The 127,015-nt window shown below is 41.1% G+C and overlaps 1 protein-coding gene and 1 long non-coding RNA gene across 2 annotated transcripts; both read left to right on the plus strand.

The window, feature by feature from the left end:
* The first annotated feature begins 21,670 nt into the window (after positions 1-21,670).
* LOC6574181 (hemicentin-1) lies at positions 21,671-86,162 on the plus strand. The gene is made up of 16 exons (XM_002000203.4): positions 21,671-22,120; positions 45,059-45,182; positions 45,246-45,369; positions 45,461-45,545; positions 46,559-46,669; positions 53,405-53,605; positions 59,166-59,317; positions 59,384-59,528; positions 63,195-63,325; positions 69,241-69,400; positions 72,668-72,876; positions 77,366-77,528; positions 81,612-81,833; positions 83,220-83,519; positions 84,271-84,434; positions 84,583-86,162. Exons 1-16 carry the CDS (start codon positions 22,012-22,014, stop codon positions 85,432-85,434), a joined length of 3,252 nt encoding a protein of 1,083 aa, XP_002000239.2. The 5' UTR covers positions 21,671-22,011; the 3' UTR covers positions 85,435-86,162.
* LOC122757045 lies at positions 78,170-79,160 on the plus strand. Its single transcript, XR_006356942.1, has 2 exons — positions 78,170-78,268; positions 78,594-79,160. It is a non-coding gene; the product is annotated as an uncharacterized LOC122757045 (long non-coding RNA).
* Positions 86,163-127,015: the final 40,853 nt, after the last annotated feature.

Below are 127,015 nucleotides of genomic sequence, written 5' to 3' on the forward strand. Positions count from 1 at the left end.
TCAGTAGCATTAATTAGTTATTCATTATTGTTTATGTGTGTCTTGCCCGAGGTTAAATAAATATTTTTGTAAGGGGTTGATTAGGTTTTTATATATTTGTTATTTATTTAATATTTTCTCTACAATGTATTACAATACGTACATATGTATATCCTTTTCATAAATCATATATCTCTGATGTCATATCATTGTTGTAGAACAGTCTAATAATTATTTACAAAAATAATTATATGGAGGACTGCATGTTTATTTACCCATATTAATCAACAACTATATAGACGACTGCATGTACAGTTGTTTATATTAGCTTGGATAACTCTATTTCTAACGCACACTAGTTACACCCTCCTTTAGGCATCGCGTGTGCACAGGGTATTAAAAAAACAAACAAAAAAAGCAACGCAATGTCGGGAAATACAACAAAAGCAAAAAAGAAAAAACGGCAACAGAAATCAAAGTGGTAGATATAAGTAAATAATCCATCAAGTGGCATTAGCTTGAAACAATAAATTTCACACAGTTGCCGAGCGCTCCGCTTGCACGTGGGCGCTATACAAAATGTGGGCGTGGCGATTGGCTTACTCAATCGGTATGAGCCCGGGCTGCTGTTCAACCTCAACCAGGACAGCACTTGAAGTGCTTGCCAATTCAGGTTTCAAATGCCTAAGCACACACACACACACACGCGCAAGTATTACGACTCTTGACTTGTGATTGCGCTTGTACAGTTAAGTAGCAGGTGCGGCGAGCAGGTGCTTCTGCTAGTGTTGTCGCAGGATTGGTAATCAAAGCTGCTTGGGGCTTAAAATCTGCACTTTGATTGTAGTTTCGCTTATAATGCGAGCAACTCATTGTTATTGGCTTCCCCGGCGACATTTTTCACTGCTGCGTTCGCTTCTTTCTTTGTCTAGACATTGAGCGTGTTCTTTATGTTCAACTAAAAAAAGGAATATATATATATACATTTATTTTCTTCTTTTGTAGTCAACTCAAGTTTCCGTTTAATACAAGTATTCATTTATTCATCTGCTTTGCGAAAGTTCCCGAAGAGCAAAGAAAAAAGTTCTGATTGCTTTCAATGCAGTTGAGACTGTATAGAAATACTAAATTCTTTACTTTAAGATGCCTTTATTCAGCTACATATTTTTTATATATTTTTGAAACAACAAATATGAGTAATGTACAAATAATCTTTAAGCTGTTATATTCTTGGGAATTTAATAAATAAATATAAATATCAATATATTTTTATTTTTTTCTGCCAAAAAATATACGGAATTTTTAGGCATAGCTATGTGAGCTAACCTCAATTATTTGATCCGAATATTACAGAAATCGTGATGCTAAAAAAGTTTGCCAGCTAAAAATCAACAGAAAAAACTTGAAGAAAAGTTAAAATTTTAATTTCACAATATTTTTTTTAGCTTAATACAATCTAATTTTTAATTATTATAAATAACTTACTTGACAATTCAAATTGGAGTATTTAGTAGAATATGGAATAGATATATCCCAGACAGCTTCCACAAATTGTTTAAATGATTTTATTTGCATCAAGAGCTTTTTAAATAGTAAATAAATAAATAGTTTCCATATCCTCATTGTCGCGCAGAGAACTAAATAAAACTAATTTAATAAAAAAAAATTAGTTTAAATTTATTAAAACCCTTTTTACATAGTCATTTGGTAATAAATTGTTTCTCTTACTTTTCAACAAAAAAAAAAAAAAAAAAAAAATAGGCATTTGCCAATTTCTCTTTATTGGCCTTTAAACCTATCAGGTCGGGCAGCACTCGGTCAGAGTTACTGGTGTTGTTGTCATTTTCGGAATTGTTGTGCTCATTTCACACACACATACACACTCAGTTGGGTTGCTCGAACTGTTGTGATTGGATTTCACATGGATTAGGAGGAAAAGCTTGTCATTGCCTTAAATTGGGAATGCGAGAAACAAGCGTGGCTCGTGGCTGCTCGATGGCCGTTCGCATTATTCCTCCACTCGCCAATCAAGAATCAACAGCATTGCGAAGCCTTGGAAATTAACCCGGCTCGCCGTTAGCCCGCAAAAAGTCGGTGATATTCTTAATGTTGACCCAGGCGCAGCGAAAGAGAAAAGGAAGAACAACAGGAGCAACAGGAAAGAGAAAATAAGTACAAAAATAATACGAATGAGAAAGCGCAAAACACCGACGGCACCAGTTAACAACAGTCAGCGGTGGGAGTGCAGATGGCAGCTGCAAGTCTAAACTGTGAACTCATTCAGATACTCGACCCAAATCAGCGCCAACAAACAACAGCAGCCGCAGCAGCAAAATTCCAAGAAATGCAATAGCAGAAAAACAGCAGCTCAACCAGCAGCTCTCTCTCTCCCTCTCTCTCTCTTTCACTCTTTTTCTCTCTCGCCCACACTCTTAACCAACTTTCAGTCCAAGTTTGCTAACCAACTTTGCTGGTCAGCCGCATATATATATATTCGTACCTGATATAATGGGTATATATGTTGAATTTGTTAGTAAAAGGCCTGTAGAAGAATTATACAAAATATATAAAAATAAAAGTACAAAAAGTCTAAGGGAAAGCAAGAAAACTGAAGACATTTAGTTTGAGAACTTTTTAATGCCACGAAACAGTGAAAGCATTGCAATAGGATTTAAGCATTAGGAAGCAGGCAAAATGAAATTGCTGCAGCACTTGCTGAATGCTTTCCAATGTATTTATTTTATATATTTTTTAATTTGCATAAATAATTAAATGCTTAAGGTTATTACAATAAGCTGTGACATTTCCATGTTTATTTTTTTAGTATCTGTAGATTAGATATATAAAAGATATACATTTAACACATTCATGGCACTGTCAGCTGCATATACAGTTGCAATGCAGGGTATTCGCTAAGTTAGCACTTTTTTAAGCTGCAAAATCTGCGGCACGTTTTTGTGACTTTTCCTTTTTGCGGTCTGTTTCCCTGTTCGCTTTCAGCGTGCTTCTTCTTCGGCTGCTGCTGGCCGCTGCTTTCTGCATTTACCGCTGGCATTGTGGGCGCATAATAGCCTGAAATTAAATCAGCTAGCGCGTGGCCAACTTAAAATAATAGCCATTGCTTATATTTAAGTAGGAAAAACCAAGTGAAATATGTACATTACTCGTATAAACGAAACAGCTGCTCCTGCTGCTCCTGCTGCTGCTGATACTGTGAGTCTTGCTGCTGCTGCTGCTGCTGCAGTGGCAACTGCAACTCCACTTCTTTATAATTCTTATTTTGTTCTTTTGTTTGCTGTTTTTATTCACGTCGGCTGCTTTCGTATTTCCGTTTCCGACCTGCTGCATTTTTTATGAGCATGATACTGGCTTATTCCCAGTTGGCCCTTCCCTCCTGGTCTGCATTTCTATCAGCCCGAGATCTTGGCTTGAGCTGGCCATCATTTGCGTTCGTCCTCTCTCTTCTCCATGTAATTTGATGTGTGCTCGCATGTAAACGATATTCTTTTCAACTGGCTGCCAGTGGTCTGACACCTGCTGTCATACACTAATAATAACAATTAACAAATCGAACTGCTATGCGCGCACGCGTGTTTGTGTGTGTGTGTGTGTAACATTCTGTGAGTCCAACAATCTGAGCCCGTGTTGTTATTGATTAATGACTTTGGCTGTTCCTGGAATCGCTACTTAATCTAATTGTTTGTATGCCTTTACAGTTGACATGGCCTGTGTTTGATTATCTTGCAATGAAACACACACACACACACAAACAAGCACCAAGTGATGTATGTGGGATTAGCATGCATGAAAAATTGGTTGACTACAGCCTTGGCTGACTTATTAATTTGGTAATGAATCGTACTATTGTGCTATGTCGACGCATTGGCAGTTATTCTGGAGAAATATGTGAAATGCCTACTTGCCTAATTTGGGATATTTGGGATTAGGTAAACCATACTTAATTTATAGATTACTTAGCTCCCCACTGCATTAATATCTGAGTACATATACTGTGCTAGTCAAAAGTTGTTGGTCTTCTGTAAATTAAATAATATTCTTTATAATTTAAGCAAAGCCCACAGAGTTTGTTTTGACTTAGCTGTGCCTTTTAGCAAATATTATTATTCGAATTATAAATTCTAGAACATCCTTATCTCCATATTTAAACACAACAGGCATGACCGACGGTAAACAAATTAAATCAATTGAATTCACAAACAAAATCGTTTCCTTAAATTGTTATTACATTAAACGTTCGCAGCTAATTTGATATGGATCGATAAGAAGAAGATATAAATAAGATAATTATACGGCTTCGATGCGAAGCATATTATTAGTAAAAACTTCAAGCGCAAGTGTGTCAACTGGCTCCTGCCTATTTCATTTCATATTCACATAAATTTATGCTCTACAAACCGTTTGAAATATTGATTGATTTTGTGAAAATGCAATTGAGTGCCGCGAGGATAGCTCATATGTTGAGCGAACAAATAATAACAAATGCGAGTCAATTATCTAAAGAGCAAAGCCAAAATGCCATGAAAATTAATTTGACATCTTTGACATTTTGGCCAAACACAAATATCAAAATCAGTGGCACAAACAACAACAACAACAGCAACAACTACAACAATAACCAACAGGACATAGATAGTATGATGAGTTGATAAAGTAACAGTGTTTGCTCAAATATATATATACTTGCATGTCTGTGTGTGTGTGTGTGTGTGGCATGTGAAGCAAACCAAGCAAACATTTGGCTGCTGAGTAAATATTATATGTGTATACACTACAATATGCAGAGGAACATGTTTCGGGAAGTGGCGTGACAGTCGCTTAACTCTTTAATCAGCATTGCTTTATATACTTGCGCCGACTTCGTCTTTCAGTTACTCACTTTCAAGGCGAACTCTCATATTTTTCTCTCTTTTTTTTTCGTTTGTGATTATTTTTTGGTTTTTGTTCTTGTTTTTTTGGCATAATTTGCGCAACAGTCACGCAAAGTTGTGCGTCTTAAGTGTGTTTGGCTATATGTTAGCTGATGTGTGTGTGTGTATGTGTGTGTGTGTGTGTGAGTGTTGCTGTGTGTTTGTTTGTCACGCATAAAACGCTGACAGCAAGGCAAACAGATGGCTATTAAAAGCAAACACACGTAAAAAACTAAAACCGTCGAGTCGAGCCTAAAAGTATGCAGCAGCAAAGTCGTGCAAGGACGCAGGACACACACACTCACACACATACACGGGCCAGCAGTCGGGCATGTGTGCGGAAAATAAAAAGAAAAGGATTTACGCAAGGCAAACAGCAGAAGCCACAAATGATAATCAGCATTGCATAAGGTTCATCGTGACGACGATAATGATGATGATGATGGTGATGACGTGTACAAAGCGAGTAAGGAAAGGAGAACGCATAGTGGTTTGCGGTTGCCGAACAGTAAATGCTCTTCAAGTCAAAGCACGAGAGGCTTACGATCAGCTTAATCTGTGTTGGTTTTTGTCCATCTGCATAAATGAGCATCCTTTCGATAATTTATCGATATCTATCGGGAATTTTGGTCTATTTCATAATTATTTTTGCTCGACTTTTAATCTATGTCTTGTCGTGACTCATGAGGCATCAATAGTACCCGCTGTTAGAGTATATTCCTGATAGTAACAGATATTTCCTGTCTGCGCTTTAAGGTTTCCTAGACACACACGCATTCGCACACGCACACAAGCACGCCCACACATATACACACACATACACACGCATGCTGAAATTGAAATCGCGCGTTGCATGTCAGCGACCCTGTGCCACGCCTCCAGCTTGGGCTATGCTTATGTGACGAGCATACAAAAAGTTTGCGCCTCATATGAAAATGATGCCAGCACACGCGGCATAGGTGTGTGTGTGTGTGTGTGTAAGTGTGCGTGTGTGTGTGAGCCACCATTTTGGCCTGCTGCTGCCTTCTGATATTCCCTTTTAGATTTTTTTGCGCAATTTAGCGCGCCATCAAATTGAAATAGAATTTGACTGTGGCTCGCTTGCCTATGGCTAAAGTTATATATACTTATATGTGTGTGTGTATGTGTGTGTGTTTATGTGCAAACTAAATTATTTGCCCAGCCATTTGGCTGCCTTGCCTCTCAGACAGTAGCTTAACTATTTTACAAAAAATAATTTCCAACTTTTTTTTTTGCAACATTTTTGAGTTTTTTAGTTCATTTTTAGTTTTTGTGGCTGGCTTTCATTCAAGCCATAATTAACAGCTAAAATATTGTCTAGACAGGCAAAAATTTGCAGCTTGTAATTTATGACACAAGCACTTAAAATTTCAAAGCGTACTTTGCATAAAAACGAAGTGTTGAACCCTTTTTTTTTGGATGATGAGTGGATGCCTAGCTAAAGGCAGATTAGGCACATAAATTAGGTCTGGGCTTAATATATGGATATACATATCTATATAATATATATATTGAGGTAAATAATAGTTCGGTTGCTCGGGCAACTTTTGATATGGCACATAAATAAAGTAATTTGCGCTGTAATACCAATAAATAGCATACCGAAATATACATATACATATTATATTATATGTATATAGATAGGTGTGCATAAAGCCAAACTCAAGAAACGAAAAAGTTGGCCAAAACTTTTCTTAGTACTGGCGAAAAATCGAAGCGTAATCAAAGCGCTCAAATGCAAACAAATGCCTAACTAAATAAGTGCGTGGGCCTGTGTGCTATATAGTTTCCACTGTGCGTGTGTGCGTGTTTATGTGTGTGTGTGTAGAGGGCGCGTGTGCGGCGTAACCGGAAACGACAACCAGTTACGTGACTTTTATATTTTGAACGCATTTTTGCTAAGTCTTTGATAGGATTTGCATGAAGTGCGATGGCAATGGAGAAAGGTCAGAGTGTGAGCGAGAGGGAAAATAGGTGGAAGGAGAAGGAGAGCGAAAGAGAGAGAGCGAGAGAGAGAGAGAGAGAGAGCTGGAAAGGTGCGGTTTGGCTCATGCTGTGCTGCAGCCGAAGGTCAAGATTACGTCGTCTGCAACGCATGCAGAGACACGGCCGTTGTCGTTAGGGTAACCAATTATTCGACTAATTAAAAAAATGGCTGTGCACAGCAACTCAATTAGGCCAAATTGGCGTGTCATTAATGTCAATTGGCAGCGGTGTGTGGTGGGAGTGTGAGTGGGTGGAGGGAGCTCAGTGCGCACAGTGTGGCAAATGACAATGAATAGGCGAATTGCAAATAGCAAACAAGAAAATTAGCGCATGACTTTCACGCGTAAAATTGAAAATCATTGCAGCAACACCTGCCACTTCAAGCAAGTGGCTCTAGCACACACACACGCACACAGGCACACACAGACTCTTGCATACATACACTCACACAAAGGCATTACGTGATTTTCGTTTATGATTTCTGCTTACAGCTTAAGCACTTCCGTTTCCGCCACAATGAACGCAGCAAGCTGCCGCCATTTTGACTGCATAGCGCACACGCACACACACACAGACAGAGTTACACACACACACACACACACAGAGAGACGTATACACTTACACAGTGAGCTTGGCCCTTGTCTTTGCCATAAAAATGAATATTTATGCTTCACATTTAGGCGACATAAACATGCTGATATATAAGTATTATATATGCATGGCCATGATCTGTAGATGTGTATGTGTGTGAGTGTGTGTATGTATTATACAGTTGGCTTGCATCAAATCGCATCGATTATTGTATACGTGGCATGCGAAGCCAAATACTATAGTATGCAGCATCTCAGGGGCCTCAGCACGTGGCGCTGCGTCATTTGTCATGGCCAACAGCAGCTGCCTGTGGAGGGTGGGTTGATTTATCATATTTACTCTAGATATATTCAGCAATGGAGTATAGCGAAATGGAGAGAGGTAGACACAGCGACAGAGTGAGAGAGAGAGAGAGAGAGGTTGCAGCCCAGGTGCACGAGCTCAGCTTCGTAACGCAATTTGTTGCTTAGCTGTCGAGCAGCGTTTCATGACAGCACTAGCAATAAGGACAATGCAGCCAGCTGGACAGTCGAGAGCGAGTGCAAGCACTCGAGAGTGCACGTGTATGTGTGAGCGCTTGGGTTACAGCTGACTGAGTGCACTCGTGTGTGCGTGGCTCGTCTGTGTGAGTGCTAACTCTCATTTAAGTGAAAAGTAGTAAAAACATACGTAAAGTAAAGCTCAGGCTTATGCAGCTCATCATTTCATTTTATCTTCGAAGTGAAAGACAACATGAAAGTACGTCAATGCTCATGACAGACTTTAAGTTATTCAATCTATAATAAATACTATGAAACTGAGTAGATGAAGCAAACCCCTCATATTTATAATATTATTCCATATAGAATTTCGTGAATTTGTCCAATTCAAACTTTCATTGCTGCCATAATTAAACAATGCTCTCTTTAAGCCGATTGAAAAGTGAAATCTCACAATTTACTTTATAATATACAAAAGCTGGCATTAAATCCGTATTAATTATAGCGTTCATTTGCAGCTGGGGAGCTTTTCCCAGTAAAGCCACACATTTAATTGAAAATCCTTTTTGATTTCGGACCGCTTCTCATCTCTCGTGTTTAGCTCAAAAGCTTTTAACACGGACTTGCACAAATAATCGGCACTAATCACTACACTAACATTCACATTCACACTCACACTCACATTCTCGCGTTGGCCAAACAGAGTGAGCTGATTTCATATGCCACATTATAATGTGGCTGACATTGTAGAATTTAGAATCTAGATTTGTTAATGGAATGCGATTTTAAATTGATTTAAAATCTCAGCTGAAACTATAAATTAAATCAACTCACACAGTCACACACACACACATGCACATAGCCGAAGAGGCGCACACATTGATTGATGCATTAACATTAATAAAAATCAGCAAACAAAACGCATAAATTATTTATGAAAGATATTAGGTTGCTTCGGGGCTGTCGCTGCTCCTGCTCCTGCTGCTGCTGCTGCTGCTCCTCCTGCCGTCGCCGGCTAATTTTCAAACGAAAAGCGCACATCAAACGCTTAATTGCGCACACAAAATGGCGTCGAGCACACGGAACCTTTTCCTGCAATGCCAATGCCCACAGCTATTTAAACGAGCTGCAAAGCCAAGAAAGAAATTCCACATTGAAATACACCGAAGCGTGCTAAGCCCTTTAAAATTGGCTGCATATTTGTAAGGATTGTAAATGTATTCAAAGTGATTTCAAAAAGTATACTAAATTATGTTGATAATAATATATATTTTATGAACCAAACTGTTTCAATTAAATAACAATAATACAAAAAAAAAAAAATTTCTTTTAATTATGACTAAGTTTACTAAATTGTTTATTTGTTATTATTTACTTATATATTAATTTATATCAATATTTAAATAATTTTTACTTACACATAAGTCTACAATAAATTATATTTGGACAGTGGACAGCTACGCAAACACATCGCATAAGCTACAGAGTATATTAAAATCAGTTATGGAATAAATAAAAAAAAAAAAAAAAAAAAAAAAAAAAACATGTATATATATATATATTTATGACTTTGGAAAAAAGAAAACATACACATATATAAGTGAGTGTAATCAATGGATGGAATGGAGAATAAGCTTCAATGCTGCGCTACAGTTGATTGCTTTATGTGTGTGCGTATGAAATAATATAGACGATTAAGCGCTACGCGAGGCACATATGACACACGCACACCCCACACCCACGCCCACGCCCACACATACTCATACTCACCCACTCACGCACACTGATGGAATTGGCAGTGAATGGCAATGTGTTTGCATATTGAGTGCTTGAGACGATTTGTGGCCTTTAATGTGCCAGCGTGGCGCTACATAAGTAAACGGTAAATGTAACTGTAATGCCGATGTATAAGTACGTTTTGCGTGTGTCAAACTGAGAGTGTGTGCGCGGGTGTATGTGTGTAATTTGATCGTCAGGCACGCTAATATGGCAAGAGCTATGCGAATCTCTCATACTGAGCCAGGCGTCCTCTACTCGCCGCTGCTTACTTATTTATTTGCTGCTAAGAGTTGCCTATGTGTGTGTGCTGAGTGTGGGTGTGTTGAGGTGCGCTTTAATCGAATCAATAATTCAATTTGCGGCATAATTTTCGACGCTGATTTTGATTGATTTACATTCATTGCACGCCGGGCGCGGCGCAGGCGGCACAGGCGGCGTATGCGCAATGCGCCAAAACGGCATCCACGGCATCCAAAGTATCGTGTGACACTTTATGTTGTCGACTTGAATCGTTTTCTAAAGCGGCCCTCAACAAAAAAGCAAATTTGTTTGCCTAATGTGATCGATGTCTTTGTGGTTGTTGTCGCACAGCAGCACAAAAAAAAAAAAAAAAAAAAAAAAATCAGAATACGGAATACAGAAGAAATTGGAGGCAATGCTTTTTGTACGTACGATTCGGGCGCTTGTTAGTCTGAGTCGCAGGCAGCACCTACATCAAAGCACATTAGTTTGTATGGGCGCACAAATTGGTTAGGCAGGCACTTTACACACCAACAACTCACACACACACACACACACACACACCTGCATGCATATCAGCATCTAAATCTGCCGTGTGCTCCATTTTTCGTTTGGCAAAAACAAAAGCTGACGAATATAACAGCGCTAAAGTGGGCTAACGTTGAGTGCAAAAGCCCCTCCCCTCGCCCCTTTTGACAGCACCACCGCCTGTCGCCGCTAGCCATTGGCGGAGTGTGGGGTGTGGCAGCATGGACTGCCACCAGATAGCGCCTGATATGTTACGCTGGTTTTGATGGCGGCACTTTTTGCCTATGCCCAATCAAGGCTGAAGTCCATGTCACTCCGGGCCAGGCAGCCTTTGCTGGTGCTCCGCGTGTCGCGACTCCTATCATGTGCCGCATTCAACCGGCGGCCATCTTGTTAGCTTTGACATATGACAAAAGCAACAATTTGCACCGTTTCGCCTCGCTGTCGCCTCGCTGTCGGCGTCCCTGGGAGTGGGCCGAGTGCTAAGCTCGTTTGGCTTAGGCAGCACTTGCTTAATTACAAATACCGGGAATATCTAAGACCGTTGGCTCAAAGTTGCCAACGCAACGAGACGATGTGCCACGTTGCTGCCACGTTCCCAATCTCACGCAAAATTATTGAAATTTTATGGTTAAAAGTTTGGAGCTACGCCTCTCATAATTGCAAAATCAATGAAATAAAATTCGAAACAGATTTGCTATGCACTAATTACAGAAAGTTATCTGAACAGCTGCTAATTATTACCCAGCTCTAAATATAGATTATACTGTAATCGAGTCTGATGGCAGCTACACGAAATTTGTAGTTCAATGGAACATCGAACTGAAGAGCCTTTCAATCAGTCAAGAGTCTATGCTGCTAAACCAAACGATTTAATATCTCTGACAACAAAAGCGACAAACAAACTGAGAGCTTGCTGCTGCTTGACAAATAAAAATCGATTTTGTTTTGTCGCTGGCAGCAAAGAGAGAGAGGGAGAGAGAGAGAAAGAGAGAGAGTGAGAGGCGGGCACAAATAAAATAAAGGACACGTAACATAGAGTGAGACAGATTGAAAGACAAAGCTAATAAAAAAAGGCAGCGATAGCACAAGATGCCAGCAACAGCAGAGGCAGACAGCCAGTTCCCACTCCTGCTGCTCCTGCTACTCCTGCTGCTCCTGCTGCCCCTGCTGCTGCTTCGGGATGTTGTAGTGGAGACAACATTCAATGTTTCCATGCTATTTGATGTTGTGTTAAAGCTTTGCCATGCTCCCATTTGCCAGACAGCAAATACATACACAAATAGACACAGTCCCAGCCCCAGCCCCAGCCACAGCCACAGCCGCAGCCGCAACCACAACTAGAGCCAGATCCATTTGAGCTGTTGCAAAGTGGCAAAGGTCATGGAATTTATTTATTAGTGATTACAGATAAAACTGCGCACAAAAATATTAGCTAATTGACACTGACCGTTGACTGCTGCACTGTGGGGCAAAATATGGATAAACATAATTCAGATTTCTATTTGGACGAAAGGCAACGAAATACATTACGGGAATTAATCAAAGCAATTTGTTTTCTTATAAATCGTGTTATATTTGCAATATATTTTAATTTGAACAATAAGAAATATATAAATATTTAAATTTGTATATATGTAAATGGAAGCCTGAAGCGAAATTCTAGAAATATTTTATACTGAAATGTATCAGAATTGATATTAGTTTGCTTTAATTTATGGTAATAAAATTCTAAATTAATAAATTAATATTTAAATGTAATTATTTATAAAATATATAATTTATTTAGTTTCATTTTTTTCGTATAGAAATTCTACAAATCCGAATCAAATGCAGCTTTCAATAAAAAATCTCGGCAATTGCTTTAGGATGAATTTTTCCGTTTAAGGCACTGTGCATATCGCTTTGATTCTCGGTCCGTGTCACGCAATTTAGTCCACTTAGCCGATCAACAAATGTCAAAGGTTTGTCAGTCTGTCAATTTGGACAGTTCATTGTCCGCTTTCGATCAAGTTGGGTCAAGTCTATTGATCCACTGCATCGAGATAAATGAACAATTTGTGAAAGTCGCATGAGCTCCTGAGTCTAGCTGGCATTTACATATCGATTATGTTTGCATGCAGACAGCGCTGTAGTCATTACAGCGAGCGCCATGCCTCGGTGACACCTCACTTACTAAACGTTATTAATGACAAAGTCAATTTTGTGTTCGATTTGCCGCTCGCCATTGCAAAAGCATATCCATTATCTGCACACATAGCATATGGATAGCCCAAAGCTTGGGGCTATTCTAAAGTCGACCTCATTGGAAATTGCATAGCTATATATGAGTGTGAATTTCGCATAACCTCTGACAGCTGGGAGTGAGGTGGATAGCTCTGCCTCGACTGCAGTTCAGGTCAATGCGTGTTCGCCTCAGTGCATGCAAGCCTTGAGGACAATCATCAAAGGGTAGCGCCATATTGAAACTTGACAAACAGTGTGCAGATGGGCAGCATAAAGGGTTCGGGGGTGATGGGGGTGGATGCTGCAGAATGTGAGCCTAAAAGCGCGTGCCTAGTTTCAAAGGCTTTGAGAATGCGCCATGGCTACTGAGGCTGCCTGTCAACGCCCATCAGCAAGGCTGGCAGGATGCCGTGTGTGCATGGGCGTGGCCAGGGCTGAGACAGCCTCTGTGGCTATTATAAATCAAAGCCAAGCACGGGCGTTTGCAGCTATTTTGACTATGCGAAATTAGTTGCGTAAATCCCAACACGAGAACGCACTTGACTCAACCGACTAAACGTGCAGCAGCCGCAGCGACAAATTAGCCAAAAACCAGAAGCTGAAAGTAAAAAGTTGTATCTAACCAAGAGAAAGAGATAGAATGAGAGCGAGGGAGAGAGAGCGCCGTGAGAAATGAAAATGAAAGCAGCTTAAACGACAGGCGGCTGCTCAACTATGCGCTTAACACGAGGCGTATGTGTAATAAAGCAGCACTAACACATGCTCCACCTCTACTGCGCACACACACACACATACACACATATACTCGGGCACACGTAGACATATGTGTCGGCTTGCCTTTTGGGAAATTAAAGCGTGTGGGGTAAAAAGTGCCAGGCTTCATGTTAATTTTCATTAAAATTATATTAACTTGTAACGTGGCTGCTTCTGCTGCCTTAGCACATTGCACACAGGACGCAGGACGCAGGACATGGGGCCAAAGCACACAGCACACAGGACGCAGCGTGGCTCAGGCTGGCGACAAATTTTTTAGTGTCCTTGCAAGTTTCTCATGTGTGTGTGTTTGTGTGTGTGTGTGTGTGCAAATCCTGCGGGACACTTAAAATATTTAAATGCGCAAAATAATAAATTAGCAATTTTCCAAACTAAACGACAAACACAAAAAGTTCGCCATTGCCCCAAATGCTTGGAGTAAGCCATATCACATGTCCTTTGCGGTCCTGGATTGTGGCCTGCTTGCCCCATGCTCGCTCCGGTCATGTCCTTGCCCAAAGCTGTCTGACACATTACATGACAGCCCTGGATCTAGGTCATCTGCACAATTATTCCCCAGGTAATTAGTAAATAATAAAGTCATTAGTTTAATAATGAAACTGAGCTCGCTTGACTTATTTATATTTAAATAAGATTACAGAAACAGCAGCGAGTGAGTTCAGGCGTACCTCGGCTCATTGGGAATTGATAAAAGTATTTGAAGTAGTTCGGAAAAAACAACAATTTATGAGTATAAACAGATTTTGAAAATAGCTCGACTTGTATTTCTCAATCGCAGCAGATCCTGTCTAGCTCATTCATTTTGCCATATTAAGTGCTATATATATTATAAATTAATGGCTTTAGAATGGTGGCTGTCTTGTAGATAAACTTGGATATTTTTGTAGTGAACGCTTTGCTCACATTTCGGCCAAATATTGTCAGCCATAAATGTAGACAACTGTTGGGGACTCGGCGCATCTGTCATGATTGTTACGGTCTAGGGCACAGAAGGAAAACTCTATGGGCGGGCAGAACGGAGCAGGAGCTGGCCGGCATGGCTTTAATAATGTCCTAGGTGTTTGTTTGATGGCAATGCCTAACGTGCGCTTTATGAGTCCTTCGCTGGCAATGGCCATTTATTATGTTGGCATATAAACAATATTTTATTTAACATCATTGTCAGCCTGGCGTTGCATGTGGCTCTGAGTGTGTTTGTAAGCATTGTAGAAGACTATAAAAATTGTCAGCTTCGCTGCTCTGGGCCACTGTGCGGACCCGGAGACTCTCTGTGCTGTGAATTATTTCACGCTTTGCTTTATTATAAAACACTTTTATGTTTATGTCTTCATATAACCCAAGCATTTTGAGTGTCGTTGCACACACTCCCTCTCTCACACACACACACGTACAGCTGCCTTACACACACTGATGCGCACCGCAGCTTCCGTTTCCGTTGCGACATGCGGCATTGTTTCTGGTTTGCGCCTTGACTTTGCTTTTGCTCTCTCTCGTGCTCATGCTCCTGCTCTTTGGCTGGCTTTTCGTGGCGGCTGCTACTTGCGCTGTAAACATAAATTTGATGCGGCCAGCACATGAAGCATTTTGTGGCAGCCACTGCGTGACAATAAAGCGCATCATAATAATAACCGGTACACACAAACCTATCAAAATCAATGGGCGCGTCGGTCTGGCTAGAAGAGCAAAACGCTTAAGCGAACAGAAACCCACACGTTCGGCTAGTCTGCTCAGATATATAGTGGAAGCCTAGAGGAAGAGCGCAGCTGGAGTGTGCGAAAGTGTACGAAGTGGGTATTAACTGACTAAAGGGCAGATGGCAGCACATAAAAACACGCGTCAGTTAATTAAAACAAAACATTTTCAATTATAAGCGGGTGGGTGCATAGCTAGCGGGCAGTAACTGCAGCTGCTGCAACACACAGACACTCACCCCCCCCCCCCCCCACACACACACGCACACGCACACATACAGAGATTTTAACAAAACAAGCGGCGTTCACGTTTCAGTGCGCAAGTTTTGCTTGTTATTGAAAAATGAAAAAAGTGTAGCATACTTATGTGGGCCCCGACAACGACGAGAGCAACAGCTGCTGTTTGCATAGGTATGCGAATGGCTGTGTGTGTGTGTGTGTGTGTGCGTGCATGCAATGGCAAGAGTTATTGTCATTGCAGCTGTTGCTCCTGCTGATGTTATTGTTTTTATTGCAATTGTTTTCACAGCACGATGTCAACAGGCAACAGACAACAGCCCCATGAATATATTTAAATAAAACTTAATGCGTTCGCTAACAAACTTAAAGCGCTCTTAAGGCCACAAAGCTAAATTACGTAAATTGAATGGCAGTAATCGAAAACAAAACAAACAAATAGAATGAATATCTTCATTTGTAAGACATTTTTTAGGTCATTTTAAGGATAGTATTTCGAAAATATTTCAATAACAAAATACATCAAGCAATTACATTTCCACAAATACTTCCCTTAATTGCTTCAGTTTTGAAATAAGTCAATTAATGTGAATTTCGCTCGCTCTGTGAACAAAGACTTATAATTGCTTGACCCATTTAGCTTGCAGCACATATTTTCAATTTATATTCTGAGCTTATAATCGATTTACAAATGAAGTTAGCCTGGCCTGGCGTTTGCCATTCACTCAAAACAATACGGAACGCAGTACCGTAGCTGTTGCTGTAGCTGTAACAATCAATCAATCAGTGAAAACAATCACCATGATTAGCTCGTGCTCATTTTAATTAGTTACACACACACACACACACACTCGCACGATGGCATGTGTGAAAAAGTTGTTAGCACGTTGTCCGCATGCCGCATACAATTGTTTTCTTTTTGGTCATGTGTGCTGCTTAGATTAATGGCTCTAGTCAGCCACAATGCTAAACCGTTTCCCTGTGCCTGACGCTTATCGACCAGACGCGTCGGCTGCATGCATATACATGTATGTATATTAATATGTGTGTGTGTATTCTAGTTCAGCTTTGTCATAGACTCATAATTTTCAACGTACGCTCTCGGCTTAATCACAGAAAAGCCATCGAATACTCGTAGTCCCCAAAGAGCCCACAAGTTGCGCTCAGTTGCATATTACAAAAATAAAAAGACATAAATAGCGTCTAAGTGCGCCTTAGATAAACTCTGAGACACAGACAGTCCCTTATACAAACAACTACTCCCCCTGTGTCTCTTGCTCTCTCTGTCTCACCCACTCGCTGGTTGTCTGCGCTGCCTGTCTGAGTGGTGTGTGTGTGTGTGTGTGTGTGTGTGTGTGTGTGGAAGACGCAGACAAATTATGGACAAATTACGTCGACCTGGAAATGAGCAACGGCCATGTCGCGACCGTGGAGCGCCTGCTTCATTATATGCGCCGCAATAGATGCGCCCTTATTGTCGCACACCTTCCGCCCCTAGCGCCGCCCGCCCCCTGCAGCAAACAACCCACGCGGCGCTTCCCTTAGCCACGCTTTGTTGGTGTGCGTTCGTCGACTGTTTGGCTTTGGCTTCGGCTTTGGCCTGGCTATATTTAAACCCTAGGATATCAGCGCCAGGACTTTGCTTAGTCGGCTGGTTAGCTCTGCGTTTTTTTCCCAGCTCATATATGCATTGTGTGTTGCTGTGTGTGTGTGCGTGTGTGTTTGCGGTCGCCTTTTTTGCCGCAGCCATTTCCGTTCGTTTGTCGCCATTTTTATTAAACGAGTCTTTGCTGCTGTCAAGTTGTTGATTTCATTGCGTTTTCGTATTTCTTTTTTCCGCTGCTCAATAGCCGCGCCCCCGCCCACGCCCACGCTCATGCCACCCCATTCACTGTTACCATTTTAATTTAACAACATGACAAATATTTAGGTCGCTGCCACGCCACGCCCTCCGGCACTGCGCTTAATATTAAAAATGCAATTTAACATACATTTCTTCAGTGCAGGCAGTACACTGGAAAAAAAAAAGAAGAAAGTTTTTGTAAAATTTCGAACGCGACGATTTTTCGGTATTTTCGCGAATATTCAGAACTTTTTTTTTTTTGTGCTGCGTCCGGGCACATTTTATATTATTTAGTGAAGTTCACTTGAGCGTACAGCCAAAATGGGCAGGGGGCGTGGCCGGAGCAAGCCGACCAGCTCGCGGCAACGGATAAGCCTTGTCGGCCTTTTGCCGGAAATTGAGGCAGCAGCAGCGGGAGAGCCGAGAAAAGCGAGAAAAGCGAGAGGAGGGAAATTGTTTCAGCTGCAGCAGCTGCAGGTGCAACATTTGCAGCTGAGTTTTCTGATTTTTTTCTTCATCATCATTTTCGTTGGCTCCATTTCGGACAAAATGCTTAAGTTGAGGCCGTGGCACGAGGGCGTTGTAAATATAAAACATGAAATATTCACGAGACAGGCTTTTAAAATATTGCTTAAAATTGTATGCTGCCGGCCATGAACAGACCGGAGCAGGGCAGAGAAGAAGAAGAAGAAGAAGGAGAAGGCACTGAATGCTGAGAATAAGGCCATACGGGCTGAATTTAATTGAAGTGGCCCGTCCGCTGGGCAAACACACACACACACACGCTCACATAGACTTACGCATAGTCCTTGAACAGGCCTAACGAAGAAATTATTGGCCAGTCCATCAATCTTCATTAAGCCTTGCCTATAGTTTTACGTTTTTACATTTTAAGTTTATCAAATTAAATGCACACCCTTTATAAATTGTTTTAGTTCACTTTCATATATCTCAGCATAATTTAAATATATGTACGTACTTCAATGAAAACTACAACAGAAGACGTTGCATCAGTGCGAATGCTCCGAGCGAGCTGCCAAAAAATGCAAATATTGCATGCGAATGTGGAGAAAAGTAGCAAAGTGAAATGCGAAAAGGAAAACCTCAACAAGTCAACGTCACGAGCACGAAAAACCAATGACAAATCGCAGTATTTGTCAGTTTGAAAAGCATGTCAAGCGACTAAATTACCGTTGTATTCCCGTTGCTCTATCTCACTTGCACACACACACATGCTCTCTCTCTCTCCATCTCTCTCTTTCTCTCTGTCTGGCTCCTGCGTATTGATTTCGTTATTTTTCAAAAAAGTTTCCTTGGTGGCTTTTTGCATTGCCATGTTGCCAACTTTGCTTTGCTATAAAACTCAACCGCAATTCATTTGAATTCAATCGTAACAACAAAGTGTACGTGTGTGCGTGTGTGTGTGTGTGTATTGCACTTCCGGCACTGCTGCTGGCACACACAAAAAGCCATAGCAGCTGTGTCAACTGTCGGCGCTCCAGCTAAAGGTCTTGCATTATGCATTTTGCTAGCAAAATTTAATGTGATTTAAGCATTCTGAATGCCAGGACAGAGGCGCACATCGAGGGGCATAGCACGAGATGCCCGCATATCAGAGCCAAAATGCTCGAGGGGTCATGAGCTAAGTTTATTGTGCACATTTAAATGAAATTGCTGCGCTCAATTTATGCGCTAAGCGCCACAAGGCATTCACACAGCCACACACACACACACCTACAGCGATTCACAGAGACACAGGCAAAAAAACGTTGCACACACATACAGCAACAGCAACAGCAACAGTAACAAAAACAGAAGCAGAAGCAGATAACACATACCAATGCATCGCTGCTCATTCATTTCAATTCGTCGTTTATTCTATTTTTTGTTTATTTTATTTATTTATTTATTTTTTTTTTGCTCTGCTTTTTGTTAGGCGCAATAGTTTTATGAATATCGTTTTGCCTCTTTAGTTGTTATTATCTGTGGTGTTGTTTTTGCTGTTGCTGCCTTTGCCAGTCAGTTTGGCTTCAATGTGTGCATATTGTTGGCATAATTGAACGCTTTTTGCCACAGCCAACTTAGCCACGTTTTTCGCTGTTTGCGTCCGCATGGGAAAAAGTCTAATGTGATTTTTGTTGACTCTTTAACAGGCGAGGGGCTCAGTGGGCAAACGAGTTGCTTTCAGCTTATATGAATAAATGACAATGAGCCAATATTTGATGTTAAATTAGATTTAATATTATAATAAATAAACAAATAATTCTGGGAAAAATACAATCAGCTCTGATTCATATAATACATGAAATAAATAAATAAAAATAAAATTGAATTGCTATATAATACATGAAATAAATAAATAAAAATAAAATTGAAATTACTTTATTCATCTTCATATAATACATGAAATAAATAAATAAAATTTAAAATAAAATTATCTTATTATAAATTTATTTATTTTTATAATTTTTAAATTTATTACAATATTATTATTATTATGATTTATTAACAAAATTTTTTTTTCTGATTTCATTTGTGAAATAAATATGATAGTAATTTATACTAATATTTATTACAAAAGTTTGAAAAACACTCGTCCCCTTATTTTTTCTTTTATAAACCCAATGCTGCTTTAAGAGTGAAAATAAACGGTACTTAATTAGCTCCTGGCTGAGAATTGAAAAGCAGCTGCTGAGCGCGCCAGTGCTGGAGCTTATCTTTTTAATCATTATATTTTGTGGCTTTGGCTGAACTTTTGCCCTCGAGGCTCTTACTAGTTGCAAATAAGTAGCGCCAGTTTGACACTAGTTAGCAACTAGCAACTACTTAGCCGCAAGTTCGCAGCTCCTCGCAATCTCTCTCAATAAACACTTGCACAGCTCTTAATAACCCAATGCAAACTTAGTCAAGGAAGTCCAACTTGGGTAATGGGAGAAATAGGTGTCTCTCTGTGTGTGTGTGTGTGTGTGCATGTGATGTTTGATGCCAGCTGAATGTTGGGGATGTGAACTTGGGGCTGCGACGTGGCAGTCACCGGAATGTCATGCAAGTTTATCAGCTTGTTCGAGCTGCGTGTTAAACAAAAAACGTGGCGAAACTTTCAAGTCAAAGTTTTCATGACTCCTTTGTCAATTACCTGTAGTTGGCAAGTCGAGCCTGTCAGCCGGCAAGCAGAGAGCAAAAGAGAGAGAGAGAGAGAGAGAGATACACACTTGTATATGGGCAAGCGAGCGTGGCAGAGAGCGGGGGTACGCACTACACATGAGCATGTGCCTGAGTACCTGAGCACAATTTGAACCTATTGACATTTCGATTGCGTATAACTGGGATAACTTCATCTGGCATGTTTACATGGCACGTGCGACCACACAGCCACACAGCCAGCCAACCAGCCGGGCCCACGCGTCCTTCCCAATTAATGCGCTGTGCGAAAAGTTTCCTTTCCAGTTTTCTTCTTCTTTTTTTTTTTTTTTTTTTTTTTTTTTTACCTATTCATTTGTTTTGGGCTAGACCAGGCCGGCATATAATTTACGAGCCTTATGTGTGATGGCCGGACGGGGCTAATCTATCATTATTGATTGGCATCCAGTGCTCCCGCTCGACGTTTCCTGGCGTTGCATAATAGCTGGCAAATGTTTGTGCATTTATTAATAGCGGAATTCCCGAATGAATTTTTCTGACATTTCTATGCTAACCACATGAAACAATTTTATTCTAATTGCAGTTGCGGATTGTTGTACAATACTTGCGGGCACTGTGGCGCATATAATACGCATGCCGGCATATTATACGTACGGACTTCAAATATAAATTCAAGCTTCAAAGATCGACGCACAGATACGGAGAGACAGAGACGGACCGAGGCGAGAGTGCGAGAGAGAGAGAGCGCAAAATGTGCAACACGTGCGCGTTTTAATTTTAAATATTTATAAACGCACACACACATACACACCCGGCCTGACTCTGCGAGTGTGTATGTGGGTGGATGTAGGCGTGGCAGGAGGCGTGCCACTAAAGTTGCTTCGTCGCCTCGTCAAATTCTATTAAAAATTCATCTTAACGGTTATGTGTTTTGACAAAAACACAGCAGAAGTAGCAACAGCAACAGCAACAACAACAACAACAATCAAATTAACAACAACAACAAAAGGCAAACACAGTATAAAGAACAAACAACAACATCAGCTGGAAAAGGACGACTGTTTGTAAATATTTAAATGAATTTATGTGCAGCGCAAAAGTTTTTAATTAAGTGAAAAAATTAAAGCAGCAATAAAAAGGATTGAAGCACAAGAAAAAAAAAAAAATATACCTAAAAATACATACCCACATATATATATATATATATATATATATATATATGTATATGTATGAATAAAAATATCACACAGCCAACAATAACAACGAGCTCGGAAAGTGTCACAAACACACACACGCGTAAAGCCAGCAAATCATTTGGCCTGCTCATCTGCGAGCGTGTGTGTGTGCTCTTGTGTATATGTGAGCGTGCGTGTGTGTGTGCATATTTGAAATTATGTTTGCATAAAGCGAAGCAAATTTATTTGCATTTTTTATGCCCATGTAGCCGCTCTCCACCTGTACAGCACCACATACCACACACACACACATAGAGAATTTACGTGTTACATTTACATCTGCCACTTGGCACAGTGACTGAAGAACAAAAGCGGAGGAGCAACCAAAACAAAATGGAGTCCAACCAAATGAAATGCACACCGCTCATCTTGTGCCTCATCATTGGCATCCTGCATCTCGGGGGAATCGAGGCGCACGAGCACAGCGACGGCTATAGACCAGGTGAGCATACGACGTTAGCTATGATACCTTAAATATAATAGTTAAGATTTCAAGGTAAATGAAAATATTAACTGAATCTACATATCATATATCTATGTATCTATGGACCTATATATCTGTATATGTGTATATCTATATATCTATATATCTATATATCTATATATCTATATATCTATATATCTATATATCTATATATCTATATATCTATATATCTATATATCTATATATCTATATATCTATATATCTATATATCTATATATCTATATATCTATATATCTATATTTCTATATATCTATATATCTATATATCTGTATATCTATATATGTATTATGTATACCAGCATACGTTGCAGGGTATCTGTAGCTCAGCTATGCCCCATTCATTTCAGGCAGACCACATTTTAATTAAAATTATTTATTCAAACTGTTCTACTTTCGATTGTTTTTAAATATTTGTGTACACTAGGTGTGAGCACAATAATTTATTGATTTTTGCAATAATAATGTATGTTTAGTTCTTGGGAGTCTGCTGCTGGAGTCTAAATCCAGTTCGGAATTGATGTGCGACTATGTTAGCCGACATTTTCGGCTGACAGTAAAAGCTGTAAGCATTTAGCATATTAAGCTTAAGCATCGTGCAGCAAGATAAAATTTTAATTGCTCGTTTCAAACTTTGTTTGAGGCTTTATTGCTGGCTGATGGCGCAGGAGCTTGCCAAGCTGTTAAAGCAGCAGAATTCGGAATTGCATAAGTGGGCGTCATGCGTTTAAAAGACCATAAAAAGTAAACTTTTTAAATTATCACGAAATAAAACACAAATCTGACATCGGAACTTTGAATTTTTTGAAAGGCTTACGAGAGTTAAGGGTTTCTATGGAACTACAGCTGGAGTGGGTAACAGAAATTACCGATTTGAGACTGTGTTAGTAATAGAATTATGTTAAAGATTACAAATATTTATTTTCTAATTGGTCTTAATATGATTGTTTGATAATATACAGATATGTGCACACACATCTCATTCATTCTCTTTATAATTATTTTCGTTGCAATTATTTGAATATCTCTTATTCATTTAAATTTCATGAGCCATTCCCTCAGCAAAAAAAAAAAATAATAAAGAAAATCTCTTTGAAAAAATGCATATTATTTATATATGAAAAAAATTCGAAAGTATTTAAATATATTCGCTTATATGTATATGCATATATTTATAATTAAAATGCGCGAAATTATTGTTGGCTTTTGTTAAACGCCGCATTTAACTGCGTTTTGCAGCGTAGTGAAACAGAACGCAGTTTTTATGGCCAGTGTTTGAAAAGCGGGTCATAATTTTTCCTCTTAAAATTTCTCTCCATATATGCGTGTGTGTGTGATTAAATTAATATATATATATACATATATATATATATAAAATTATTCAATTTATATAGCTTCATTATTAACTTTTTCAGTATCCAAGCGGCGGCATGTGCGGCCGGCTTGTTTATGGCTCTTGTTGTTATTGTTTAATTTAATTTAATTTGTTATTTTTATTTATAAAGGTAAGGTTATGGCTGTTGTTTCATAGTCGCAAATGCAAACCGTCACCTGCGTCACCTGGCTCATTGAGCGCCCACTGAGACTGGGGCCCCACGCCCCACGCCCCACGTCTGGCTCCATCCCTGCGGTGGCTACTTTGCCAGCGTTGCATAAATTCACATTTTTATGTGTCTGCTGTTGGACTTTACATTAGCTTCTGCTATGGCCCGTTGTTGTTGTTGTAGTTGTTGTTGCTGCTGATTATCCCCAGAGTGCTATATAAAAATTTGTGCGCTCGCATTTTGTTGTTGATCTCTTATTTTCGTTGCATGTATAAATTTATTGCGCTGCTCACATTGTCGAGCGCCCGGGGAGTTTATAAAATGAAATGAAGTAAAGTAAAATTGAGTTAAGCAAATAATTTTATAGAGACCGCATGCATAAATAAACCGTATTCGGAACAGGGCTTAAAGCCTTCACAGAGCGTTCGCCGGCTCTGCTTTAAGCAGCTGTGCATTTGACAGTTTTTCGAAGGGAAACACTTTAATTTCATTACACAATGCCCGTCGCTCGAGCGCTTACATAATAATTAGTAAAATAAATTTCACCTAAACACACAGAAGCAAAGCGAGGCGAAGCGCAGCCTCCAGCAGGAGGGGGAAACAGAGAGCTTAGGGGGCACAATGGCAAAGAGTAAACACAAGCAATGCTGTAACCAGGTAACCAACGTCGAGGGCTGCGCTGGGCAAAAAAGGTGCAGCGAATGGCCTCGTCAAACGCACGTTCGGGCTTCAGTTGGACTTTGGTGAAAGTCCTCAGCGCTTGCAAATTATTTTCCATCATTTTTCACGCAAAAAGCGCACAAATTTTTACGTTTGGCGATACCGGAACCCTCACTGCGGGGACGCTGCGAGAGCAAGACGTAAATGTCGACAGAGACAGAGACAGAGACAGAGAGACAGAGCGCTCTCTTGTCAACAGGCCACGTTCGTGCTCGTTTCCTTGTCGGTGTCGGTATCAGTGTTCACATTGCTGACATGGCAGGGGGCAGATAAATGGTGGCAGGGGGCAGACGGCAGACGGCAAGCAGCAGCCAGCTGGCCAGGACAGCAGCTGCTTCGCAGGACTGCCAGCGCCAAGGAGACACGCTCTAAATGAAATCTAATTAAAGCACTAAACGTGCAGCCGACAATGCAGTTGAAATTGCAATATTTTACAAATGCAAAGCGTTTGCCCAGGAACTAAAGGCAGTTCAAGCATATTTCTCTTAAAGGCTTAAAGACTGAACAATCGATATTACTATCGATTGTTGTTAACGGCACCAGAACAAGGCATCCTACTAACATAAGCTATTTTAGAAACTTCTTTGAGAGCAGCCACAGAAAGTTTGAAAATAGATGTGGCACAATGTGGTTATTGCGACAGGGATATAAATAACATCGTCCAATGTTTGCAGAACAATCAGAAATAAAACGATTTCAAGTTGTTTCCCTCATTTACAGACAGTCATGAGATGTAGAACGCTGAGTGTGTGGCTACATGCAGTGACCACATCAATAGCAAATGCTTCAGAGCTTAATAAAACAAATCCAAACACACAAAAGAGAGTTGAGCAGATATCTGCAGCTGGGAATAGAGATAGCTAGAAAAGAGAGAGAGAGAGAGAGAGAGAGAGAGAGAGAGAGAGAGAGAGAGGAGAGAGAGAGAGAGAGAGAGAGAGAGAGAGGGAATGAGAGAGCTATGGATAAATAGAGACTACCTGGGGCAGCTGGCATAACATGCAATTTCTAATTCAATTTCGGTGACAGCACATAAATAAAAGAAACATTTGGAGTTGAAGCGGCAGCAGCAGCGGCAGCAGCAGCAGCAGCAGCAGCAGCAGCAGCCAAAAGCAGAGCAAACGAACCAAAAACTGTAAAAGCAATTCCTTGACAAAATAAAAGGCGCACAAATGTCACATTTCCCAGGCCAAATAGAACCACAACTGTGGAGCTGAGTTCTGTACAACGAAGGGGGGGCAGGCGGTGGAACAGGCTGAGAATTGCGACGAATCGTTTACCAATTTTCTGACTGCTGCAAATCAAACAAAAAACCAGAAACGAATTGAAAATACAAGAAAGCAAGAAACAGAATCAGCAGCAGCAGAAGCAGCCAAAAAACTTTTTAAATTAACTAAAAACACACACACAGACATATAAAAAGTGAGCGAGAGAGAGAGAGAGGGATAGTCAGAGAAAGATATATATATATATATATATATATATATATATATACAGAAAGAGAGCGCGACACGTTGTCGCTGGTGTTGGCATTTGGTTTGAGTATTTTAGAGGAAAGTGGAAAACTTTTAGTGGCATGTTTACAAAATAAACTTCAACTTGCAGAACGACCAACACAAAACGAAAGAGAACAGACAGAAAACTTAAATAAAAAAGGAAAAGAACAAGAAGAGAAAGAAGAAGAAGATGATGATTATGTTTGGGCCCGTTTTCCATATAGTCGAGTCAGTTCCCATTATTCTTGTATATGACATAACGACTATGACGGCCATCAGCTGACACATATTTCCATTGCAAGGTAAGACACACACACAAACACACGCACAACGACTAGCTTACCACGACGTTTCCAAAAAAAAAAGAAGAAAAAAAAAGAAAGTTTTTTGGCAACTTTACGTTTTGTTTGTTGTCATTGTGGGCCAAAAAGCAATTTTTTGTTTTGTTGCGCTGTCGCTGCTGCTTTTTGTGCTGACAGTTGGCAAACAAAGCATAATTTTTAATCTGAATCTGGCCACGCAAACATTGTTACATATGCCATACACGCACACACACAGAGAGAGAGAGAGAGAGAGAGAGAGAGAGAGAGAGAGAGACACCACATGCACCCACACATAAATAAGCACACAGTGGCTGGCACACCTGCGCCTAGCTTTTAGCCTGATTGTTGATAACCAGCAACAGGGAAAAAAATTATGTTCGCATGGCATTGGACTCGATGCGCCAAAACATTTTTGCAACTCTCTGCAAATTGCGCATACGCAGCGTGTGGCACCTGCACGCGTCGCGCCATTCATCCGCCTGAGCTAGGCACTTTTCCATTGGTTTTTTTTTTTTTTCGTTTTTCCGTTTTTCCTGTTTTGGCCAACTGAAACGTGACAATATCATCAAGTGTGCGGCTTTTCTACTTGTTTGTTGATTTTGCATTTCGTAGTTTCCGCGGGACCCGCACGTACTTCAACAGCCTGATACTTGCCACACATCATCAGACATGGACCATAAATCCAGCTGAGCCCAACGATTGCCATTACTTTCCCGGGCGTGACTATTTATGGCGTTTAGTGTTGGTAAAGAAAATCAAAATAAATCTTGTATGATTTAACAGAGGCTAAATAAGTGTTTAAATACAGAGTGCAATTTTAATGTGACTAGGAATATAGAGTGAGGGAAGTGAGGGTAATGAGGGAGAGTTGAGTCAAGAGTAGAAATTAGACCAGTGATGCTATCTTTTAGCTTTGTAAAATACATGTGATATATCATATTATATCAGTAAACAACAGCAATTTGCATTTAATATATGAATATGAATCTCAAGTTTTAATGTTATATAACTTTTTTACATGATGATCTTAGAACTAGCTGAAATGTGTTTACAGATTAATTAAACACTGATGAGCACTGCATAGATTGTTGAAAAAGAAAAAAATAATAACTTTCATATACATAAGAAAGTTAGAAGTTGACACTTTCAATAGATATGTTTCCATTGTAGAACTCCTCATATATACAGGGCTGTCCATATTCGATAGACCCGTCTGGCAACCCTATACCTTTTGACTGAGACTGGCACAATACGCAGTACAGGCTCAAGTCGGCCCTTTGAGAGATATCATGTTCAAAAAGTAATGTCCACAAATATACTTAACTCAAAGAAAATTATTATTATCGTCTATTATTATCGTAATATGAATCCGTTGAATATGGGCAACCTTGTAGGGTTGCCAGTTGGGTTCGTCTCGTATGGACAGCCCATACATATGTACATACGTAGTTTTCTTACAATCCATTCTTTCATTAAAAAATTCAGTTAATAATTCAGCGAGTTCAATGCTCTGCACTCCAAGCGAAAAACTTTGACTGAAGAATATTCAGACAGCAAGCTATAAGTATAGGAAAAAAATGATAATATTGGGGATTTCAATTGAAATGAGCTTTCAAATTCGCTGCTCAACTCTGACAGTTAAGGGCCGTGGGGCAGTCGTCAAACTGACATTTATGGGGTGCCGCTCGCTCGCACCGAGGCGGCCCGTGGGTATATTAATATGTAGTTTGTGTGCTCGGGGCGAGCGGGAATTGTTTTTGTTTAACTGACATTTAATGACCACATACATCATGCTATTTGCGGTGCGGCTGCATTTAAAATTCAAGTTCATCGTGTGAGGGTTGCATATTTAAATTGACAACAGCTGCTGCTGACAGCACAGCCAGCCAGCCAGACAGACACACAGGGGCCCAAAGCCCACAAAGCAGAGCAGAGGACAGCAGCAACCCAAAACGAACCCGGGCTAGACATTAGAAAGCATTCAGGCGCATATCCGATATATATATCCGGCTGTGTGGCATTAATCAGACAACAACGTGCTGGATAGACGCTGTCAAAGCTTTTGGTATTTGCAAATTTCTTAACACGAAATTAGTCGCAATAAACAAGGCTAACAAACAAGCTCTGTGTGGCAGGTGGCAGGTGGCAGGTGGCAGCTAGCAGCTAGCAGGAGGTAGCTGCCAGCTGGCAAGGGCTGGCGTCTAATCGAAAGCAAATAAAATGCATTGCATACCTGCATGCCATAAACTGTCACTTGCATTGTGTGGCAGACCCAGAGCCGGTAGACGGTATGCGGCATGCAATCCAGACGACACGCCCCCAGACCTACGCCCAATCAACCAATGTCTACCCGTCCGTCTGTCTGTCTGCATGTCTGCTTGTCTGTCTGCCTTAACCTGACAAGCTATAGCTCAGTGTGTTTGACTATCTGTATCTGTGTATGTAAGTCTGTGTGTGTGTGTGTGTGTGTGTGTGTGTGGCATGCCAAGCCCTCGTTTGGTATGCACCGTCGCCTACCAATGCCAGCAGCAGCCGGGCGAGGTCTCGGGGCACGGCTATTAGCCAGCGTCGCTGTATGTTTTACCATAATTTGCCAGCCGTTGCAGTTGCAGTCGCTGTTGGAGGCAACTGACACTGGCATGCGCCATCGTTTGTCGTCTCTTATCGAACGGCAGATAGCTGAGTGTGGTTTGCATGTCACACTCGACTGCAGCCCCCACTGGCACCCCCCACCCCCTCTGTCTGTGGCAATTATAAATGCAGAACTCGGTGTCCCCGAGCTGCATATAGAAATTAAAATTGTTTACCCAAGACATTAATGTGCCACCTATTTACACGTACATATTGTTAAATGCTAAATGCGCCTTCAAATAGTTACAGCGAATTGCTTTTAGGCGACAACAGCCGCTTTTTTCATGTAATTGTCAGCGAGCAGACAGCAAATTGTATGAATTGCAAAATACGACTGGGAATAAGGGCAACAGAAATAAATTGCTTTTACTTTCATTTCTTTCCATTTTTACGGCCAAACAACTCATGGAGTGTGATTGCAATCAGCTTTTAAGTGAAAGCTGCTTTGACATGGATTTCAAATATTTTGAAAAATAAAATGGGAGGTTTATACACTGCAAGCCGCGACTTGAAATTGTTTTTGCTGAGAGAAGAGTTGGGGAAAATGGTATACATAAATATCTATATATACTATATGTCGATATAATACATTTTTTATCAGATTATTTATTTATTTTTTTTATCTTCTATATCTCCGAATCAGCCAAGTTGTCTATAATATTTAGGGAGAAACGAACTAAGTGTGAATTGTCTCCAGACAGATTGTAATATACATTAGAAATGACTAAGCAACATCAAATCAGATCATGAAATAATAGCCATTGTATCAACTATATCAAAATAATTCCCAAGTTATATAGCTCGATTTACAGTCGATGTATATTTATAGTTGTATTTTATAATATATTAAAGGCATGAAAATTTATATTATTATATGTTAAATTGATGATATACTAAAAAATATATTTTTATTATTTTATTTATTTATTTAAAACAGAAAAAGAAGTTAGTTTCAAGGGATTTTCGCAAGTATTTCAAGAATTATGATTGCCTGTGTTGAAATTTTCGCGTTTACTGCCAACTTTTGTTGCACACAGCTCGACTGAGTGGATTGCCCTCGAGTTGCCATGTGCACACATGGTGCTTTATAAAGAGGAAACGAACACAATGGAAGTTGGGTGCAAAAAAAGCGCACAAAAGCGAAAATCTAAGGAACGCCAACAAAAATAATTGAAAAGGTTTCATTGTGCGCACATTTCCACGTGTGCTGCTGTTTGGCTAGGGTCGGGCTCTGCAGCAGTTTCATTTACTATATGTGTACACCTACACCTACACACACACACACACACACGCATGCACAGCCATAACACATAAATAACAAGGATCAAGCGCTAATCCAATGCCAGCGCCAAAGAGCACTGCCAAAGGGGTACGCGTTGTCATAGCCAGCTTTCAATGTCAGTGGCGAATGTGGTGCTTTAAATGCTTTGATTTCATTTTTCATTTCAGCTATCGCACACTCACACACACCCGTATATACACCTATATATTTGTGTGTATGTCAAAAGAATTGTCAGTTGTGTATGCCAGCTAAATGAGATGTTGCCAGCTGGATTGGCTGCTGGCTCTTTGCTCAATTCAATCACGAGCTACTTACAGACAAAACCGTTACTCGACTTTGCTTGGGTAATGAATCTGAGTATGTGTGTGTGTGTGTGTGTGACATTGCATACCTTTTTTTTGGGTTCGAGCGACAGCTTAGCAATGCGTGCACACTTCAACTCACCTCTGGACCCTTTCACCCTCGCGCATTTGGTGTTGCGGTAGAAATAAGCAGGATTAAGTGAGCTTAAGACCAACTCTATGAGATTTTCATACGCAAAGAGATATGAGCGCCTTGCAGAGAGGAGCAGAGCTCAGAGACAAAGTCAAAATGGGGAATCAGGGCCACATGTCATTGTCCTAGCTGAGGCATGTTACATCTTGAATAACGCATACGCCATGTGGCATATAACAACTCGAAATTAAAGCCAAGCAAACGAATACAACTCTTTTATTTATATATTATTTACAACTTGAAGGGGTTCTCTTGAAGGTGCCAAGAAATAAAGTCGAAATTGGCTAACAAAGAGTTCACATGCAGCGCCAGGTTGGGCACTGCTTGGTTCATAGGGTGTTTGAGCACTTAATCAAAATAAATTATTGCTAAGAAAGTGTTTGTCTCCAAATATAATTGACATTTGCAAGAAATTGTAATTTCTATACGAAAATAAAACATTCCAAAGAATTATGGAAGAGCAACAACATACACATATACACATACTTATATTTATTTATATACATCGTTATATATTAATAGATTTTTCATTGATCTTGAGAAAAATATGAACAACGTTAGGCTCAGCTTGCTTTTTTTGCTTTGCCAGACAGCGCATCTAGTTGCTCCATAAATAGGTATTTAGCTATTCAGTCGTGCTGCCCGGGCTGCTCCGGCACGCTTGGCTCCCACAATGGATTCTCAGATTTGGCGCTGGCTGCTTAGCGGCGCTAATGCGTGCGGTGGTCGTGCAGCGCTGGCAAACAGCGGGCACAAATTGCCGTTACGCGCTTCAGTTGAGCAGCTTAAAGCTTAAGTCAACATAACCAGGATGGGCCGAGCACAAATTCCTTGAAGCCTTTGTGCAAAGCCCAAACGCACAGCAATACGAAAAAAATACGAAAAAAGGAGAAGAAAATAAACGAAAAAGTTGTGTACATTTTTTTCGTACTTGGACTTGTCGGCATCTTAAGTATTTTCAGCTGCCTCTTAAAGGTGCTTTTTAGGTGTGCGTTTATGCCTGTGTATGTGTGTGTGTGTGTGCATGCCTACGAAAATTGCTTTCTGCCGCAATTGCTGCTGCTTTATTTATTTATTTACTTTCCACACATACACACCTACACACACACACACACACACCTACACACACACCCACACAGATACTTAGGCACTGCGAAGCTCTAAGTGTGGGCGCAAGGTGAGCTTTGCTTTTGTTGTGGTGGGCTGCCCGTTTGCTGATTGAATTTTCCAAGCGAATAATTTTTAAATTGTGCCTTGGTCAAAAGATAATTCAATTTTAGTTTACAATTTCTATTACCCAGTAGCAGCTGAGCCGCCGCCACAGGTAACAATATTTTATATATACATATATATTTTGGCGGTGGCTGACTGACTGAAGAGTCTATTTATGCGCATATTTATACCGCAGGCTGCTCAATTATCAGTCTGATTTATGAGCTCAAAATGAATGCCAATTGTTGCGCCGAAAGTTGGCCAACTGCCTGCGTGGCCTTGGGCAGCAGCATATTGAAGTGCTGCAAAGACTTTAAAATATACGGCTTAAGCTTCTTAAATATACCTGCTGTATATACTTGAACATTATCCTTTCCATACCTGACTCTGGCTAGCTGGAATCCCAGCTGACTCAGCTTGCAGCATTTGCAGTTACATAGTCTGGCACTGCAGCAACATGCCCTTATCAATGACAATCGTTAAATGTCATGTTCAATGCTTAAAAGCGGACCCAGAGACACAAAATACCACAATTTGTATGCATTATGCTTGCCGGAAGATAGAGCCCGAGGCTATAGCAGCAGTAGCAGGAGTAGCAGCAACAGCAGGAGAAGCAGCAGCAGGACAGATACTCTGGCAGTTGCGAGCGCCAGTCAAGAGCTGCAAACTAAGCCAAAAATGCCACAAAACATTTACCATATATCATGCATTTTTACGTACACTTTTAGCCACTTTCGGAGCGTGTATCTGGGTGTGGATCTGTTTCTGCTGGGGCAACTGCTTGACTGCCAGCTCTGAGCGCTGTCCTTGTTCAATGCTTCTGTTGTTGCAACTTTTATGCGAAACTCGTAATTTACACATGTACTTGGCGCCACGGCAGCAGCAGCAGTAGCAGCAGCAGTACCAGCAGCATCCAGAGCTGAGCAGCAACAATAGCCGGCTTATCTCGCAAAAGCTGTGTGAGCTGGGCTTGGCCCTGAACTCGGTCTGCCTGCTTGGCCACGCGGCGTATGCGTAATATGCACCTCAGCTTTATGCTTCAGTCCTCCATTTGTCGTTGTCTGCTTTCGTGAGGCACTGTCCCAACTCTGGCACTGTCTCTGGCTCGAATATCATTCATGTGTTTACCTATTGTCGGCTGCTTTAACAACAGATTTAAGCATAATCGATTTCTTCGACAGCCTCAACAGCAAATTCCACTCCCAGACGCTTTTATTCGCTATGCCAAACAACTTTCCGTTTTAATATGTCTGTGTGTTTGTATATAAATATATATATGTGTGTGTGTGTGGGTGTGTTAAGTTGTATGCTTGTATTAGTTAAGCTGTTTATAGTCTTGCGATTGCTGTTGCTTGTTGTTGCTGTCGCTGTTGCTCTTCCTGCTGTTGTGCTGTATTCTCCAAACAATTTACTTCTAAATTGATGAAATACATTTTCCAACACACTTATTTCTGTGTACTACATTTTTGTTTGTTGTTTGTGTGTGTGTGTGTGTGTGTGTGTGTGTGTGTGTGTGTGTGTGCATGTGTGTATCTGTGTTTTCGTGGAAAAATTCTCATTCTCTCTGCTCTGCCTCAATTTAATTTTTTTAAGGTTCCTCCTCAGCTGGGCTTTTTTGCTTGAGGACTATTATTATTATTATTATTATTATTATTTTTTGTTGAGGCACTTATCCCAGTCGAAGCATTGAGCAGCTTTTTTCAAGTCTCAATTGTATTTCCAGCTAAGTGACAGCTTTAATTGATGGTCAAGCGAAAATTCGGAACTGTTTGAATTTACAGTTAGTGCATAGAATTGTCTGCCTATAGATATTTTTAGGTTTTTTTTGCTTTGATGTATTATGTATTATAACATGTCCTTCAAGTCTTTAAACTGAACAGCAAAAACAAAATTATTTATATATTTGATTAAGTATATTTATAAATTATTTATCGTTCTACTATATTGTATATAAATCTAATTCTATGGAAGTAGTTTCTGATTTTTTTTTTTTTTTTTATTTTTTTTTTTTATTGCATTTTGAATATATAATTTGCTTTAAGCACCTTAAACTTTACTTTAGCTCAGCTGTTGTACACTTTACACCAGGCAGGTGCCAGTTTATTTATACGAGTTTTGTTCTTTAAAACATAAAAATAAAATCACTTATGCTGTGACATTACCCACTGCAGCTGTTGCATCACGATGCACTACTCAGCTTGCAACAAATGGCACTTGAGCATTTTGAATGGCTGTCAGTGTATGTGTATATATTCAGTGCACTGCCATATTATATAGATATAAATTGGCCTTGGTACACTTCATTAGCATGATGGCAACAGTTTCGAGCGCTTCAGCCACTTCAGCTTTGCCTGGGCAGCTGTTCATTGCCATTGCAGCTACATCCTTGGCTGCTTGCAGTTTTTGTAGTGCTTGTAAATTACACTCGAGTGGCATAAGTCGTCATCATCATCATCATCATCATCATCAGCATCGTCATCATCATCATCAGGTAACGGCAAGTGCCTTACCTCTGCAAATTGTTGGTTAGGAATATAAGGTCGCCTTATACTCTCGCATTTCCGTCGCATCTTCAGTTTATGGCACGATATTTTTTTGCAGCTTCCTTGCTCCTGATGACTCGCGGCATTCATCTTGGCCAGATGCTGGCTGTCTGCTCTGGCTCCGTCCGACTCTCAGACAGTGCATCTGCAGACATGTGCATTTGACCTGTACTAAATACCTCGACATGTGCATAGTCTGGCATTCAGCTAGCCTTTTATGTATGTACGTATGTACACATGTATGTGTGTACGTCCACTCCGACATTATCTGTAGAATTTTTAATGATTTCTCTCGCAGTTGGCCTGGTCGTCTTTTGTTGTCAGCTTCTTCTTTGTTGGCAAACATTTTTCTTGTCCTACACTTTAAGCTGGCCATTATTAAAATACGAGCTGATAACAATTTGGCCGCAAGCTGAAAGTCAAACACAGGACAGCACACACACAACAGACACACACACACACCCAAGTATACACCCGCACATACCGATTTACTTATATGCTGGCATTTGCTTAGCTTTTGCTTGTCTGGTCGTGTCCTTTTGGTGCGTTGAACTTGTCTTCTTTCCATGCACAAGTTTTCGGGTCTACATTTGCCGCGTTGGCAAATTTCAACTGCCTTTGGATATCTGTCTGAGTGCCTTTTGCAAGGTCAGCAAGAAAAGCCCTCGCCTTCTACTCAGACGAACGCTTCCGTTCCCCGTTCCCCTTTCCCTTTTGCCCCTTCCTTTTCCTCCTTGAATTCGTGCTCTTTTGGTAAGCATTTAAATTGGTTTTTGGACAGCCGCAGAACGTGATTAAATCAATAACTAAACCAATTCGGGCAATTTCTTATATAAAAATATTTATGCATGTACATATAAAAACGAATTCCTTATTGGCCGTATAACAGCCATAATCAAAACGCAAAATTGTCAATTAAAATTCTAGGCTGACAGAAAGTCACGAGCTGCCAATGCCGCACTGCGTATGCGAAATCGCAGTCTGTTTTTTTTTTTCTGTTCTGTATTTTTAATTTTTAATCAACTTGCGGCACGGCACAAAGTTTTATGCGTGGCACGACCACAACAAAGTGTTAGACAGGTTAATTGATACGTACTCACCGCGAACGAACCTCTAACCGCGCGAACAACCCCCGGCTGACCCCTCATGCATATGCATGCATGTATGTGCCGGGCGAACCTTTTGAAATATTAATGAAATCAATTTTGGGGCTAGAGCTAGAAGCTGCCACAGATTGCCGGAGGGCATTGCCACCGAATGTGTGAGAATATGCGTGAGTGGGTGAGTGTGGGGGTGAGTGTGGGAGTGTGTGAGTGTTTCGGGTATGCGTGCGATTACATCAAAATACGATATGGCCATAGCAACGGCAGTCTCTATGGCTTAACTTGGGCAGCGGTCATACGCGGATCAATGATTATGGCAGACCCAAAGGATATGCAGCACTTGAACTCCATATGCTATTGAGTTTCATATTTGAGCCAAACACGCAACTCAAGTGATGTTGCACAAGTTGCTTATAGTATTACAGCAGCTTCTGTTTTTAAATATTATTTTAGACCCAAAAAGTTACTTAAATTGAGCCAAGCATGCAAAAAAATAAATATATGAACTAGGCTGCATAACAAAGTGTTTTTAGCTGAAGAGCTTTAAAATAAAGCACAACAGTTCAACAGAATGATATCTTTTCGATTCACTTTTGCTAACACTAAACTAAAAGAAGATTATTTGCTTTCCATAAGAAAGATATTAAAGAAAGTCGATGTGCTCCACAGCTGCAGAGCATGAAATTCAAATTGAAAAGAACATTTTAGCTTCACATATACATATACAAACACATATAAGTAAGCATATATATATGGTAAGCTGCTTTAGTTGCGAGCGTATAATAAACTATATGCTTTAAGTATGGCCTGGTCCATTGTTAACCTTGGCTCCGGCTCCTCCTCAGTCTGTGTGCGCAGCCAGGGCACAGCTGTTGGCTGTCAGATTTGTGCTACTTTTGTGTGCTGTCACCTGACTGTTGCAGGCTGCCTTATGTGCAGCTAAGAGGCTATTGGGGCTGTCTGCGTGAATGGGTGTGACATAGATTCGCAGAGGCTGACCGAGGTTCAAGCACCTTAAATAGGTGCGATTTATTACGAAAGGTTACACAGATGTTTGCCCCGAAAATTTCATTTAAAAATAGTCATCAGCTGTTCCCAAAGTAGCCATAGTAGAGTTGAGTGGTGAGAGGAGGAGAAGGAGAGGGAGAGGGAGTTGAGCAAGAGAATGTGCGGCTGGCGAGGACCTTGATGAAAGCCTTTCACATTGAAATTGAAAAGGGGCTGCCAGTTGTGGCAAAGTGGCCACCAACACAGCTGCTGCCACCGCAAGCCCTGCCTCCGTTTCCTTCCTTGCCTCTGCCTCCTCCTCTGGCCCTGCCTGAGCTGCTGTTACTGTTGCTGCTGCTGTGGCTAAGCGCAAAATTAAGCAAATTAAAAGCCGCACACAGAGCGCCAGCTGTATAAATCATGTGTGTGTGTGTGCTCTATCTGACCTACGCATGTGCAAGTGTTAGTAAGCCCCTTAAAAATATATGAGCAAAGTCTGTCTGTGTGTGAGTTTATGTGTGTGTGTGTGTGTGTGTGCGTGCAAGAACCACAGCCCAGGGTCACCTATGGCTCACATAACGGAGCGCACACAAAAAAATGCCATTGAAAAATGTTCGCTTTGTTGGCCATTTTCAGATTTTTATCAAGCCTCTCAACTCGTGTTCGTCCCCGTCCACGAAATTCCGCTCAAAATCAGCGCTTAAAAGCCGTTGACGTGCAACGTTTTGCTTCTTTTTTTTTTTTTTTTTTTTTTTGGATGTGCGGTTTTATTTTTGTTTTGAAAGCAGCCAGAAGGCTGCCAAAAACATTTAAATTAAAATTCAGCGCAACATAAAATCGTGCACAAGAACAACAACAAAAGGGAAAAGCATCGATGATAGCTAAACGAAGCTTAAATGCTCTTAAGGATGAGATGAATAACTAAAATTGATTACATAATGAGAGGCGAGAGGGAAGAGAGAGAGAGAGCCAGAGAGTGAAAGAGAGAAGGTGGAGAGACTGACAGCAGCGTAGCTCGTAAATACTAATATTCTTTTTTATACCCGATTATTGAAAAAAAAAAAATAATAATAATAATAATTAGGTATTAATTATGAATTGTTGAACTGAAAACATTTTCAATGGAAACTCTTTCAATCAGTCAAACAAGACAAGCCGCATTGATTTATGGCCAGCGTTACAGGCAGCTTAAAGTCAGAGACTTGACCCTCTGCCCGAATAGGGCATATTAAAATGTTTCACAAAGTGAGTAGAGAATTTCGACTGGCCTCGGATGTGGCAGCAGGAGCAGCGGCAGCAGCATTAACTGTTATTGTCGCACGTGGGTGTACCGGGCGGGGGGTGGACTGAAGCAGTGGGGCATTTGGGCATTGGCTGTGGGTTTTAGGCCCAAAATATGCGCAAAGTGTAAGCCGTTTAGCGCTCTTTGATGGCCTGCCAGCTGCAGTTGAAAATTTATAGCACGCTTTTAGGCTGGATGTTTAGCGGGCGCTGGCAATAGCCAACAATTGGGCAATTTCAAAAGGCAGCCGCCTTACAAATGACAGTTTAAAGTGCGTGACACAAACAAACGAACACACACACACACACACACACACCACACGCACACGCACTAGTCTCCTGTTGATAGTCACGCTGGCTGCAGGCAAAGCACTTTGGGTGCATGTTTAATGGCATTTGTTGCTAATCAATGAATAATTTATGGGCCAAGGCTTTGCTGCCTGCTGGCAGTAAGCCAACAACATTAGCAACAACAACATTAGCAACAGCAACAACAATCGATACGCACACCAGTGCAACCCTGGCTTGCTCTGGGTGCGTGCTGTGCGCTGTGTAAAATCATGTTTTAAACTATTTGCCAGGAGCTTTGAATGTTTGTTGTTGTTGTTGCTGTTGTTGTTGCTGCTGTTGTGGTTTACTAGTGTTGCATTGCCCAATGCTGTTCGTGTTAGTGCTTGGCGCCAGCTAACACATTCCCATCGCTTGTTTCCGCTAATGCCTCCAGGCTATTGTTTCTGTTGTTGCTGTTGCGTTTCTTGTGTCGCATTTAATATGCAATTTTTAATAGCGCAATTATAATTTGCATGTTGTAATAGTTTTTTTTTTCCATTTTTTTTGTTCATAGCATAGCATAGCACTTTAAAACATTTATATACATACTTCAGAGTGGGGTGCAAGCGCCAGGGCATTTGCAGTGCACCAGATTTTGAATGGGAGAGGTCGATGTGCATTGGCATGCATGGCTGGCAGAGCAGTTGGGTTGATGTTGATATTACTTAATATGCATTAGCAATATTAACATTTATTACATTGCTATTGAGGTAGAATAGAGTAAATAAATCAAATATTTTTTAATAATAATGGGACACACAAAAATGTATTTTATAATTTAATATGAAAACAAAAAATATGGTTTTGCCATTAAATGTTAATATACACAATAAAAAAATGTAATTCCAATAAAAAGAATTTTTTTTTTTTTTTTTTTGTTAATTTTGTTTCTGATTTACCTATTTAAATTCAAAATTTTACACATATTACACAAATTTAATATATGGCCAATATTTAATTACAAGTTTAGCTTTTCGATATTTGCTTACTGTCTATCTAGTTGTATTTTCCTGCCTATTGAAAAGCTATGGATTTTTTAATTTCTCTCATTTCGTTTAATATTTGATGAGCTGTGAAACGAGCAGATGAAAAATGCAAATGGCTTTCCGCTTTGTGTGACATTTGGCTAACGGCACTCGATTTCGATTTGAATAATGTAAACGGATTCGATCGATTCCCAAGTATGCCGAGTGCCACAAATTTCGAGGGCTCGGCCACAAATCGTATTTGGCTATAAGCGATGACACTGCCAATTGGCAATTGGCATGGCCCGAAAAGTGTCACTTGTGGTGCGCATAAAAATTTTCCGCCAATTAATCGTGATAAGGGCTTTTCAGCCATCGCAATAAACACGGCAATAATCATAACTAACACAAAAGACAACAACTGCCTGGCAAACTACAAAGCGCAAATAATTCGGCCAAGTCGAAAAAAAAAAAAAAAAAAACAAAGTTTTACTGGCATTTTCGTGGAGGAGATGGGATGGGAGGGGAGCGCAGTAGAGAACATATTCACACACATATAGGGCATTTAACCGTTAGATAAATGTTGACGAGGTCAATGGGCGTAAAGCGGAAGTTATGGTCGGGAATCAGTCGGAGCCCAGCGACACGTACAAATAAAGTAGAAGCCAGAGGCAAGTTTTGGGCCATTAGCTGAACTCAAAGGGGAGCCTGAGGGATAAGAGATATAGAAAGACAAAGCGAGCAAGAGAGCGAAAGAGAGAGAGAGCGACACAAAAACAGACAGAGAGAGAGAGAGAGAGCTTGGTACACGGACATTACGTGCCCAGCCAATAATCTCTGTCAACATCAATTTGGTTGGGCCTGAGCAACTGAAACTAATTAAATGGTGTCCCATAAATTGCACATTAAACCAAATTTATTGCATGCCCGAAATCGAAATTATTGCCAAAGTCGCGAGACGTTTAATAAACTTGCCCAACAATTTGGCCCGCAAGTTGGCAAACGTGTCGCGATCGTCGCATACTTTACAGCGCAACCAAATTGTGATTTATACGCTGGCTTATCAGACTTGAGTCGGAGTCGGAGTCGGAGTTGGCGCTGCCAGCCTTAAAGTCAGCATATTGCCAAATGAAAAAAAAAAAAAAAAAAAAAAGCAAAAAGTAAAAGCTAACGAAAAAGAAAACCAAATGCGGGCTAGTTAGCAAGCTTTTCAGTTTGCTTGCTTTCGTCTTGTTTCACCTTTTTGCTTTGATTTGTTGAAGTTTTCTTTTCGTCATTTGGCATTAGCACAGCTCTTGTTAACTCAACAACAATTTGTGCTAACGATGTCCGTAAGCTATGAAAAAAATGCCACGGAACATGGCACGTGGCCGCAGTGATCCGTAACTGTGTGTGGTCGGTCGATAGTGGCTAAGCCCTTGGATTGGCCACGTGTCATGCCTGCGCGATTGATTTTTGCTTCAGCTCGGCTTATTTTCCCTTTGTGTTTTATTGTTGGTATTAGTTTAATGATTTGAGTTGTTCCCTTACTCTTCTTTTTTTCTTCTTGCAATCATAACTTGTTTGTTGTGCTGCATTCAAGTTGACTTCTAGCTAGCTGCAAAGTTAGAGACACTTTGCTTAGCTCCTAATGCGAAGCGCTTGACGTTATCATTGCAGTGCAGACCTTCGTTGCTGCTGCTGCGGCTGCTGCTGCTGCTGTCTCTGCAACTGTCAATTGCTGGAAGCTGACAGACTGCCCTGACTGCCGGCATTTGCGACAGTCCGATAGTGTAGCTGCAAAAGTTGGACTGCCACAGCAGCAACAATCGGAGCAGAATAAAACAATAGCTGCTTTATCTTAAAGCACAATACGCAATTGCATTCCTGCCTTGAAGTGTCTCTTCCTTTTTATCAATAATGCTTCTCTATGGTGAGCAACAGAAATTACTTGCAGCCATTTAAAGTGAGAGAAATGGAGCAATGATAAAACATTTTATTTTATTGCATCTTAAACTTTAATTTCTTTTAAGCAATTGCTTGGCTCTAAATCTAGCTTTTATTATCTATTTATTATTTTGTCTTTGCTTTAACGATTGAGCTGCAGACGTGCGCCTGGCTGTTCCCTCTGGCGACCTTAAAGCATTTCGACTTTGGGCAAAGCCAACTTATCACGCATTCGTCCAGTTATCCAATGTCTGCTGCTCGTTTGGCCTGCATTTATTTCTCTCTTTTTTTTCTCCGTGCTCCGGGTAGCGCTTGCTCAGCAGCTGAGCACAACTTGATGCAGGCCAATGCGGTTTTCATGCTGCCATGTGGCAAATGCGACACAAACTGGGTGCAAGCTGCTCGTTGCTTGCGTGCGACACCCGATAGACCAGAGACATGGCAGCCGTGCTCGTTTAGCTCGTTTTTCTCCTTTTTTGCCTGGCTGAGCACCGGCAGAGTCCTGCTCTCGTTGCTGCTGCTCTAAAAACATTGTCACGTGGTTTTTGTATTTAGTTGCATCGCCCATTCAGCGGGGACCCCGGGCTGTGTGTGCGAGCGTGTGTGTGTGTGTGTGGGTGAGAGGCTGCCATGGCCAGATTGCTTACCTGGCTGCCAGTCGCTGCTGTCGCCGTGCGCGGGCGACGGTTTCGCCTTCACCTTGCCTGGGCTGCAGCATTGCAGAGTGGGCGGAGGGTCTTGCCTCTTGCAGCGCCCTTCACCGAGCCAATGCAATAAATTCAACTCTACGTTTCGTGTTTCGCATTGTCAGGCGGAGCCATTGTGCTACAACTTTATTTTGCTTGTATTTGTATGCGTGCTGGCAATCGTTGCTCCTGCTCTTACAATTCTTGTTGCTGCTGCTGTTGTTGTTGTTGTTGATGTCCCTGATATCCCTGCTGCTGCTGCTGCTGCTGCTGCTGCTGCCTTTGTTGTTAGGGAAATTGAAATAAATGTGTGTGTAAATGCGTCAAAATGAAGTTCTGAAAATGTTCTTGCCAGTGACAAGTGTCAATTAGAAAATGTTCAATTACATTAAAGCAGACAACAACTGCCACAACAACAATAACAACAGTGCCCAGCTATAATAACAAACTACAACGGCAGCAGCTCCAACAATAGGCAGATCAAGTGGTTCTTTGGAGCAGGCAGCCACTACTTGAAGCCATTGTCATTGGAATTTTCATTGTTGTTTCACGCTCAGCATGAAGATAAAGCACAGCAAACGGAGACAGAGACAGAGACAGAGAGAAAGAGGGAGGACGACTGATGGAGATTCAGATACAAAGCACAACATGACCAAGTTGCCAGATAAATGTAATTAGTCGCACTTAGAGTTGGCTGGAGCACAGCTGGGGCCTGGGGAATATCGGAGACTTGGCATGAAGTACTCTGACGTGTAATTTGCGTGGCATAAACTGGACAATTAACTAACAAAATTAAAAAAGACCTTACTAACTTACAGTTAAGAAAGCAAAACGGACGATTGTCGAAAATACTGAAATGAAATGAAAAAAGAAAACCTCTTGTGGAAGAATGCCCTGATTACAAAAACTAAGTTAAGTAAATTTTAAACTTTGTTAATTGACCTGCAGAGATTTATATGTGGGAAGAGAGAACAATTATTCATATGTCTTTCTTTCTATTCTCTCAGCATTCATTCGTTTTCACGAAGCGTCGGCTTGAGCTTCAAAGGCCGACGATTGTTAAAAGAAACTTAGCATCGTTGATTAGAGCAGGTGCTCAGACGTTGAGAGCTCTGCAGATCCTCTTAATTGAATATACAAATATGTATATGAGAGCGGATAGCGCGAGTATAAATGTTCCCTTGCAACTATTCAGGCTTATAGTAGAAACTTATTTGAAGTGAGCTGTAAAATATTATAAATGAAATTTTGAGAGCGATATTTGGAGAGTCCATTTGGAGCAGCGGCAATGGGAATTTGAATTTGAAACGTTGATGTGCACTTATTGCCTAGCTGTTAGCTCTCTCTCTCACACACACACAATATTTAGATTTGGAACAGTGACAGTGGGAAATAGAATTTGAAACGTTGTGCTCCATACTCTGTGCTCTGTCTATCTCTCTCTCTCTCTCTCTCTCATTCTACGCTCACTGCAGCAGATCAGAAAGCCTGTGAAAAAGAAACTGACAGCAAGCAGTTGTGAGACAACTCAAGTTGAGCTCTTTGGACACATATATAATACATTAATTATATAGAATTCAATTTTAATTTATTTTTAGCAACAATATGTCTCACTTTGTCGTTCCATACGAAATGGAATCAATTCTGTAAGCCGTACAAGCAGCGCACTTGATGAAATACATTTGTTTTATGCAGCGGCTAACATGGCGCATGCTGAATATGTCGTCGCTCAATAAGCCGCTTGCTTAATAAACGTTCGGCTAATTAATTAAGTTAAATATTAATTAATAAATTTTGGTGTCTGCTTGCCGAGGTGGAACCAACAACAGCAACAACAACAACAACAACAACAGCAGCAACAGCAACAACAGCCTTAAAGCTGACACAGTCCGCTCACCGTTGCAAGTCATGCAATTAAGCAAATGATAAATCTATCATTATGTAGGCAATATGTGTGCTTGTGTGTGTGTGTGTGTCTGTGTGTAAGGGGTCGAGTGAATGGGCAAATGTAATTGTTGCGTGTGGTCAGTGGGCCACAAGTTGTTTGCCGTTGTCGTTCGCAGCGCGCTCGTCTGGCCGTGTCAAGTGTGCGTCCAGCTCCGTTCAACATGACGAATGCGCGATAATTCCATTTGCGCTCCCCGCGCTCTATTGTGCTGTTGTGTTGGCGACGGGGCTGCAGCATATTTGCTGGTATTTATAATCTGCTCATTATTTGTATTTAAATAGGCACCCATCCTCCCGGCGTGACGCTCCCCGAATACCACAACAATTCCATCTAATGCACATCTGTTATGTGTTTGGCCGTCGTAGCTGTTGTTGCCCTTGTTGTTGTTGCCCAGCTGCCCGGCTGCCTGGCTGCCTGGCTGCTTGGCCGGCTAACAACAAATTGAAGGGAAATGATTCCATTTCATGCTAGATTAAACATGTGTCCACATAATTTATCGATTATTTATCATGTGGTCGCCCGTTTGTTTGTCGACAAACTGACGCACCGCCTGCCGGGCCCGGCCGAAAGTACTATAAGTGTGTGTTTATCTGAGTGTGTGCGAGTGTGAGTGCGAGTGCTAGGGCTTGTGTCTCGGTGTGGCGGGTGGCCAGGCGTGGGCGTGGGCGTGGACGTAGGCCTTTGCCATGATGTTGCGCACACAAGTGCAAAATTAGAAACAAAAGCTCAGCCCAAGGCGTTCTCCGGCTATTCGCTCCATGCGATTCCCAGCGCAGTTGCCTCGCACTCGCAGCAAACATTTCACAGTTCGCAGTTCGCAGTTGGCAGTTCGCTGTGGCTTTTTTTTACGCTATACGCATTGCATTTTTAACGTGCACACACACAGGCACACGCACTGCAAAAAAATACACAGAAAATGGCAGCCATTTTGTAATCCGCATGCGGCTGGCTGGGTAATCACCTCATCCAGCTTCCCTCACGTGCGGTGGCTCTTGGCCGGGTTTTTGCGGCACATTGGCGCATTATGTGGCCGGCTCTATGGATGTTGTGATTTTGTTGCTGTTGTGATTTCGTTTCATTTTTTCCGTTTTTCCTATTTTGCTTCTTTATTATTTTGCGCTGGTCAGTCGATCGATATTTTAAAGCTTAGCCAAATGGTGTGGCTGTGCTAAGCGCCTGAAACTATTCCAGCGAGAGCACCACAAATGCCAGCTTTGGCTGCTTCAAACGCATTATGGCACAGCCAGAGCCGCAGCAGTCATGGTTTTATCTAATTTGCCAGAAATGGTTGCGCATTGACGGAGCTGTGGCTACCAATTGATTGTTTCATCTATGGCTTTGTAGATATAGGTATTGAAATATTGCTAAGAATATAGAAATATTTATAAAATTGATATCTACTCTAACTGTGCATCATTGCTCTTTGCACAGATGGCGACATTCTGCGCGTTCTGGTCAACAACTCGGCACAAATCAAATGCGATGTCAGCTCCAACTTGCCGGACGACAAAGTGCTGCTCGTCGTTTGGTATAAGAACAATTTGCCCATCTACAGGTAGGTTCACCTAAGCACCGTCTTGCTGTTGAGCTGCCCTTGTACAACTATTGCACTCCACAGCTATGACACCCGGGGCGCCCATGCGGGCACGCCCTCGCATTGGAGAGATGAGGAGGTACTCGAGGATCGCGCCGTCTTTCGCACGCACAAGGAGCCCGCCGAACTGATTATAAGTCCGGTCAAGGTAAGCATTAACCCAAAAGTGACAAAACCCGAAGGGTCAGCAATACGGCATTCCCTAATTGAATTCCCCATTGTGCCGCGCCACTCGACAGGAAAAGGATGCGGGTAACTTTCGCTGCCGCGTGGACTTTAAGCTGTCGCAAACCAGGAACAGCAATGTCAACTTGGAAGTCGTGGGTGCGTATACAATGAATTGATTGGGATTAAGAAAAGAATATACAATTTAAATATATATTAAATGTATAAGTAAATATCTGTATATAATTTTTCGTTTGCCTCAAGTTGGTTATTGCATTATTGCATTTTTAATTAATAAAATTTGAACAACTTACAAATTTAATTCAATTCCATATGGATAGGTAAAATAAATTAATATTTAGACACAAGTCAGAGTAAAATGAATTAATTATTTGACTTGTGTAATGATGAATTTATTTCGATTATATGTTTGTTCGCTAAATTCTTAAAATCAATACAGTTTATATTTTCAATAATTCACATTGATTTCAATGAATATATATTTTATTATAAATAAATATTGAATTTATTTTGAATAATTTTAATAAAATCACTGCAAAATTAATTATTTCTTTGGCAAAGAGAAAATTTTGTTTTTATTTTAAATTTAAATTATCCATGAATCTAATGAGAAAATAAAAATATATTTTATATTACTTTGTAAAGTAAATAGTTTTCCATTGACGCGTGAAAACGTGCAAAAAAATGCACGCAAAAAAAGGAAAGTTTAAATTCTGACAATTTAGTGATGCAACCATTTGGTTTATCATATTTAATTTATGTAAATTATTTGCCTGTTGCCACGTCAAGATGCACATAAAAAAGTGTAATTAACAATTATTAGCCTTTTCTTTTTTATTGCTGCGAGCTGCACACATAAATTAGCTGAAATGATTTTTCGGTTAGCCGCAAAGCAAACAATTTAATATGCAAATCTACATGCGTGTGTAAACATGGCATATTCAGTGCGTATGCGCATGTATGTATGTAAATATGTAAATATTTGCTGCAGGAGAATTCCCTTTGATGTTGCGCCATGCACAAATTGTATGTGATTTGTGGCTGGCGAATGTTTTCAAAATGTCAATTTGGGTCTTTGGCTTAGTCGGAATTGATTGGGCAAATGGATGCGCCGCACAACTAATTGGCCGACTCTCATTCCCTATTTATAGTGCCCCCGCATCAGCCGAATATTTACAATGAGCGTCGCATGCGCATCGATTCCCGAGCAGGACCCTACGAAGAGGGCGGCAGCCTGGAGGTAACCTGCGTTGTCTATGGCGGTAAGTAACTGAGTTTTTTGCCCTTCAGATCTACATAGAACTTGGCCCGGGGCAGATTCTATGAATGGCAATAAGCAATTAAAGTTTACAAGCATCGTTAAAACATAAATTTTCGTGCACCAAACTTATCAGAAATTAAAATCGCGCTTAAGAAATGAAAAACAATTCGCAGAAGGTGGGGCGGCCAGACAATGGGCCGTCGCATAAACAACAAATAATAAAGAAGGTAAACAGCATTGTAATTGTTGAGAGAGAACGCCACAAAAGTCAACGAACATAAAAACTCAATTGAAAGCAAACGGCGAATGGAAATGAAGAAGGGAACCGCCACAGTCAATTTCTCAAATATATATATACAACGAGCACAAAAGGATTAAAAATTATCGACTAGGCACACAGCTAGAGAGAGAGAGAAGGAGAGAGATAGGGAGAGAGAGAGAGGGAGAGTGGGAGCTACAAAGGAAAGGCAAACAAAGTCAAAAGAAAGAAAAAGCTGTTTTTCAGCACAGCCAAACAATTGTTAAGTACACAAGAAAAAGCAGGAGTAGGAGAAGCAGGAGGAGCAGGAGCAAGAGGAGCAGGAGGAGGCGGCAGTCAACTGGCATTTTCTCGCATTGAAAGCATAAGCGACAGGCTGACAACTGCTACTACAAACAACCACAGGCACACAGGCACACACACACATACACATTCATACATATGTGCCATACAACACTTAACGAAAACCAACGAAAAAAGAAAAGAAAGCGAAAATGCCAATAGGGAAAAAGAAAACTCAACGCTGGGCATTGTGGGCCTTGTGTTTCAAGCCGGGGCCAAATAACAATGGGTTACACTCGCAATAAGTATGTCACACTCAACACTAACAACAGCAACAGCAGCAACAACAACAACAACAACAACAACAATGACGAGAGGAAGAACAAGAGCAATCGCGTGCTTTATCGCTGCGGACTGCGAACCACGAACTGGCGAAACTCTCTGGGCTAAACGGAAGCGAAACCACTTTGAATGGTTTGACATGTCAACGTTGACATAAAATAAATCACTAGCAAGAAAACTGCACTCCAGACTACCAACTGCCAACTTCCAGCTGGCAACTGGCAACCGGGCTTAGCCGAACGGGTTGGCCCAGAACCCTATTCTAGCCCCACTACAACCACAAAAAATTGGGCACTCTAACTGCTCTGTGTGCGTGTGTGTGTGTGAGTGTGTGTGGCAATTAAGCGAAGCCAAGAAATTGTTACTAAACGCACCACCATATAAAAGTTCAAATGTGAATATATATCTATATATATGTGTGTATGTACATGCACTAGCCCAGCCAGAGCTTAAAGTGGGCGGTTGGTTGGTGGGAGGGGTAGCCTGATTAAAAGTTCTTTGAAACTTGGCAGGAGCAGCACTTGGTCAAGCCTCTTGACAGCCGAGCGAAAGCAATTTTGAAAGTGAATAACAAATGAACGGCAAATGGAACATTGTAAATATTAATGAATAGATTTTTTATCTTTTTTTTTTTTATGGAATATGAGAAATAATTAGTTGTGTTTAATAAAACATAAGGCAGCTAATTTATAATAGAGCTCAGTGTGAGCGTGACAGGAAGACAAATAAATGCCACTGTACTCAAATTAAATGATTGCAATCATTAGAAATTATATGCAAGCTTAAAGAATATTTAATACATAAATTAAAGGCTTTGCTCTTGACGAGTTTAGTGTAGTACTCTCTGTATATTAATCCGACTGTATGACACGCTCTTAATGAAAGTAATTGCAGAGCATAAGTCAATGCTATATAAGCGCATCTTGACTCCACCCATTGCTAATAGTCCGATCAGATTCACATTAGACCAATATTTCCAACAAACTGCCGTGAATTCAAGCTGTGTGTCAATTTGAAAATCTGTGCAATTAAACGCTGAACAGAAGCCGGAAAGAAATTACTGGCAATGTGCTCAGCTGGCAATCAGGAAGGACAGCACAGAGAGAACAAATTCCAAGTCGACGCTCGACATGCAAAGTCCATTACAAAAATTGCAATTGTGTAGAGTAAAAAACGAAAAAGAAATAATAATAATAATAAAAAGGGGAAGCCTCGAAAAGAGCGAGAGAGAGAGAGAGAGAGAGGTATAGAGAGAGAGAATGAGCAGTTGCCACTTAAAGAAGTGCAATCAGCAGAAGTAAGTCAAAGCGAAGCAGTCGCTCGATGGGGCTGGCAATGGGCGCGCGCCTATGCCAAGTAATTTGGACTCTTCGGGTGGCTTGAGGGTGTGCGAATCGAGTAAGTGGCACTAAATTTTATTGCACTTAGTGCTGGGGGTGGGGCCATCGAATAGACCGCTGGAGTAGACCCGGCGCTGCCAACAGTTGCAAATGAGCGCGACACGCCAACGGGCTGCAAGTGCTGGAGCAGAAATAAAGTTATAAAGCCGCACAGTCTGTGGGGGCTGTAAAAATTGCGCTCCTTAAACGCCCCTCCCCCTTTCCCACTGCACAACAGGCATTAGGGATCATAGAGCATACATCCGCGGCTACGATGGGGCCCAGCTGCTAATGCATAATATTTCGCGTTGCCTACTTTTTGGCACGTCATGAATTTAACACACGGTGCCGTTTGCCGTTGCCACACACACAGTGCCAGAGTGTGTGTATATGTCTGTGTGTGTGTGTGTGGCAAACGGAAGTGCAGGCGTTTTCCGCTTTTGCCAAAGTGCGCCGCTGACATAGTAAAAATATTCTTTTCTTCTTTGTTGTTATGTTGCCCACACTCCTCCTCCTCCTCCTCCTGCTGCTGCTGCTGCAGCTGCTGCTGGCACTATTTGCAGGTGTTGTTACTGTGGCCAGGTTGTTGGCTACAAAATTGTGTGCATTTCTATTAAATTTTTCTTCTATTTCTCCATATTTTGTGCACGGAAATGTAACAATACGGCGAAACCTGGCAAGAAATTGTTTGCCACAGAGCGAGGGGAACTGTAAAAAAGAGAGTGAACGCAAGAGAGAGAGAGAGAGAGAGGGAGAGAGAGAGAGGCTACAAGAGTTCGATGTGAAATGCATGCCACAAAATTTTGCAACTGTTTTGCATAATATTTTATACATTTTGCACTTATTGCGCCGGACTTTATTTTGTGGCTCTAACCGCACGTCAGTTGCATTGCTTAATGTGGGCGTGGCACTGTTTTAGAGGCAGTCGCAAGAGCTCAAATTTATATACCTCTCAGATGGAACTCTATAAATTGACTGTAGCACTGGATCATCTGAATTCATATTTAGTACTTCGAAGTGAAAATGAATAAAGAGAAATTATGCAAATACCCAAAAATTCTGTATATAAGCTTCTGTTGGCACTATTAGCATGGCTTACTCCAGCAGCCTTTCAACGTTGCACTTTAAAGAGATCAGCTCTTCTTTCAGCACTTCTGATAGTTCGCCAGTCTTGGCTAGCGGGAAATTCGCATTTAAGTTCAGGAGCGCACAGCCAGCAAAGTTTTCGACCCCATGCAGATGTCTGTTATTGTTCCAACTAAATGCGGTAACACTCACTGAACAACACTGAACAACGGGAGTGAAACTAGCCACAGCCACGCCTTTTTCTTTTTTTGCGACCAACTCTGTTGAACAAATGACAACTTAGCAATTCAAGAAGAGATTGAGTGCGAGTTGCTTCCTGTTTTTGTTTGCTGTTCGGCTGGCAGCTCTTAAAGCGAGAGCAGGAGTCTTTAAATTTATTTTACAGCTTCCTCAATGGCCGTTGGCTGGGCGCAAAAAGCCAAATGCCAAACACCAGACACACAAAAACACAAATACAAACACACCCACACACACGCGCACACGCGTACACCCACACACAGACAGACAGACAGACTGAAAGAACTGAAAGTGGAGAAAAGACAACAGCATAAAAAATATTTATGTGGCAGTGCACTTTTGTTACTATCAGCAGCAGCAGCAGGAGCAGCAGGAGAAGCAGAAGCAGCAACAACAGCAGCAGCAGCAGCAGCAGCAGCAGCAGCAATTGTTTCTGTTGTAGTTCCACTCGCCTTTCTATCTGGCAGACATTCACACACTACTGTTCCGTGCCTTCTGCTCTCGTGCCTTCTGCTGCTTGTATCACCCGCACAGCAGATGCAAAAGATGCAAAGATATGCAAAGCTAAACAAGCAAATATTTCAGAATTGCATAACTAACACAAGTCCACACATGCACACAGCAGAACTCTGCATGACTCTCTCTTTTTTCCCCCCCTTTCCCGCCCACCCATTCTTATGACCCCCACACCAACAAATAACACAATGAGCAGACGGGTACATTAGCGTCTGTGCCTTGCGCACAAGAGTATGCAACGACTTTAAGTTCGCATGAGCAAATAAAAAATAAAAAATATATATAAAACGCGAAAAAAAAGTGGCGCTCATTAGGGCCGTAAGGTGGGGGCGGCTAAGCAACGGAGTTTGCACTGGGCGTGACAAAGCAATGTTAAAATGTCGCTGCTGGCACAAAAACCCGCTTTAGCTTGCTCTAAAAATACCGCTGCACTCGCATGACAAAAAAAAAAAAAAAAATGAAACAGAAATTAAGGCAAGCAAAATGAAAGTACACGACTACAAGATACTCTGTAAAGTTTAATAACAAAGAGTAATAGCGAATTAGTGAATGCTCCTTGGATAACAAACATCAGAGAATCTCTCCAAGGAATCCCACATAAAATCCTAGTGTAGTTGAGCATGCTCGCAATGGAAATTGGTCTACTTATAGGGTATGTGTGCAAGAAACGTAAAACTGCAAACATTCCACACATATATATATATGTGCATGTGTGTGTGTGTTTTCATTGCAATGCAAGTCAGCTTCTCTGCCAGCCAGAAAAGGCACATATAGAGCACATATTTGCAGAACCACACATACATACATGTGCATGCTTGTGTGTGTGTGTGTGCTGGCACCTTGTGTTGATGCTAGACAAGCTGAAAACAGCTGGCACGACTTTAAAATGAAAGCGCAAGTTGAGCCAAGCGATAAACACGACAAATGCTGCCCATAAAAGACAATGGCCAAGGGGTTTGCCTGTGGGCGGGGCAAAACAAACGTCTGGACGCTAATTAAATTTGTCCTCCTCGCCGAGCGTGGAGCAGGGGTGCGGGCGGCTCTCAAGTAAAAGCGAATGCCAGGCAAATTAGTTGAATTTATGTGCGAGCTGCACGCACATTGCCCCGGTCAGTCGAGCCGCACGTGGCCGGCCTGCAGCACTCACTACAATTGCTTCGAGCTAGCAAAAAAAAAAAAAAAAAAGGAGAGAGAGAGAGAAAAAAAACTGCATTGCTAAATCAAATTTAGTCGTATGCCATTTTTGTTTGTTTTATTTCTTTCTCTCTATACTATCTCCCTCGCCATCTCACTCCCTCTCTCTCTCTCTCTCTTTCTCTCTCTCTCTCTCTCTTTCTACTACCCTCGTTCAGTTTCCCTTTTTCTATGTATCGACTGCTCGCTTTCTTTGTTGCTGTTGCTGGGAGGCTAATAAATCACAGGCGACCATTAAGCCGCATACTACATATGCGCTAATCTACTAACACACACACACACACACACATGCACAGACAAATGCTGCGACCTCAAAACATACAACATACACACACACACCAGCATGCCTGTGTGTGCATTGAGCGCTATTTGTTTGAGTGTGTGAATTATTTTCATAAACAACATAAAACTCGACCAAATGGCAGTTATTAATCAAAGTAATGTGCGTTTATTTGTATGTATGTGTGTGTGTGTGGGAGTGTCTGTGCGTGTGTGTGGTATTTTTCATAGGTATCAAGTGCAGCTAGTTTTGCTCAATTTGCAGGTGGATTTAATGGCACTTGGCTACATAGGACAACAACAGAACACTCTGCTCGTAATATTTGTGTACATTAAATAAATATACCCGAATCATATATAAAATATAATGATAGTCCCCACAGCCTAGTCTAATATATGATCTGCACACTGCAAAATAATGCCAAGAAAGGAGAAAATAATAATATCTTATAATAAAGAACTTCATCTAAAGTGTAGGGAATCCCCTCTAGCCTAAACAAATTCATCAAAATTGTGGCTTAGCTAATTATGGATTTATTACCACACACAACAAGTGCGCAGTGGGGCGCTTTGGTGGTTTCACTAACAAATTCCTGACTCGACTACCTTTTGTTTATTACAGTGTAGAGTTCCTTTGTAGATCTGCCTTGACCGTTGCTATTAAATTAATGTGCGCTCATATACGCACACAAAAGCTAATTTCAGTGCTTGATTAAGTTGAAGTCGTTAAGAGCGCCCAAGTGCCACACGCTGCGTATGAGTAATGTGAGTTGATTCAAGTGCCGCGACAGCGACAACGTTGATGGCGTCTAGCCAGCTAGCTGGCTAGCGAAACACTCTACTAAATCAGAGACACAAATCAATGAGTAATTACTGCAAAATCTGTAACACAAATTCCCAAGATTTTTTTTTGAAATCAATGCATATACTTAAATTTTACAGTTCAGATTGCAAATAAAAAAAAAAAAAATAAATAAAAAAATAAATAGATAAAAAAGTTATAGTTCAAGCTAAAGTGCTTTAGCCCTGAATTAATCATATTTGTCACGCCTCAAAACCACTTTAAGTGTTGCGTAGCCCACATCATAATGCGGCACATCAACCCGAAGCTACGACCATTTGGAACTTTTCTCATTCGCATTCTCTTCGGCTATCCCCACAGGCTCGCCGCCGCCGACTGTCACCTGGCTGATGAATGGACAGCTGCAGAACAGCGTCGTCGATTACACATACGACGGCACCATCAACAGCAAATTGGTGGTGCGGAACTTGTCGCGCATCCACCAGCATGCGGTCTACACGTGCCAGGCGAGCAATTTTCACAAGAAACATGTGGCCACCAATATAACGATTGAGCTCTATTGTAAGTACTATCCAGCTATCTACAATATATGATAGATATATAATACATTTTAGTTATATTATATATTATATATATTATATGTAACTGTACAAATTTGGCCTGGTTTGTGTTGTTGACTTCGTGTGGGGTCACTTAAATTGAAAAATTTTAAATTGAGTTTCAAGTGTTTGCAGGCGTCAGCAACAACAACAACAACAACAACAGCAACGCGAGTAAATATACAAAATATGGTGCTAAAAACGGTTGGCAAAACAGTTTATTTATTTATTTTTATTTTTATTTTTTTGGGCCAACCTGCAGCACGGTTTTAAGCGTTGCGATAAAACTTTTAACAAATAGCTGTGCAGATAAAACCCATTCATGGCCAACGAAAAAAAAAAAAAATGATAGGAGTAGTCAAATGGCACAAAAAAATATAATAGATAATAAAATGGCTTATGTAAATATTACAAATAAAAACCAACAACAACAGCAACAACAGATTCTATTTTGAACGTCTGTTCGATTGTCCTGAGCTGTGAACCCACATAGCTGCAGCTGTTTTTAGGTTGGACATATTTGGTTTGCCCATAACATTTGTAGCATTTAACACACAGGAAGAGACGGAGCGAGAGAGAGCGAAAGAGAGGAAAAGAGAGATGGACACACAGAGGCATGCATAAATTTGTTTTATCCAAATGCATTTCCAAACGGATTTATTATTTTGTGAGCTTTTTTTTTTTTTTTAATTCGCGCGGCACTGAATCGCATAGTAAATTTTAAAATTGTTTTAAATTGCAGCCAATTGGTGTCTATCTGTGTGCGTATGTGCGTGTGTGTGTGTGTGTGTGTGTGAAAGGGAAAAGTTCTGCGCTTGATCCTGTAAGCCTTATTAGTATTTACTCTCTTCGATGCAATCAGAGCCGTGTAAAATGCTGATGTGAAATTTGCTTTTATGCAATTTGCAAATGCGATTTCCCATTTTCTTACAACTGAACTTTATGTGTGTGTTTGCATTTTCCAACAGGATTAAGTTTTACACCAGACAGCAACTCAATTTTGGGTTTTTTTTTTTCAGTCTACATATTTCAATAATATTTATTTTTAATTAAACTAATGGAAACTAAAAGCGAGAATTTTTGCAAATGCTAATTGGTTGTATATGTTGCTTAAGTACTTCAAGAAGTCTTCTCAATACATCACTCAAATCGATTTTTTAATGAAATTGTGTCTAAAATTAAAGCCAATCTTGTTTTTAGCTAAATTTAGGTTAAATATATTAATTTATAAATAATATAAAGTTGGAGTCTCTTCGAAATTCGTGTTTTTCCCCTCTCAGCTTTATTGCACTTCTGCAACTTTCAGTGCTTAGCATTATTTAGTCATTAACGTGGCTAACAGCCAACAAATGGCGTTTCTATATTTTTGAATAGCTCGCTATTAATAATACTTTCATGTAAAGTGCCAAATAAATAATGAAACTTTTACCAAACAATACCCAAAGCTCGGGCAGAGCTCCTGTTGCATTGCGCCAGCTCCAACTCCGGCTATTACCATTGCCAAATATTATGCCCCAGGCATTGCGCTAACAGCTAAAGATTGCCCATTGAATTTTATGGCACTTCGGAGTCGCTCTCACTCTACTCTCTCCCTGTCTCTCTCACTCTGTGGGCCAACCAGAAAAGCAATTGCTGTCAATTTTTACTTAGGCCTGGGCTAATAAAAGTAAAAATGTTTTGCGACAACAGATGGTGATGCGCATATTTGATATTATTGTGCCTACACACACACACACACACACACACATACACACACTCTCACATACGAGTGTACGTGCAACATGAGTGTCGCACTTAGACAGCATAAAATTTAACACGTCAATAATAAAAGCGCTGAAATTATTGGCCAAATGCGTTCGAGAATGTGGACCAAACCAGAACAACAACAACAATAACGGCAGTACTGTCATTGGCTCCCCGAATCGTGTTAATTAATATGGCAGACAAGTAGCCATATAAGAAGCATTGATATGAACGTCCTTACACTGCCAAGCATATTAGTTTTATGGCCCAGCACTTGACCTTGGCTAACAAGCTTTGGGTAGAAGGGAAAAGTGTGTGCCTTGGCTTGTTGCGTGGCCACGGAAATTTGTTTGGCTCTTGCCTCTTGGCTCATGGCTCTGTGCGTGTCGCAGGCAGGCAAAAAGTTTTGAATAATAAGTATGACCTTAATTAGGTAATTTTATGGCCACTAACAATTAGATTACTAATGTCACGATTCTCGCACGCGCATCAGGCCAAACATCAGCGGCATATCCAGCTCATTAGCCAGCACGTTTTTAGTAGTTCACATTTATAAAAAGCAAACTTTAAGTAACAGCCACTGATGAGCTGTAAATTGCCTTGTTTATAGTTTGAATTGAAAAATTACTTGAAATATTTATAGATTTTATTTTACAGTAATCTTGATCAGTTGAAAGAAGCCCTTGATGTTGCAAAATGGGAAGGAGGCCTGACAGAGCTTATAGGATATGTAGAGAGCAGCATGAGTGCCAATAGAAATGAATGAAATGAATCTAAGCCGAAAATGAGGGTTGAGTGCCCTCGTATATGACTGAGAGGCGGAATATTCAGCCAAGAGAAAAAGTATTGAAGGAGTGGGAGTGGGAGCAAATGAGTTGAGTATATGAGCTGCTGAGGTCGTACACAGGCACAAAACTACTGTAAATTTGTAGTGCTACTGCGTATATAGGCATAGAGCATAAGAAGAGAGAGAGAGAGAGAGAGAGAGAGTAACGCTAAAATGGCGCATAGCATATGAAAATGTGATCATTCCGTTTGATCGCCGCTTACAGCGCTCTAATTCTGTTGTGCTTTATTATTACTACTCGGTCTATAAGAGACCAAGCCGAGTAAATACGAAATAGTAATACGAAGTAGTTTATGCATGCCTAAACTCGTGTGACTCAACTCCTTTAGTCTCTGCCATCTTTCGGGCTAAGCCTCATTATCTCTCATTTTACCGAAGGCTGTAAAATATGACGCCTCTTTCAAGACGCTCTCACTCACTCAGTCGAATGCGACGTATGTATATCGTGAGTGAAGTCGATATATTTTTGAACAAATTAAAGAGCTAGCTAGTTATATTCGTCAGTCCATCCGTCTGGCCCTCCATCCCTCCGTCTGTTCGACTTCAGAAGCAGAATTCGCCCGACTCTTAGCAACTATTCTATTCATTTAATTTTTTGACATTTGAACAATTCGTTTGGCATTTAAGAATTTTAATGTCTAATTACTAAAAAAAAAAAAGCTCGTTTGCATAATTAATCAAGCCCAGCCAGTGGAGATGGCTCTCGTTGCCGGCTGAATTAAACATTTTTATGGTTTTCCAATGCAAATGTACATAATTAATTTAATTACAATCAAGTGTTACAGAAAATTAAAGGCAAAAAAGACTATGAACCATACACATACACACACTCACACACACACCCAGGGGCCCAACCACATAGGTACAAGTGTTGTTTCAATAAAAACATAATAATAAGAATATAACCAATACCCACACACACACACACACATAGGAATGCGGTTGCATTCAACGTTTTTTATTTCATTTGATATTTTTATTGCATTTTGGCTTAACTGAAATGTCATGCCTTTAAATTAATGCATAAAATACGCGGCCAACCGCAGTAAATGGAAAAACAACAGCGATTCCAATAAAAAAAATATATATTGGTTCGTTCGCATGAAAATGCATAGTTTACATGGCATATAATACAAATAGAAAACAGAGAGCGATACGTTTGATTCGCCACAGATTAAATACGCTTACACGCGATAGTAAGTCAAGAAAAAAATCATAAATGAAGTCTGTGAGAGTTGTTTATACCAGATTTGAATAGGAATGAGCGGAAGGATAACATTTTGGGGATGAATATCTAACGGCTATTGATTGTGGGATGGCGAACTGTGAGATCTGTCAATTCGTGCATCATTCAATATATCACTTATGTAATATATTTCGTAAATCATCTCATCAGACTCAACAATTGTATGCGCATTGTTTATTTTCTACGAAAACCCAATATGAAATACCTGCGAAAAGGGTATGAAGGCCAATCAACCGTTCGACCGTTCTTGGTAAATAGTAATGTGTCAGCCGAATGATATTTATTTAAATTACGCTCAGAATCGCAATTTCGTTATATATATAATTTAAATTGCATTTACTAAATGCATTAAACGAGTGGAAAGTAAGAAGAAAAAAGAGTAAATAAATTTGTTTTCTAGGTAATATTATGGTAACAACGTGCAAACGCGATAATGAACCTGGCCATATTACGTGACCGTGTTTACATTCGTTTCATGAACGATTTTAGCAAATATGCCTATCACACACACACACACACACACACACACACACACAATTGAAGTTTAAGTGCGCTTTTTAATTTAGCATGTAAATATTTCTCAACCGCAATAAATACAAACATTTCACATTTTACATCAAACAAGCAAATGACCGAAATATGTATATATAATTCATATTATGTTATACATTATATAATTTATATATACATATGTACATGGATATGTTATGTATATATCGGTATGCAAATATTATTTTATATCAGTTTGAAACAAAGCTGACAGATTAATTATGAAGCGCCTTTTGATAGTAGTGCAAAATTAATTAAATTTATTTCCATAAAATTGCAGTTACCAAATCATTGTTTGACTTTTCCCTTCGATTGGCGCAATTGATTGATTTGCTTTGATAGAGCAATTCAGTCATATTAAACCACAGCCGCAAATCAAACAAAAACTTCTTTGATTTGCCATTTGCACCATCTATTTGTTTCAGGGTTCACCTGATCACGCCATTCAATTGGATAGAAATCTATCACCCAGACAAGGGCAAGAAAATAATGAAATATATTTATAAGGCTATTTGAAGAATGTCCTTGCTATATAATCAGCAGAAATGGAGACTGACTTATGCTTAATCATCGGAATCTATTTGAGACTGCGACACTTTGATATACATAAGTATAGACCATTAGCTATTATTAGTTTGCAGTCATTCACAACAAAAAGAAACTATATATAGACCATTAGCAGTCATTTTCAACAATAAGAAAGTATTATTTATCAGTAAGATTTATATACAAGGAAATCATTAAAGCGTATGTATGTGCATACCTTGACATATTTACATACATCCTCATATATGTTTGTTTGCTATTGTTACACGTGGGATAGTGGTTCTGTTGCTGTTGCTTTAGTTGTTGTTGTTGTTGTATACGAGTATACAATTGTTGAATAAGCGCTGGAATCGTAATTCACCGCAATTAATTTTAATTGCGTTGCTTGTCGATTTTCATTGCGTTTTCGATTTTTCACACACAATTTGAATAAATAAACATAAATGGCAAAAGGGGAAAAACGAACGAATTAAAATATACACATGTATATAAAAAGTGCTTAAACGCCATTTAAACACATAAATTAACTATAAATATTAATGGATGCAAGTACACACACACACACATGCACATACATTTGTGTATTTGCAGTGCGTCCACTTCTGGTAGAAATCAGCTTCAACAATCAGCCCATGTCAGCTGACCGTAAATACGAGATTGAGTGCCAGGCAATCGGATCAAGGCCGCCGGCAAAAATTACCTGGTGGATGGGCAATCTGGAGATGCACGGCCACAGCCAGAAGGTGAGTTACATCAAGTGAGCCACACAAAAAGATTTCGAAATGTAACCCGCTCCGACCCCTCTAAAGGTCACCGAGGATGGTAATGCCAGCACCTCCATACTCTCCATCACCCCAACGCGGGAGGACCACGGCAAAGCGCTGTCCTGTCGCGCCACCAACGAGCTGGTGCGCAACGGCATAAGAGAGACGGCCATGAAACTGAATGTCTTCTGTGAGTACTCCACGAATTTGTGATGAATAATCAAAATGAATAATCGATATCAACATCAATATATCTTTATTAATTATTATTATTTTTTTATTAATTTTATTTTAATAAATAATATTCAATATCAATCCTTATGCAACTCTTCAAAGACAGCTTTAACCTTAGTTTTCTGCCCCAGCCCTAAGTCTTTTATCAGTGCAGCTAATCAGCCTGTCAAATGGGGAACAGTCAATGCAAATGTTTCGGCTGTCTGACCCACTTGGAGTCACATATTATTCAATTCAAACAAATGGGATAAGCCGGCCCCAGTTCAGCGCAATGTCAATAAAGCTTAAGGACTGCTGCAGGGGTGGGCAGGGGCACGGGCAGGGGCACGGGCAGGGGCACGGGCATGGGCACGGGCACGGGCACGGGCACGGACACAGCTATCCCTGTCAAATAATTACACGCATGTTGAACACGCGCTTTATTTTATGGCCGTAAGTGGCACGTAAACTAGCCGAGGCGGGGCTCGGGCTGGCAGCACAATCGGCAGGCGGCGGTGTCATAAAGTGTGCCGAGCGCTTATCACCCGTGTCCTCGGAATCAATACTGATTTGCATATAAATTTCATAGACATGAGGTTATTTCCATTCTCTGGTCTGTCTTCTTATTTTATTCTATTTTTTTGTCTCTCGCGGTTTTCAGCCCGAATGTCAAGCGCTTGTTTTATGGGGCAAGTCAACAATATGCGCTCAAAGTTTGTTAATAAAATTTCTATGTCAAGATATTAAAAAGGCAACTTGTGCCCTACCAGCTGGCTCTGTACGAGTGCTCTTCGCATAGTGTCAGCTCAAAGACTTTGACCCAGGCACAAACCCACACCCACACACATGCACACACATACACATACATACACATATATGCATATAAAGTATATGTAAGAGCACTTTCCTTTATGTTTCAATAGTCTCGAGAATTTCGCCAACGTTGTCGCTGTCGTTGTCGTTAGGCAAACAGTTGCCACGTCTATTATCTAAGAGTTTTTGCGCATCGTTCCCCATTGCCAGGGAAACTTTACTCCTTTCAGCAGCAGCAGCAGCAGCACCAGCACCAGCAGCAGCAGCAGTAGCTGAAGGAGCAGCCTTTGCTGCCGCAGGAGCATTTCACGATGTCTGCGTGGGCGCCGTGAAGCAGACTCTCAATTTTACGCGCGTCGCTTGCTGATATAAAAAATTAGATAACAATTTCAATTTCCATGCTCATTTACATGTTTATAGCGTGCTTAAAATATTTCGGGAGCTCCTCTCTGTCTCCCACTCTCTCTCTTACTCTTCGTTCCTGCATCCTGTGATTTCCTTTCGCTTGCAAAGATTTTTGTGTCTTCTTTAAGCGCGCTGCCTGTTTGCACAGTGGGGTAAATTGAAAAGTTCCCCTGCACTTCGCTGCAAATGAGCAGCCAATAATTGTGCCATTATTCCACCTAATATAAGAATTGTCATAAAACCAAGTTATCTCAAATTTTATGAAATCTCTGCGTTGTACCTTGACCTAAAAATACAAGAAAATACTGAAAAATACAAGAGAACAGAAATGCCAGCGAGAAGCTAAGCAAAAGATTTAATTTTCCGCACAATCAACTTGAATTAAAAATGAAAATTAAATGAAACGGAAACCACTAAAAATTAAAGTCATATCCGCAATAAAAATAATGACGCAGCAGCTAACCAAAAAAGAAAAAAAAATGAGCAAGCCGGCGAAATATGGACAATGTCCATGCCAGAAATAAGTATGCTCAAGCAGTGGGAAGTTCCGCCAAAGCTGACTGCAAACATGTGCTGACAGGGTGAAAATCGTGAAAGCTCTGCGGCCAGGGTGGGTATTGATGCTATAAATAAACCATCCATTCGGGCTTACAGCTGTGGAGGAACTTTTGAGGAGCCAAATATATTTATCAATTTGATTTTTGTTCGCATTACCAAATCAATTGGCATCTCAACAAACAAGCAGTTGATATGGACTTGGTTTAGTTTATAAATAAGATTTTCTAAGAATATAAATAATCTAAAGGAATATAAATAACATATTCAGGCAATCAAAGTAGCAGTTCCAGCTCACATCGAGTCAGGCTTACAGGATTTATTTAATTGCACACCCAAGGCTATTATTTTCCAGCTGAAGTTGAGTGTTGTCTAATTCTTGAATAAAATGATTATTCACTTAGCAGCTGGAGTGCTTTATTTTTGTATTTCAGTACTTTTGTCTGTCATAATAGATTACACCCACTGCCGAAAGTTTTCAGCTAGTGCAGATGCACACTATTCTCAAAACTATACACACTGCACATCTGCCATTCGCAATTAATTTAGCTCTAAGCCAATTTTTCTCAGTTTCAGTCGGTCGGGCCGGGACAGAAGTACTTTTAAGTTAATGTAATTTATATGACCAGTGTCGAGAGAAGATAGCAGAAGGAGAAGCAGGAGCCAGTGGAATCAATTTAAGGGCTGCTAACGAGCAGTTGTTCAACTTTTTACGCAACAGACAATGACAGGCCTCACACACTAGAGGCAGCAGAAGTAGCAGCACGAGCACGAGCAAGACTAGCCGAAGGAGCCGGAGGAGGCAGCACATTGCGAATGTCTGCTACAAACTGTGGCAGCGGCATTCAAAAGTCGTTAGGTTAAGCTGCAGTTACGGGTTTCGGGTTTCGGGTTTGCTTTGCTTTTGTGCTGCTGCAGTTGGACTGTGAGCCATAAAATGCATTAGCCAAGTAAAGTTGGCCAGTTTGGGCTGCTGCTGCTGCTGCTGCTGCTGCTGCCACTGACCAGCTTGGCCAGTGACAGTTATTACCACTTAAGCCCATCTAACCGCAACAGTAGCTGGCCACACTGCCAGCCAACCCCCTGAGCCAGTGCTCGAAGCAAGTATTGCGCTTCCCTGTTCGGACGGCCATTCGCTACAAACTGGGCTTAAAGTCAACGTTAATGAACTTGTTGAGCAGCAGGCAAGAAGGTCTTTAAATTATGCAAACAACTTTTGCCTTTGTCTCTGCCCCGTTCGCTCTCTCTCTCTCTCTCGCTCTGTCTCTATCTCAGCCTTTGTCACTGTTTTTGCTCGAATTCTTTAGCTGGCTGTCATTCGTTGGGCTTAGACGAGCGATTTTCATTTTCATTAACAAGTCTTTCCAAAGAGCGAAATCGGCTTAAAGAAACTTGTTTATAAAACGTGGCAAAAGAAAACAGTAAGCACAACCCAAGACCAAACTACAACAACAATGCGCCAAATAATAAGAAACCATTGCCAAGAAGAAAGGTAATGGCGCTGGGCAGGGGGCGGGGCGGTGTGCACGTACTCCTACGAAGCGACACTAATCACAGATAAGAGCAGATTAACCCCATTTCCCTTTTTTGTTGACCGTTCCTTAGTTTTTCTTTTGCGCATTTCTTTCTCTTCTTTCCTTTGTTTATTTTCCTATATTTTTTTTTGGACTGTGCTAAACTTGGCTCAAAGTAAAGCAACAGCAAATTGCAGTTGATAGGCTAGGCCAAGACCAAGACTAAGACTACACACACACACACGCACACTGGCACAGACTCACACACATAAGCAACATGCAAATGTAGCTATAAATATGTGTATATATGCATTAGAATCAGCTGGTCATGCTTTTTTTTTCTCGCTCTGTTGCAGTTATACCCACCTTGCAGCTGGACCTGGGCTCGAACCTAAATCCGGAGGATATCGAGGAAGGCGATGATGTTTATTTCGAGTGTAAAGTGCATGCAAATCCTGCCGCTTATAAAGTTGTCTGGAAGCATAATGTAAGTAGCAAAAACACTTTTCAAATCCAAAGATTTATCAAGACTTATCGACTGAAGCACAGTGTGTGTGTGTGAGAGAGAATGAAATAGGGAGAGAGAGAGAGAGAGAGAGAGAGAGAGAGAGAGAGAGAGAGAGAGAGAGAGAGAGAGAGAGAGAGAGAGTGAAAGTAAAAAAAAACGGGCAGCATTAGAGCGCATGCAGAACTACTATTTGTAAATGGAGCTCATTGATATTCCTTAAATGAAATATGTACATGTATACATACATGTGACTATATGTATATATGTATATATTTAAATCATAGGCATGTTAGTCTCATTATGCGCGGCCTTCGCTGGGCACTTATTATCTGTATATGCAGAAGTGTGCAACTCGTTTGGGCCAGCACAAAATGTGGCCTAAGTAGATTGACCTTCAAGTGCTCTTCAAATAGCTCAAGACAATCGTGGATACGGAAGCGAGGCTCGTGCTTCCGGCAATTCCCCTGGCATTGGCGTGCAATCAATGTGCGCGTGTGTATGTGTGTGTGTGTTTATTTGTATAGCCTGTAATAGGCAAACCGCCAGCAAATTATGATGAAACCGAAATGAAGTGGTCATTTTTACTGAATTATTGGCCAATTATTTTAAGGCAATCGAGTCAAGCGGCCCACTCGAGTGCAGCTCAAGTCCCACTTCAGTCGGGCCCCCAAATGTGCAAAACTTTGCGTTGCAAATCATTTGTTTATTAGTTTTACAAGTACCAAACAAAAACTTGAGCTAGCTGGCCCAAGTAAGAACAATAGATAGTGAAGAAGCTCAGAAGAGCAGCTCGAACAACAAGCGAATAAATAATGTTCAATGTGCTCGAGCCGAAGCAAGTGAATCAAGTGTATGAATAATATGAATGCTAATTGAATTCATTAGTTGGCGCAGCAGCAGCAACAAGAGCCAAAGACCAACATGGCTGAGCACAGGGCAAACAACATCGAAGGCAGCAACGACAATCAGGCATAACTTTGGCAAATGATTATAATAAATAAACAAGAACACGGCCAAAAACTTTTGAGGAGGCCACAGGCAGCGCACAAAGGCAGCCGAACACAAATGTACCATGAACTTAAAGTTGAGCTATCAAAAAGAGACAGCAGATGAATAATGAAACGAGATGGCGGAGCAGAATAGGACAATGCCACAAAAAGGAAAGTTGTCAGAGCACAAATGGAAAAATGGCAAATAAAAATACACATGAGCATATATATGAGATATATATATATATATATATATATATATATATATTTACATATATTCCTATATGGCTGTCAATCAATTGTAGACAAATTCCAATGCTAAATACAAATCGAGGTTACGTCTTAGATATATGTATATGTTATAAGCGAAGAGAATGTTGAAGAGTAGTTACTGTGGTGACATATTGATAGAGCCGAGTTTGATTAAACTAAAACAAATTAATAGTCATTCATAATTCATCACCTGGATGACAATTATGACAGTTCGCAAGCGAACTTTCAGTTACTTATAGACAAAGTCCAACCAAGTTTGCATAATATTCATAATTGGATATTTCGAGTGCGGTATGCGAGCTGCTATGACATAAATTGTATTCTCATTGGTTGTCACCATAACAAAAGGTTTACACGCAATAAAAGTGAGACAAACAGACAGACAGATGGCTGGATGGATGGTGTGTGAGAGAGTGATTTACACGCACATGCAAATTGCAGCTCATGTCGCTGTTGACAGGGCTAACAAGAAGACTAAACAGTTAGTTAGTTGGTTGCCAGCCAATTGACTTGCTCAACGTCATAACAATAAAAGCTGAGTGCGAAGCAAAAAGCGCTAACGGAAATGAAATGGAAATGAGGGAGAGAGAAGCACCACAAAACAGAGGGAAACAGACACAGAGAGGTAGCAAAAGAGAGAGAGAGAGTGTGTGTGTGTGTGTGATGAAAAGAGGGAGAGGGTAGCAAAAAGTGGCTAAATACAATTGGCTATGCATTCAGTTGCTTTATGTGCTGCCTGGATTGTGTCGAGCTCACATGGCGTATGCGTAATTAGTCGGAGCCAAGCCTTACGCTTACTGCGTACTTGCAGCAGGCAAAAGGAAAAGCAACGACAAAGACTAAGCGAAAGTCAAACGCAAGTCAAGTGCAAAGCAGTCCATTGTCAAATTGGAAATAGCAATTTGTGGGCAATTTCAATTGGAATTAAATTAAATAAGCTTGTATGTGTGTGTGTGTGTGCGTGTGTGGCATCTTTTGTTTTCGCAGACGGACAGCCATCAGACTTGGCTTCATAATGAACTAGATTGATTATGGCATTGTGTGTCTCGTTTTGCATTCACTGCAATTTACTCAATCAAAGGCTAAGTATTCACTCTTCAAGCGCAAGTGGTTTTGAGCCACGTTAACTATGACATTTGTTAAGGCTTTAAGCCAACAATGACAGAGGACAACCGTGTTAAATTGTTGTTGGCGTCGCTTTGTCTTTGTCAGTTATTATTCAATTATGCATGCCAACAATTAACGACGAGCTGGCAAATTAAATTAACAATTAGTTTTATTAAACTTCAAGCAAAACTTTTACCTCTTTGAGTGTGCGTGTGCGTGAGCGTGTGTGTCGGTGTTTGCGTATGTGTGGTAAACTTTTGCATGCTCATTAAGAAGCTGGCAACAACTTTGATGGAAGACGTTGCCAGCGCAACCGACCAGCAATCGTTGTGCAGAGGGTAAAAACGCAAAGACCGATTTCTGCATGCTTCTGGCAGTAAAAGTTATTTAACACATGCGCATATATGAGAGCGTCTCTACGTATGCGTGTGTGTGTGTGTGTGTGTGTGCGTGAGTGCACTTATTTGTCTTAATGGAAGTGCTGAAATAGCAAACATAAACGGAAAATTTAATTAGAACTGAAACGAGCAATAATACAAAGCATTTTTAGATACAATTTATTTAAGTCTGATTATGGATTGCTTTTGTGATACAGCATGAACAGAAGTAGAGATCAAATATAAATTATTTTAATATTAATAATAATTCTAAACTTATTTTATTTTGGTTTTACATTGCGCATACAATTATGTTAGCTATTATTTGAATTTAATTTTTTATATAATAAATAATAGTTTTTAATATATATATAAAGTTGATCGATTATCAATTTCTAGACAGATAAGTAGACTTAGGGAGTCATTTCCATAGAATATATCCTTCGCTCTAGCTTAACCAAGCATTCGATTCCATGAAAAGAATTTTAAAGTGAAAAACGGCTTTCAAGTTGCTCTGATTATTCTGTCAAATGTGTACAAAACTCAATTTGGCATGTTGAAAGGCGAATTGATAGTCAATGCGTATGTCGGAAAGTTTTTGGTGACTTTTGAATGGCACGAAATGAGGCATAAATCTAGTTAAAATACCAAGAAATGTGTAGTTGATGCGAAGGCAAGGAAAATGTTGTTGAACTCGTAGAGGGCAGCCCAATCAGACTGGCCATTAAGTAAATGGTCGACACTAATTGGGTATTTATTGTAGCCGTAGCAGAAGCGGTTGGTGAGTGGTCGGGCGCGGGTGCAAGGGCAGGGGCGGGGAACGTCAGGCAAACACAAACATGTCAAGGCGCTTGTCTCTGCAGACAGACAAATAAAATGGCAGCGCATAAAATGCGCCATTAGCACTGAGGGGGTGTGGCGAGGGGCTGGCAGTTGGCAGCAGGCAAAAGGGTTGTGCGAATGGCAGCAAGCTGAGCAGAACGGAAAAGCCAGTGCGGAAAAGCTGCTGCGGATGTGCCTTCAACTATTGAAATAATCCTCAACTGAGGCGGAACGCAGTAGAACCCACTTTCATTTTTTCTTTTATTTGTTTACTTATTCACTTTTACTTTAGTTGTGTGTGTAAGTGTGTGTGTGTGTATTTTTTCTATTGCTACTTGTTTGCTTTTCGTGTGACAACCTTGAACTTTATTTACTTTTGTGTGCCTGGCGACATTTTTATTTGTTTTATGACAACAGCAACAACAGCGGCCGCTGATAAGGGCGCTGGCAAGCGGCAGCAACATCTTGGGGGTATTTAAGTGACGCCCGCGGGAGCACTGCGAATAGGGGTCAAGCGGAGTGGGAGATGGCGTGGGCGCAGGCTCATCGGGTTTTAAGGCTGCAACTATTTGTGTGTGTGTGTGTGTGTTTGTCTGCTTTAGGCCAGCGCTGCTCGCTGTGTGCACCAGGAGTTTAAAGTGCGTTCATTACTTATAAATATTAAGCATACGAACAGTTGGCCTTGGCGTATAGATTAGATCCAGCAGCAAAATATGGATATATACATATAAATATTTATCTATATACGTGTATATGTATTTATATACATTGTGCAAACATTCTGTTGACTGACGGGTCCGAACTATCTGGCTGATCCACTACGCTGGATTGTGGCTCCACTGCCAATGGCATTGTTTGGCCTGTGTCAAACAGTCAGACAAACGGCCAGACAAAGCACGCGACCAGGCACATGCACACACTCACGCACACACACACTCACACAGTGGAATCAGAGCTGTGCCCCAGTTCTCGGAAAAGCAGGCAACACTATTATTAAAGTGTTGCCACATTGCATTGTTTGTCCGCGCTTATTGTATACTATTTGCACATATTCTCAAATGTATTTGCGCCACATTCTACTTATGCATGCACATACCTATATCTACATGTGTGTGTGTGTGTGTGTGCTAAGGTCATGCTGGCTTTGTTCGCCTTGCGTTGTTTGTTGTTTTGCCATTTTGACTTTTGTCGACAATTTATACACACACTTTTATTTATTTCACTGTTGTTGCTGCTTTTGTTGCTATTGTTCGTGGTTCGGTTGTCGCTGTTGTTGTCGTTGTTGTTGTGCAAGCCAAAGTGCGAATTTGTTTTGCTGCTAAATGGCACAAGGCTCTGGGGAAATGCGTCAAAATCTTGTCGAGTGCCAGCGCATTGGGAACGCCAAACCTACATCTACGATAGGCGTGGCCAGCCCACAGCTGCCAGCGTGTGTTGAGTCTATACTTATAACGCGTACGTGCTGCTCGTACAGGTCAAGTGACTGTGTGTCTGTGTCTGGGTCTGTATGTGTGTGTGTGTGTGTGTGTGTGTGAAATTTAAGTAAATATTGGTCGATTTTGAGCTTTTTGCTAATGCCAAACACGTTTCACACACTCACGCCCAATTCTCTAATGAAACGCCTCGCGTATGACTGCGCGTTTATGAGCAACGAAATTTTCAGAGGGTTAGCCTCTACAATAAATGAATGCTCCACTGACCTTCCGCCCGTGAAGCAAGCTCGACTGGAATAGCAATGCCATTACATTTAAATTGGGGAGATTCGAAAGACATAGATAATTTATATGGCAGTGCTTGATAAATCGATTTCAAATTTATGGCAACATAATAAAAATGAAATTAGAAACTGTGATTCATAAGAAATGCGTTACTCTGAGCACTTTTCGTATAATATTTTAATACATTTTTTACACAAAGAACGAAAGAGTATAACCAAAAAAAAAAAAAGAATTAAAAAAATGAAATTCTAAATTCAATAATTGATTTAACACATTAGTTAAATATAAATTGAATTTTTATATTTTCATTTCATATTTTTAATTGGCTTTGCTTGAGTGTTTGTATTGATAGTCGAAGACTAGAAGCAAAGTTGATTAAAGCTGTGCAACGGAAGGCAATAAACCGTTGCGTATGCGGTGTATAGCTAATTGCGTTAATTAAAGCACCTTTTCCTGCTTGATAATCGTCTCAATGCCATTGAGAGTGCTTGAGCTATGGAGGGTGAGAAAAGAATGTTCTGATTAGCAGAAGCATGACCTAAATAGTGAAGGTACTAAGCTTGTTGATGACTTACGACTAATGATCATTTGGTATTTGTAATTCGCAGAATCAAATCATCCAGCATAATCAGCGGGCCGGCGTCATTGTGAGCAGCGGAGATCTGGCGCTGCAGGGCGTGACCCGCCACCAGGCTGGCAACTACACGTGCACCGCCTCCAATGTGGAAGGAGACGGCGACTCGAACATAGTCGAGCTGAAAGTGATGTGTAAGTAGAAGGACTCAACAGATTTGCTCGACTTGAAGCTATGCGAGCGAGAGGAGTGGGCCGCGCATTTTGCTCCAACTGCGTTTCATTTATTTAGGATTTCATTGAATTGATTGCGAGTATATAAAACGTTGTTCTTGCTCTCGACAATCGCATGTCAAGTTTTATGGGGCACGTGTTGAGTTTTATTTAGCACTTTAGAACGAAAAAAAAAAAGAGAGGGTTGAGAAGAAAAGCAAGCCAAAAGTTATAGCGCTGTGCAACGCTGCGTATGCGCAACATTTTCAGCTTGGCCCACATTTGACATGTGTGCGCGTCGATTTGCATGGCTGCCGCGACATTGTTATTGTGGGGTCTGGGGTCATAAAAAATACGCACTGAATGGCTGCGCTGGGCCATCATTCTCTCGGCACATGGCTAAACGTACGGCTTTAGCCATTAACAAACATTCGCAGCTCTTAAATGCGAGCTGGCTATTAAATCGAATCCCGTTTGGCTGTTGCTGCTGCGGGTGGTGCTGCTGGTGCTGCTGGTGCTGATGCTGTGCCCACAGTATGGGCAGAGTTCCGTTGCTTGTCGCAGCAGTAGCAGCGGGTGCTGCACTATTTAGGCTTTCGCCAAGAACCTTTGACACACAAAGCGGCAGCATTATTGAGTAGTCGAGTGCCTGGATGGCAGAGCGTGTTAGCGAGTGAGCGGGCGAGTGGCGAGTGGCGAGTGGCGAGCCCTATGCTCGTGCGGAGCTCTTGTGGCTTTATTGCGTATACGCCCCCGTTATTGTGTCGCACTCGAATGCCTTTTATATTGTTGGGCTTTTGTGCTCGGCTGCAACTGCAGCCGAAACTGAAGCTGATTCGAGCTGGGCTTTGCTTTTAGCTTAGCCATCTTGGCCTAGCCCGTGCGCACTTTTGCGGTTGCCAACTTTGATTTCCTTTTAACTGGAGCACAATAAGCGAAACTTGGCCTGGACCAGCCAGCCAACCAGCTGGGCTGTGCTCGCCAGGTACGCTCTTTAGCCAACAAAAAGCCCTTTGCCCGGCTTCCTGCTCTTTGTTCACATTAAGTTATTTTCTCATTGAATGGTCGCATTTCCTTATCCTTTCTATCAGTCAGCTCACAATACGGAAACCCTTTACACGAACTAACAAATGTTTGTCCATTTTTGTATTTTATTTCCGAACGATGGCTTCCACTGACTTTTAGAATTTAACATTGAAATATGGAATATGCTGATGTTTTCCAAACTAAAAGCATTTTGGCTTCTATATTTTATACCTTTCTATATTTGTAGCTAATCTGCCAGCACTTTTAGTTCGATCTATCATTTCACCTTTGCCTTGCTAGCTTAAATATAAAGTAGAATATGTGTTTTATAATATCTTCAGAAACGAAATAAATGAAACTCGTAATATTGCAACCTCTTTGACCACACAACAACCTTTTTAAACTAATTACACAGCTTTTTGGTTGCCCTCAATCATCAGATTTAATCCACAGCTCGAGTTTTCTGCTCAATTTGATTGTGAAAAGTGTTGAACTTGCAATTAAAAAACGGAAAGACCGCTCCTGTTAATTATTTTTGCCTCTTTTTTAGCAATTTAGCACACAGATCCTTATTCCCTGCTCAATTTTGTTACTGTTGTGTTTTGCTGGTCGATTTGTTGTTGCCTTATGCTTTGCTCTTGCTTTGCTTCTGCTTCCTGCCCCATTTCCTCTTATTGTGTTTTTACAGTGGCGCATTTTTTACATAAAAGCTTTAATTCTATACCCTTCTCCTCTGACTAGGTTTGCAAAAAGTGTTTGTAGAGCATATAGATCATTATAATAAGTTTTTCTGCCGAAAATAAAACTTTAGTCTGTAGTTGAGCACTCAATTAAAGAAAATGTTAACAAAGGTTTTTATTTATTTATTTATTTATTTGTTTATTTACTGATTTATTTATTTTTTTATTTATTTATTTCCTTATTTTTTATTTATTTTTATTTATTTACTATTTCTATATTTTGTTATTATTTGTTTTCTTATTTATTTATTTTTTTATTTATTTATTTACCTATTTATTTTTTTACTAATTTATTTTTGTATATTCCATTTATTTTGGTTATTTATTTATTTTTATTTATTTACTATTTATATATTTTTGTTATTTATTTTCTTATTTATTACCATTCTATATATCTATTTATCTTTTAAAATTAAGCACTTGATATTGGGGACTTCGGATTGGGAAGGGTATCAAATTTTCTTCACTATGCGATGAATTTGCTTTCTCTCTAATTTAACAGTTTTCACAGCTTTTGTTATTTTTCTGTTCTTGCTTTTGTTTCAACCTAAACGCCGCTCATCCTCTGTTCAGCTGTTGTAGCTGGTGGTGCTGGTGGTGCAACGTTATCCAAGTTGAAGCTGTGCAGCACTTGGGTGAATTGTGAATGGGAATAGCCACAGCCAAAAACCCAATGCCTGTCGCTCGGACTTCTGCTTGACACTGTTCAATGGAAATTTGTTTACAGCTTGCTTTTAGCTTTAGCTTTAGCTTTAGCTTTAACTGCAACAACAACAACCACAATAACAGCAGCAGGAGAGCGAACAGTATTGCGAGCTGTCATATTGTACTATAAATTGTGCAATCGCAGTGTTCAATGCAGCTGCAGTTGAAGCTTTGCTTGGTTTTGTTTGCCCAAGGATTAGAAGAAATTGAATTTTCCTAGCTGTTTCGTTGAGGGCTCAAAACTTTCGTTACGGCCAAGTTTTTCTTTCAGTTAACGTTTGCACATCTTGTTTCTTTTCTTTTTTTTTTCGCTTCACTTTGCTTTGTTTCTGTTGCTGCTTCTGTTGCTGTTGGTCTTGCTGTAGCTGTTTCGGACTCTGTTTAGTTTGCTTTAATGGGCAACTTGGCAGTTCAGTGCGACTGCACAGGCTGCACGGGATGCAAAAGGGAATCTCTATCATTGCTGCTTTTTGTGCTGGCAAACTTTTCTACTTAGGATTTGAGTGCGGTTTTCGGGAATGGACAGCGAGGGCGAGCAGGCTGGGCCGTAGCATGTAAAAACAAAAAGCCCAGCCAAGCTCTCCAACTGGAGGAGAATGTGCACTCGAACTGCTCAGGCATTATTGCATTAACTTTGGCCAGGCAATGCGATTATTGATTTGCAGCAGTTGCCGCCGACGAACAGCAAAATGCACTTGACAAACATCAAAGTTTCTAACTTTCTCTCTCTCTCTCTCTCTCTCTCTCTCTCTCACTCTCTCTTTCTCTTGCTCTGTAGATAAACCAATTTGCCGGCCCGATCAAAAGAAAATCTATGGCGTAGCCCGCAGCGAGTCGGCTGAAATCGTTTGCGAAGTGGACGCCTTTCCGCCACCCGAGAACTTCAAGTGGTCCTTCAACAACACCGCGGAGACCTTCGATATGCCGCAAAGCGGCTTCCGGCCCCATTCAGCACAGGGCTCCACTCTCACCTACACTCCAGTAAAGGTAAGTGCGTAATGAATGCCAGAGATACTGTTGTATAGGTCCAACCAGATGACAACCAACCAAAGGCGAACCCAAACCCTTGACCTACGCCTGATTTATTAAAATGACAAACTACGTCGCATTACAATATTCACTGTAAAAAATGGGAACAGCCAACTGTGTGAGGGGGAGGAGGGGTGTGAGCAAAGTGCTCCAATCGATAAATGTCTTTAAGTTTTCGGCTTTGAGCTGGTTTTACAATTGAATTTTGTGTTTTCTGTATGAAAATGTTATTGACACATTTCAAATTTGGCCAAGTGATTGAGGAGAAGGCCGACGCGCGACATGCACTGAAATGCCAAAATTTTAATTAATAGGCAGCAGTCTCTCTACTATTGTTGTTGTTGTTGTTCTTGGTGTTGTTGTTGTTGCTGTGGCTTGTGTGCGTGTCACGTTGTCAAACAAAATGTAAAACCAACACGAGCAAACAACAAACAAACTGCGCGCATGGCGGTAGCCGGGGGCTCTGGCATTTCGCTTGAACATTTTTTAATTAAAAATTCTATTAGTGCTGCTTTCTAATTAAAATCGATGCCAATAGCAGCAGCAGAAGCAGCAGCAGCAGCAGTAGCATTTGCTAGGGTCTCAGATTAGTTCATAGCATTAAAGCCATTGCCATTTTAACTTTAATGGCCATCAGCAAAATAGTTGGGAGACAACAGGAGCCAAACACAATGGACTCGCCGGCATGCGAGTCGCTTTTTGCCCCGCACATGACTGACAATTGGCCAACATTTCCGCTGGGAATGGCCAACGTTATCGTCATCGATATGGCCCATTGCGACGGCGATTGCAGATTGCCGATTGCTGATTGTCGATTGGCAATTTCGATTGCATTTTGACGTTTTGCACTTGGCTGCCACCCTGCCAATTGAGCAGCCAAATTGGCTATCAATGAGCCCGAGCTGCCTTCCCATCAATGGCAACAAATTGTAACTGGAAGCGCCTGCTACCCGAAGCGACTCCAAGTGCTTTTTTGTTGCCTGCATTTGAGTCTGCAGTTGCTCGTTTTACTCTCCTGCTTTTGTTCACTCTGATGGCCTGCCAAGGCAAAACGAAATCTGTATTGCAATCAGAGCTCAGACAATTAGGTTAGCTCGAGGCTATTCCTAAATCAGAGCAAAGCACATTGATGGCTGCCTGAGCACAGTCTGAGAGATCGAATAGAGAGTCTAGTGACAAGAGCTCAAGTCAGTTTCTCAACTGCCTTGCTCAGATCTTTAGAGAGTTGAGCTTAGTTCTCTGGCTCCAGTTACGTTGCAGAGCGAACTGATGATCATTACGCAAATACAAAGCCAAGCAAAACGAATTAATTGACAAGCAAATGGAAATTAAAGGAAAGTAATTGAATTAGCTAAGCCTTTTGGTGCCTGGCTGCCTGGCTGTCACGCTGACCCACTTTATAGTGGTGCAGTAGCCAGCGTGGCTTACATTAAACTCCCTGATTACAAGGGAGTGCATGGAAATGCAAATCGAGACTCGACTCGTTGCTCACATTTTTAGTTGTCAAAAGAAATATTCCACCAGTCAAACGTTATTCAAATGAGTTCCGCTCACAGACAGTTGTCCGGCGTTGATTGCACCAAAAAAAAAAAAAAAAAACACACACACATATATATACACACACACACAGGGAAGTTACTCAAAGGCGCACACATACACTGACATAAATCATTTAGCTCAATTGAATATGAAAAATCCCTTCCGTTCTGTTGTCATATATGCTGTTTCCGGTTTCCGCAACCGCAGCTCAAGCGCCGTCACTGTCCTTGTCGTCCTTTGGGCTGATTTTCCTTTATTTTCACTTTTCTTCCACATATATACGTTTCCTTTTTTTCTGTGTGTGATTTGCCCAAAGGCAGGCAGCAGCAAACAGCTCATTAATTTTACGCCATGCTCCGGCATTTCTCACTACATCACTCTGCCCAAGCCTTGACTCTTGCAGTCTCCCCCTCTCGCTCTCTTTATCGCTCCTCTCTCTATCTCACTCGCTTTGTCTGTTTTGCATGTGCCTGGGTCTTCGTAGACATTTTTCGTTGCACGCACAGACACACTCGCATATCCTATATGAAAATAGCTCACAAAATTTGTCGAAAATTTCGCACACAGCATGGTTGGCCAGAAAACTCATTAAAATGTCACTGAAATGTTCAAATTTTAATTAAAATACATAAACAATAACATTTATTTTTCGGGCTGTCAGCACTAGGCAAGAATGCAATAAAAATGCAGGCAGGAGCCGGGCCGAAGATGGGCAAAAAATCACAGACTCTGCCTTGAAGCCAAATTGAATAGGCTCATGTGTGTGCATGCAAGTGTGTGTGCTTGTACGTGCGTATGTGTGTGCGTGTGTGTGTTCGCAGCAATAATTTAGATAGGCTGTGTATGCTGGCTGCTGATGCGTTCTACAACTGTAATAATATTTACGCTTAGTTGCGGCAGCATTAAAATAATATAAACAACCGAGCATAATGATAATAAAATAATATATTCACATAGTTGGGCATAAATAGTTGTGCAATGTACACACGCACAAACAACGAGAAAATAGTGCGTCGAATGCATTCCGTCTCTATCTGGCATCTGCAAATTTATCAAGCTTCTTCTTAGCTAACACAGCCCCAAAAAGTATGCTACGCTTTTTAGCATGCTTTATTTTCTTACAATTTGTGCTGGCAATTTGTATATTGCGAATTTATGATTGCTTAGCATACAGTACATATGTAGGTATATGTGTTGCCTGTGGCTACACACACACACACACACACACACAGACACACGCACAGCCACTCACGCATTCAGTGCTGTGCAGGTGTTGAAGCGCAGTGTTGGCAGCTGCCCAGTTGCCGCCTTTGTGACAACACTTTCATTAAATTCAACACTAGAGCTTGTCATATAAATTCCACATCTATGTATATGTGCTCGGTTATGCTTATTTTCATTTATCATAAATTTGCATAAACACTCCGCATGCAGCTGACACAAAAACCTGGGTCCACGTGCGAGCTTCTCTTCTTCGCTTTCAAATATAACATTGTTTAATAACAAATTAATTTTCTCATATATTTAAATTGAGTGCAATGTTACCTTTAATTAATAAGCTGTACTTGCCTTGAGCTAAATTGTTTGACATTTTCATATTTAAGTTTTCCCACAGTCCATTTAGGAATTTTTACTCTTGACCGCTGTCAAGAAATCTCGTTTTAGTTTCTTATACTTTTCAGCCAAGTTTCTCGTTAAACATTTCCCTTCCATTTGCTGTGTTGAAATTAAGGAAAACTTTCAGTTATTTTCTTTTTTCTTTTTGTTATTAATCAGCTTGCCACTTTTTTGCCCCAATTAAAATGACAAGAGCGCCGGTTCTGACTTCTCCGGAGACTTTCGAGCCGGAGCATAGAGAAATAAATGCACGCTCCGAGTGATAAATAAGCTGCAATTTGCGTTGACATTTTGAAGCGTGCTGCGTGCCAAGGAAAGTGATTTTAATTTTTAATGAGTTCAAGACGCCCGGTGCTGATTAAGTGCGTTTATTTTTCCAGCTAACAATTCCCAAGGTAAATAGACACAGCCAAGGCAAGCTGCTATCTGTGCATGAGTCTGTGTATGTGTGAGTCTGTGCATGTGTTTGTGTCTCTCGCTGTGTGTGTGTGTGTGTGTGTGTGTGTGTGTGTGTGTGTGTGTGTGTGTGTGTCGTGTCTTGACGGTCTGTTTCTATGCAAACAAATCAATCGTCGTGAATGTTGTTGTTCATTTGACCGTAATATAGTTGGAGGATTTCATTAGCACAACATTTGACACAACACAAACACACGCAAAGAATCAACAATGGGCCCGCAGGGCGTGGCCACTTATCAGGTTCAACATGCCCAAACACATGGCATACATTATAGCCATGTTAACATAGTTTCCTTGCGGGCCCCGCCAATCACAGACTCGGAGAAATATGTACCCAAATAGCCCAGCCACAACATGCTTCATTTGTTTTTACTGCCAAACTGGGAAAACTTTCCTTTGCTCGTCTGCTTCTTCTTCGCAGCTAGTATATATACCATTAGTATATACTGTGCGCCTGTGTGTGTGTGTGTGTGTGTGCTTTTATTGACATGAAATTATATTAATGAAAGACTTATTGACAGCTGCGATCAATCAGGCGGCTTGACAAGCACATTACGCATACGCCACCGACTCACAATGCAGAACGGAACGCAACTTTAACGACCTTTATTGTGTATTTTATTTATTATATAATGCGTGTTGATATTACAGTTGCATAATGCAACATCAGCCCGCATAGCACTTAACTGTGCAGAGCAGCGCGCAATAAGTTGATTAATTAACTAACAATAATGAAGGCGGAGCGTAATCATTTAATTAATTACATTAAAGCCATATTATAAATCCCCTCGAATGTGCTGCAATTTGTTCTCATTTTTTTAATTGTTTCCTGCAGGAAATGGACTTTGGCACCATCATGTGCTGGGCGGACAACAATGTAGGCCAACAAAAGGAGCCCTGTGTATTCCATTTGATAGCGGCGGGCAAGCCGGAAGCGCCCACCAATTGTACCGTGGTCAATCAAACGTCCGACTCACTGGAGGTCTACTGTCTCGAAGGTGAGTCCACAGCTGAAAGGCAGCCGGCGAATGCTAGCTCGAGTAATTGCTGATGAGCCAATCAATAGTCGAAAAAAGGGAAATAAAATATATATTCTTCCTTTATACATATGTATGTATGTATAAATATTTATATATGTATCTGTGGTAAAAATACGTTGGCCACAACTCAAGCAGTGTGCTGCATGGCCAGTTAAATGACCAGAAGACGAGAGTTTCGGGAGAGTGTATGTTGTTGTTGTTGTTGTTGTTGTTGTAGTTGTAGTTGTTGCTGTTGTGTTTTCTGCAGCGCTTTTTAGACTCATTTAAAATACATGAGCAACTTAAGTGCACTTTGGCAGCAGCCAATGCGAATGAGAATGCGAGTATGTGCCTCTGGGCATATGTGTATGTGTGTGTGTGTGTGTGTGTGTGTGTGAACAACTTCCTTCGAGATAGAACAGAATAATAAAAATGCAATGAAAGCATAAAACTAGAAAAGGCAACACGCTGAGAGATAGTCCATATACAAAATGCTTCAGAATGAGAGCAGATTGCAGTGGAACGAAGAATGCCTGGGAAATGTTGCTCAGTTCAAACAGCCAAAACGGCTAAAAAAAAAAAAAAAAAAAAAAAAAAAATATATATATATATATATATATATATATATATATATATATATGCATGCAGGCAAAGCATGAAATGATGAAGTAGTTGCACACTGCACTGCCAGCGGATCCAGAAACAGAGAGTGACTTGGGGTAAGCACAAATTTGTACATACAAAATGTTTTGGCTTGTTATGCAACTTGCTGGCAGTAAGCGTAAGCGTAAAAGTAAAAGTAAAAGGAAAGGCAAAAGCAGCAGCAGCAGCAGCAGCGCAGTGGCAGTGGCAAATGCAAAAGGCGAAAACTTTAAATACAAATTCAATTCGCATATTTTATGAGCTACGGAAATGCAAAACTGAGAGATAGATGCAGAGAGAGCGAGTGGGAGAGAGAGGGAGAAAGAGAGATGATAACTGCCAGCAAAGCGCAAAATAAGCAGCACAAATTGTTGCTGTCGAGTTTAAAGTTCAGTTCCATAGCGCTGCATATTAGCAGACTGAAGACGACGAACAGCGAACAGCGAACGGCGAACGGCAGACGTCGGAAGTCGGACGTCGGACGTCGGACAACAGACGAGAAATGTCCTCACAAATTGCGACTGTAAGAGTTGAGTTTATGATGCATTTATGCGGCCCTAGAAATGCTCTCAACTGCAAAGCAAGGCGAATACCAGAAGCAGCGACAGAAAACAACAACAGCAGCAGTAGCAGCAGCAGTAGCAGGAGCTGGGGCAGGAGGAGCAGCAGGAGCAGAAGCATACCGAGGCGACTGCTGAAAGTGCAACAAAAAGCGCATAATAGTTGCATACTTGATGGCGCATTCCCCGTTACTGTTAGCCATCTTGACAATCCCACTGCTTGGCCTGGCCAGCTCCTGCGCTCCTGCAACAGCATTCCTGCCATAAATGTCAAATGCTTCAAGCCTCAACTCAGCTCGCCATAGGATTCAATTACATTTGACAATAAAGCAACTTGACTACTCTCATACAAATTATGTTTTCAAACTTTTCCGTCATTCAATATAATATTATTTTTTTTGTTTTTGTATTTATTTTTATTTTATTATTATTGTTATTTTTTTTAATATATTATATTATATTTCTTAATTTTTAATTAATTTTAATTTTAGTTTCATTTCCTTCAATTTTATTTTATTTATTTTATATATTTTAATTGCATTCAATATTTTTATATTACCTATTATTTTACTCAAATATGTGAAATAATTTATTGCTCAGCCCTAACTGGTCCAGCTTGCGTATACGCCTCGGTATAGCTTGGGGCTTTAAGCTGGCCTCTTTAAGCATTTTATGTACATTCCTGGACCCCGCAGCCCTGCTAATTTAGTGGCTGCACATTATTATCATAGTCATCAGCATCATTAAAACTTTAACGCAACTTGGTAAGCAGCAAGAGCAACACAAGCAGCCGCAGCAGCAACAGCAACAAAACACGATACTTTTTATATTGCACTTTACATTAAAGCAAATGACGTGGTGCCCCAGCCCAAACAAGGGCGAACCCGGGGCCCCTACGCTGGCTTGTTTCTTTTTTATAATAACTCAACTTAAGCTGCGGTCGCTGCACGTTTCGACTTTAATAAGCCAGCACGCAAGTTGGCCAACTTGCCGCGGCAGGAGGCGGGGCGGGCGACGAGGCAGCGAACTTGCCTCGAATTCAATTCAATGCGCGCTGCTGCGGCTCACAGACAACTTGAGGGCAAGTTGCCTGCCCCAGGGCGCTTCTTAGCCAACCATTTCAGTTGGCTCTCGCCCACCCTCTCCCCTACCTCCCGCTCCCTCTCTCACTCGCTCGCTTGCGCTCTTTGTCTGTTTTTTTCATGTGCTCTCTGAGCGAAACAAAGCAGCGAGGCAACTAACCAAACTCATCAAGCGTCGGTTTAATATAATAAAATTTCAGTTTATAACATTTCGCTCGCTCCCGCTGCTGCTGTTGCTGCCGCTGCTGCTGCTGCTGCCGCTGCTGCTGCTGCTGCTACTGCTGTTGCTTTATTATTTTTACTCGACTTGGGCAATTTTCATTGTAGCTGGCTCCAAGTAAATAAAATTAACCCATTACAATGAAGTTTTTTGTTGCTGTTGTTGGCTGTGCTGTGTTGGGCTGGCCTGGCTCGGGTTGGCTCGGCCCGATGCTGCGGCAAATTTCATTAGCTAAACGTTTTAAAGTGCGCACAAAATGCTTTCGGTATGGCCGTGGCCAAGCAACGAGCGACCCCTGGCCACAAACAATGATGCCACACAAAGGCCTTTGAAGCAAAGGCGAAGCACATTCTTTTGGCTCTATTTTCGTGCAGCCTTTGTGCGCAGAGCCACCATCAACAGCGCCACGAGCTCTACACGAGCCTACAACAAACAGCGGGCGGCCATAATAAGTACAACAATGCTGGCTAAATTCATAGCAACATATAAAACATTTTATACAACAATTTATCCTTGAGTTACCACGCCCCTTTCCCTATTTCTCTCTCTCTCTCTCTCTTTCTCTGTCTTCGTTTGGCGCGCTGACCAACTCAAACGCCGCCTTTATTACCAAATATTTTAACATTTTTCGCAAGTGTTTTAAGCCGACTTTTGTGTCTTGAGCAAAGTACCATTTGAGCGGTAGCAACGACAACGACAACAACCACAACAACGCCAACTACAACGACAGCAACAGCAACAACTTTAGCCGCTTATTTTTCGGCAAAGGGTGCCACACTTGCAAATGGTGGGCGGGGCACACAATTCCCATTCAAGTGGGCGGCCAGTTCTTTTGTGGTGTTATTAAATGGCATTCAAAATGAAGCTTTAGATTACTTCCAACATTTTTGTTAACTTCGCTTGTGTCCCACGAGCCCCCAAAGTGGCGGTGTCCGCAAAGGCGCGACAAAATATTTGCGCAGATAAAACCCCAAAATTAAATGGGCATATTTTCAAGTTCTAATCATTTCATTCAGGTGTTTAATTGCAGACTGCTGCAGCATTACCTTAACAATTAGCAAGCCATAATAATTATACTAGAATAGAATGTAATATGCAACAAATATCAGAGTGAGTTTTCAGAGTTTCCCAATCGATTGTCGTCTAGTGTTGCAGTAGTATTGGTGCGGAGCTGAGAGTGAGTGTGCCCGTGTATCTGAGTGAGTGCTTCCCATAGGCATCTCATTTCTGTCAAGTTTCTCTCTCTCTCTTTTTCTGTCTCTATCTATCTATCTCTCTCGCTCTGCATAAGAGCATAGCCTATGTTTCTGGTTGTGATTGGCGTGGATCACATCAAATTTCTCAGCACAAAGCTGATTTACTGCTGATCGAACTTGGAGTTCAAATAGACTATCATATTGGAATCCGTATGATATATTCGCTATATTAATGTATTTTTAAGATATTGATAATTTGGTATTGCAGTTCCATAAACAATTTCCTCTCTAATAAATTTTATGATAAATTAATAATGATAAATTAATAATATATACAATAATTTTTTTTTTATTTTTTTCAGGCTTTGATGGTGGAATGCGTCAATGGTTCATGATGGAGATCTATGATCAACACAATGGCATGCTGCAGGCCAACATCAGCGCGAAGTTCGCCGTGTTCAGTGTGAGCGGCCTGGATGCGGGTCGTCTCTTTCGGATCTATATCTACGCTGTCAATGGACGCGGCCGCAGTGAGGCGGTGCCCGTAGATGGCTACACTCTGAAGGCTGCCGAGAAGCAAACTGGTAAGTGCAATGGACAAGGGGCAAGGGGAGGGTAAGGGGAGTGTGTTTCATATTGCGCAAATGTTGCGCCAGGCAGTTGTCAAAGACGTTAGAATTCCTAATGCATTTTTATGTGGGGCGTGTATTTGGCATTTATGAATGTTTTATGTTAATCTCTCTCGTGCCAACAAGTGCTTATCGACACGGAGTCCGTCAGTCGGGAGCAGTTGCATAATTTTGCATGAGATTTAGTTTGCATAGAGAAGGAAATTGAAGTCTCAGGCCGTCTTGCAATTTAATTACGCTAAACTGCTCAATGAATTGTAAATTTCGCAGCGGTACAGAAAAACTTTTCCCTTGCATTTGGTCCACCCTAAAAAAAAATGAGAGAAAATGTAGCAGAACCAAAATTATGCAGGCGACCGAGTACCGAAAAAATATGAAGAAAAATTATATAAAATGATTAACATTAATGAATTGTCTTTAGGAGGCTTGCGCCTGGCATGAAATGAAACGCCGCGCAAAAGCAAATTGTAATACTAATTAGCTGAAGCAAAATGCCGTAAAGCAAAGTTTAGAAGAGCTTTTTCCATTGGCTGGGCCAAATGAGCTCGGGACGCGGAGTCATGCTATACTACTTGGCAAAGACAGAGGGTTTTTTATTTATTTTTTTTTTATTTTGGTAAACAACTTGAGACGTCATTTTAATTTTTCATAAAGTCACAACAAAAGTGTAAAAGAAAAATGAGGAAATATGACGAGGGCGTTTGAAGTGCTAGCAGTTGGCAATTAAAAATACTGAATACCCTTTCTGAATATTAGAAATTTTATTTTTTGAATGCTAAAAATATTGAAAATAGAAATATTTAAAAATATAATAATATTAGTAATAATTCGACAATGATGAAATTTTGATTGGCATTCAATATTTTGTTCCTTTTGTAGAGCCATAATTTTATTAAATAAAAATGATAGTCTGAAAAATATATTTAAAATGATATGATATATTAGACTTTTATTTTTATTTATTTATTTATTTTTTATTTTTTTAATTTAAACAGTATTAAGTCATCTTATTTTAATTTGTTGAGAATTTTGACTATTTTATTATTTTTTTATTTGATTTCTTATTTATTTTATTTTTTATTATTTTTTTTTTTTTAGAATTATTCTAGTCATATAAGAGATGCGCTGTCAAGTCGTGGAGTGAACCGGAAATACCGGATTGGCTGTAGTGTAAAGTAAAAATTAGCATTTATCCGTTTTATTAAGGGGCCACTGTTTGGGGATGTTGCTTAGCGACGCTTTGTCTAATTGGACATTAAAACGACTCCGAATTAAACATGATTTCAATTTAATATTTGTTCATCCTGTGTGCTGACTGGCTCTCTTTCCCGCTCTTTGCAGTTGCATTGACCTCGTACAAGGGCAGCGCCCAGGGCCCAAACAGCTTCGAGCTGACGCCCATCCTATCCATTGGCATATTTGTGGGCATTCTGGTGGCTCTGGTCTGCATTGGAATTGGCACCGTCGCCGCGCTGAAGCTGCGCTCGCACAAGCATCAGCCGCAGCAGAAGTTCGCACACTCGAATGCGAAATTCTCACGTCCGGGCAATTTGCAAATTAAAGATAAGATCTCATTGCCATTGAGCCACTCCGAGGAGATGTACGACGAGAAGAATCCCGATGTCGTGCCCTACAACGAGGGTAAGTGCAATTGCAATCCCGGCCAATCTTCCGTTCGCCTCAAGATAAATGCGACCGGGTGCTCTGGCTCCGTAATTTATGAGCGTTAGCAAAATAAAAAGGGGCTTAAGTACAAGCCGGCTGCCAGCCCTCCAGCCCGCTAGCCTAGCCAAACAAACATGCTCGAGAGCATGTGAGTGAGTGGGAGTATGTGTGTGTGTGTGCGTGCGTGTGTGAGAGGCGGGGCTGGATTTTTGTGCCAGTGTTGAAATATTTAAATGACAGCTAATTGCTCGCAGGCTGGTCTAAGCTGCCTTTGCCATGTGTTTGTTTGCTCATATGTCTGCAGTCAAGTGGCAGTCCAACTCTTTGTCACTCATCTTGCGTCTCGCTCTCTCGCTTGCTCGCTCTAGTGCTGTGCAGTAGTACTTTAAGTTCGCAGAGAATTCGGCCAGTGCACACGTCCTTAGCTTGATTAATGGCAATCAGGAAATCAGCGGCAGCTTTACCAGCTCAACAATTTAATCAATTTTCCTAACGTACAGCAATTTGATGGCAAATGCCGAAAAGAAAATTGAACGTTGCTTCAGCGAAAATCACCAACAGATTTCCTCAAAAAGGGGGAGGCACCCGGCCAGCCAAAAACTTTTGCCTTTTGCGCCACTTAACAACAACAGCAACAAGCCGAAACTTTTCACTAAGCTAACGTTCTCTCACTCTCTTTCTCTCTCTTTTCCTCTCTTTCTCTCTCTTTCTTGGTCTTCTAATTTAGTTGATGGCGAATATAAACAAAAATCAGCAACACAAACGCCATCGGGACATCTTTCAACAACCAGCGAGGTGGAAATCAGCTGCAAGCCAGGCGCCACAGCCGGCGTCAGCGCCAGCGTCGCCGCCTCCTGCTCGACGGACAGCGGCGCTTATCAGAGCAGCAAGGTAAGTTGGCATTCGCCGGCGCACAAAACTTGATTGTGGTTAGATTATACGTTTAGAACAATTCTGCCAAGTTTTCAGTTTATCATTTCAATATATGTTAAATATTAAATATCTTAAATTTACCCAAATACACGTTACGCCTTTAAAGGACGACGAGCTGCACTATGCCGAACTTGCGCTGAACACCGCCAGCACCTCCAAGAAAGGCCAACCCGCTTTGCCAACCCAGCAGCAGCAGCAGCAGCAGCAGCAGCAGCAACCACAGCAATCGCAGTCACAGTCACAGCCAGTCGTGGGTGGCACCTTGCCACATGGCTCGAGTATGCGCAAGCTGTTGCCCAACATACCGGCCACGGCCACGCTGCAGCGCCATAAGCCGAATGCGGGCGGGCTGCAGCATCCGCACCAGCATGCACCGGCGCACTCGTACGACTATTTCGAGGAGCCCACGATATATGCACAGATTGATGCATACAAGACGCGAGCCGGGGCAATGGCTGTCATGCAGGTGGACACGGCGGCCGGGTCGGCGTTTGGGCAGTGCGTCTCTTCGCCAGGATCGCAGGGGACGCCCTCGACCGTGTCTCCGGGCACGGTGCAAATGTATACGCTGCCCTCGCATCCCGGCGGCTATCACACCCTGCCGCATAATCACCAGCAGCAGCAGCAGCCGCCGCACAGCTCCTCCTCCATGATGCAAATGATGCATCAACAGTTGCATCACCATCCAGCTGGCAACATGCCCATGCCGCCCTCCTACCAGCAACACCAGCAGCAGCAGCAGCAACAGCAGCAGCAACAACAACAACAACAACAACAGCAACTGGCACATGGCCAAATGCTCGTCTCGAGCAATAGCAGCGGACTGGCCTCCACGGCAGCCATCGCCAGCCCCAGCAGCTCCCTCTCCGGGCTGTCCGGCGTGGGCAAGTCCTACTCGCGCGAAATTGTTACGGTGCGGACACCGTTAATGTTCTCGCAGCAGGAGAGCTGCGTCTAAGCGCAGATCCCGTGCAATTGCGAGCTCCTTGAGGTTTGTGTCTAGGCTAAGTGTTGCCAAATAAACGAATGGAAAGCTAAATATTTAACTGTATAATAAATACATCCACAAGCAATGCAACAATTAAGCACAATTGAACCAAATTAACAGGCGAGCCGCCATTTGCCATTTTCAAGCATTTCCGACTACAAATAAGCGCAATAAATCCATGTAATTAAACACATAAAATATTCAAGAGCGAGCCGTAAATTTGATTATGAAACCATATCGATACGGGCAAAATGAATAATCGAGCGCAAAGCCACGACACGATTCAATTTTGCTTGCCATCAAAATAAATACTGAAAAGTAAATTGAAATACATGTTAGTGTAATTTAAAACATAAAATCATAAAAATAAAAATAAAAATGAGATTGAGAATAGAAAAATAAACGAAAATTATTCAAGAGTTTATAATTACCTTGCTGGCAGTGCAAAGTATTTCCTCAACTAATACTGACTGAGCTACACAGCTTTTCCATTGTTTTCTCCACTTTTGTTCCGTCTTGAAAGTCAGCTCTGCAGCAGCAGCAAACACAATGAATTCCAATTGAATGTGCATCAAAAAGGTTCCTTCCTTACAGTAAGTACTCACACAACACAGCCACAGACAACAGCAGAGAACGCAGAAAAATAAAAGCCAAAAAAAAAAAAAAAAAAAAAAAAAAAGAAAGAAAAACTTATTTTGTCTAAGAATAAATATTGCAAGTGCAAAAATATTTCCACAATGACTTTGTAAATGTATGTAAATGTTTAACGAAATCTATATACAAATATCCACTTATAAGGTAGGCAGAACAATTTATATAGAAACTAAGCTCAATATGCATAAACATTTTAGCATTAATTATTATATAATCAAACTTGAAGCTCACGAAACACAGCGGAAATAGCAAAAACTTTTGGCAATTAAATAAATACAAAAAAAGGTTATAGATTAAATATATAAGAAAATTAAAAACACGCATAGAAAAAGCACACACTCATACACATAACAAGAAATCCACACACACACATACACACACAAGTTAGTTACAATTAGACTAGCATAAATTTGTAGCTCATAATGACTGTAAATGGCGAAAAGTTAAAAGAATCTGATTGTTTTAATCCGATTGTTAATCGATGTGTCATAAGTGTATGTAAAATGTAGTTGCATATTCCAATTTTAAAACTCAAAAGACTAACAACTTGAAAAAAAAAAAAAAAACATTTCGTTAAGAGCTCTAAGAACAATGTGTAAATTGAATTTTGAATATACATATACTAATTCTTAATTTAAATACTACATAAATAAATATATTTACATTAATAAGTGTGTATATATATATATATATCAGTGTATTTCAAGCACCCTGTACATTTATTGTTGCAACTCTAAATTGATGTTAAATAAATAAATTAAAAGCGAAAAAAAATCTTTACACTCTTTAGGATAATTTGTGAAAAACAAAAACTGTTGCAAAACCTATTTGTCGCGCGAGGTAAATTAAGAAAAACAATTGCAAACAAAAAAAAAAAAAAAAAAAAAAAAAAAAAAAAAAAACCGAAAATTATAGAAATATAAATGTATTTTAAACGTGATGTCTCTTAAAAAAGTTTAATGAATAAATAAATAAATTAATCAGAATTGGATCGTTGGCTAAGTGTATGTATGTAAGGATTCCAGAATGAGATTAGTCTAGCTAATTGGATAATAAATTAATTTGAATTAAATGTAAATTAAAATTAAATAATTATGAAAGATATAAATGTATGTTATTTTAAGCACTCAAAGAGCAAATGAAATCCAAGATAACAAGTGAAATCGATAAGATGTCCCCCATACCAAAATACAAGGAATACAATAAACAAACGGAGAAACTAAATAAATTCAAAAATAAATAAATTCGAAACATTTCAAAAAATTCAGGCAGTTGCAATTTTATTTAATTCCAGTTTTCAGCTCTTTCAAGTCCTAAGTTCTCGACATATTTTCAATCAGGCCTTCGCTCCACGTGAGGCCTTCGGGGGCTGGGGCAAGTCCAACCTTGGCTGCCGCATGGCACCAGAAATATTTTGTTGCAGCTATTTGGCCATTTAGGGCCGCTATTTGGCAACAATTTTAATGCACACACAAATTGACAGTGCAACGTTGGCAGAGCCGAGGGACCTGTCGCCTGCATCTTTGGCTGTAACTTGCAGCGCGGTTGCTGAATTTGCCTCAAGGGCAGCCGGAGCCAAATAGCCTTTTCAAATTGTGCACTCAAATGGACACAGCGAGGACAGCTGGCAACGACGAGAACACACTCACTGCGTCTGCCCGTCTGCCCATCTGCTCATCTGTCTGTGCAAACAGGGCGTATGAGCTATGTGTGCGCGTGTGTGTAGCGAGGAGGAAACGAGAGAGAAGGATACGTAAGGACATTTCTTACATTGAGCTTTTAACAATTTGGTATTCTTCATTTTTGTTTTTTTTTTTTATACATTTTTGGATAGCGGGCAGCCGGGGCTGGGGAAACGTTTGCCTGTGCACTGGAGCGTAGATCTAAAGAAATGAAAAACCAGCGCAGGCACAGACATCACTTAGATTTGTGGCTTGAAAAGCAACGACAATGCCAAATGGTCATGTTTGACAACTTTTCATGCCAGCAGCCCCCCTCCCCCCTCATACTCACTCCAGCTGCTCTTCTGCACAACTTGGTAGCTGCTGCGTTACTTTGTCACGCTGCTCGAAATTAACAAGGAAACCCAAAATTGACATACTCCGAGCATGGCCAGTGGCAGGGACCAGGCAAATGAGGCGGCCAGCCGGAGAAATCAGTGCGGCAAATGCAACAGCAGCTCGCAGCTGCAGACTTGCTCGCTGTTGCACTTACTGCTCATATGTCACATGACCCCTCAACACCCCTGGCCCCCTCTTGCGACGTAAATGTCTCCTGCAGCCATATTTTTGCCAGCTTTGATGTTCTGTTCTCTGTTCCTGCCACAGGCGACTGGCTTCAAATTAAAACTTGAAATGCTCGCTCAATTAGGTCTGTGCGGCCAGATCATTCGAAATGGCAATTTAATGTCCGCATTTCTGGCTGTGTGGAAAATTGAATGGAAATTTGTTACTTTGTCAGCGAGACTGTAATAATCAACCTCTATTATATTTTCAGAATTTTGTGGTGCTGGTATTGGAATTGAAGTCATATATATACTGCTAATATATATGCGAAAGGGTAAAGCTTATTGAAAAAGTGTTTGTTTCCGATTTGCATAAAGTTATAAGGGAGCATCTTTTGCTGGAAAATTCTTTTATTTATGTGCTGAGCCGTGGCTACAGCCCGGACTCGAGGAAATCCTTATTTATATATTGACAAATCAGTTGGAGCTTAACCTGAAATTCGGCGCATGTAACAATCGCTCGAGTGCTGCAGCTGTCCATCACTGTCGGAGTAAAAATAAAAAGCAAATGCATAAAAAATAACAGCTCAGCAATTGTTTGCCGAGTCCCGGCGTCGGTCGATCGCCGGCTGGTGTAACTCATCCATTGGTATCTGCTGGCCATTTGTTAAGCAAGCCAGTGCAACTTGTTCGGGGCGGGCATACATCAAACTGTGAACGCAAAATACGCTCGTATTTATTACGTTTGACGGGGCATAAACAAGCAGCAGGAACACGCGGCGTATGCGCAATATTTGCATGAGATATGCCCTGCGAAGCTGGCTGGGATTGGAGATTATTGCTGCAGCAATGGCAGGTAAATGACATCGCAGCTGGATGGCGCTTGTGCCTGTGTCATATCAGCGTCTGAGGCAAAACAATCTCATTACCATTATTTTTTAGCAGCAGCAAACTTTCTATCAATTTCCGCTGCAATATCCGCCAGCCGCACCAGGCGCTCGGCAAAAACAAAATCTCAAGTAGCGTCTCATGTGCAGCGCTGCACTGTGCCTGAAAATGCACTCAACACACTTTGCGTCAAAGCCATTGTTGTTGTCGTTAGCCTTATTGTTATTATTGCTATCGCTGTTGTTGCTGCCGCTGCTGCTTGTGTTGCTGCTGCTTGTGTTGTGTGTCAGCGGCGCCCAAGTGACAGCATTGTTTTGCGCCCTGACGCAGCTGATGCTACAAGAAATGCACGCTTTGAAGTAAACAAGCAATTTTGTAAAGCAGCAACATCAGGATACCCACCCAGCCCAGCCCAGCCCAGCCCAGCCCCTGGCAACCCCTAGCAACCCCTGGCAACCGAGCACGTATGCATGCAAAGAGTCTAGCCTGGAATATGGCCTGCGTCCATACCCCTACCCTTCCACTCCGCTGTCAACTGTCAATGCACTCTCGACTCGTCGACTCGCTGCTCCTTTTGCTGCATTTTTTATGCTGCATCGCTCTTTGACTCTTTTGCCGCTTTTGTTCGGCTGCTGCCGCCCTATCAGCCATGAATTATTTTTGCATTTCTGTTGCACGCTGACAATGATGGGGCACAGCCCAGACGCTGACAACAATGTCATCAACATAATCATCAGCCATCAAGCTAAGCTGCATTCTTATATATACAGAGATACTTGCATAAATACTCATATAATATATCCGCTTTTGTATTTGAAAAAAAGTAAAATGAAGTAAAAAGTATGTTTCAACAGGCTCTCGTTCCCTTAAACAGAGACTTTGACTCGGTCCATAATTAATATTACGCATACGACAGGAGGTTCGCAGAGCAGCAGGACTGCCAGCCTGGCTTTGGCTTTACAAAGCGTCAAGCTTTGCACTGGCTCCAGTGACAAATGTTTGGCCATAAATTACAGTTATGCATGCTATAAATATTCAAATAACATGACCAGCACCCAAATGCTCTCACAGCAACTGGCTAACTAATGATCTATTAGCCAAAACTGGAAGTTCCTGTTTGGTTTCGTTTCGTCTCGTCTCGTCTCGTTTCGTCTCGTTTCGTTTCATTTCGTTTCCATTCTCTTCGCGCCACTCAGCTGCGTTGCGTGTCTTATTAGTTCAGAAAGACGAGCACGTTCCAAGTTTTATGGCAGCCGGAGTTTGACAACAGGCATTTGTCATAGGTCCAACTGTGTTTGCAGCTTAGCCGAGAATATTTCCAACAAATTGTTCCATCTGTACAACAAATATGATTGAAATAATTTGTTGACCCTTGTGACCAAAAATTACTCAATTAATAGCAACTAATAGAGAAAGCTCAGCTCCGGTTTCTTGTTGCACATTTGAGTTAGTCCTTTAGACGCAATCAATATATTTTAGAAGAATTTCGAGTTTTATTCATGTTATTAATGAATTTATTAAAACTGTATACCATTTATATATAACCATTCTATGACAAAAAATTATATATCTTGAATACATAATATTTATTAATTTAAGTATGCAGAAAAAAACATAATATATGTGTATAATTTAAATTTAAAATATTAAATCCCTGCAGAATAGCCTAATATAATTTTTAATATTTCCTGCGCTTACTGTATCTCTCTTTCACCCTCACAAGTTTCAATTTATACCTTCATAAATTTATCTATATTTCTTATTATTATGTAGTCATATATAATTTCCATTAATTTTTATTCAAATTTCATCTCATTTCTAAGCCAGCTTATCAATAAAATCGCCTCATATTTTGAATTTGCAGCATTTCTATTAATTTCTAAGGCCAACTTGATGTATTTCGTGCCGAAACTTAGCTGCGTTAACTGGGGAAAATCCCGTGGAAAGTTCATCTGGCAGCTGGCAATCATTTATTGCCAGTGCTGGCCGCCTCTCTAATGGGGCATGGCCGACAGTTTTGGACAATGCTCGAATTACGAGTATCATGCCGCAGAAGCGGAGGCGAAACAAAAGTGCAAATCTAACTAAAAACTCGACAATAACAATGGCAAAAGTATTTCAAAAACTTTAGCGATGCCGAAGCAGCACAAAAGTTTAGCGCAAAACATTTTATTGCACTCTGCAGAAAGTGCATATTACGTATACGCCACAGACGCAACAGAGACAACGGCAGCTGGGTCAGGGCCCGGGTGGGGAGCACAGATTACGTGGGAAGCCGGGCATGCCGTCGAGTGAGTGGCTCCCAAAGCAAACGTAAAATATGAAATATATTTCAACTTCTGCACTGCAAACAAAATACATACAAAAATGTCTGTGGCATCGTTAGCGCAGCGCATGCTGTTGCAAATATGCGGCAGGACCCACATTTGCAGCAGGCATTTTGAGCATGCAGCAGGCCCCCAGCAGGAGCAGGAGGAGCCGGGAATGCGAATTCACCAAATATGCAATGACAAAAGTACGCGCTGCACGCCAATGCAAACGGATAAGAGGAGACTCACATGAACTCGCTCAGAGCGAGTAATATGCTTTTAATGATAATTTCTGCATTACCAAAAGCTAAGCATGAGCTGAGTCTGCCGCTGATACAGTTACTTAGCTGCCTTGCCAGAGTATTAGCTCATCTGAGCTGACACTTTATAGCCATTTTTTGTTAATGGCTCGCTGTCATTACTTTGCCCAGTTCTGATTCGAAGCTCAGCCTCAGAGTGCACGGCATGCGAATGACAAGTGAAAGTGGCAGCTTCAGCAATTGCAAGGACGCTAATGCACGCAGGCTTCACGCTGGAGCTGCTGGCACTCGGCAGGCTGTTGGCAGTGCTCCCAAACAAGAAATGGATGTTGCCATTGCCATGCCGCAAGACTGGATTATGGACGCCACTTCAAGGGCAAATGCCAATAACTTATCTTCCAGAGAGCTGCGACTGAAAGTCCCATGTCACAAGTCAAAGTGCAGCTATTAAGCGAAATATCAAATGAACTGACAATTGCCGCTGCGAAGGTTTTCTCCTTGACCAAGCCAGAGTGAGCTGGCAGCAAGTAAGTGCTTTCAATAAATACTAATATTATTTTACATATAAGGTTAGGCTTTGATTTAATTGCTAATTTTATTTTAAGTAAAATATTTATTTATTTATACTTGCTTGTTAAGCAGAAATCATTTTCTCTGCCTGTATATAATAATATATTTCATAGCGCCTATTCGATATAAAGGCGAATGAGTGAGTGCAATGCATTTAGGCGTCATAGCTTGCTGCTCTCAGCAAAATGAGTGAAAATGAAGATGAAAAATTAAGCCTTCAAATGGAATGAGAAAGATACCAAGAGTAAAGGCGTAGAGTCAGTCGAGTATAGACTACTTCCTATTTGCTCGGCTCAGTCGCTTGAGGCTCGAGCAGAGCAAATAAGGCACTATACGGAATGATCACATTTTCATATATTATGCGCTATTTTTGCGTTACTCTCTTCCTCTATCTCTCTCTCTCTCTCTCTCTCTTACTTTTTTCTATCTCCCTTTATTCTATCCTTCTATATGCAGCAGCGGAGAAAGATTGAAATTCGTTCGCGACGATCACATTTCTTCCCTTCTGTATCAAGAGTATACCGAACTCTTGAACGGGCTTGCCATAATTAATTGTGGAAGGCGTTGATGAGCAGTAAGAATATGTTTCCACGAAGGTTCCTTGACACATTGTTTGCCTGTATGTGAACTTAGGAACTCATTTAATCAATTCAATAGCTCGCACTCCCACTGCCTCAATTATTTCTTTCTCCGCTGAATATACGAGCGAACCCTTTCACTCAACCCGGTTTTGTTAATTCGAACACAATTTTGTGGCATTCATGCAGCTCTCTAATAAATTCCCTAGCAGTTCATCTCATGTAAGCTTCTCTCTATCCATCCCTTCAAATTTATCCTGCTTCATGCGACAAATTGATAACAGCAATATAATCGAGCTTGAGCAGCGCATATATTGTATTCAATATTTATAGACAACTTTGTATGCTACCAATAAACTAACTTCCTCGATATTTTTTGCAATTAATTTGTAGTTTATTTTTAAAACACCAACGCGTCTGTGTCCTTATAAACCGTATCGAGTCTCGTAGGCCTTATGGCATTACCATTTGCCATAATTAGAGCGCACTTCCCATTCGGGTCATACAAATAATAATTCGCTTAGGTAGCAGGAGAAGTGTTGTCCTGGCGGCAATACACTGCGTATGCGTGTTTTAATTGATGGCAAATTTCCGCAGCTGACTGTGTGCATTAAATGCACTGTTAGCCGCAACTCTTGCAGTTTTGCGCAATGTTTAATTAATTATCAATTAATGCGTTACAAACCGCAGCATTAATTTCATACGCCGCGTTGCACAGCCGCAGTTGAGGCAGCGCCAGCAGCAGCAACAGCAGCAGCAACAACAACAACAGCAATTGATTATATGCAAATCTGTCAGAGCATTGCCGCTTATCGATTATCTTATTAAGACTGAACTATCTGGACGAGAATATTTATAAATTGTTGTTGTTGCTGCTGTTGCAGTTGATGCAATTAGTTTTGCGTGCACTCGGATCGTAAGCCACATAGACTATTTATTGGCATATGCTTGAGTTTGAAGAGACAGTAGTATTGGCATTTTAATCAGATTCAATCTTATTTCACAATTAGAAGGTTTTGTTGCTTTAATCCCACGAGCACTGGAGTCTCTTGAAATTGCAAGGGCAGATTGTAGATCCATTTCAATTAAAGTTGGCTTTAAAGCCAGTCATCATTATGTTTATTTTTTAATATAAAAAAAACAATTTTTTTTGCAGTGGTATTCAGTGGTATATAAATGTTTGATTAATATTATAAACATTATATTTATTTAAATATTTTTAAACAATATTTTTAATTTTGTTTAAGCACTAAACACTTCCTCTTTTCCCATCTTGATCGAGATTTAATATGCATTTTCTTTTCTATTTTGCCAAAACCTCAGACAGATCTAGATATATATGTGTGCCCCAAATGTCCACAGCAGAGCCAGAGCGCAACTTTCTTATCCTCGCTCTAGCCACTGTTGTTGTTGTTGTTGTTGTTGTTGTTGTTGTTGTTGTTGTTGTTGTTGTTGTTGTTTAGTTACAGCTGTGTGGCCGCATTATTTCTCTCATCCTTTTCTTGTTGGTATTTTCACTCAAAATCAACTCATTTCTTCTCATCTAATGCACGCCTGGGATCAATTTGCCATGTAAACAATTTATTGACTGTTTTGCTTAGTGCGCTTTTGGGAAACTTGCACGAAAGTTTCGCTTGGCCAAGTTACGAAGTCCAGAGGCGAATATATCGAACGGAGTTGGGTTTAAGCCGAGCTCTATGAATTTTAAAGCGCAAAATTTCATTAGAATAAATTTTTCGATTTTTCTGTTTTTTTTTTTTTTTTTTTTCAATCTGTGTTAATTAAGCGATACAGCATCTCAGCATGACCACAAGAGAAGCCTCCAATTAATTTTAATTACAGTTTCGCATCGCGACAGTGGCAAAAGCAAAAGCAAAGGCGAAGGCAAAGGCAAAGGCATAAAACGATAAACGCCAAAGATGCAGCAGCAGCAGCAGCAGCAAAGAGAAACAGCTAAATGTTTGTATTTTCACACCTTTTGGCCAGCAAATGCGCTGTGAAGATGCTGCTGAGCGAGAACTACAAGAACAACAACAACAACGAGACATCTATTTGCCCTAACCGCAACTTTTTGCACAGTTTGAGTCTTCGGATTTCTGCTGGTTCTCTCTGTATTTTTTGTCTCCTTCCTCCAAGGCAGTTTTTTTTTTATTTTTTTTATTTTTATTCTCCTTTGCCTTGGCTATCTCTGCCAGCTCTAAGATTTCTTTTCTACATTTGCTTACACTAATTATGACCCCAGGTAACTGCCGGCTGATTGTTTGCCATGGCAGCGGTGCATGTAATTAGTGATTAAATGGCCGCCCAGAGGTCAGCCCAGGCGGGGGTCGTGTCGTCCGTTCTGGGTATTATGGCGACACCCTCATTATCAAGTGGTTCGGTCTGCACTTACAAGGCTGCCCGCTGCTCCAACGTAGAGCCAAGCAAGGTGACGCCAGTGCCCGGCAGCTTTGTCGCCACCTTTCGAGCGCTGTGCAATAAGCTCGACTTACATGTGTTTCAAGTGTTCCAGGGATTGTTTGCGAAATTAAAATTCAAGCCGGTTGAAGAGGTAGATAAGAGCAAAGGTCATCTTGGAAAAAAATATGGATAAGCTCTCACTGAATATATATATATGTATAAGTATGCATAGTAACCAGAGCTCAACTGTATGACACGACGATGACACCATGGAGAGCTGAAAAGTGCTAAAAATAAAATCAACTTATCCAAAACTTGAACCCCGTTTGGTTATGCGACTCTCACAGTTCCAGCTGACATTCAAGCGCAGATCATGCACACTAATTAGTCAGCTTTGATGTCCATCAAAACACAATTGCAGCGACGGGAGGAGCTGGCGGCACCTCAGTGGGGAACAGATTGCTGATGGAAGAAAATGAGATGGTGGGTAAAAAAATCAGCATGATAAGGCATTTTAATTCATAAGATGACATTTGTCTCGGTCGCCGCCTGCTGCCTGGCTGACTGAGCCGGAGTGAAATGAAAAAGATATTTTATGCTCATTTACATGAAATTTTCATTATGCGCCGCACACTAAAACTTATGCAGTGGGAAAAAGGCAGAGCGAACTGGGATAGATTTCGCAGCAAGGAAGCGAGAGAGAGAGAGAGAGAGAGAGAGAGAGAGAGAGAGAGAGCGAGGGAGGGAGAGAGGAAAAGAGAGAGGCGGCGAGAGTGAGCAAGCCAGCAGCGAAATCACGTTCGTTTATCATCGCGTCGGAGTTGGCATCATGCTCGACTATGATGTTGATGTTGATGAGCAGCCAGCCAGGCAGCCAGGCAGCCAGATGGAGACGAAGACAAGCAGGAGATGTTGAATGAGAACGGGAACAGGACGACTGACGACGACAAAGCGTGTGACAGCATTTTGCATACGCTGATGAATCCATCATCTTTACTCAATGTCACATCATCAAATCCGCGGCGCTTAGTTTGACTTTGTGTGTGTACATTGGTATTCGTGCTGTATTCGTGCTGTTCTGTTTGTGTGGGTGTGTGTGTGTATGTGTGTGTGTGTGTGGATATGTGCAGTTTTAAGCCGCACTGCAGCTGACGCATTGCACACATCGAGGCGCAGGCAATGCCCGCATATATGCAAATAGGGAGCGGCATCTCGATGGCATGCTGGCCAAATCAGGCACTCGGCCCGGCAGCACCATTCAGACCGGCTGGCAGGCTCTGCTCAGTGCTGGCAGGTCCAGTCAATGGACGGCACTGTGGGCGGTCGGTTTTGATTTGCCGCTCACGACGCCTAACGTGTTGTTTACGCGTCGTATACGTGATGGCATTTCAAGTGCATCTCTTTAATTGTTAAACGCAGCGCCCTGGCGGATGGTCGGCACGGGTCTGGGCAATTCCAGGGCAAGCCATGCCACGGCAACAATTCGCCTTGTCTATGTTGACAAAGTGGCTGGCAGAGCGGCCCACGTACACGCCTTGGCACTTAAGGGGATTTGCTTAATTGAAACGAATGCTGGGGCGAGAGCGAGAGCGAGAGCGAAAGCAAGGACGGTGCGACGTCGTCCAATGCCAGCATGAAAATGTAAAGCGAATGCGAGGCTGGGGATTGCAAAGGATACTAAAATAACAAGTCTAACAAAAAAATGCACTTGGCCAGCGAATGAGCAACGGCAAGCCAATGCGAGCCGGGCCAATTGTTTCGATTGTTGCCTAATGCTAAAAGCCGTCAGAGCTGCCAAGGCATTGTCATCAACACCTCTCTGAATGCCAGCCCAGCCATATGTGCAACGGAACCAACGAATTTGTTCCATTTGCTTAATTAGAAAGTGCTTATGGATTGTCAAGGTCTTATGAAGCAACCAAACCCACTCAGTCATACTTCATTAGCATTGACAGCGAAAGCTGGAGAAGGATGGCAGCTTAAAATGAATGTAAGGCAAGTCTACGAAAAAAAAGAGAAATAAATAAAGGAAAAACCTTTTATACAGTGTTTATATGCTTGCATTCCTTTCCCTCTCTTTACAACACTTTAACAAATTATTAAAAGAAAATGCAAAATTTGTTTTTATATTTCTTGCCCGGCTTTAAACATATTTTCATTATGACTGGGGAGGAGGAAGCAGACTCTAAATGTCACTTACCCAATCTCTTAAGCCACCGCCGAATTGACATTATGACTAATTTAATGTAAATTAAAATGTCCAAAAAGTCAAGCAGCCCACTTAATATCATGACACAAGAAAGTAAAGAGGCAAAAAACGAAACGAAACGAAACGAAAGCTACCCGAGCAAACAAACAAATAACTGAAAGACAACAGTGAAGAGTCAACTTGATGACTTCGGATTGAAATTGAGACTGTAAGGCGAGGAGAGCAGGATAAAAAAATATATGTATATCTAGCAGTCGGACAGCAGAGGAGGCTGCTTAAGTGTGGGCGGCGCTTAAGTGGGGATTGTCAGTCAGTTGGCTGGTTAGCCTGGCCAGCTGACTGTGCGTGTGTGTGTGTGTGTGGGTGAGTGTACCAAACGCAAAGGCCTTTAATTAAATTACGAGAAAACGGCAGGCAAAATCAACTTTGATCCCTTTTTCCGTACACTCTATACGCATACGTCGTGCTCCCTCAATTACTCTCTGGCGCTGACGCTCGACGAGTATTTGGCGAACTTGTGCAAGACTTGCGTTTGTAATTTTGTTGCTTTTCACTTTTCAAGAAAAGTTCCTCTCCATATTTTCGTCTCTCATTTTGTTTTTGGTTTTTTGGTTTCTTTCCTCTTTGCTCAGCCTACTGTGGCTGACTTTTCATTACTTTTGCCAGTCGCCAGTTTTGCAGTTTGTTGGCTTTCGTTTTTTGTGTTTGTTTTTGTTGCTGTTTTTCACTCAGGCAGGCTTTTCATTTATGACAAGCAAAGTTTGCCAACTTCGACGAGTGACGTGTGGCCCAAGAAAAGTGCAAAGTGTAAGTGAAAATTCATTCGCTCTCCACTTGGAAGTGAAAGTCAAACGGCATAAATAAACAGCACAAATGTCATTCCCCAGCCAGCTGCAAATGGTAATGGTCAATGGCAACTGAGGAGCCGAGGAGCCGTGGAGCTGAGAGCCTGAGAGCCTGAGGAGCTGGAGCAAGGGAAAATGGAAATGAAGCACAAAATGTAAATCAAAATGAAAATGAAAATGTTAATTTTAGAATGTTACCTGTCCAACTTTGTGCCCATAATTGCCACACTAATTAATAACCTGCAATCGTATTGCACGCACAACTTTCAACAATTTCCAAATCATTTGAATTCATTTAAGTTTTGATTTACGTTGCCATTAATCAAAACATTTAAAGTCTCACAGAGTCTTTGATTCATAGTATGTCACCAGCATTGACTCCCAGAATCCAATTGATGCGCTCTTAGACGGCCTGGAATTCCGCCTGCTGTTTTGCCTGGAATTTCATGGCATGAGCCTAGCTGTGCCACTGGTCACGAAGCGCATTATTTACATTAAGCTGACAGAAGACTCGAAGGGCAAAGCTGCCTGTAGCATTAATTGGGATTTTAAGAATCAGCCCGAGACTGAACGGAGGCCCAGGCACATTTTCGGTCGGTAGCCCTGCTCCTTGGGTCACTCCCTGCATTCCAGCATCCCAGCATCCCGGTCCCCTTACTGTTGCTTCCTGACAAAGTGCGAATTGAGGAGCACATGAACTGAAAGGACCAGCTGCCAAATGAGCTTGAACCACAAGCCCAGCTCTTTTGATTTTCCTCTTGCTCTTTTCGTTTGCAGCTCCTTTTTGGGTTTATCCGCCACAAGGCTATCGCCTCGTCATATATACATAAAGTACACTCAAAGAATTCGCAGCGTACTTTCTGTAATTTCGGAAGATATCCGCAATTAATTAATTGAAATTGTTTCGCCTGATACAGTTTATTTTTCCATAATATATTTTCTTATTGTATTCTTCTTTAAGTAAGATATATGGCTTAAGTAGGTAATGAATTATTATAGAAGTATCGATACGTACTGCCTTTTTCTTAGAAATTTTCATTTTTAAATCATTTAATTTTAATATACATATTAATAAAATTTAAAAGAAATTGGTACATAATAAATTACGAATAACATATACATATACTATCATATTTTAAAATTTTAAATTCTAAACCACATAAAATTGAATATATAAATTAAATTCACATGAATGAAAAAATAGTTATAATAATAATTAACTGAATAGATAATAAATGATTGTCTAGGTATATATTATAATTAATTATATATATATTATAATTAATTTGCACATGTTAATATTATATATATGAAATAAATACAAAATATATTATTACCTATTTATTGATTTATACTTTGCCATTCTGTATAATTCTGTATAATCTTAAATTCTAAACATTTCTCTATAATAAATAAATATAATTTTTGGTAGCTCAACAATTTCGGTTGTGCCGTGAAATTGGTTGGCCTTTTCAATTGCAGCTCATTAATTATGGCTAAGGAGAGCTTCGGCTACAGTGTTCTCTCATTATGCGCTACATTTAAAGGATGTCCACTTAAAGCAGGAACAGAAATGTCGTCGCTGCTGCTGCTGCTGCTACGGCTGCAAGAGACAAAAGGAAATTTAAATAAAAAATGCTCATGCCAAACATATAAAAGGCACATAAATCGAAATCTGTCACAAAGAACATGCGCAGCCAATAAATTTTCTTATCTCAATAGCAGCGACAAGCGTTAAGGAGAACGAACGCGTTGAGTGGGCCGCCGAGGGGCGGTAATTGGGGAATGGCTTGTGGTAAGGGGCGTGGCCGTTGGCTGTAGCTGAACATGTTGCATATGCAATGCAGTCGCAGCGTCTACATATAAATACATATATGTGTATGTGTCTGTGTGTGTGTGTGGTTTATGCTTTTCATCTGCAGCAGTGTTTGTTTGTGCTTTTGTTGTTGCTGTCACATTGGCGCGCAAATTGAAATTATTGCGCTGGCATGCGCTGTGATTAATATTTCTTTTTATTTGCAGCATTTTTTATTTCCTTTATTTGGTTTAATTCTCTTTTTTTTTTTATTAATTTCTTTATTGAGAGCCAGCCAAATGTCTGCAATTTTAATGCCAATATTTTAACAATTTAAATCATTAGAATTGTGATAACAAATTATTAAACAGATTAAATTAAATATGGTGCATGCCAGATTAATTATTAATATTTATGTTTTTCTATATCGATTGACAGACAATTACCATTTCATTTTTTACGAAATGTATTATTTGCTTAATCACAAAGAAAAATACATAAATTATCATTAATTATGATTTTAATGATTTTAAATATTTCGATATTTGTTTCAACTCTTCAACGTAACACTTTAAACTTTCTATTGTTGCATCGCGCAGCTCTAGAGCAGAGGAACAACTTTCCAATAAATTAAGCACAGACTCTGCGCGTAGCTACACACTTAGATAGCCATAAATCACACATATAATGTAATTATGCAAGTTTGAAAAAATATATGACCCGGCCAAGTTGTAGGCTTCATCATTGCCACAGACTAGCCCTGCCTCCAGTCCACTCCCCACGGATGGCAGACAGTGCTGCAAAAGTAAAACTCAACGGAAAATCCAGGCACGTGTTTGGCTTGCCGAAATCAATTTGGTTGGGGACTAACTAGACAGTAAGTCAGACAGTTTGGCCATCGTCCTGCCAAGAAGTGTGTGGCTAAACGTTTGGCTCGCTCGCATTAAAAAAGGAGCAAGTCGAATGAAAAAAAGAAGAGAAATACGAAAAATAGCCAGTTAAAAAATCTGTTTTGCCAGCATTTGCATGGCATGCGTTGTCCTATTCCCAGCTTTTTTTTTCGGCCATTTTGCATAACTTGCCAGCACTCACACATACACACGCATATAGTTATTGGGCACAGGATAAATATATATATATATGCATGGGTACATATGTATATTTCAAGTTTTTGGTTCGTTGAGTTTCTGTGATTTTGACAGCCAGCCACAAGTGCGAGCTACCAACTAAAAGGGCAAAAAAAAAAAAAAAAAAAAAATAATAATAATAAAACAAAAATAAAAAAATGGAAGATATATGCATAAATTCTGACATTTTCCTGGTATAGGTATACTCAAAAAAAAAAAAAAAAAAAAAAATTGGAAGAAAGGTTGGTTGTGAATGCCACTTGAATACCGAAAAATTTTAAAACATTTTTCAATGCACTGAAAGCTTCACGTTAGGCACTCTAACACGCTAAAGATGCGTGGAAATTCCTCTAACAAGTTTCTATTTTTTCTTCATTTCCTTATTGTTACAATTGTTGTTTGTGTTCGTTCTTCATTGCTTTGTTTATTACATTTGCATATTATTTATTATTTATTTACATTCGCATGCATATTTTTATGACTTCCTTTTGCGGCCACGAAAAACGCGCACACTTCAGCTTGCTGATTTTTGGCTCGCTCTCTGTATGTGTGTGTATGTGTGTGTCGACCACGCCTAGCGGCTACCGCCCGTCGCCTTGCAGTGCTTATTTCATTAGCTATTCCCTTGAATTTTATATTTTAAGAAAGGACAACACAGAACTCACTGAAAAATATGTTAGGAAAAAAAAAAAAAAAAAAAAAACGAAGCGGGCACAACGGAGGCAACGCTTTAACTACCGGAAATTTCTTTGTACTGCTTTTCATGCTCATTTGTAGGCGACTGCCCCTACCCGCTGCCCTGCCCCCTTCCCATGCAGCAGCCCCCTTGCCACAACGCCAAGCCAACCTGGCGTACAGTCAGGCACCCAAAACACGCGCGCCCACACTCACGCCCGCCCAATTTTTCGCTGTTGACAATTTTGGCGGTTGTTGTGGCAACACGTGACTGGGATGCGTAACACCAGCAGCAGCAGCAACAACAACAACAACATGAACAACTGCTTCAACTGTAAAAAAAAAAGTTGCTCCAAGTCGAACTGTAGCTGCGACTTCGACTCCGACTGCGACTGGGTTACTTTTCCTTTTCCTTCTTTTTGGGAGTCTCAAATTATTTTGTCTCGTCCTCGTCCTCGCCTCGCTTTCAATTTCATCCTCGCCTCGTCCTGCAGCCGGTCCGTACTTTAAACTGACTGCCATGGACCGTTGATCACATTGAAATCAGTTTCGAAATAATTCGCCGCTGAAATTCAATTTGTTATTTGTACATGGAGCCATTAACGCTTCGATGGCTTTCTTTGTGATTCAGCGTCATCTCCTCTTTGTTATGCCACCAAAAGAAGACATTTTTATTTGGTCGTAAGCAAATTATATCATTAGAGCTTATTATGCCTATCGATACAGCCAATGCCGACGCCTCAGAGTGCTCGAAAATATGAATAGAATATGAATAAAATATGTAATTGTCACGAGCAGCTTTTGGCTTTGAGAGTGCATAGAAATTTTATTCAGACATTCGAAATGCTTTTCAAGTTCTTAATGGCTTACTTTTTCTAAGAAGTTACTTAACACAATCATTCTAGAGATTTTATATTTCGTTCTATGTCGTGAGCGAGATATACGTGGAAATTTCGCTAATCCATAAATCTGCTGTTGGGATTGATCGAGGCGAGCATTGCACATAGCAAATATACTGTTTCATTTGAAGAGAGATATGTTAGCTCTTACTTAAGTTCAGACTCTTTAATGCCAGCAGCTGAATGTGATTCAAACGCTTTTGGTTTTAGTCACTTTTAAGTTATTGGAATTAATGATTTATTTTTAAAAGTATGAAATGCATTATTTAGAGACGCTTCTGTAGCCAAGTCACAGCACATAAGCACCTTAGCCTTGAGCCCGCACATATTGGCCATATTTATTGATAATATATGCTTGCCACCTGCTGCGCTAGGCAATATACGATGCGTCTAGACGGGAGTTAGACTCTTTTGAGAGATTGTTCAATTTGCATTTCATCAGCCGGGTCGAAACTGTGCATTGAACCTCACAGCGAAAGTTCATATTGAGGGCGTGTTGCCCCGGGAGATTCTACGGGCTGTTACACAAGTATCTCAAGTCAGTCTCTTAACTGCAGTTGGCCATTTGTAAATTGGGCCAATCAACTTATTAGACTGGGGAAAAGCCTAAGAAAGACTGTTGAGACATCGACATAATTTATAGTTGTTGTCAATGCTCTAGTCTAGTTGCGTAGTAGCTTAAGGGTCGCTGCTCGGACGCACAGATAACGAGTCACGTCAATTCCCGCTAATAAACTCAAGAAGGATTATTTTGTGATTTATGAGCAGCTGCGCAGACGTTGCTCCAGGCGAACGCCACGAATGACCACTGCAAAGTCCAGACTTTGTTCTCCACGAAGGTTGCCTAGCAACCTAGCAAGGAGAGCAGTGAGCGCAGCAGGGGGAGAGGAGAGGAGTGCTGCATATTCTCAACTGACACTTTAACATTAATTTGGCAGGCGTATTAATTAATGTTGTCATAAATCTTCTAGCGTCGCAATTTAATTGCAAATTTAACTAAGCTGAATCAAAAGTAAATCGAATTGCATTATTGCTTTTAGATATTAAGAAACAATTAGAGCAGCACAACGAAATGGAGTGATTTAAGCTAGATAAGCATACCCATATATGAATAATTATGTTATTTATTAAATACACTAAAATTCACATTTGATGTAGCTTTAACTTTTCATGGCAGTCAAGGCAAACGTCTTGATAGACAAGTTGCGCAATATCTATGCCATTTTCTATGAAATGGAAAATGGAAAATGAAAAACAGCAAACCAAAACATATTCCGTATATTCAGGAGTGTTCTAAAGATGAGTACAAAACAAGTTGTTAAAACAACTGAGCCGGTCCCTCAGTTCTCTCTCAGCCAATAGACTGCGCTGAAAGTGAGCCGAAGGAGCCCGCAGAGTCTGGCCTCTGCCTGCTGCCGAGCTGACAGTTGCCTGCCTTGACTATAAAAATTGTGTGCTGAGGCATTAAATTGAATGAAAATTTATGATCTTTTCATATTTACTTATACGCTGCGGCCGAGACCGAGCTGGAGCCCGAGCTTGAAAGGAGCTGCGTATGCCGCCGCTGGCAGCAGCCTCCGAATGGTATATGCTCCCATATGTGTGTGTGTGTGTGTTTGCACTTACATAAACCTATATAAATATGTGTGTGTGTGTATAGGACAATGTCATACTGAATTGCAATATGATGGTTCTTTAAAGCTGCTGAGCCAATCAAACAAATTTGCCACAGCCCACACGCCATCAATCAAGTCGAATTGGCATTCGCGTGCTGCATACTCTTGAATATATCAATATCCAATAACTGACCTGTAGCCGGTGCCAGAGTGCACTCGGCTGCCATTTATCATAGCAATTGGCAAACAAAGTTGTCCACGCTGGCAATTGGAGTGGAGCTGTCGCGTAATCCAGCCCAACTGCTAATCATTGCCATGATTGTGTTTTGCCTCTCATTCTGTGCTATTTTATTCCATCACATTGTCTTTGCAGGTGACAGCATTCGAGAGATTCCAGGAATTTACTGCGAATGGCGGCGCCTAAGCAACTGTAAGTACGTGCTGGCTGCGTTCCCTCTTGACAAGTCCCGGCCAGGCCAGACTTGGCCTTGGAGCTGCCGGTAGCTACCAGCTGGTAGGAAAGATTAATGATCTCTAGTGTTGTGGCAAAGCGAGAAGCATTAATTTTACCGCAATATGCAAAGTACTACGTGTACAATATCCGTGTCCAACCACTGGCTACACAATTTGTAGTTTGTCACCCACTAAGCACGAGAGAATCTCTATAAAGAGGCCTCGCAACAAGGCGGAGTACTGATGTCCATGGAAAACGAAGCTATTGAGAGCAGCAGAATCCTGCAAAACATGGAATTAATTATGAATATCGCTAGAGTGCCCCAGCATTAAATACTTAAGGATCTGCCAGTTGATTTACTCACATGGTTGACTCTAGGTCAAAAGCTGGCTGCAGCCTAATTGATTTTCATTCAAGCAATACTCGAATCGCTCCTTGTTCACTCTGTGCGTGGGCGAGTCCTCTAAAGTAGTTGAGCCAGATGAGATGCTAGCCAGACACTTGCTTATCTACATGGCGAGAGCGAGAGACAGAGACAGAGAGAGAGAGAGAGAGAGAGAGAGGAGGAGCTAGTTGCTGAGGCAGAGTGAGTGGAAGATAGACAATCTCATATGGCAAGAGGGTCCATAACTCTTGGTGTTGTCATGTCGGACATGAAAGAACCTGCCCGCCCGCATATTGTTTGACTCGACCTCAGGCAGCTGGAGATAGAGCTGCAGTTGCAGCTGCTTTAGCTGCAGCTGGTTGGGTTCAGTTTCAGCTCGGATTTTGGCTCGGCCTGTGCATGTTCACTTGTCAAAATACGTTTGTTGCTTGTAACTCAATGTCGGTTTAGAGCAGCAGCCCAGCCGAGCTGCAGGCAACTGCGGCAGCTGCTTTATGCGCGCACCAACATAAATGCAATGCGACGCCCCATGCAACATGAAAGCCAAGCGCAATGTCAAGCGAAATAATAGCAAAAGACATGAGCAATGACAGCGACGACGACGACGACGAAGGCGAAGGCGAAGGCGACGGCGATGTCGGAAAAGACAACTAGGACGCTTCGAAGGTGGTGCAGTCAGCAGCCAGTAAACACCAGCACCACAGGCACCACCACCAGCCCACGCCATAATACAGCTGCAGCTAAAGAAAATGCCCCACAGTGATTTATTGTAGCACCCCAGCAGGCATGTTGGCGCGAGTGCTGCCACTTCAAACGCAACGGAACGGAAAGCTGCGGTCGCCTGCAACTGCATCACCATCAGCATCAGCATCATCAACAGCAGCCGTCACTTCTAACACAACCATCATCATCATCAGCATAATCAGGAGCTGATGATGAGCCGCTCGCACAGCTCGAATCGATTGCTTGTTGTCAGCGCAAAAATAAATGCAGGAGCTGGCGATGTCTTCACATGGAGCCTGGAGCTGCTCACTGACGCGCTCAAATGTCTCCTGCACCTGCCACTACAATAGCAAAACTGTCCGAGTACAAGGCACACACACACATACACATATTCATATTTGATATACATATGTTGAGCTATACTAATTAATTAATAATTTGTGTAATTCGAGTAGTTTCTGCGGCTTGGATAGAATAAGTAATTGAAATAAATTTATTAAAATTTTAATATTAGAAAATTGTAAAATTATATATGCTCTACCTGTATGCAGTAGGAGTGAAATTTAATATTACAATTGATTGTGGATAGAATTACTATAAAAGGAGTTTAGGTTAATTAAGCCAAATATTTCTACTTAAATATGTATTATGGATAGTAATTTAAAGGTAATGGGAAGGAATAGCTAGGGTAGATTAAATAATGGCAATACTAGATTAACTTCTCAGATAAATAATGCAATTTTTCATATTAAATTAAATATATTATTAAATTGATAATAGAAATTCTTTTAAATTAAACTACCGTCATATTAGTTATCTGACATACAAATTGATCAACTATAGCTGCACAGCAGATGTTTTGCTGAGCTCTACTTTTGAGGTTAAATGAGCTGCAATTTGTATTGTATAATAATAGATATTCGAAATTCGAAATGGTTACCTGCGGAGCTCGAAAAGTTATTGGGGCAAGAGGTCAATAAAAGTTCGTCCAAGAAATCCTTCCTTGTCTTCCTTGTCAGCCACGAAAGCAATCTCGTCTCTGCACCACCGACATTTAATAGTTGATATTTTAATATTCGCTCAGTGCAATAGTAAAAGTTATGGCCATTTCAGTTGGCGCTGTATTGATTGGCTGCCAGAACAACAATAAATAAGGGCCAACTGCAGTGGCTTATTGTCAGGCAGAGCAGCAATGGGCAGAGCTGCGTTTTTCCTTCAGTTGCTTCGTCCTGGCAATCAATTCGAGTATTTTTTACTCGCCAGTTGTTGATTTGCTTCTTTTGCGTTTGGCTGTTTCTATGCAGTCTTTTGTGTGCGCACGTCTTTCAAGTCTAATCAACAGCATTTCATCAGCGCCGAGTTTAATTAAAGTAAATTACAAGAGCAGACCGAAAAAAAAACTCGCCCGCTGGCCCCTGAAAAGGGTTTTTGCGCGCCCAGGACAAGCTAAATGCCAGCTAATAATATTTTAGGACTTTGGCTCATGCTCATCGCCCGCTGGGGGCGTGGCCTCAAGAAGACAACTTTAAGCTGCAGCTCGTCGAAATACTCTGTTATTAGCAATGTCATAATTTCATTACTGTCAACGCTCGCCTGTCGTCGCGACTCGCGAATCGTCCTCCAGCGCCCGCCCCCTGGTGGCTGGAGTCCCCTTTAAATTACACACGCGTGGCAGGTCTATTTATTACCGTTAGCGGTAATCCTAAGCCACGACGGCGCCGAGCTGAAACAAAAGCAATAAGCGAGCGCTGCAGAAGACTCTGTGTGCCAGGCCAGCAAATACCCTAGCCGGAGTAGCTTAGAATATGGTCAAGTAAGGCGAATGTGGAACAAGATGGCAAATCGAATATTGTCTTCTGATTGCAGGCCCCAACATGCCTGTGGTGACTTCGCACTCTTAGTCCAGCCATCCATCTCTGATGTCTGGTAAGCAGAGCCGCCGCCATTAGACGCACGGCAAAAATTGTTGCCGCTCAGCGCCTTCAGCGGCGGCTGTCGCGCGTTTTTTTCACAGCCAATATATCATTATAATTTGCATTTCCGGCGTGGTTGGAAAATTGAGTAAGTAGCTGACAGAAGCCAGCCGTAACGGCCGCTACAGTGACACAGCCTTGCCAGAAGAGTAGAAGAAGTAGAAGAAGAAGAAGAAGAAAAAGAGAAAAATTCCCGTTTGCTGGCAGCTGTTGCCTCACAAATGTCTCAAGTGGCAATCACGGCGCTTCCATTCAAATTTACGTCGCAACAAATTACCGAGCATTTGTCAAGTTGTCACACCCCTTACCCCTGCAACACTAGTCATTCCTCCCCACACCAAAAAAAAAAAAAAAAAAGAAGAAGAAGCAGACGAAGCTAATCCACTAGTGTGAAAAATCTATGCTCGCTGCAAATGTGCCGCGAAATGTGTCCAGGAATGGCAGCAGCAAAGCAGAAAAGGGCACAACTCACGCACTTTGATAAATTTTTCTGAAGAGCTCCAGCCAAAAAGTGTTGACAGTCGACTAATGCGCTTATTCACACACCAGCCAAGTTCCAAGAGTGCCAAGAGTCTCGTCTAATTAAGTGGGTCGAACAACGAGCTAACAGTGCGTATACAGAGTATGTATAACATAGATATTTGATAACAGAACTTTACAGAGAAGCTAACAGTTCGCTTGCTGCTTATTAACTGCATATAGATTTCAAATTGTGGCTGCTCAGCTCTTGGGGTCAGCTGTCTTCTTCTTTAGTGGAAATTCAATTAATTTGACTGCCCAACACAAGTTTGTTGTTCGTTCGGTTTAAGCAAATTTTAATTGCAAATATTTTTGAAAAAAAGGGAAAATTCAGCAATAACGAGGGCAGCAAAAGCTGCAACAAAGTTGGCAATTCTGTGGTCGTGGCAGCAGCTATTCGGCAAACAGTTGGCATACTTGAGTGCTTCTCCTCCCCTCCGACGTGGCCGTCAACAGAACCGCAAGAAATTATCAAGAAGAAGCTGCAGCAGCAGCAGCAGCAGCAGCTGAAATGCCAAGACGTGGGCAACAATATTGCTAGCTGGCCAAACAAACGGCAATTTCTCACCTATTTATGGGCGTAATAAACGTTTATGATGATGCCTTGAACCCCCCTCCGGCGTACAGCGACCAGTGCTTGCAAGTCCTGCGCTGACAGCTAGACAAAATCGGGCCAGTGTTAGATTACACATGTGTGCGTGCGTGCGTGTGTGTGTGTGCTAATGCGTGTGAGCATAACAACAATGTTGGCATTCACTAAACTTTAAACATTTCAGCAGAGCAAACATTTTTCTTGGTTTCACAGTTCATATAAGGTCAATGCTGGCAGCTCCAACTCACTTTGTACTTTGGCAACTTTTCACTTGAACTTTGGCCATTGACTGTTTGCCGTAAACCTACAAATATGAGCATGAGCACAGGCTCCTGGAGAGGGAGGCTCCAAAGAATCAGCAAGGGAACCCACAGCAAGGATTTGCTCAAATAATTATGTCTCAGTGCCAAGCTCAGCTTTGCTGATTGTTGATTGTAATCTATGTATTTACAATGTATAGAACAATTAACAAAAAAGCTTAATACAAATCCTGTGTATAAATTTAGTTAATTTGTAGAAGATTAGCATCATTCAGATTAACTGAATTTATATTTTGCGAGCTCATCACGAAAATGAAATTTTAGTTTTTCTCGATTTCAATTGATTGCCATTGCTAAAATGTGAGAGACACATAGATAACGTGTACAAGTAATGCTAGTTACCAATGCAATAGCTGGAATACGAAATTCAATTGCATTAAAGTAATTCTATTTAATTAATTAAAATCAAATTTCGATTCGATTGCGTTGCAGTTCTGCATCAATAATTCTGTGTATTTACCCAAAACAATATCAATTCGAACAAACAATTACAACAGGTCCTGGCAACACTTCAAGCAGTCGACGGAAGGTAATTCATTCTGTATGGACATTGAGATATGCATAAATTGATATGCATTCAGAGCAATAACTAATTAGTTATATGCCATCTGTGCAGGGAGCCGAAGCAAGTCCGGATTGTCTAACCGCTGCCCGGCCAAGACCTGACCCTGTCTATTTCATCTGACAGCAGAACAGAAAGCGATAGCAATTGGAATAATCTGCATGGATCATATTTATTAAAGAATATTATCTGCATAGCCGCAGCTCGCATTCTGCCTGATTTGTGTCCAGGCACAAACGGGCTTTAATTAATTAAAATTCATTGTTTTGCCAGGGCGGGGTCGGGCACTCAGGGCAGACAGGCCAAATCACAACATTCAAATGGCATATTAACTTACTTAGATAAGCACAAGCAGAGTGGCCACAATATATGCAGGATAGCCAGTCTTCTGTTTCTAACTCCACGTTGCTCACATCAAGTATGTGCTTGTGTGTGTGTGTGTGTGTGTGTGTGTGTGTGCGTGTGTGTGAAGGCATGTTTGGCCTGCAATTGTTGGTTTATGCATTGATGGCTCTCATATTGTGCTGCTGGGCCGACTCGTCTACGGAAAACCCACAGCCGACTGGCCAACCGAGCGAGTGCCTAACTAATGTTTATGCATGCCATATTTGCCCAATTGCCGACAGGACAACAGCACGAACTGACCAAGGCAAACAGAGCCGAGGCAGGGCAGCATTGAGGTCCATCACACAGTGACAGCGCCTGCAGCTACCAGATTATTTGCTTTGTATTAACCTGCAATAACTAGCAACAATTGACCAACGTCCAGTCGGTCTTCGCTCAAGCCAAAAACATTTTTGATCGACTGCCCTTCAATTATGCAATTGCTGCCAATTACATCCTCAGATTACGGCATATCCATGTTTCAATGACAGTTATTGAAGTAGCTAATAAAGCTATTTTGCTGAAATTGTTGATTGTATAATTTTTATTTGACATTTATTTCCATTGGCATTCGCTCAACTGTAAAATGACCCGAAAACCCCGATAATCAGTTTACGAAAGCAAATTGGCTAAAAATAGTTTTATTTCAACACTAATTTGTGCAAAATTTTAATGATGATTTCGACCGAGCGCCCTTTTCAAACTTTATGCTGTTGTTGTTGTGGTTGTCGTTGTTGTTGTTGCTGAAAGGCAAACTAAAACGATTTGCGAGCATGTTTGTGATTTTTAGCCAAAATTTTAATTATTCTGGCAGCTGTTGCCCCATTGCCCACACCATTAATCACATGCGAAGCAAATCTTTAATACCCCTGGACCACAATAGTTGCCAGCTCGGAAAATACTCGCACTCAGCAGCCAGTGCGAGCGACTGCAACGACTCTTAACTGAGTTTCGCCTGCTGCCTTGGAACGTAAATTGTGGCAGGCGGAGGTTTTCAGTTGGGCTGCGGTTAGCCTGATTGAAGTGAAAGGTGCTGGGTCAGGCGCTGCTACATTTATGAGCCATGTGCGACAACTGTCGAAAAAGCCAACAGGCGACGTGCCTCGCACCCGAGTCAACTCAACGCTTGACATGTGATTGAAAACTTTGACTTTGCTGCATGTGGCAGCCAGCACCAAAGAGAAGGCCACAAAGCAACAACAGCAGAAACTACAACAACAACAACAGAAAAATGTACAAATGTGTGGGTTGGTTGCCAGGAAGCTAGGCAGTCAGGCATCGAAGCAGTCAGCCAGTCAGGCAGTCAGGTTGCCAGCTAACAAGTAAACAAAATCATTTTGCGGTTGTGAGAGAAAACTTGTCAAAGTCTCTACTTTTATGTGTGTGTGTGTGTGTGGGACGTGCGTGTGTGTAGAAGGTTTGTATTATTAAAAATGCTTGTTTTATGGCAAATTCCTGTCAAATATATTAACTGTAAATGTATCAACCGAAAATATAGAATTTTGCAACCGTTCTCCTGCAAACTTGGCAAATTCCAATGCACCTGGAGAACCTCAATAATGAGAAGGTCTTGTAATTAGAAATAAATTCGGTTAATTGAAAGAACTTTGCAAAAATCACTTTAAAAATGAAAAATCGAAATCGAAGTTATTTACTTATTAATATAAATTAAATTAATTTAAGATTAAAAAAAAGTAAAACAGTTCTTAAATAGTTTATTTATTTATTTTTTTATATATAATTATTTGTAAATTTTTTATCGATTTTTCTGTTTTAAATTTACAATGACAAATTTAAAATGCTCCCTTTAATTATCATTTTTATTGCCTGAAATATGATTAAAAATTGTAAAATTGTAATTATATGCAAATAAATGTTGCTATGCAATTTTAAAACTAAATTAAATTAAAAGCGAGCTAAAATAATATGTATTTTAACCCGTAAGACCTTAAACAATAATTGCAAATTAAAACACGTCCATAAATCACTCATTGTCTGGCAATTTGTCCGAATCGTTCGCCGTTTGTGTATAGAGATATGATTTTTGAAACAAAAGGCCGGCAACAAAAATACAATAAATATTGGGTAGCACGAAAGGCGTTCAGAAACTCGTGTCAGAGACTTTAATCAAGTTGATTAAAGCAAACAAAAGACGACACAGATGCGTGCATATTAAAAATGATTACAACAAAATTATGCAATTACAATAAATGCGACATTTAACTGCAATGTTTATCGAGGCGCAATTACAATGACAACGATGTGTCCAACACCAACAGCAACAGCAACAACAACAACAACAACAACAACAAAATGAGAGACGACATTGGCTGGGCAAGCGATTCGCAGTAATGCGCATAAATATGAAATCATGCGTTAAGATCAACAATTCAACAATTAAAACTTAATTGCATTAACATGAAATGTGCATCATCAACAATGGAACCGCCGCCCAAAACGTTGACCGTCGCCACTCGCTCGCATACATAAAGCAGGGCCCGGTCCTGCGAAAGGCAATCACTTGCAAAATATTATGCGATAAGCTCGCGGCCAGGCGCTTGGAAAAGAAATTTTCAATTATGCAGCAAATGGAATAAATTGCGAGTCCATCTGTGTTGAGGCTGTCATAAAGGTGGCTCATACACGTGTATATGTGTGTGTATGTGTTTCTGTATATGTGTATATGTATGTGTGGCTGGGCAACACTTTCGCTCTATTAGTTTAATTTATATAAAATTGTTTTGTGCGGCATTAAAGCCATAAAAAAGTTTGACTCAAAAGGTAACACACACTCGGGTATATATTAAAAGGGATCAGGGTTATAACATCAACACACACACACACACATACACTTGCTGCTCACATGGAGTGTGCGCTATAAAATTGTGAGGTTATACTCGTAAAACCAAACACACGCCCACATCCCGCCATCCGGGCCGGGAAAGGTAAGCCAAGAAAGGCAGCAGCAGCAGAGCTCCTCCTCGCAGCTGGCATCGCTGTCGCTGGCGGCGTAGCCAACCTCAAAATGCTTAAATGGCTTTTTTGTTACACGTACCAAAATACTTTGTTGTCTCTGTGTGTGTGTGTGTGTGTAGGTACATGTCAGTGTGTGTGTGTGTGGTTGGGTGGTTGGATGGAGCCCCACAGCGCTGCGTTTGGCATTGGCGTGCTGGTGTGAATTTATATTACAAACTATTACTGTCAAAAAACACGTTTACATAGCACAAACACACGCACACGCTAACCCCACCCACACACACCACACACACACACACACACACCATGCCTTACATGTCAGACAGTCGTGCGCGCCCCTTCTTAGCCCCCTGGGAGAGTCTCGAACCGAAGACCTCAACTGCAGACCGATGCCACGGCAGTGTGTGCCTGGGATTTGCTGTACTTGTAGAAGGTTGTAGTATCTTTGGCGGTAGCACATACAACAACAAGTAAAAGTGCGACGGCCAGCGACCGTGATAGACTAGCATATACCCTATGTTGAAGAGCTCTGATAATATTATTTTTCAAATTTAACTTCAATTGCCATTAAAGAAATGCACAATGATAGATGAAACTGAAAATAGTGATTTAATTTTCAATTCGATTATCCTAAAATGTATGTAAAATTACAATTACATTATTATGAAATATTTATAAAATAAAAAACTAAAATCAAAGTCTGAAAACTGGTTAATTTGATTTTCTATTGAATTATACTAAATTTGTGTGAAATAGCAATTGGTAAAATGTAAAACTAACTTTTGATTACGTAAATTGATTGCCTGAAATATGAATATAGATTTGACGATTTTTCTCATGAGTCTAATTAGCAGCGCTCTCTCTCTCTCTCTCTCTCTCTCTCTCTCTCTCTCTCTCTCTCTCTATCTGCTGGCTCTACTTGCATATTTCTTTTCGCTCTTTCTGATATTCTTCTTCTTCACTCTTAATAGTTTTCTTTAGTCGTGCCTAGGCTGTAGCACCCATTGGCTTATAGCTGGGTATAAAAATTGCTTTGCTGACACAGTTTGTGGCAATGGCTCTGAGCTTTGGCATTAGGCAACGTGGACGTGGCTGCTACAAGGTGTTAACGGGCGGCCTTATGGACTTGTCCATAAGCTCCTGTCTAAGACTGTTTGTCACTCACCCTGCCGAACTTCCGGCACACACTGTCACACTTTCACTCCCTCTGTCTCTCTCTCTCTCCCTCTCTCTCTCTCTCTTCTACTCCCTCTCACTCGCTGTCTCGCTCGCTATCTCTCCTTGCTTTCTCCTCCCTTATTTCTTTCTCGCGCTTTGCCATTTGCCTAGCCTCATCTAGCGCTCTCTCAGACGTCGCATCAGCATTAGTTTTAATGCGTCTTCTCGCTGGGGGCAACAAACTGCGCCGCAGTTGCACGCGCTGCCCCTGCCGCTGGCCCCGCCGCAGGCCAAGGCACTGGCAGTGTCTCCTCTTAAAGCCCATATTTGTGCCACGCCCATGCCCAGTTCAGGGGGCTGTAATAATTTACATAAATTTCATTAGCAGAGCCGGAAATCTGCAATGCCTTCAGCCTCAGCATTCCATTCACACACACACACATGTGTGTGTGTGCGTATGTGTGAACATAAAATTTAATTTAATTTGCAAGTTGTTTAATTTATTGCATGTTTACAATTTGCAATTTGTACAATTCGATTTGAAACAAACGCAAAAAAAAAAAAAAAAAAAAAGCCGACGCACGACAAAGTTGCCAAATGAAATTAAATGTGAAACAGAAGTCGGCCAGGCCAAAATACATGGCAGGCTTAACTGTATCTTGTTATTGCTTAACAGTTGTTATTATTGTTGTTGCTGTTGCTGTTGTTGCTATTGTTGTTGCTGGAGCTGGTGTATTGCGTGTCAACGCTCAACGCTTTCACTTAACTGTCTGTGTCATTTGGGGTCACGCCCCCATTTCAAGCATTTCGCATTGGATTTGCCTCTGTTTGGCACTTGACTCGCTGCTGCCTGCCTTTGGCTCTGCCATTGCCTGCGGCTGGCTCGACAAACAAACCAGCTGCCCCCCGTCTCACCGCCCCTGCTCACACATTTATACACACTTTAACTAGTTTGTCTGTTTGCTTCACACACACACACACACACACACGCACACACCCGCTCACTGCCCGCTGTCGTCGAGCCGCAGCTCTCTGTCGCATGCAATTTTTGTGCATGTCCTCTTTATGGTAGCAGGCAAATGTATTTACCTCATATTTAATTAAATTGCCAACGCAACTGAAATTTCAATGCTTTATTTGCATAGTTTAGCATTTGAGTGCGCACGCTACATGAAAAGGAAAACAAAATGGAAAAAATAATAATATCACGAGTTGTCTGGATTAAACTGAATAAAATATGACAATTGAAACAAAATAAAATACGCAAAACTTATTTAGGAAGGAAGTTAAATTTTTTAAATATTTAGTCATCAAATATTTAATAAACTTTATTTAGAAATTCCATGCAAAATCTACAAATTATTTCCAGAGAATTTAGGCACAGCATTGGTGAGCCCTTCAAGCCCTCTTCTATGCCTGAGTAGCGTAACTAAATTTATATATTATTATTTATTTATTTTTATTTGAACAAATACATGCATTCTAAATTTGTAAAAGTCAAGTGTAGCTCATATAGAACTTCGTTACAGCCGAATTGTTTCACAGGAAATTTGTTGGCTTTGCTTTGGCTGGAAATTTGTTATTATTTGGAATGGTCGTAAATTAAACATGTTGCTGCTGGAATAACTAAACGAGGCTGAAACCAACAGAGGGGGCGTGGCTGAGCTGAGTACAGGCAGGAGTTACACATTGAAAAATTCGCAGCATACTTTTCGGCGCCGCCGCAAACTTGGCAAATAAGCCAAGAATTTCTATCTCATCGTAATTTGGCTAATTTAACGGCACATTCAGCACACAAATAGCTGACAATCAGAAGGCCGCCCACTCAGCGCTGCGCCGCTCTGAGTGCTCGCTCTCTTAATTTACCCCTGACCCGAATCTGTTTTTGTTGCCTCATGCAGCATGAACTTTTGGCCCAAACAACAATTTATGTGCACGTATACGTAATTTATTTATTAACCCCTTGAACGCTGCGTCTGGCCATCAGCTAGTGGGAGCATGAGAGGGAGAGTGAGAGTGAGAGTGAGTGAGGAATAGACCCGAAAAATGTTTTTGTGCCTGCCGCAGCATCTTGGCAAATTTACACGAATGAAATAAATTTAAATTAGTTTTAACACATTAAGCGTAAAAGGCAGGCCCTGAAAGTCGGAAATCGACAGTGTTGTTTTACTGCCGGCTGTTATCTGATAGAGTCACACACACACACACACTCACACACTCACGTACTTGGATATATGTGAGGGCGGGTGGCTGTAAAACTGTTGAAACATACGCAAGCATAAACTTTAATGAATTTTACCAAAATCCAAATTCACGCACACGATGGGTGTATGCGTGCATGTGTGTGTGTGTGTGCGTGCGTGTGTATTTGTATAGCTTTTGTTGCTCTCACGCGGCGCGTATGAAGTTATTTTGCTAACCTTTTGCCACCATTTGGTTGCCATAGAGCCAAATATTTGCATGAGACGCGCAAGAAAAAAGTATTCGCTGTTGGCTGCTGCCACACAAAAATATTTTAGTTTGGCGAGAAAATTAAACGCACACTCACACACACGCACACATGCTTAGGCTAGACAGTTATATTTTTGGGCTGCCGTTGACTGCAACTTTTTGGCACTTTGCTGCTGCGTCGGCGTTGGCTTCGGCGTCGGCGTCGGCGTCGGAGTCGTTCTCGCTGCCAAGCCTCTTCAAACTTGTAAGCCACAGCCGCAACTTTCCGCAGTGGGCGTGGCCATTGAAAGAGGCGGCAGGAGGCAGGTGGCAGGAGGCAGGCGGCACTGACGGTGTTTAGGGTGCTTGGGTGACGCCCTCACATTACGCATAAATTTTGCACTTTACAAATTTGCCACGCACACGTTTGCGGCATTTTATGTTACATTTACACAACGGCCCAGAGCCTAGTGGGTGCGGTGCGGTGTGGTGGGGTGCGCGGATCGGTGTAAGTTACGGGGGTGCCAGTGGCACGGGGCAGGTCTACATATGTAAAACGTGCGCCATTTGTCAGAATACAAACGCACAAGGTGACAGCGTGCATACTTGGCTCTTCCAAGTTAGTGTGCGTGTGTGTGTGTGTGTGTGTAAGAGTCTTAAATACTAGTTGTAAAAGCTAAGCACATGACAGCAAAAATAATATTTTCATTTTAAGCATTGCCAGCAACCAGAATAAGAGAATTACGCGTGGACCTCGACAATCTTGAAGCAGGTTATAAAGGTCAAGTTGGGTCTGATATTAATAAACATAAATTCGTTCTATAATAGTTGTTTATTGGTAAGAGAATGAGACTGTAGAAACCATCGATAGTTTGAGTTTTAATGCCCTTGATTAGAAGTTCTATAAAACCTTAGTCAGCTAGGCGGACTCTCAAAGCTTTACGCTCCACAATTATTGCTCATATTTGCATATTTTGAATTTAATTTAAATATTTCTAATTTATCTAATGTAATTCGACATACTATTTCACATATCTGGCATCTATATAAAAGTGATTCAATTTTGGCTAAAATCCCTTCCTAATTGTATATCTGCCGTAGTGCTGACAGGCCCCCAAACAGGCAGAGCACATGTAAATTACCAGCATCGGCTGAAACAGTTTTAAACAGGCCGAAGGTGTCCCTAATAGACCCTTAAAGCGACGCACTGCCAACGGCACTAACGGGGGTTCGCATCTATTTCAAAAGCGGCTCGCACCTAAGACTCACACACCCACATACCCACATACCCACACACACACACACAGACACAGACTAGCACATTCACATCTCACCTCAGTTTGAGTGTATTTTGGGTAGGGGAATGTAGTTAAAATTTTGGCCTAATGCCCGTAAACAAATTAGAATCCGGGCGCCCCAATGCGGCGTATGCGTAATGCGTGTTGTTGCTCGTTGCTGTTGTGGGCTGTTCGGCTGTTGTTGTTGTTGGTTGCTGGTTGTTGGCTGTTGCTCTTGGTTGCTGCTGGTGCTTGTAAACTTGCCGCGCTGTCAAAATGTCAAATTTCGTATGGGCGCCAAGGGCTGGCAGCGACGCCGACCGGCAGGAGTAGCTAAAAAATTAAGCGAAAGTGTAATTGGGCGTCGCCGGGTTAATAGAGGTTGGAACGCGTTTTTCAACGCCCGCCACTTAGTTTTAATTAGTGGGTTAGCTGGCGCGACCCACGCCCCCGCCTGCAAAGATATGACGAAAATTGGTAACGCGGCAAGTTAAAGCAGCGCACACTGATTGGATTCACCAGGCGCAGCCAGCCGCCAGCCGCCAGCCAGGGGAGCCCAGCCACGGACTTAGTAGCCCCATCATCCATAAATTATAAGTGCAAGCCCGCAACGCGGCGCCAAAAGTAATCAATTGCCCAATAACCCCGAAATGCAATTGCACAATTAATTTATTATTAGCTGCGATTGTGTTAGAGAGAGAGGGCGAGAGTGGGGGAGAGTGAGACAGAGAGAGGGTTGGAGATCGAATCGTACCAGACCAGCGCCTCCTGCCGCCATTTCATCTGGGGCCAGCTGAATTATGGAGCTGTGGCATTTGGCCTCGTTGCATTTTAGTGCCGCGACCTAATTGGCAAAAATCCGGCATCATTTCGAGGCTCACAAATGAGCAGGCAGCACTTCATCAATTTTTGGGTGCACTGGACTATTTATGGGTAGCCAAAGCGCTTCACCATGGTCATTCAGCAAGATTTTTAAGCTGATTTCCAAATGCAGCGACTAGTTGTATTTACATATGGATTTGATTCGACGACGCTCACGTAAAGTGGAGGACAGAGAAACACAGTCGAGTGCCGATAGTGCCAATGGCAATGGGATCAGTTTCTTTTTTTTTTTTCGATTTACACTGAAATTGAAATTACCGAGAATTATGTAGAAAGAATTGTTTTTTAAGGGTATAGAATTTTTTCGATTATCGAGACTCGACTGTAGTTGCTTATACATTCTGCTTAATGTATGTATATCTCATAAATCATTAGAAAGCTCGTTTGGGTTCTATTTGCTCTTGAGTCTTATTTACATCTCAGCGAAAGATGATGATAAAGGGTTTTCAAGCTATCGTCTTCTTAACTTGATATGGACCTCAAGTCGATCACTATAAAGACTATAAAGACTCTTATGAATGCTTGTAATCATTGCACTTTCCATAATATCTTATTTCTTGCTCTCGCTTGAAACCTACACAGACTTCTGCAGGTGTTCAAAAAGTTTACATTCGCATGAAATAAGATAAAAATAAATCGGCACTGTTTCCAGATCACATTATAAAAAGAATACAATAGTAGTTCATAAAAGTATTTTTCACCTGAAGTTTTTTCAAATAATTTAATAGTCCAGCTTTTAGTTTCTCAGGAAAAAAAGAAAGTTTGCAAATAAGTTTGGCATCTCGTCGCCTGTGTAGTTTGAAAGAAAACTGTATTTACAGTTGCGTTACCTGGCTACTAAGCTTCTCGCACCTGGCGGGCAAACAACTGACGGCTGCTCCCCAGCAAGCCAAGTTATATTTGTAATTACATGAATTTCAAGGAATTTGTAAATGCGCTGACACATGTGCGAGTGCGCGTCTGTGGCAGGAAGATGGTTTATGAAGAGCGCCAGGAGGCGGGAGACGGGCGACCGCAGTCTAACGGCAAATGACAGCTATTACTTACCACTGGCAGATCCGCCCCCAACGCACACGCTCAGCCAGACAACAGGCATTTAAATTGTCCTGGCAGCCGGCAATGCGCTAGACGGCGGCAGACGGTGCTAAGGAAAGGACTCGCCGAAGGAGTTGCTGCGGCAGCGCCTTTTGCTGCCTCCTTTTTGAATGCTCGTTCGGCGGGCATAAAAAAAATTAAAGAAGCAAACGTATTTACACCTTGTATTTACACCTTATGCTGCCACATAGACATATGCTTAATGAGCGGCCCGGAAGTGGCGGCGCATCCGCTGCGTGTGGCCTATAATTTGTTGTCGCTGCTGAATTAACACGTTGCCAACTGTTGCTGGTGGTCCGCCGTTGGGTGTGGGCTGTTGTCCGTTGTCTGCTCGGCCCGTCGCAGGAAGTTGTCAACTCGACGCCGTGGCATAAATTCAATTAGCGCAAGTGTCCTCAAGCTGCAGCCATACGAAAGGCAATCGGAGATGCAGGCGCTGACCCGAGACCAGCCAGCGCCAGCGCCAGCTCCATAGATGGCCGAGACATAGGCCGCGGCTGTGTGTGTGTGAGTGTGTGTGTGTGGCCGCATGTATTGGTATTTGTATTTTGTTAGCCTTTTCGACTCACAATCAGCGCACTGAAGCGCACATCCTGTCAGCCTGAATGATTGTCAAGAGCACGCAGCAGCCAACGAAAAGGATAGGCAGCAGATAGATAGATTTATACACATATACATGTACATTAATATATAAAAACAAATATATGTGTATGCCTTCTCTTGATTTAAACAGAAACTGAAATGCACACAAATGGAATTCGAGTCTGAGCGACGAGCGACGAGCGCCAGCCCCGCCTCTGCTCCTCCTCCGACTTCTATTATTACGCCAGCTTATTTATATGCGATGCGAACTCTGTCTGCCGCCCTGATATATATATATATATATATATATATATATATATATATACCCTGGCGCTGTCTAAGCTAACGGCTTGTCAGACAAGACTGAAGTAGAAGACATATACAACAAGATTAGTTATATAAAGAAATTTATAAATTATTGAAATGCGCTATGAACTGCCTCAGCGCATTCGCAGGGCATTTCATAGTCGCATACTCCTCCCTAATCTTTTTTTTTTTTTTATACTGCGCATGTTGTGCAAGTCAATTTCGGTTTAGTTTGAAATGATTATGATTTGATGCGTGGCACTGCAAGCTAATGGACTCTCGCAGTGCTCCAAATTGTATTTTCTATATATATATATATATATATATATATATATATATATATATATATATATATATAAAGCTGTTGGCACTGTTGCAGCTGTTGTTGCCTTTAGCACGACAACATCTTTCGATTAGCACCTGCATTGCGCTGCACTCCCCCATCCCCCTCCCCCGTCCACTTAAATGTGTCACTAAATGCTCCGCATGCAAAACGCAATCCCATGGCACCGACAATCAGAGCATCTAAACACGGCACAGCTCAAAGTGTGGCTTAGCTGGTTAGGCAAATGCTGGCAAGAAGTTAGGGCTGATAGCAATATATATAATAGGTGTAGATACATTATATATACACATATAGCAAATATATTAATTTCAATTAATTCTCGTTGTATCAAAGCTTAAAGTATAAAATTTATTTACAAATTCTCCACTTCACAGAAAACAATATAAAATCAAAGTTAAATTAACAATTTATTTATTATACACATTTAATTTCAGCATGCTTGCATATTTATTTTTATTTTAATTTAATTTATAATACTTAATAAATGTACAAGTGTATAAAATATTAATTAATGTTAACAGAATATAGTACAAGAATATATACAGATTCACAATTTCATATAATTAAATATGAAATAAAATTAAGTTAAATATTTCAATTTATTTTACACATTTAATTTCAACATACTCGCATATATTAATTTGCTTTATTTATTTTTTGTATAAATTGCATACATACATATATGCACGAATACAAATAAAAATATTTAAAATATTGTCAAGTTTAAATTATTTAATCGTAGTTCAATTTTAATATAACGAGTATATTTATTCAGTAAATAAAATATTATGTCAGATGTTCTTCGGCAAGTCGTAAAATTCTACTTATATATGTTTATATAGCTGTGAGCTTTATGTTTCTTTGAAAAAATCACAAGCGAACAATTTTTGTGATTGGCTGTACTTGAAAATGGGTTCAGAGACTTTCTGAGACTCGAAATCATTTCGCACAATTTATTATCTATGCTTTAAGGAAGTGCTTCTATGGTTTTGAAAACCCTTACAATGTAATTTCATATTCTTTGTGTCCCACATGAAAATTAATTTCAATTCAAATTATCAGAGTATTTGCAGTTCGTCTATGCCCTGCTTGTGCTCCCATTCGCGAGTGTTATGCATTTGTAAAGCGCGCATAAGAAAGTGCAACTCGCGGACTGCTCGCCGTTATGGCATTGTCGAGTAGTGGAGCACTGTCGTGGCTTGTGGTGCTGCTGATGGTGGCCTTGCCGTGGAGTGCGACTACTTTGCTGTAATTGCCAACATTGTTGTTGCTGTTGCTGCTGCTGCTGTTGCTGTTGCTGTTGCTGTTCCAGTTGTCGTTCAGTTGTTGCAGCCACCCGCGACCCACGGCTGAGCCACTAAAAACAACCGCAACACAAAACTATTTTGTTCACGCAATGCGAAAATGTTTCGCTATTGTTTTTGCTGTTGTTTTTGTGTTGGCTCTTTCCCTCCCTCCCTCCCTCCCTCTCACTCCCTCTGTTTCACGCTTGGATCTGGCATTTGGCGTTACGTATACGCGACGTATGCCGGCGAGCAATTTGCATTTGTATGCACAATGTTGTTACAAGAGCGCGGGACTAGAAGTGGCCAGGGGTGGCTGTTACAGCTTTCATTCGGTCTCGTGTAATTGCTTTAAACGTCATCATCAGCGGGTCTGGCTCTGGTCCCGGCTCTCGTTCTGGCTTTGACTCTGACTCGCGCTTTGTTGTCGCCCGCTGCTAAGAGCTGTGCAAGTTTATTATATTTTTGAATATCGTCAGCTCCCCGGGCGTTGCTTATCAAATCAAAACACTGTTAAATTTTTGTTTCAGCTTTTTTTTTTTTATCAATGTTCGATCCGTGGCTGGAATATGGCTTCTTACGCAAGCCGGTCCACTCCAAGGATCGCAAATTCCACAAGATTAGGAAACGCATTGCAAAACAAAAGAGAAAATTCGCAGCTCATCAGCTAGAAATATCAAAACTTCAGGGTCGCATTCTCATGAAATTACTCCTGATTAAGGAACTGGAAAGGAACTTGACGATCGACAAGCGCAAGCACTTGAGAGCTATGCATAAAACCTAAGGTAGCCCAGAGATTCCACAGCTCAATAGTTCAACTGTCGAAGAATGATTGGATGAAATAAAAATCAAAACTGGGCGCAAAGTCAATGCTTATAGGGATAATGTCATATTTGCTAGGACTTGCCTGGCATGATATTACCTTCTTGTAAGCACGCAGACAATTTAAAGTGAACAGAGTTAATCTGGAGTTAATAAATATAATGTTGAGCTCTTGTGCCCAGTTTGGGTCTTTTCCCTTTTATTGATCGGTTTTTCATTCGCAGTGCCATAAAAATCAGGGCAGCTTTCCAGTCAGCCCGCCCCCAACAACAAATCGCATCTACTTAAACCCAGCAAAAAGCGAACTTTCACAGCATTAATAAATATTTACAGGCACATCGCGTTCTCATTGCTGCTCTGTGGGGCGTGGCTGGCAATGAAATCAAATCAAATATGCACGCTTACGCTTTATGTACGCTCATATGTATGTATATGTGTGTGTGTGTGTGTGTCTGTGTATAAGGCAACTGCCAGAGTGTCCCACTGTTTTGCCCATTTCCACTGTCCATTTGGCGTGCTCACAAGAATTTAAATCATGTGCTCTCTGAGCTGACTTACATGCTACTTACAAGCCAAAGCGCCTATATGTATGCCCATAAAGGAGGCGCCGTAGTGCGGGACGGGGGGAGGCAGGAGGCGCGGCTGGCCGAAAACGAAACGAAATGGAATGGTCTCTGGTGGGCAGTTTCGGACACAGACTAGCATGGAATAGATAGATAGCCCTTCTCTGCTGCTGCTGCTGCTGCTGCAACAACAAAGTTATTATTCGGACTGTTCCTTGCTTTTATGCACACGGAATTTTTATGAGTTAATTTAATTTATAGTTTTATTATTATGTTCAGCACATAATACGGCCGTCGCACCGTGACTTGAGCCAAGCCGAAATCGACTGTCTCTGCCGGATAGTCGTTGAACCTTTGCCTGTTGCCTTTGTCCATGCATTGGGCTCCGTTGGCTCCGTGTTGCCTGCATTCGCACAGTTTTAGCCCGCCTTTATGGCCCGCAGCAATTGCATTAAGTTGACTGCTGCGCTCAAGTGCTGCCAACTTGTAAACAACTTGAAATGACGCATAAATTAAATTTAAACAGTCCGCCAGCCATGGCGGGTGGTCGCACGGACGGCGCTGGAAAGTATGCTACGATTTTTGTACTGTTGATTTATACGCTAATAAAAGCAATTTCACTGAATACCAAACGAAAGCAACTGCCCGGCGGCAGGCGGCAGACGGCAGACGGCGAGCCCAACATGAGCGGTTCCATGACCAAGTGGGCCGAGTGGGGCGTGGCAGTGGCGGTGGCGGTGGCAGACAAGGAGCAGGCAGCCAGGCCTTTGACATAGTAGACAATCGGTTCGAGTGCTTGTGTTCCTGTTGTCGGCTGTCGGGATGAGCAGACACGCAGCTGAGCTGAGCAGCGGACATCTGAGCTGTGCCAAGTCGGCCACTTGAACTTTTATTTACGCAGCAAATTTAATTATTTACTTTGGGTTTTGGCCTCTGCCGGGCACTTGGAGTTGGAGTTGAGCTACGGTTTTGGTCGAGCACTCTGCGCTCTGCTTGCTGGCACTTTAAGCTCTCATTACGTTAGCAATGTGCTCTAAAAATTATTCAATAATTTACTTAAACTAATGAGTTTGCAATCAATTTCATGCAAAGCAATGCAATGAAAATTAAATAATCGAAGTATTTGTCAGATTTTGTGTATTAACGCGCATACATCATGCAAATCGCCTCTCGCTGCCTCTGTCTATTGGTAGCTTCTCCCTCTCTCTCTCTCTCTGTCTCTCTGTGTGTCTATCTGTCTCCGTCCCTCTTCAAATGCATAATGCAATTAACTTTACAATCAAATTTTACATATCACTGGCACTTTGCATAATTCAATTGCCATTTTACACAATGCTTAGGGGCTGCGAACTATTTAAATAACATATATTTTACAATTTGTTACAATAAGCACACAACAGCAACAACAACAACAATAAATAACACTATGGCAACAACACCTGCATAGATGAGCTGTATCCATGTGTGTGTGTAATAAATATTCAATAATAGAAATTCTCTCTTTGGCGAGCTAATTCGGAATGTGTTTGAAATGAATTGGTTAGCGCATTAAGCCGCACAACAGCAGCAACAACAACAAGAACAAGTGAAGCAATAAAGGCAAACGAAACGAGCAAAACAACTATAAACGCGAGAGCCAAAACAATGAGAAAAACGAGAGGCCAGCTCGTTAATATTTAACCTGATATTCAAACACACACACACACACACGCACAACAAAGTCACATATACTCACACACAGTGAGTCATATGCATACATGCCTCTGGGTATTAAGCTTTAATGAAGCAATAACTTTAAAGTACGCACTTTTTATTTCCGCGCATACAACAAATGAACAAGCGTAAGAGAGATTTTTGCGAAGAGCTTCGATAAATGCTTAGCTATCGAAATACTCTATAAAGTGTGACATGATAATACAAATTTTGTATAATTTTTTTTTACCCATTTGCCTAAGCAGGATATATTCAATTAATTGGGTTTGCTGACTTAAAGATGCGTTTTTGTATACTTCATTTATATATATGAAAGAAAAAAATAAATAAATAAAAAAAAATAAATAAATAAAATAAAATAAATTATACATGAGTATGAATGAAAGTGAAATATTAATTTGTGCGACTTTTTAGTCTTACCTGAGTCGATAAATTTACAGGGTATGGTAAATCAGCTACGCTTTGTTGTTTCCGCTTTCAATGTCGCTCTGACACACTGACTCTATCTCGCTCTACACACACGCACATACACACGCACACACACAAACACACACACTGACACATGTATCGCCTGTTCGTTTGTATAAATACATAAACCTTTTTAAGCTGTCAAAATTGATATCCGAGTCATTTAAAATGCATGCAAATATGGCGCATTCGCAAGCAGAAAAAAAGAGAGAAATGAAAGTAACAACAACAACAAAAGCAGCAGTGACAGACCGACAGAGTTGCCCCAAAAAGCGGGCGGCAGCGAGTCGTTCAGCCAGTCAGTTAGTGGGCAACACTCACAGCAACAACAACAACAACAATAGCAACAACAACAATCGCAACAACAGCAATAGCAACAACAACTCGTAGGAAGCAAAGTTCAGAGCGCATTTGCATAAATACGTTTATGTAATGTAAAATGTCAACGACAGCGTCAAGAACTCAATGTCGCCCCGCACACACACACACACACACACATACACAGAGTAACACCACAGCACACGCATACATAGCCCAACGAATATTGAAGTAGTTGTTGCTGGTGTCACAGTTGCTGCTGCTGCTGCTGCTGCTGCTGCCTTTGCAACTTTTGGTGCGACGGAAAAACGCATTCAATACGGCATCGTCAGCGCTGTTCATTGTTTTTTATTTTCTTTTCAGTTTTTGTT

The sequence above is a fragment of the Drosophila mojavensis genome, unplaced genomic scaffold, assembly GCF_018153725.1.
Source record: "Drosophila mojavensis isolate 15081-1352.22 unplaced genomic scaffold, ASM1815372v1 contig_277, whole genome shotgun sequence".
Classification (NCBI taxonomy): Eukaryota; Metazoa; Arthropoda; class Insecta; order Diptera; family Drosophilidae; genus Drosophila; species Drosophila mojavensis.

What these genes read in the sequence shown, in the direction of transcription:
- LOC6574181 (XM_002000203.4), top strand. Translation starts at nt 22,012, where the DNA reads ATGGAGTCCAACCAAATGAAATGCACACCGCTCATCTTGTGCCTCATC. An exon ending in CATGAAACTGAATGTCTTCT is followed by an intron (nt 59,529 to 63,194) that starts GTGAGTACTCCA and finishes GCTCTGTTGCAG; the next exon opens with TTATACCCACCTTGCAGCTG. An exon ending in GGCTGCCGAGAAGCAAACTG is followed by an intron (nt 81,834 to 83,219) that starts GTAAGTGCAATG and finishes CGCTCTTTGCAG; the next exon opens with TTGCATTGACCTCGTACAAG.